Source organism: Xenopus tropicalis, chromosome 5 (assembly GCF_000004195.4).
Source record: "Xenopus tropicalis strain Nigerian chromosome 5, UCB_Xtro_10.0, whole genome shotgun sequence".
Lineage (NCBI taxonomy): Eukaryota > Metazoa > Chordata > Amphibia > Anura > Pipidae > Xenopus > Xenopus tropicalis.
This window is the reverse complement of record NC_030681.2, coordinates 118,223,648-118,343,167: the sequence shown is the minus strand read 5'-3', so window position 1 is coordinate 118,343,167 and position 119,520 is coordinate 118,223,648. Positions and strand designations below refer to the sequence as shown.

The 119,520-nt window shown below is 39.6% G+C and overlaps 5 protein-coding genes across 9 annotated transcripts; 1 reads left to right on the top strand and 4 right to left on the bottom strand.

Moving 5' to 3' along the window:
- The first annotated feature begins 13,512 nt into the window (after positions 1 to 13,512).
- Positions 13,513 to 14,607, top strand: gpr119 (G protein-coupled receptor 119). Its single transcript, XM_031902736.1, has one exon. It carries the CDS (start codon positions 13,513 to 13,515, stop codon positions 14,605 to 14,607), a length of 1,095 nt encoding a protein of 364 aa, XP_031758596.1.
- Positions 14,608 to 15,522: 915 nt separating this feature from the next.
- Positions 15,523 to 41,253, bottom strand: erich6 (glutamate rich 6). The gene is made up of 14 exons (XM_018094045.2): positions 41,070 to 41,253; positions 39,972 to 40,062; positions 37,031 to 37,137; positions 35,459 to 35,524; positions 35,327 to 35,385; positions 35,114 to 35,239; positions 32,294 to 32,395; positions 31,422 to 31,582; positions 30,846 to 30,913; positions 28,354 to 28,517; positions 26,466 to 26,548; positions 24,040 to 24,195; positions 20,051 to 20,291; positions 15,523 to 15,968 (listed from the first exon to the last, which is right to left on the bottom strand). Exons 1-14 carry the CDS (start codon positions 41,251 to 41,253, stop codon positions 15,657 to 15,659), a joined length of 1,920 nt encoding a protein of 639 aa, XP_017949534.2. The 3' UTR covers positions 15,523 to 15,656.
- A 9,291-nt stretch (positions 41,254 to 50,544) lies between these two features.
- On the bottom strand, positions 50,545 to 58,963 carry siah2 (siah E3 ubiquitin protein ligase 2). 2 transcript variants are annotated; one of them, NM_001101811.1, is given in 3 exon segments: positions 50,545 to 52,058; positions 52,292 to 54,617; positions 58,070 to 58,612. In NM_001101811.1, coding segments are annotated over 2 exon segments (957 nt in total). In that variant the 5' UTR covers positions 58,469 to 58,612; the 3' UTR covers positions 50,545 to 52,058; positions 52,292 to 54,059.
- A 2,120-nt stretch (positions 58,964 to 61,083) lies between these two features.
- mindy4b (to MINDY family member 4) lies at positions 61,084 to 82,916 on the bottom strand. 4 transcript variants are annotated; one of them, XM_031902364.1, is made up of 13 exons: positions 82,690 to 82,916; positions 79,357 to 79,491; positions 79,200 to 79,227; positions 74,644 to 74,811; positions 70,438 to 70,557; positions 70,158 to 70,252; positions 68,981 to 69,146; positions 67,619 to 67,684; positions 66,549 to 66,619; positions 65,862 to 65,934; positions 63,401 to 63,574; positions 63,120 to 63,300; positions 61,084 to 62,402 (listed from the first exon to the last, which is right to left on the bottom strand). In XM_031902364.1, the coding sequence occupies exons 2-13, from the start codon at positions 79,470 to 79,472 to the stop codon at positions 62,260 to 62,262; spliced, it is 1,401 nt and encodes a 466-aa protein (XP_031758224.1). In that variant the 5' UTR covers positions 79,473 to 79,491; positions 82,690 to 82,916; the 3' UTR covers positions 61,084 to 62,259. The 4 variants fall into 4 exon arrangements, with proteins under 4 accessions (XP_031758224.1, XP_031758225.1, XP_002937138.2 ...); XM_031902365.1 differs by having other exon boundaries at positions 74,644 to 74,808; positions 79,357 to 79,472; XM_002937092.4 differs by having other exon boundaries at positions 79,357 to 79,472; positions 82,690 to 82,915.
- A 9,256-nt stretch (positions 82,917 to 92,172) lies between these two features.
- Positions 92,173 to 104,301, bottom strand: clrn1 (clarin 1). The gene is made up of 3 exons (XM_002937101.4): positions 103,731 to 104,301; positions 96,012 to 96,191; positions 92,173 to 93,466 (listed from the first exon to the last, which is right to left on the bottom strand). The coding sequence occupies exons 1-3, from the start codon at positions 103,981 to 103,983 to the stop codon at positions 93,201 to 93,203; spliced, it is 699 nt and encodes a 232-aa protein (XP_002937147.3). The 5' UTR covers positions 103,984 to 104,301; the 3' UTR covers positions 92,173 to 93,200.
- Positions 104,302 to 119,520: the final 15,219 nt, after the last annotated feature.

The window sequence follows — 119,520 nt, the reverse complement described above, 5'->3', positions numbered from 1 at the left end:
TTTTACCTGGATTTACAACAGACCAACCTTATGTGGCCCAGCCCCTGCTCGTATGCATCCTTGGTCTCAGAGCACTGATGAACTGGCACACAGAGGATTTAAAAAAAACCCATCAGATCTCCTGTTTGCCTATTTCCTAGTGCTCCATAAAAAAGTAAATGAGGTTGGGTGGCATGCTGCCCCAAAAATTGTACCACCCTACGGCCTGAGTCTTTGTGGCCTTCCTGTAAATCTGGGCCTGATGATTATTTGCACATACATGGTTTGATCCTTCACTGCACCACAATTTTTTTTATCTTAACAGTAAGTTTGAAGCTGTCACTTACTCCTTCCTTTAGCTCCATTGACATCCACCTGGGTGAGGCTATACACATCTCATGAAAATGCATGGCTTGCCATAATTGGCTGGCAAGAATAGATTTTTCTGTGATCTACAAAATAGACAAAAAGTATGTTAGATGCAAGCCCTGTTCATTGGACATTGGAACAAGTTTGGGTCAAACTGGTTTTCAGACTTTCAGTTCTTTCCCCCGCATTGATTTCCAGCTTCTCTTCCTGTTCTTGTGTTCCAACCACCAACCCAAAAGTTCTTGTTCCGCAATTGAAAGCCTCCTAGTTATATCATAAATGGCAGTGTTCAGTGCTTTAACACTGGCCCATATACAGTGGCTTGCAAAAGTATTCGTCCCCCTTGAACTTTTCCACATTTTGTCACATTACAGCCACAAACATGAATCAATTTTTTTGGAATTCCACGTGAAAGACCAATACAAAGTGGTGCACACGTGAGAAGTGAAACGAAAATCATACATGATTTCAAACATTTTTTACAAATAAATAACTGCAAAGTGGGGTGTGCGTAATTATTCAGCCCCCTTTGGTCTGAGTGCAGTCATTTGACCATAGACATTGCCTGGTGGGTGCTAATGACTAAATAGAGTGCACCTGTGTGTAATCTAATGTCAGTACAAATACAGCTGCTCTGTGACGGCCTCAGAGGTTGTCTAAGAGAATATTGGGAGCATCAACACCATGAAGTCCAACCAACACACCAGACAGGTCAGGGATAAAGTTATTGAGAAATTTAAAGCAGGCTTAGGCTACAAAAAGATTTCCAAAGCCTTGAACATCCCACGGAGCACTGTTCAAGCGATCATTCAGAAGGAGTATGGCACAACTGTAAACCTACCAAGACAAGGCCGTCCACCTAAACTCACAGGCCGAACAAGGAGAGCGCTGATCAGAAATGCAGCCAAGAGGCCCATGGTGACGCTGGGGGAGCTGCAGAGATCTACAGCTCAGGTGGGGGAATCTGTCCATAGGACAACTATTAGTCGTGCACTGCACAAAGTTGGCCTTTATGGAAGAGTGGCAAGAAGAAAGCCATTGTTAACAGAAAACCATAAGAAGTCCTGTGGCAGCATCATGCTCTGGGGGTGCTTCTCTTCAGCAGGGACAGGGAAGCTGGTCAGAGTTGATGGGAAGATGGATGGAGCCAAATACAGGGCAATCTTGGAAGAAAACCTCTTGGAGTCTGCAAAAGACTTGAGACTGGGGCGGAGGTTCACCTTCCAGCAGGACAATGACCCTAAACATAAAGCCAGGGCAACAATGGGATGGTTTAAAAAAAAACATATCCATGCGTTAGAATGGCCCAGTCAAAGTCCAGATCTAAATCCAATCGAGAATCTGTGGCAAGATCTGAAAACTGCTGTTCACAAACACTGTCCATCTAATCTGACTGAGCTGGAGCTGTTTTGCAAAGAAGAATGGGCAAGGATTTCAGTCTCTAGATGTGCAAAGCTGGTAGAGACATACCCTAAAAGCCTGGCAGCTGTAATTGCAACAAAAGGTGGTTCTACAAAGTATTGACTCGGGGGCTGAATAATTACGCACACCCCACTTTGCAGTTATTTATTTGTGAAAAATGTTTGGAATCGTATGATTTTCGTTCCACTTCTCACGTGTACACCACTTTGTATTGGTCTTTCACGTGGAATTCCAATAAAATTGATTCATGTTTGTGGCTGTAATGTGACAAAATGTGTAAAAGCTCAAGAGGGCCGAATACTTTTGCAAGCCACTGTATATTACTCTGGCGATTTATAGGAAAATATGAGGATATTACAAGTCACCTAAAAGTCACATATAAAGGCACATGGCTGCTGTTGTAAAGGTCGTTGAACTCTGGGGTGCTTCCAATATCTAATTTGTAGTTTATACGCCCAAGTCTCAGACGTGACAAAGCTGACCGCTAAGCACCACTTACTAGGATGTACTTTGCAGGCTGTACATGGTTCTTATGTATTATACCTGTGTGTATTTTAACCTGTGTTAATGTATTTACCTTCTAGAATGCAATTGAGGCTGCCATTGTATAATTACATTGGGCTCTCGTTTACAAGCAGCAGGCGACTCCCTCCTGGCAGCCCTGTGATACAGGATATTCCTGGGAGTTTGGGGCTTGTCTGGATGCAAAGTCTTATCTGTTCCTATCTAGGAAGGGTTCAGCTGGGAGTGGGCAATGCATTATTCTAGTTACTCATCTAGGACTTCTTTGGATTACTGCTGGAAGAAACTTACGTAGAATTTTGCTTTTGTGCTCTCCTCATAGACTCATTTTGAGTGACGCTATCCACTAATTATCCAGTGCCAGAAGGTATCTCCAGTTCAAAACCATTAGAGGATGATTACATTTTCCCAGTGACTTGTTGGCAAAAATATGTTAAATGTTCTTTACCTTGCTGTGTTTCCATTAGTCTGTAGCATGTATGTATGTAAATATACACATATAAACAGGTGAATATATACAGTACAAACAGCCCATTGGGATAATGAATTGATTCATTTCCAGTTTCTAAAGTTTTGTATTCACCAGAGAAGGAGGAATTACCACTTAACCCCTTTGCTGCTACTGATGGCAGCTCATATACTGAGCAACACTGGAGCAGTGGCTTCATTCTCCGTCACTGTCATTACTTTCTCTGCAGAACCATTGCTGCCTGTGTGCCTCAGAACAGATCCTAGGGCAGGTGCTTTTATCTCAGGATAGTAATACTGGAAATCAGATTATATGCCGTCACACTCAGCCTAATTACATCTCTGCCATGGGTTCTTGGAAGTGAGAGTATTCTTCATATTTTTCATCACCTTGAGTGAAATTTGTGGTTTGGGATTGATAACATTTTAACAAGAATGGAAAAAAAATGCTTTCACCAGTATTTAATTAAAAACAGTTTTTTCTGTTTTGACCAGTGTCCCAGCCTAAGAGAAATTTTAAAGGACAAACAAAGGCTAATTTAATAGGGGTGTCAAAATGTTAGGCCCCCATTATGTATTTCCCCAAGCTGTTTATTCTTTCTGGAAATAAAAGCAAAGACTAACAGAGGCGTGGGCTTGCTCATGCTCAGTACAGTAAAACTCTGAGGCCTAGCAGAGGGGATCGACCCGTTCTGTGCAGCACCCATTTATAGGTGGTTGTTCAAGTTTCTACATAAGACACCTCACCCATAGTTCAGAGGAGAAATTAAGGCAAAAACCAATATTGCCCATATTGAACCCCTTTTTTCCCCATTGTTGTTGTTGGGTGCCATCATTATACAATTACCCATAATTACATAAGCTATATAATTATATAGGTATATTGTCAATAAATCAAAGGTATTTACTTGTACTTGAAAATGAAGTATTAAATCATGTAAGTTTAGTTCTGGGGAAAAAAGGGATTTTAGTTTATACCTGAATAGAGTTGTCAGCCATTGCCCTGCATGTGTATGGGCTTCCTGGCACTCGTGCCACTGCTGCTACTTCCTTTCATTCATCAGTTCCATTGCCTGACACACACTGTAGGTCATATCTCTAATCTATTTGTCAGTATAAAGTACTTTAATTTTACCTAACTCTGAAAATAAAACAGTGCTTGATCTCTTTGCTAGCGTGGGCATATGTATTTCCTGTCAATCGTGTCACTGCTGCCACGTCCTTCCATTAATCAGTCCTTAGAAAGCCATCTTTATTACATTGGCAGGCACACAGGTCAGCGCTGTAAGGTATGTGCCATGTAATGTAATATAGGAGGGTTTGTTTGGACCAAAGAGAGCTGCTGCTTCTAACTGGACTGCAGTGGAAAGTGTGCACCCAATGTAACTGAAAATGGTATCCAATTCAGTGGGTGCTGGGAGACTCTGGTAAAACAGCAATTTAATTTAAGTACATTATATACTGGCATTGGGTGTGAAAGACTCACATGGCACAATATTTTACCTTCATCATTCACAGGGGAAAACCACAGCATTAAAAAATGGAAACTCTCTTGGACAGTTAAGTGTTCAACCACAGGACTGCAGTTGTATATTTCTTTTAATATAAAGCAAAGTAATACATAACCCTATGTAATACAGCCCAAGGATTTCTCCTGTCTGGCTAATCGCTTCCATGACCCCTCCAGACATCTTGGTACATCCCAATCCTTTCTCAAGATCTTATTAAAGTAATGGAAATCTGTCCCACTTTGTCCAGAGGTCAAAGGAGACTTTTTAAAGGGGTCCTGAGCCATTCATGGTGGTGGTGGTAAAGGGGGAATAAAGATCTGACATTTCCATTTAGATACTACCATTCAGATCCAGTGAATAATGTGGAACTTGAACTCCCAAACTGTGACTCTTATTGGTAAATTTAGCAACCCTCCAGGAATAATCTTGTGCAACAATATGTGCAAAAACTTGTTCGAAGACTTATTATTATTATTATCATGTATGTGTAAAATCAGTGGTATTCTGTCACCTGGCCAGACTGCCCTGCAAAAAGTCTTTGGGATCCCCAGTATGCCCTTAATCCCCTGCCATGCCAACGTTGTCCCAACAAACAAGCAAGTGGGAGTGACAAACTTTGTAGTTTGAAGCAGCTAGGGAGGGGGGAATCTACCATTCAGCCAACCCCCGCATTCCAGGACCCTTGTATCCTGACCCCTCCATGGGGTCTGCTGCATGGTAGTTACGCCACTGTGTAAAGCACCAACATATAGGGTATGTATATAAAACATACAGATTACATACAAATACTGACCCATACCAGTGGTAAAGAGGGACCTAATAATCATTACAGCTCACAATTCAAAAGTAACATATCCTATAGAGTTGCAACAATCTTCTATCAAGTTCAAATTGGCCCTGTTTAACATTGTTCTTCTACAAGTAAATTGATTATTGTTTGCTATGATATGACATTGGGCTAAAGGCAGCCAATAATGTGAAATGTAAAAGATGTTTATAATAAATTCATGCTGCTAAACTGACAGCCAGCTGCTTCTATAAAAAGGTCCAATAACAAGGGCCACCAAGCCCGCTCTGCCCGGATGCTTTAAATATGTCAGCCAGCAAGTAGCTGTGAATTGTTTAATTGGTCTCTTTTAGGCATTGTTGCTATGGTAAGTAAATGACATGAGCCTAATTAGCCTGACCTCATAACTGTAGCCATTGCCATAGAAATTTAGAATATTAATGAATTACTATAATTAGAATGATGTTACATTGTGCAGTAATTTAGATAACAGGTTTAACTCTGTGAATGTAAAAGTGACTACTGCAGCAGTTGAAGCTCTGAGGAAGAATTTTCTGTATGAGAAAGCTTTATATGAATGCATTGCTTCTATTATTATATAGCTGGCAGGCACCCACTCCAATTCTGCTTTATTAGATATAAGCAATTGAGCTGTATATTTCCTATAGATTGCTTTGGACATGTCAGGGTCATTCCTCACTCTTGCTGAATACGTATTATAGCGATGTATGAGACAGAACAGGGGTAAGTGGAAGTTTATGGCACACAAGGTGGCTAACCTAAAAATCCGGTATCCCAGTTAGTTATGTGCAAGATCAAGTTTAGGTTGGGCTATACTCTGTAATGTAGTGATGTGTGGGCCAGCCCAAAACCTGCAGTCAGGTGGGTTCAGCCCAACCTTCATACAGTAGGTGCAGATCAAGGGGGGGTTCAGGCTGAGCCCTTCCATCTGCCCTTACTCCTCCCAGTTTCCCCCTCCGGCGGCCTATATTTATAGGCACGCTCCTGCCTGTCCTGCCCCCGTGCTGACATCAGAGTAGCAGAATGTTGATATAAGGTTCCACAAATTGCAGATCAGAAAAATATAGAGATTGTGTAATATGTTTGCACCTTTGATGTAACACGGGGGGTAGGTACTGTATAATTAAAAGTCCCAAGTCAGTGCTGCTCGTAATTGTACTACACAGGTCCAGGTTCCATGTGGCTCAGAAACATGATGTAGTCACACATACCACCAGACTTCATTGGGTCTGTAGTGAAATGCTTCCAAGTCACCCCTAAAGTCATCCTCATCTCCTACACTAGCTGCTAAATATAAGGGGGTGCACTGCTTCTCCCCAGCGGTGTCCGAAGCCGCACAGGTGGGTATGCCAGGGGTGGAAGAGGAACCATGCAGCTAGTTGTTGAGTGTCCGTCTTATGGTAAGAAAATAGGTAGCAGCAGGCCTAGCAAGACAGCAGGTGAGCAAGCTCAGACATGGCATTAGGGGCATGGACCCATTTACTGTCTTTTAATTTCCAGACCTTACAGCACAACAGGACTTTTGATCAGTGCCATGCTGTTACCAAAGTAACCATTCCCAGGCAAATGCTGCTGATGCCAGCCTCTGTCACTGGCACTGTGTCTCACATGGGGAATGGGAGTTTGCCCCTTTACCTGATATCAATGAATTCCTATGTGTATTATATGTCTGATAGTTCCACCACTATGGGGAAGCCTGTGAACGAAAAAAATTCCGAGCTGCATAAAAACTGGCCACAACTCTGCACACTGCATACAGTTCATAGAGCTCACTAACCAATGTATAGCTCAGTATAACTCAGTGAATGCCATCCCAGCAGTGCAGTTTAATTTACTCCTTTGGCCACCTGTAGCTAGTTAGATACTGGGTAAAGATGGCCATACATGGGCCAATTTCAGCTGCTGATTTGGGTCCTTCAGAACAATTTGGCAGCTTATCTGCCTGTGTATGGGCACCCCTGAGGGGCCTACCTACATCTGGCCTAAAATTGGCCAGATCTTGATTGGGCAGGTTTGATTTTCCTTCAGATTGGGGACCGCGTTGTCTGTGCCCGTCATTTGCAATTCGATTGTTTGGCCTTAGGGCCATTAATCCAGAATTGTCCACCTTAGGTGGGAATATCGGGAGAAGATCCGCTCATTACAACCTGTATGGACACCTTAAGATGCTCTAGCACAGCAGAACATAGCATCTGTGAGAGACTTGCTGTATAAAGCTTGTGTTAAGTCGCTCACCTGGTTTGTTAGGCTAATACAGAGATAGATATCAGAGATCATTGAAAAAGTGCAAGAGCGCTAAGAGGTGCAAGAGTGTGCTGCATTGGGTTCTTTCATGCAGCGCTTCTCAACGCAGGCAGTGCTGTATTCATGGGGGTGGCTGCAGGTGCACTGATACTGGTTATGCATCCTAACCCTAGTGTCCCACTGCTGTCCTCATTTCAAGTCTTTTCTAATAGTTTCATTGTTCCATCCCCTTTACCAGTTTAGTTGCACATCTCTGCACTCTCTCCAGCTCATTAATATCCTTCTTAAGGACTGGAGCCCAAAACTGCACTGCATACTCAAGGTGAGGCCTTACCAGGGACCTATAAAGGGGCAAAATTATGTTTTCATCCCTTGAGTCAATTCCCTTTTGTATGTAAGACAGGACTTTATTTGCCTTAGTAGCCACTGAATGATTGTGAGTTACACAGTTTGTTATTCAAAAGATCACAATTTATGTATAACCTGCACTTATTGGTTATTTTTACCAACGTTTTAACATTTCCCAATTTGTTGCCCATTTCTCCAAATTAATCAAATCACTCTGCAATTAGCAGCATCCTTCATGGAACTTATAGTTTTGCACAATTTAGTATCATCTGCAAAAATAGAAACAGTACTTTTAATAACCACTTCAAGGTCAGTAACAAACAAGTTGAAACGGCGACCAAGGGTCACCACTCTTTGTAATCTATTCCTCAGCCAGTTCTCAATCCAGATACAAATATTATGTTCCAGGTCATTATATTCCTTAATTTAACCATTAACCTGTGTGGTACTGTATCAAATGCTTTAGAAAAATATAAATTGATGACATCTGCTGCCAGCCCTATGTCTGGTTCCTGCTTATAGAAGGCAATTAAATCTATCTGCCAAGATCTATTGTGCATAAAACTAAACTGGCACAAAGTCATTAGGGCGCATTTGCTTTCCTAGACACAGTGTGCAAAGCACAGTATTATATACAGTTTTTTCCCCCAAATCCCGGTGTCGTGGATGCAAATGGTCAATTCTCTCAATGAAATTGCTCTGTACCTACAGCAAAATTGATGCTACTGTGCGTGCGCTTTGTTTTCTAAGTCCGCCTGGCGTCATTTCTGGTGTTCTGGTGCGTGAGTGATGTGTGCACCCTATACTGTGCTGCGCCTATTGAGGGCAATGGGGGAACCCTGCAGCTATTGCCTGATAGTTTGGAAATTAAAGAGGTGAGCTCTATAGTGCCCCGGGGTAAATACTATCCTGTCCTGGACTTTTGTTCACTTTCACATGTTCTAGCCTATGTGTCTCATTGAGTCAGTCAGCCATAAATAGTTACATTACTAAAACATATAATAGTTAAATTGGATCTATTAGAAGAGAAAGCTGGATAAACTGGTTCCTCAGTTCATAATATCTGCTTTTTCCCTGCTCTCGTGAACCAATTTACTTCCTTCGATACTACGGGTCCCACCCCTTCTTGCTTCATTTTTTGTTATTTATATACATATATTAAAAAATTATTTAGGATTTGTTTTGCTCTTCACTGCGCTGCCCTCTTCATTCTGTTTTAGCTTGTCTGACATATATTTTCACTTTCCTGTGGTGCGAGAAGCACAAAGAATGCATGAATTGTTGATAATGAGATCAAAGCTCTTGGTTGCTGCCAAGTCCAGTTGCTGAATAAGGGAGCTGCCACTGAGAAACTGATCACGACTGGGACTAGGATACTTCACCTGTTGGCTAACACAGATAATAAGTGGGTGCTTTTATGCAAAAAGCTTTTTTTTCTGTGGCCTTATATAAATATTCAGAGGGCCTTTAAGGTATATTTCTCTGTTGGGCACCAACTGTGACAGTCTGAAACTGCTTGCAATGGAATGAAACAAAGCGCAGTTGTATTGGGAGCCTCACATCCCTGGCATGAGTGTGCTGCACTAGACTTGCCATGTTCTGCCATCTTCACATTCCAATGAAAAATTTCAGCCAGCCCAACAAGTATGGTGCAAGCGGGGCTTAGCCCCTGCGTGTTTATTCAAGACAGCATTGTATGTATATATTGTATGTATATTGTATGACATCTTCACATTCCGCCATTCTGGTGTTCAGGGCAACAGGGCAAAAGCAAACACTAATCTTATTCTTGTTATTGCTTATATTCTATGTTTAATATTTGTTCTACATCTTCCACTTTAGTTTATGTTCACACGCTTATGACATCTTTTTCCAAACACACATGTGAGGCCACTTATTAATATTATAGCTTTCACAGCTGTTTAAATACTGTGCCTGCCCACGGTTATCTTTTTTTGCTCTGTGCAGATTACCATGGTTACAATCCTCCCAGTCTTATTTGATGTCTGCAAGATTCTGGGAGTTGTAACTCAACATCTGGTCATAAGAGTCCATTTACAGCCACATATGAGTTTCAACAAGCAGCGCTAAATGGCCAGCACATTGTAACTGGGCAACTGCAGAGGCGGATTTATTAACAGTCTGATTTTTGTGGTTTTAGAGGTTTGCCATCACTAAACTCATTTCCACTAAAACAATGAATATCTAGTCATTTGTTAAAAGATCCGAAATGAAAAAGCAGGAAAATTTTTTTTAAAAAAAATAATAATTTTTCATGGTTTTTATGTTTTTCCACAAATCTTTGTGGATTTCCAAATAAAAAAAAACCCTCTAAAACCACAAATGAAATAATTTGCCTGGGGCAGTTTACTTCTACATGACCTCGACAGCTGTTAGATGGCAAAGGTTTGTATTAGTGTTTTTTTCGGTTAATAATGTTTACTGCAATGCAATTTAATTGCCGATGCGTAATGCAAGCAATAAACAAAAAAAGGAAAAAATAAAGCTAATAAGGTAAGGAGAACACATCTGGAATATCAAAGGGAATGAAAATAATAAAATAATTAAAATAAGAAATAATATGTATGACATGACAAGTGTGAGTTTTTTTCAACAATATAAAAGGGCAGTGAGCAAAGTGCAATTATGAGTGCAATTGGCATGTTTTTCCCACAATACAGCTCTTTTTCCAAGAATTCCAGCATCCCTGCAATGAACTTGATGCAATTACACTGCGTCTGATGCAAGTACCTCCTTTTCATCAAAATTAACACAAATGTGTGTGCGTTTCATCACAAATCAGATGGAATTGTGTGGCAGTGCACCTGGCACAATATACAGTGTTCAGCATGCAAGTGACCCCTGCGCCCAATTCTTTAGACACAAGTATGCTTTGCCTTGTTACGCTGGGTGCAAAGGGAACCCTGGGGCCTGGTCAGGAGGTGGCAGTAACTCCAAGGTTCCCCTGTGCCAAGAGGCGCAGCTGTACATGATTTGGAACCAAAACCAGAAAGGACTGAGTGGTGAAGCAAAATGATACATAAGTGCAAACAGCACCTTTTAAGTAAGGAGTAAGGTGCTGGACCTCAACTGGCCTTGGCGATGTAAAGGTGCCTTAAAATGTTTTAATGTCAAAAATCAGGCTACATTATTATAGGTTGTAGGAATGTAAATTGGTAACTCAGGCATGGTTCTACAAGCTGTCTGTTGGATGATTCTCACAGCAGAATGTATGATCAATAGTAACAGCAGGGACCAGTTAGTAGAGTGTAGCAGCAATCCATATATAAAAGTTGGGTCATTTACCATCTCTGGACAGCACTGATACAAGATATAATGGTCAGGCAGGACTCCTGAAGAAGGGCTGGAAGCAGATTTTGTTCAAAATACTTTTTTTTGTGTTTTTCTACCAAAATCTACTGCTGGAAGGCATCGTATTGCCCTTTTCTTTGCTGTTGGAAGAGAAAATGCAGACTGTGCCACTAGCTTTACTGACCCTTATCTCTTTCCCTGAGGCACATGAAAGGATAATCACCTGTCCTGCTGTAGAAAGCTACTGCAATGAGCTGCTGAGCAGGGTGTGCGTCCCTGTTGTGCAATACCTGATGAGGAGGCAGCCAAAAGTAATAAACAGGCAGAAAAAACAAAAGGTCATGCACCAAGCAGCATCAAGTCAGCGATTCCCCATAGAATTCATAATCTTTATGTGGCTGCCATTAATAGACCACAGGTCCCAGGGACAGTGCACTTGGCCAGACAATGCTGAGCCGCACAGTAAAGTTATGACAAGAGAGCGCTTGGGGCACCTGAGCCACACAGTTTGTTGGGGCAGCTAATTCTTGGTCACCCTCTAGGACAGCTACATTTACTACACCGAACTAGTAGGAAGTCTTACTAGACCAGTGAGCCAAACAATTCAGAACTATGAGAATAACACAAAATGTTGAAAATGAGCTTCATGACTACCATGCAAATATGTATTTGGCTAGAACTGGGACCTGGGGTTTTCTGTATAAGGGAATTTTCTAAAACACTTATTTAATACAATGAAAAATGAATCAAATAGGACATTCTTGCAATCAGCATGTATTAAAGTAGAAGGAAAGTCATTTTGGTATTTTACTGCCAATAGATTTGCCACCTAGAACCCTATATTTATTCTGCAGAAAGCATTACCATACCTGAGTAAACAGCTCTAAAAGCTCCCTCTGTTTGTTTAAGATTGCAGCTGCCATTTTAGCTTGGTCTCCTTAGCTTCCTGCTTGCAGTCTAGCAGTTATAGCTCAGATCACACATTCCTAAGGGTGGGGGGAGTGAGTTTTATGAATTCTTATGGGAGGGGGAGCAGGAGAGGAGAGAATTGTACAGAATCTGGCCCTGAAATGAAGGATTTTTCTGAGAGAGGAAGTCAGATACCCTAAGAACATGTTTATAAAAAAGAAGACAAGAAAGGTTTGAGGTCCAACCATTGGTGTTGACTTGTCTTTGGAATGCTTGCAAAGTGAATATAGTAGGAAAGCTTAGCTTAGCTGAATAGAAATAACCAATGGGAAGATGTGTGAATAAAGCACCTTTAGCAGCAAACACTGCATTTTGTTTTCTCCTGGTGGCTTTGTTTAAGCTTATTTTTTGTTTTTTACACTCTGGTGGAGGTGTACACCAAAGATTGAGAGCTGAATCGTTAACCCTTGGCATCACAGTATGTCACTGAATGAGAAGATGCCATTGTTTTTAAAGATGTAATTTTTGGAATTTAGACCATAGCAGATATATGCCCAGTTTATAGGCAGATATTATTTGTATTCAAATGGGCAAAGCTAACTCTATGCACATACCGTATGCATATATCCATATATAGATATTTCTGCTGGCCTTATTCACATGGAATATTCTCCTCAGACAGCACAATCTTTTCTGACTGCTCAGTTATATTTGTGCTCTAAGGACTTGCATTCTGCATACAATATGATTGTGAATGCCAGGGATGGGATATCCACCACTGCCGATAAGCGACACATTCCTTGCATTTGCCAGGACCCATCAAGCTGTATATGCAAGACAATAATATGGTGCGGAATATACATGTCATTTTAAAATATAACTGTTAAGTGAGAAGGAAATTGCTCTCCCTTTGTAACTAGGAGATAACTGTACCAGACAGTAGCTTGCCTGTGTTTAGCAAGTCTATAGATAATGATGGCAATGGGATTAAAAGCTAATGAGTAATGAGAAAGTTGCCTGTTACAGGTAATTATAAGATAATAAGGGTAATGAGAAAGTTTCCTGCCCTCAGATAACAATGGGCCTGAGGTTCCAGTGCTGCTGTCCCTGGTGCTGAAACCATTGGCTGCAGCCTGTCTCTCTGCCAGCGGGGATCTATGGGGCTGACAGATGTGTGTTTGGATCGGAGTTGTTGCAATGAGCCCAGACTGCTGTCACAGTGGGAGCTTTGCTGGAGCTCTGGTTTTTCTCTCCTCACTCCTGGAAAGGTCAGACACAGACTGGAGTCTCTCTTCTCTCCACCTTGCCCAGACCTGGGAGGCCACGCCCCTACACCCAATATGCTGGGGCTATTGCTGCGCTATGTATACTGAAATATCAGCATGGGAAAGAGAGGAGATAGCACCTGAGTGCGGGGGAGGAGGACACCTACTATAAATAGTGAAAGTTGAAAGCGATCTTCTGCCAGGTTGGAATGTCTAGGGGCCCCACCACAATCCCTTCAGCCACAGTGCTCCTAATACAGCCAGAGAGGGTCCGGCATGCCTACAGCTGCGCTAATGGATACAGAGAAGAGTCGGTATCAGTGTGGGGGTCCTACCTTCTAACTCTCTGCAAAAGATGTCCAGCGTCTTCTATGCTGTTCTCCACCTCATTCTGAGCATCCTGATCCCAGTGGCCAACATTGTGGTGATAGTGATCCTCTCCAAGCTGATCAAGAAGAAGTGCTGCAAGAGCTACGTGTTCATCCTGAACCTGGCGGCCGCCGACCTGCTGGTGGGACTCATGTGCATCCTGGAGGCGCTGGATGACCTGCTGGACGGGGACTTTGACAGCAACTTGTTCTTCTGCCTCCTGCGCTTGTGCTTCACTGTCACCCCGTGTATCGCCTCCATGCTCACCCTGCTCTTGATTTCGCTCGATCGCTACTTGGCCGTCAAACTGCCGCTATATTACGCCAATATCATGAGCACCAAATCCATTTGCGCACTTATAACGCTGATTTGGGTGGTTTCCTTCTTCGTTGGGTACATGCCCCTGATCTCGCCTTCGCTGCAACAGAACGATTACAAAGGGATTTGTGGGCTCTTCTATGCGGCCAAGAACGAATACCTGTACATTCTGTGCTTCATCGTGTTCCTGCCCGCCCTGCTCACTATGATCTGCCTGCACACGGCCGTGGGGAGAATCGCCTATCTGCACCATGTCCGTATCCAGAGGAGCCAGGTGGTCGGGGGGCTCCCTAGCAACCCAGCGGCGCACTCGTCCCACTTCAAAGCAGCCAGGACTGTTCTCATAGTCATCATCTGCTTCATCATATCTTGGGGGCCCTACTACATCACAGGGATCATCCAAGCAACCTGCCAAAGCTGCAAACTGGTGGACCTCATGAAAGACATTCTGTTTGCTTTGGGGGAGCTCAACTCCCTCCTGAACCCCATCATTTACACGTTCTACTGCACCGAGATAAGAACTTATTTGTACAAATATCTGGTGTGCAAGAGGCGGAAGGTGAAGCCCCAAACTTTAGCCGTGGTCCATTTTTCTAACATAAGGCAGGCCTTGGATGAAGAAGCCCTTGCTGCCCAGGAAGATCGGGATCCTGGGGTGACTATATTCATGGGTCCCACTGATTATCGGATGGAAGCATCGGGCAGTTTTATAGACAGTAATGGCTCTTCATTGCAAGAGCAGCCAGTGTACAGGATCCTGTAAGGGAGAAGCCCCTTCCCGCTCACTCTCTACCTCTAAGCGCTGATGGAGCTGCACTGGTTGATAGAGTTACATACATGCAGCAGACACTTATACTGACAAACTGCGCTCATGTACATAGGCGCAAAGATGCGTTCCACTGCTCCTACTCCAGGCGCAACACCGCTGCCTAATTCCCTATTTTTGATAGTTGGCGTTTTTCTCAGGAAGCAGCTCCCACCATAGCAGCCACTAGGTATTCCCCATAGCCTGCCAGTTAATGATACACTCTGTTGTTTGCTCTTGTTCCTGTGTGGGGTTTGCAAATATTTGTGTTACACTGCTGTGAATCAGTGCTATGCTGAAATGTGGGCAGAATTTTTCTGTTTTTTTTCCAAAACATATTTATTAAATTGTATCCTGTTCTCCTGCCCTCTTTATTTTCTAAAAGACACAGCCTTGGGCAAGATGAGCTCTGTTTGTGGGGCTAGAGCAGTTTTTAGCATAGCAAATTGCTGGGAAATGCTCATTACCAGGTCAGAAGTCTGTGCCAGGCAACCAATTCCATGCTCTGCCCAGTCACATATATTATATACCAACTGAGGCGGTTATTTGCAGCTACATATGAACTGCATGACATTTCTCCTGTAGATTTATACAATTCACACAAGATTTTGCAGGGCAGATTTAATTATAAGGTTTTAGGCTGTTTCTCCCTATATAAGCTCTGGAAAAGGAAGCAGGATACAAAAGGCTCCTGACATGATCATAGAAGGATTATGTGTGTGCTGCTGATTGTGAAATCCTATAGGCAGGCAGAACAGACTGCAGGCAAATTGTACTGGAAGCACAGGAGCCTCCTTTCAGTTACAGAGCCCACACTGCTAATCATTAATCTTGAGGGTATTTCCAAAGTATTCAAAAATGGGAAGCCATAAATAGTAACACACCCACTGTAACTCTTTATTAGGTGCATTTCATCGCTATTTATAGGAATTCCCCATTAACCTTTACAGCTTTGTGTTTGTGTTCTGATGAGCAGGGGAAAGCTGGCACCTCAATGAGCTCCATATTCATGCCAAGTTATTTATGCCCAGTGGCATTATACTGGGCAGATCCATGTGACTGCTTAGTAAGAGAGCTCTTATTAAGGACTGTACCTCCTTACGGACACTGCATGTGTTGCATAGGAACACCAGCCTCTGTGCCTGAGCTACAAGGAATGGAGGGGCTTTCAGCTTGTCCCACTGTTCATTCGTAGGGAAGTTCACATATCCTTCCAATTTATTTAACAGGCTGAGGATTTTGATCTTGGTGGCAAATAAAATCAGTTCTTCTTCTGGGATTTCCCTTTTCATCTGAGTATATACTTCCAAGCCATCCACCTTTAAAAACAAAAACAGGCATTAAAAACAAATTTTATCCTAATGCCATAATCAAGTAATAAAATCTATGATTTGTGGCCTAGATTGTATATTTAGGTATTGCTGCTGCTTTTGTTGGTAAGATAAATATTTGGTGAGCCTTCCCACACATCACTCCCAGCACTGAATCCATTGACTCCTTTGGCTCCCAGGATAGCTAATATTAACTGCTCCTGAATATGTAGTAATATGGGTTTATTCATTTGAGCTCACTAAGGAACCAGGCTCACTTTATATCTCAAAGGACCCCCTGGTTCATGCAGCATCTTGCAAAGCAGTAAAAAAGAGTTACCGAAAATGTTAGTTGAAATGTGTAGAAATAACAGAGATATCCACGAATATATGAGGTACTCCATAACTGCTGTATCAGGTATATATCTTTTCATATATACGTATCAGGTATATGTTTCAGGTGGAGTAGCCAGTAAAGCTGCCAATTCTGCCCCTTCAGACTGAGTCGGCAGCTTATCTTCCCATGTATGGGCCCTACCTGACTGCCTCCAAATAGGCATCTGGCTAAAAATTGGGCATATACCCATCAGACAGATATAAGAATTCAGTAGGTTGGACTGCATTGGTGTATTGAGGCAGACCTCTCCTGATGGGCTTCGGGGCCAAACAATAGGATAAGCCCAATTTGGCCCATAATGTGGGTGGGCTAATTGGTCAACAATCCACTCATTTTTGATATCACTAAACATGCCCATCTTAATATTTATTGCCATCTTAAATGTCCAGACAAGTGTATATTATAACATTTCTTCCACTTCATATAGGTGGTAAGGGAAATGGCACATGGGGTTATCCCATGCATTTTTGCAGCTGGGTGATTATTATCTCCATAGACAGGTTAAAAAAACTATTAATGGACCCCCCCTTCCCTTAAATTGTATGACAATTGCCTGCAAACACTACTACACTCACAGATAATCACTGGAAGGTTGCAGCCTTTCCAGAGACAATCCGCTGACAATTGCAGGTGACATACAGGTGAATGGGGCCTCTCAAGTGTTGTCCCATCTGCCACTCCCCTAAAGGCAAGAGATAAAACCTGAAACCAGGTGTTTTGACTCCTGCAGCACTTTAAGATGGACCGTAGCAATAAAAAGGCCCCTCTGCTTGTAGCTGCCTTCTATTCAAACAAACTATAAAAGCACTGCCTGTGGCAGAACTGCCGATATCAAGTGGGGGGCACTCGCCAACATTGTTAGCATCTGCCACAGGCTGTGTTACCGTATTACTTCTGTGGTAAAGGAAGCCAAATAGGGAAGCATTTTTTTCACAGCTCAGTTATCCCAGAAAACACTGCGGCAGGCAAAACTGCTTTGTGTGCCCCAGGCCTTCACGTGATGGTAACAGCTTAGGTCCTGATGTTCTTCCAATCCTTATTTTATTGGAGGTAATACATCTTGTAAACATCTTATCAGGTACTTGCATAGCTGAATTGAGAGATACAAATTCCATCAAATTCTAGCTATACATTGTAAGCTATTTTTTTTAATCAAAATTTAGTAGACACGATAATGGGGTAAAATGAATTAGAAAATACAATAAAAAAGTAATAGTAGTGATTAGGTCTTCACAGATCTGGGCCCCTAGTTCTGTATAACTCTCCATTGCGGCAGGCCATACTATTGTAAAGGTTATTTGTGCAAATGGCAGATAGTAGTAGACATGTAGTGGGAAGGGAAGCATCAAGGGTTAAAGGAGGGGCCATGGTAGGAATATAGAAGGATGGTATACGCTAATGTGCACAATACAACATATAACTTGTGCATACAGACAGAATCTGGAGGCAAAGCTACAAAGGGTTTGTCAGTAACAAGAAAAGGTAAATCACTTTTCCAATATTGTTCTAAGGAATGGAATGGTGATACAGAATGGAATAGCTAGGAAGGGGCAGGACAAGCCACCTACAGCTGCAAACACCCCCTGCTACTGCTGTGAGAGCCGAGGGGAGAAAGGTCCCAGATCAGCAGAGGCTGCCTATGTTTCTTGTGTCAGGTTTGCTTCCTTTTTGTGTTATATGGAACATTCACTGTCTGTTTAAAGCTGCTGGAATGTAAGTTATTTCCCATGTTCTGCTCTATGTGAGTAAAGATCAGGAATCAGTACATGGAAGGGGGACTTGTTTTGGCAGAGAGGTGTCTGCGGAGTCTTCCGAGAAGGGGAAAGGAGCAGGGGTACAGCACACCTACAATATAATATTTGGCACAGTTATGCTAAAAACTGCATTAATGGGCTATTCCTTAGGTGCAAGCCATTTGTCTGTGTAGGTGCCATAAAAGTAATATTTTCTTAAGGCAGGGGTTAAATCCAAGGTTCCCTTGCATCCATGCTTGCAATTCCTTGCATGCACTGAATACAGCAAAACTAAGGCAACTGGCCAGGGTCAGACTGTGCCAGAGGGATTTCAGGAAAAACTCCCCAGCATTCATGGGCCCTGCCAACCCAGACCTGCTTCCCATGAAGGCTCCCCCACCCGCTCACAGATGCAAGTTAAGGAAGAGGTAAAATGTAAGTGGCGCTGTGCAGCGTGGGGGCAGGCCCTGGGAATGGAACACTTGGCGTCACAAGGGGGATCCCTTGAGGTTGAAGCCCCCGGTGGGTCCTAGACACCCCAGTCCAATGCTGCAACTGGCATATAAATGCAAGATGCAAATAAAAGGGAATGTCTATTGATGCAAGTACTTTTGTGAATATCATTTTAATGGAAACAATTTTGCATCCATTTTTGGATCTAAACATGACAATGCAATCATGTCTCATAGCACACAAATAAGAGAGGTATAACTAGTATACTTGCAGTGCCGCGCCACTTCCTAGCGATATCGTGCATAGGCACCGTAGTACATAGATAACATTTTCTAAGTGAATATCAATGAAGTGAGCTCAAAGCATGTGCATGAGCAGTAAACTGAAGATTAAACTAATCCTTTCTAAACAAGCAAGAGGCAACACTTGAGCCAAGCTCTGGCTACAGAATACAGTATAGGTTCTGGTGTTTATACTATATAACAGATAAGGAACTGATGTTTAATTTACAAAACTGGTGTAACCCATGACAACCAATAAGAAATGAACTCTGACAATATGCAGTAGGAAACAATAAAGGCAAAGGTCTGATTTAAGGGTTATTGCTTTGCAGCAAATATTACACCTGCTCTCTGACCCTATGCCTTTAATCTGCAATATATATATCTAGATATGTGCACATGTCAGGGCTCTCAGTATGAGACAGTTCAAGGGGTAACACATCAGTTCCTCAGCTTAGGGCTTATTTACAAAGCTGCAATGTTTTCATCAAATAAGCGTTCACCATAAAAAAGAATGAGTTATGTACAAAGTGTAGTGCAGTGTACACTGCCACCTTTGACCACATTTGGCAGTAGCTCCACAGTTTCCCCTGTGTCAGTGGACGGACTTAGACAAAATTCTTAATAGGAAGTAATTTTATAGACATTTGCTGCAATGACTAAGGCAAACTTTGCAGGACTGCAACTGTAAATAAGTTACCACTTACATCATTCCCCGCCCCAGTGGAGCTTAAAGTCCCTTTCACATTCACACACACACAAGAGCCTATTTTATTAGGAGCCAAATAACATGCCTGTATGTTTTTGGAGTATGAAAGGTAACTGAAGTACCCAAACTTCTTGCAGACAGTGCCCAGAATGGAATGGAGCTAAGGACCCCAGTACTGCAAGGTAATTGTGCTACCCACTGGGCTAGCATGTCAGGCTCAGCTTAAGTCTGCTATGTAAGGGGTGTACTTTATAGGTGTCTATATGCATGCCCCCTATTTGCATGTCATTTATGTTAATATCCAGAGCAGTGTACTCAATGGCTGACCAACCTTCTGTATTCTATATAATTATCCTTAACAACATTAAAACATCAAAACATCGGATTTATACAACAATGTGTACAGAAAATAGGGTAAAATAATGGCAAAATGTAACACTTGTGATGGTGGATGATCAACAGATTTATCCAACACCTATAAACCACTTGTTTAAGTTAACTAACTCATTGATTCTTACCTGTGTTTTAGTCTGGTGTCTTGTCCAAATGTTGATTTTTGCTTGCTTCCCCATAGACAAGAATGATATATAGATTTGTTCTTGTGAACATATCCTTATGCCAACCTGCTGGTTTAAAGATATAAACACTGGTTTGAAGGGAACATAAGGCTCACTTAAATCAGTGCTCTTCCATCTCCATCTCCTTAACCTCATGCCTGTGTGGTCGAAGTATTGTCCTCCTACGGGATTTAAACTTAGCCTGGATGTTGGGAAAAAGCAAAAAATAAGAAAAGAACAAGTACTACAGAAAAACGGAAAAAAGTATAATTTACCTACACCCCACAAAGACCAGCCCTTTACAATGTGGACTTTTTATAAACAGCACCAAAATGCTATATCTATTTATATCCAAAGTATATGTATATCTAATATAATATTTATTTTATAGCCCTGTCCACCAGAATTTCTTATACAGGGATTATACAGTTGTGGATATAAACAGCCTGTTTTATATTTTTAATGAATACCTGCTACATTATACAGTATTATTGCTTCATGTACAAGGCTGGTTGCTAGTAATGTTCAACTTCATTACTTTTGGGCTGGGTTAGTCAAAGACAATAGGGGTCATTTACAATATTCGCACTCCCCAGACAACAAAACTGTTGTGGTGCAAAAAATTTACTTTTGGAATTTGTAAATATCAAGAAATACTAACACGTAATAGAATTAAATCCTGTATTACCAGAATAAAATCTGTTTTCTGTATTTCCTTGCATATAAACATGTTTCATTAGATTTGCAGTTTCTCTCCATTGTCTGATTTGTACAATAGTCACATTTCTTCCCTGATATTGTATACCTCAGCTACCAATTTAGAGGCAATTTAAGAAGCATTGCAAGTCATATGACTTTTCAGTAGCAGCACAAATGATTAAAGTAGTGTCCACTTTAATTGCTGTTGTTAGACATAATTACTCGCTTAAATTACCCTGCAGAGGCCAAAACATGCAAGTCTACAATGTTATCTATGAATGGAATTGAATATACAGCAGCTGTGTGTCAGGCACAAAGAAAGACCTGCTTAGTACCAGCATAAAGCAGCTAATAAAATCTAATATGTGGTAGATTGTGTCCTGCCGTCGCCTAGAAACAGTACTGCCTTTAGCCACTTGTTACGCACTTAGCCAGAGAAATAAGCATGTAATAAACAGAAGTATACTACAGGAAGGCCCACTCAGGGACATGTCATCATCTCTCAGCAGCTCCTCTTTGTACGTGAGTACAGCTAATTTTTTAAATCATAGCAATCTAAAGTAAAAGACCTGGACAAAGAATTAAGTGCACTGAAAAATCATTCTGTAAATACAATAGATTTAATAGGTGCCAGCACACATAAGGTTTGGTAAAGTAGAACAGTACTGGGATAAAATGTCCTTTACCTTATACACATGGCATTTTGGCTATCTTTACAGCAGCAAGGCCTATGGAACACAGGGAGTTCCGAATGGCACTGTCATAAGGAAGAAGGGAACCATGCAATGATCAGGCATTTAGCTAGTGTCTACATTAAATTCACTTGACCTCATTTGTCATGGCAGAGCCAAATTATTTTTGGCTTCATGCAGTACTGTCTTGGCTTGTTACAATTATGGGTTCTACCCTGGGTCATCTCTTGGCTAAATCCAAGCTTAGCAGACAATAGGGTTGATTCACTAAAGTGCGATGAGCGTTTTCGCATGCTTTTTTGCATGCGTTAAGATGCATATCGCATGCGCTAAATAACACATGATCGCAGGGTGTTAATTTTAATTCTCGCATAGAAATAATACTAACGCATGATTTACAAACACATAAAAAGCGCTAGACGCGCTAAATATCGCATTAGTCTGTGCGAAAATTAACACCTACTTGGGGCAGGCGGTACTTGCGGTTCGTGAGCTTTTGGCAACACAATATGGACTTTGCAGTGGGATTTTTCAAGTATGTGTTAGCCCTAGAGTGATGCAGTCTCCAGTTTTCAAAGAAATGGTCATTTGCAGAAAAGTAGGTTTACAAATGTAATGGTTTCGTGCGCTAAATCGTTCGCTAATATAGCAAGCGGTGAAATATATCGCATGCAGCGGGAATTAACACACATGCAGCAAATAACGTAAGAAAAACGCTCATCGCGACTTAAATAACGCAAACAACATTGCGTCTTAATTAATGCAAGTATCCTATAGTGAATCGTGTGTTAAGTCGCAAAAAATAAGAAGCGATAAAATTTTTAACACATGCTATAAATAGCACTCGTTTATTGACGTTTAGTGAATCAACCCTAATATATGATGCAAGAGGCCATGAAAGATGATTAGCTTCGGCACAGGTTGAGAGGTTTCGGTGCTGCGTGAAAACTTTTACTGGGTTCCTCCAGCCCTGTGTTAAAAAATTGCAACTGGCAACTTTCCTGACAGTCAGAAAGGGTTAACATATGGAAAAGGAGATTGAACTTCTGAGAATCCTTCCCTGAGGAAGTGCGCTGTCACGAAACGCGTAAGACCTCAAGCTGTGTTTTTTAGATGTGCAAATAAAGGTTGATCGATTTTAATACCAACTGTTGCGGCTTTTTATGCTGACCTGGAGTGCACTGCCAATGTGTGAAGTTTTGTGACAAGATTTGTCCCCTGGCTACAGACTCAGGGCGGGAGCACCCGGGTCAACAGGACCATTTGGTAAGCATAATGCTTTCTTTTTTGGAAGTGAGTTATCCCTGGCTGTGAGTTTTTTCACCTGAGTGCAGGGTCCGGGGCAGGTTGCACCTGGACTAGAGGATTTGAGCAGTGAGCAGTTTGTGTGGGAGAACCTGTATTGCTCTTTCCAGACACCTGTATTTTTAAACTAATTTCCATGTTTGAACTAGCCCTTAAACTGTGTGCTGTGGATTTATAATTTTTTCATCTCTTGGCTAAATCCAAACTTAGCAGACAATATATGATGCAAGAGGCCATGGAAGATGATTAGCTTGGGCACATGATGAGAGGTTTCGGTGCTGCGTGAAAACTTTTACTGGGTCCCTCCAGCCCTGTGTTAAAAAATTGCAACTGGTAAAAATTCTAAATAATATATAATCACAAAATAAAAACTGTAGTACCGTGTTAGCCAGTGTCAAAAATAATAAAAGAAAACACAGAAATACAAGAGTATTGTAGAAATGATCCCTATATTGGCTAATATATAAATATATATATATTTAAATAAATAAATATATAAATAAAAATACATTGCAAGCTTTCGGAACTCTAAGGCCCCTTCGTCAGGCAAAATACAAATGAAAACTGGAATGGCACAACATATACAGTATACTGTTTGATCAGAGAGAAGTGTTCACAAGCAATAAATTAAGAAGTTACAGACAGATAGAGATAACTTGTGAAGATAATAAAAGTAATTCATGTTTATTAGGGTGGGTTGTAAATAGTCCAGGGGTCTGGTATATATGTTGTGCCATTCCAGTTTTCATTTGTATTTTGCCTGACGAAGCTTGCAATGTATTTTTATTGTTAGCCAATATAGGTATCATTTCTACAATACTCTTGTATTTGTGTTTTTTTTTATTAAATAATATATAAAAATGTGTTAATATTTTACACAGGAACATTTTCCTGACAGTCAGAAAGGGTTAAGATGGAAAAGAAGATTGAACTTCCGAGAATCCTTCGGGATTAACCAGTTTGACAGTTTATAAATATGTCCCTAAAGCTGGCCATACACCTAAAGATCCGCTTGTTTGGTCACGCGGCCTTCACCCCAATGGGAAAAATCAAATCTGCTCAACTGATATTTGGTTGGTGAGCCCCATACATGGCCAATAAGCTGCCAACTTGAATATGGAGGACAGAGACAACAGGTTTCATTGGCTCAATATGGCCACCTTAACTCTTCTTATGGTTTCACTAGAAAGCTGTGACAAAGAAACTGCCTATTGACAATACATTTGCATTGCAATACAATGCATTTACACTTACCACACATTTCCATTTGGGTGATAACAGGTAGCTTTTCCACTGGAACCAAACACTGCTAAAATGTCTGCATTGACGTCTTTGTCTCCTTGAATTATGTAGACAGAATCCTTTCTGTTGGTTGCTATTGCTACAACAGCCACATTGCCTGATGGGTAGCTGCCCCTCGATAAGAAAAACCTCCACCATTTATGTATTCATATTCACATAAACAGAGATATGTATGCCTTACAAGAACGCTGCAATGCATTATTGCATTTTCTTGCACTGTTAACTGTTAAGTGTCCTTGCTTAGCTATTTTATATCATTTTACTTATACAAGAAAGCATTAGAAACAAGTGCTTTAAAGGATCAGTAACACAAATTTTTTTTTTTAAAGTAATTAAGTAAAATAATGTACAGTAGCCCTGCACTGGTAAAACTGGTGTGTTTGCTTCAGAAACTCTACTATATAAATATAATACTATATAATAATTAAGCTGCTGTGCTGCCATGGGGGCAGCCATTCCAAGGAAAAAAGGCTCACGTTACATAGCACATAACATATATGAAAAATACAATGGTGTTCTACGGAGTTTATGTTACCCACTATTTAACCCATGCCATTTAGTCCAATTTTAATTGCCTCCACTGCTACACAGCAGATTGTTTATATAAATTATAGTAGTGTTTCTGAAGCAAACACACCAGGGGCAGCGATCATTGTTAACCATCTACAGGTATGGGACCTGTTATCAAAAATGCTTGAGACCTGGGGTTTTTTCGGATAAGGGGTCTCTATACCTTAAGACTATTTAAAATCATTTAAATATTAAATAAACCCAATAGGACTGTTTTGCCTTCAATAAGGATTAATTATATCTTAGTTGGGAACAAGTATAAGGCACTGTTTTATTTTTACAGAAAAAGGAAATCATTTTTAAAAAATGTTATTATGGGAGAAAGCTTTTCCATTATTTGGAGCTTTCTAGATAATGGATCTCATACTTGTACAATCTCTGTACAATCTCTGCAAAATATTTTGGTGCTACATAAAGACAGAATAATATTTTGCTGAGAAAGACATAGCTACAAAGTCAACGTGTCAACTACCCAAACAAGTTCTTACAGCTGGGAATAAGTGTGCTACTGTGACTAGACAATATGGAAGATGCCACTCTTTCTACCCATCTAGAAGGAAGTTTTGAAACATATTCATTTTGCCCAATTTTCAGACTGAGAAGTGAGAGGGGCTATAGCACCCTTTCACTTACTTTCAGTTCTACTAATTGGGGCAACAGGGCAGGAAAGTGGACAAATGATATTTGCCCATATGCGCAATGTATGGCGGCCTTAATGACAATAGTTGCAATATGCTTGTTTGCAACAGAAAATAAACCAGTGCTATCACACAGTAAACAGAAACCATGCACACTAACAGGGTTGATAAAGCTAATCAGGGTGAAATAAACCCTTTTTAGTTGGATGCTGTAATTACTAAATACATCCTTTCTTTAATAGTTTTAGCTGTTTAGTTAATTATAAGCTCACAGCTTTGAAATGAGAAGAGCCTATGTACTGTATTGATTTACAAAATCTCACTGAAAAACCAAAGAGAACCATGCAGCTTAAATTAGTTTATCCTGAGAAAAACAAGGATCTAATTAACTACTTGTAATTATGTCTTTGAAGCTTGCGGCAATACAATAAGGAAAATGCTTGGAAGTTATTAAAAGACACACAGATGATGGCAAACATAAAAAATGTTATCTATACACGATACAACAATATGAGCAGGTGACGAGATATGGCCTATTCTATCAATAGCGGTCAATACTAAGCTAACCCATAACACAGCGACAAAGATAAATCATGGGGTGACGTATATTCATGTATCTCTATTCTTGGAAGGTTTCCATTGCAGAAACTGCACGTCTCAAAGGCTTGTGATACAGTGCTGCCATTGCTCTCGTCAGAAGCGCCCGTGTTTCCAGTCAAAGGAGAAAAAGTTTTCTCAAAACTAAAGGGGGCAATTTACTAACATTCAAACTAGATGTAGTGTGCCTCACTGAGGGTTGTGTATAAGTTATAAATTCATATATGGATCAACTGTTGGGTTTGGGGAACAGCAACAGCAGGTTGGATGCACTGTGGCAAAGTCTTTCACAATTTTCAACATGTGAGGGTTCAGACTACAAAGAAAGGGCCAGCCTATTGCAGGTTCTGTGCACCTTGTGCCGGAATTTGCATTGCACAAGCTTTCTAGCTTTTAAAGGCAAATAAATAAAAGAAAGACCTTTCTAAAAAAAAAAAATGGTATAAATGGTTCTTAAGCAAATTTTTAACAAAAATTGCTGACAATTAAGAAAGCTTTTTGTAGGTGCTTGTATTAAGTATGACATAAAAAGGGCAACAAGCTGCCATCTGTTTAACCTTGTCTAAAGGATACAATATTTGCGCCGTTCCATCTGGGAAAGTGATGAGGAATCTCTGTCCAGTTCTATAGAATTTTTCTACAAACTGAGAGGCCATCTGAAATATACAATAAGCCCTTTTAAAATTCTTCTACATGCAAAAAATGTTCAACAATAACACAATAACAATCACAACAATAAAATGGACCAATGCAATTTGAAAATCCCTTGTTTGCTAAAAGAGCAACAATATTAACTATATATCCAGCAGGGGGATCACACAGATATGTGGGGGGAATGCGGTAAGTATGTAACCAAATTTTTTTTTATACAGTAATAATCTAAAGACATTTTGTGGTTTCTGAATTATTTAAAAAACATTTCAGCAGCTCTTTATTTTGGAATTTTTATCTAGTTTCAATGGTCCAATTTATCTTAGCAACCTGGCAGTAGTGTGAATAACAGACCCGAAAATATATATAGCACGAATAAAAAGATAAGTAATAAAAAGAGCCAAAGTTCTCTGGCTGGCAAGGACAATGACCTCCGACAATCAGATAACCTTTTAAATTGCGAGCTGGAAAGAGAAAGAAAACAACCACTTTAAATGCTTTTCTGAAAGTATTTGGGTCTATATTTTGAAACTTGTCATGGTGGATATTTCTGAAAGAAATTCTACTGTTTATGGTAAGCAGACAATGGGCCCGATTCACTAAAGTCCGAAATAAGGAGTGCTATTTATAGCATGCGTTAAAAATCTTATCACTTCTTATTTTTCGCTCGATTCACTTAAAGGACACTTGTCATAATTAAGAAGCGATGTTCTTGGCGTTATTTATCTTGCGACAACATATTTTCAAGCAACGTGCTGCGTAATATGTTGTGCGCTGCGTAATATATTGCTTGAAAATATGTCGTCGCAAGATAAATAACGCCAAGAACACCGCTTCTTAATTATGACAAGTGTCCTTTTAGTGAATCGAGCGAAAAATAAGAAGTGATAAGATTTTTAACGCATGCTATAAATAGCACTCCTTATTTCGGACTTTAGTGAATCGGGCCCAATGACTTGTATGTAGCATACACACAATAGGCAGAAATGTGAAAAAAGCTGCTAAAGCCAGGGGTAGCACACAGTACAGCACACAGCCAGCCACAGCAGTACAGTACAATAAATAGGATCAAAGGTCTGAGCTTTTATTTTTCCTGGAAAGACTTTTGTGTGCACCTCCTACCTGCCGGTCAGTCTTTGAACCCTGCTGCCCTCCAAAGGTCTGTGTATTTAATTAACCAAGAGATCTGCATGTTTTTATTTTAGCTGATGGCACTGCAGAATGCTACACTTGTACCAATTAGACCGAGCAGACTCCCATCCCATTGCATCTTTTTGGAGGAGACAGGCTAATCCTTTGCAGGTAAACACCAGTGTTGGGTTCCTTTGCACTCAGCCAGCTATTTATTTTACTTAAATAGCTGCCGGCAAAATCCAAACATAACTACTAAATCTGTTGCACCTAATTTCCTCCTGAATGACAGCTCTTGTTAACAAGGAAAATTGCATATGACATATGTAAGGATTTCTCATTTGTGACCTGCGTTTGTTTACATCCAGGATGAATCTGTTCTTTATTGTACATCATAATGACATCGTTAAAAAATAAAAATAGAGTGTAGCCTGACAAACTCTCAAAGACATGTTATACTGTAAAATGCTGTAGATATAATTTTTCACTCAGTTTAATGATGACAATAATTTTTCATTCAATTTAATGATGACAAAGATTTGGATTTGGATTAAAGATGTGAGTTGCATTAAATTATGTGAGTTGTATTTGGATATCTGAGTTCTCATCAATGCAGTGAGTGAAATAATAAACAATGTTTCTGTTTGCATACATGATTATCCAAGAAAATAAACATTACCTGTTCACTTGTTAAAATAAAATCATAGGATGTGCATTCATCCTCCAGTTGCTCTGCATCCAGTTCCTCTGTTGATGGTGAAGCATCAGGGAGAGCAGTGCAGTTTTCCTCAGCAAGTGGGACATTTGAGAGTTGGTAAGAAATGGTTTTCATTGGTTTCCCAACTAATAAACATGAAAATAAACATGAAAATAAAAAAAATTAGCTTATCAGAAAGGTACAAGGAAAAGCAAAAACAATAATTTATACTTAAAAAGACAGTGGCAATGCTCTTCCATTGGGTTACTTTGGGTATGAACATGACGCTACATCAGGGGTCCCTAAACAATTTTTTTACCCCTGAGCCACATTCAAATATAAAAAGAGTTGGGGGGCAACGCAAGCATGAGAAATATACCTGGGAGTACCAAATAAGAGCTATGATTGGCTATTTAGTTGCCTCTACATGGACTGGAATTTTAGAGGAGGCTCTGTTTGGCAGTACACCTGGTTTTAATGCTTATAAAACTTGCCTCCAAGCCATTGCTCTACATAGTTGGTTCTGGTGTTAAGATATAACTGCATTTGCAGTGCCTTTAAGGTATACTGTCATGGGAAAACTTGTTTTTTTCAAAACACATCAGTTAATAGAGCTACTCCAGCAGAATCCTGCATTGAAATATATTTTTCAAAAAAATAACATTTACATTTAATTTTGAAATTCCACATGGGACTAGCCATATTCTTTATTTCCCAGGGTGTTCGATCTGATTAAATTACAAGGATGGGCATAGGAGCCGTCGGACCAAGGACCGCATCAATTAGCCGATGTGGTCTCCAATCTGATGAGAAAATCGAAACACCTGGACAATTTTTGGCCATATATCGATTGGGGAGGCCCATTGGGTGGCCCCATACATGGGCAGATAAGCTGCTGAAACAGTCTAACTCTAAATGACTCAAACAGGCAGCTTAAATCTGCCCGTGTATGGCCACCTTTACTGCGTTGCTCAGGGTCTCTCATTCAATTACATTGGTTTCACTAATACACGTTACATTTCCAAAGCAGAACAAACATACTGAAACATTATCTTGCAACTCTACAACAAAAGTAGTTACCTAGAATGATCTCCAAAATGTAAACACATTCAACATTTCCTCATAATCATCAGCATGAAATACTATTCAGACCTGCTGTATTACTATCCAAACAAGCTTTACTTTTCATGGCTATAGCAAATTATACAGCAACCTATGAGCTCAACAGCAGTCCAGGAAAATGAATGAGTGTAATCAGAACAAAAAGGCATCAAGGGAATAAAAACATTTGATCCAAACTAGTAAATGCTGCACTAAGTGTCTTAATTGTCTTATAAACGTGGATATAAAAACCAAAACATAGCACTTTCTTTTAATATAAATGGAAAATACACTATTTATAGCAAGTATATTTGAATTTAATTGCAAATTGCAAGTGTACTTTTCATGCAATGAAATATCACTATAAACTTTCCATCCTAAGATGGTTCTTCCATAACTCCTAGCACATGCAGGCGGATGGCAATTAGTAAAGTACACAAATACAGGCTGGAGTTTTAATCACTCTGCTATGTAGTTCAGAACAAATATAATACTTGCAAAATGTATTAAATTGTGCAAATGAAGTGTGATATGGATTTAATTTTGTGGAGGGTGTTTGCTGTATAACATTCTTAGATTCTTAAGTGCAAAACACAATAATGAACATACATGATTTAATCCAGAGGCTACATGTTTCTAAAATGAATGTGTAGTTTGCAGTGAGATAGATGGAGCTGTATGTCCAGTGAAAATGTATAACTCTTTATATTTAAAATGAATTTGCAGTGATGTAACCAGTGAGGAAATTTGATCAGTGTCTATTGTATTTTTACCATTAAACAAACACACCCTTAGGGACCTGACAGACGGGGAGATTAGTCGCCCGCGGCAAATCTCCTCTGTCGCGGGCGCGGCGATTTGCCGAAGTTGCCCTGAGAGGAAACTTTGGTGATTTTGGCGCCGCGTATGCGATCCCACAGGCGATTTACATTCTCTTTCTTAACACTACTCTGTTCTCTTGACTCATAGCTATCTACTGTGACACAGTACTTGAAAGATTGTAGGTGCAGACCTGGACTGGGATTCAAAATAGGCCCATGGCACCCTAAGTACACAGAGGCCCAAAAAGCTTTCCAGCCTATTAAATAGTACTGCCTGTATGTGTGGTTTAGAATTGTACAGAAATGTGTGAATTTTTGTTGCATGGCTTGGACTGCATGCAAATGCTTAGTCTTCTCCTGGCCAGATAATCGTACTGAAGCTGGGTGCAGAGCTGGTGCTCATAAAGAGGTCAGAAGGAAAGACATTGGTCTGGCTGATTTCTCTATCTAAGGGAACCTAACATATGAGAAACAACCTGAGAAAAGCAGGTGCTGTATAAGAGTGTGTCATTCTTGCAGACCTGTAAGCATAAATGACTGGCATATACTTACATTCAGGGAAGGTGGTAGGTTCAGAAACTATGGGAGAATAGGATTTTGCGATCCGTCTCTCTCGAAGTCTGTATCGAAACAGTGTAAAGAAACAAGTGTAAAGAAACAAAAGAAAAAATTCTGAAGTGAGAAAACAGGCAAAAATGCACTACTGTTAATCAGAGCTTTGACAGAAAAGTCTTTTGAGGCCTCTGTGGTGCTCCACTGCTAACCATAGTATTGATATGAAAAACCAGTACAAAGCTTTGAAGCTGACTGCTCAAGCAGTGATATATTGGTCTTTATGGCAGAATAGTGAGCACAGGGGCACATTTCTTCAATATGCCCTGATGCATGTGGAGCACCCTAGTCCCTAGAGCATTTCTTGGGAAAGGATTTGTGAGAATATGTTATCTTTTTTAGTGGGAAATAGAGACTGCAGAAATACATTGTCACCAAGAAATATTCCAGAGCAGCCCTTATTTAAATATACCCTGGAAGAAATATATATTACAGATGACAGTATTTACATGCTAGCAGGACTTCCATTTCAGGAATTACAAGCACCTAACAATAGGAAATCATGAGAAATGTTACCTTTCTGCAGCTTTTTCCTTGGATTGCTGTCTTTCGGCTTCATTACCATGAGAAGCATGAGGAGCAATTGAAATGAGTTCCACCTTTTCTTTTCTTTCTTTTTCCTTTTGCTCATTGAACAGAAACTCAAAAACACTTCTATACTGAGTGCAGCAAAAGAGCTGAAATGAAATAACTTTAATTACAATGAGGCTGGAAAACACGCAACTCATTGCAGCCTTTGCAGTTTTACAGAATGGGTATATCTATCTGCTTATGAACACAAACAGCCATTATTCCCCTAGTTGTACAGGGTATTTTTGCCTATTACAGAATGTATAAAGGTAAACAATTATAAAAGTTATTATTATTTCTTAATAAGGTTGTTCACCTTTGAGTTAACTTTTAATATGATATAGAGAGTAATATAGACAACTTGCAACTGGTCTTAATTTTTTATTATTTGTAGTTTTTTAATTATTTAAATTTTTGTTCAGCAGCTCTTCAGATTGCATTTTCAGAAGCTATCTGGTTGCTAGGGTCCAAATTACTTTAGCAACCAGTGAGTGGGTTGAATGTGCGACTGGTATATGAATAGGAGAGAACCTGAATAAAAATTTGTTATAAAAAGTTAAGATGAATAAAAATTTGTTATAAAAAGTTAAGATAGCCATACAAGTTCAGCTTTTAATTGTCTTGCGATGCACATATGGCCATATGACGCTTGTATGGCTAGCTTTAGATGCCTGCAGAACTAACAATTAGTTCAGAAGGGGTCAGAGAGAAGCAACCCTCCTACTGACATAATACTTTCTGTGCCAGAGCAGTAAATATTGTGGAAGATAATTTGAGTCTTTATCATCCAATCCAAACTGAAATTGTAATCGAATTACCGAATTATGAAATGGCTTCTTTACAGAAGAATCTAAAGGAAATGGCCGCAGAGGTTGTCCACAGAATTCACACTTCTCCTTTTCAGACTGCTGATTCAAGATCTAAATAAAAATAAACATTACTTTTAAGTTATTGGATATGTAATTGATGGTCACTAAAGGCAGTTTCACACTCGCCATTTTCTCTGCAGGCCCATCTGTTCCAGTTCAACCCATCTTGAGTATGCACTAACACGCTCATCCTATCAGTGCACATTTAGGAGGATTTCTTCATAAAAGCTCCATTGGTGTAGGTATACCCGACCATCTGTGCCAAAATCTTTCCAATATGTGTTTATCCCACCCGTCACTGCATAATGAAGCCTAAGCATAAGTACGCCAGGGGAGAAAACGCATAATGTGACACTTCCCCAAGAGGTTAGGTTTTCTCATGGTGTCCATATATAGCATTCTATATTAGGAAACTAAAGCTACTCCGTGTTTATTTATTACAATGTAGATAATTATATTACCAGTGCATAGTTGAGCAGTAGTCCATTAAACAGGGGGGTTATCTGTGCACTGAGGACCAAATTTTGCATAGCTCAATTTCCCTGTTTGTCCTCAAGAAATAATAATAACCATTCATTTTTTTCTGATAAAAACAACAGTCAGAAGAAGTATGTTTAGGACAAGCCCAATTAATTGCACTCATGTTGATACTACCCCTTTAATGACACACTGCTCTTGGTCAATTGATAGACTTGGACTTCAAGAAAAAAAGCATATATCAGTTTTTTTTTAATTGTTCCTAAGAATAATTCCTAACATAAACAATTTCAGTGGTTTACAATAACAAATATCAAAGAGAACCTAGGGTTTTTGTATTGCAAATAACTGAACAGTACTAGCTGTAATAATACTGTGTATTATCTCTGGCAAGCAGCAGGCAAACTTGAACTCTGCCTGCAAATATGGTCAGCAAAGCAGGAATGTGAATAGACATGTGCTGCCAAAATGATATCATATTATTGTTTGGCGTTTTGGGGAAATATTGCTTAAACAAAGATTAAAATTCCATAAGAACTGCAAACAGAACTCATACTGGGCCCATTGCCAGTCAGTTATATATGGAGAAGAAACAGCAAACTCACATCCTGTTAGGAACTACAACTCCCAGGATTCCCAGGCATACCTTGCTCGGATATGCATACCCCTGACCACTCATTACCTAAAACATTGTTTATCTTTATGTAATTTGTTCCTTTCACACAAGAGGGAAATGTCCAGCTGCTCCCTTCCAGGTTACGTGCGCAAACACCCTGCATGTGTTTAGAATGAGATCAACAGATCAAGATCAGCTACCAAGATCAGCTTTTCACAAATATATTACTGAAGTAGAGAGAGTTAGAGAAGAAGGTTTTAACAGATTTAAAAAGTTATTTGCAAAGTAGTAACAAGAATACAAGTATCACAAAATAATCATGTGGAGGGTCAGAAGACCTGATTATGTTTGTCAATCTGGCACAGTGTAGAAGAGCAATAGCCAGTCTCCAGTTTTATGTTAACCTGGTAACATTTGACTTCCTCACTCTCTCTGTCTCTTTAGCTGGCCATACACGTGGCGATCTCACGATGTTTCGTACGACCGTCGGTCGCACGAAACATCGTCAGATCCGCCACACACCATTCAGGGCTGAATCGGCAGGTAAGGAGGTAGAAACAATAGGATTTCTACCTCCTTCTGCCGATTCAGCTCTGAAGGGAGAATTTTGGTCAGGCGCCTTCTATGGCGCCCGATCAAAATTTTCTAACTTGGCCGATCGGCGAGCCGACCGATTTCAGCAGCTTCCTGCGATATCGGTCGGCTCGCTGACATGCCATACACGCACCGATTATCGTACGAAACGAGGTTTCGTACGATAATATCGGTGCGTGTATGGCCACCTTTTGGGTAGAAGCAATCTATTACAAATATTTCTCCCCGTATTTATATACATATTTGATAGAACAGTGGTTCCCAACTAAAGCCACTACAGATTTGGTATAAACGTAATCTCTTTGGGTCAAAAATACTCCTCCCTTTGCTAGGGCTACGCTTTAAGTACCAATCTCTGACGGGTGATTGCTACCAGATATCTACCTGTACTCCTGTACATCCCTAATAAACTACATATCCTGGAGATTTAAACTGATCTACCCTCTCCCCTGGGCACCTACTGTCTCTCCTACTGTAAATATACAAAAGTAGAGTTATGTATTCTTGGCTACATCATATGTTTAGCTTCACTGGCAACTAGAGTGCAAATCCAGTCAATTCCACGTGTATGTAAATATTTTGAGATTAGTTTTTTGATCACCAATATTGCATCTGTATGCCTTGACTTTTGATAAATCCTTTGCAACCCTCCATCCAATAGACTCCTAACTAGACTATATGGTAATCTATTGCTTACAGATCAAAGGCAGTTAGGCAGGAACAGGCTCATAGAAAGTTAAAGGGATTCTGTCATGATTTTTGTACAGCAATTTTTAGTTCTAAATTACACTGTTACATAGCAAATTATTCACTCTACCATTTAAAAATTTATTCTTGAACCAACTACTTGTATTTTATTTCAGCTGTAATATTGGTGTGTAGGTGCCATCTCATTGAGCTGTGCCTGAGCTTTCAGAAGGAGCCAGTGCTACACATTAGAACTGCTTTCAGGCAACCTATTGTTTCTCCTACTCCCATATAACTGGAGGAGTCCCAATCTGGACTTGGATAACTTATGAAACAGAACACGTTTAAATTTCTTCCAATCATATTAAAATGATATTGAGAAGTGTTATTCCCACCTGCATCATTGCTAAAAGTCTGTCATTTTCAGAAGATTCTCGCTTGTATGCCAAGATTGTAGGGGGCCCAATACTAGGTAAAGTTTTCAGTGGTTCCTCAAAAAAAGTCTTGTAATATGAGCTGAACTGCAAAAGAAGAATCAGGAAGAAATCTTTATTAAAGTTAGATTGCCTGCTGGAGAGATAAGCAGCAACAGTGCTTTGTAATTTTACCTCCATGTCACACAGAATGGTCAGTTCGCTTAGGCCTTCAGATAATGAGGAGCACAAATCTGCAAAGTAAAATGTTTGATCACAAGTAATGCCCCCAGTGTTGCTAGCTGTCTTTTATTTGTTTTTTGTTACCTTCATGGCCACTCATTGTAAGAGAATCTTCAGTTGTTGGAATGATACTTTTGTGGGTTTCCGCTACTGAAATAGCAATACAAAGATAATATATTTTTCAGATAATCACATCATGCTGTAAAACATCCATGTAACATAAAACAACAAAAGAGGTGATAGGGTGAGAAGCTAACACGTATTGCCATGTTTCCAATAAGCTACTATAGACAACAACAAGAGATCCTCTCAATCAAGCATTATCAGTATAAATAGGACATTAAAGGACATGGTAAGCCTACTTTTGCCTACAGTGTATATCAGTTGGGCACATCTCCCCCACCCAAATGGCATCATTTGTACTGCATATATCCCCTCCGCTTGCCAGCATCCTCACATTTTCCTAAAGCAAATAGCAGCTTTCACCCGGAGGCCATTTTTCCTCTGATGCATAATCAGATACATTTCAATCAGCAAGCAGCATACACACACAGACCCTTATTCAGCATGCATTTCATCAAGAATACAGGCTCACACAGGCACAACTGTCTGATAAAAGGAGAGAAAGTTAGGAGAAAAAAATTGAAGAAGACAGCTAGAGCTGAGTTTCTATGGGAACCAGCAATGCCATCTCTTTACTGGCTGCTAGACTGGGGGTGTGTCTAGTAATCTGAGCTGATAAAAACTGAGCATGCCCACAAGCCAACAGTCAAAGTAAATTCCTGAGGGAGGGGGGCGAGTGGGTTACAGGAGGAGAAGCAAATCTAAGTGATAAAGGGGACACTGCAGTCTTACTATTAATCTCTGGACAATCAGAGTGGCAGGTATTGAAAGATTTCAAAGAGGCTGTTCACTGATAACATTTTTGTGTGTGGGGTTTACATGTCCTTTAAGACATTCTGTGCATTAAGCTACCAAGATATGTCCCTCCCTTTAAGTAAAAGAGGGATTGTTTGTCCATATATTGCAATATACTTCAAGCTGGCAAACTAAATCAAATACATTTCTTCTTACACTTCTTTCTTACACTTCTTACTGCTGTTTCTAACTTCTCCTGTTGAAACATCTAATATAAACGCTATTACTAGTGATCCTTAGGGTAGTGGCAGACAGGGAGCTTAGTTGCCTTGAGAGGAAACCAAAGTTGCCTTGCAAATCGTAGCAACACGTATGCAATCCCACCGGCGATTTACATTCTTGTCAGAGGGGTGGCATTGAGGGGAGATTAGTCGCCTACAGCAGCGAAGATTTGTTGCGGGGCGACTAATCTCCCCATCTGCCACTGCCCTTAAGGGTATTGGTAACAGCTACTTGTCATGCTGGTCAATTACTCATAATTGTCTCTACATGTGTTTTAGCAGAGGCAATTCTCAGCATTGTCTATGGCAGGGGATTTTCTGAAATTTAGCCATGAAAAAGTAGCTGCAACTAGTAGCTCGATGTGTCTTCACCCTAAAATAGATTTCTCTGTGTGAGTTGTACTAAAGAGAAGGAAGTTAAAACTGCATGAGAAAGTTTGTTGCAAGATTTAGCAGTGCCTACTTCCATGCAATATTTTTTGCTACAATTTATACAGCATAAAAGCAAATATCTTACTGTGAATCTCTGGGGTGTGCTTGTGGAGCCAGCTGTTATCAGTCTGTAACTGGACTGAAATACCTAGAGGCACATTAGAAAAAGAAGGTATAGCCATGTTTCCTTTCCTAATGGGAAATAATTAAATATGTTCAGTTAATAATAATAATTATACAAAGACATTACAAAGCATATTTATTATCGTTCCATGATCCTATTTGTATTAGTCAGAAAAAACAAAAAAAAGATCTTTATCTTTAACTTTCTGGAATCTATTGCTCTATTTCTCATGGGGGATTTTTATAAAAATAGTTTGCCACCTAAAACTTGTTGAGCTCTTTATTTGTTTGAAAACCAGATTGTGGAAAAAAAAAACAATTACTGGACAACAAGTAACATATAAGATCTCTCTTGCATTTTTTACATAAGTAACTATCAGTAACACGATCATCAAAAAGTGGTATTTACTGTTGGTGTAAATTGTATTATCCCCAATACAAATGTAGTAAGGAAAACTCCAGTTAATTTATACCACAAAGAAATGAAATATATGGAATATTAGCACAGAGGAGATGGCATAGAGAATAAAATGCACAATTGGCTGCTCTATCTTTATAGTTACATATTTGATTGATTTATTTATTGATACAGTACAGTAGTACAGATAGACGCTGACAATTTCATGTACTTTATTGATCTGATCTTTCCTTCTTTGCCACTTAAGGATCAATATGCATTACAATAATTCTAAGAAAAAGCAACTTACACAATTAGAATCTGTTTCTGGAAAGAATCTTTTCTAACAATATAGGTTCCTAGAAGTTTTTTCCAGGCTTCGTACTATAAAAGCTTTTAAGCCTCTCTAGGCAGTAAAGAAAGGAATGCTTTCCCTATCTCTATACTGCTGTCTGGTCAAACTTATACAGTATTCTTTTTATATTCTTATAGGCAGGGTCTGACTGGGGGGGTGCAAAGCCCACTGGGGCTGCTGCCCCAGGGCCCCTGCACCCCACCAAGGGGACCCCACACAACGCTGGGGGCCCTCACCACCCGCCCAACCCCCTGCCCAGAGCGCACGTACTTTGAAATGAATCAGATATACATGCACTGAAAATTTTTGCATGTCCAGTTGGTGTTACTTCCGCCGCTCACCGTCAAAATGAGTTATCAGTCTGATCCTACATTTGTGCTGCACCTATGACACAGGCCGCTGTGGGAGCCCTGGAGCTAAAGCCATCTTCTGAGGTGACAGCAGCTCCAGGGCTCCCCTGCATCAGTAGACTCACATTATTGTGCTAGAGCATTTTAAAACATGTATATGCAGCTCCACATTATACAAATTTCATCATTCTCCAGTACTATTTCAGTGATCTGGTATAACAATATTACTGCTTATGTAATATTATGAGATGCAATTCAATTTAAAAAACTTATCACACTGTTTATCATGTGAAAACTCTATTGACGTCTATGGGAAAAAACTGGAAGTGAATGAGGGGAAAAGTTTCTTCTCCTCGAATTAAATCTTGTCCAGATGATAAACAGTGAGATAACTTTTTCTCACTGAACTGAATCTGGCCCATTGTTTGATCATTTTTAACCTAACCATATCTTAGTGCAGGGATCCCCAACCTTTTATACCTGTGAGCCACGTTTAAATGGAAAAAGTGTTGGGGAGCAACACAAGCATGAAAAAAGTTCCTGGGGGTGCCAATAAGAGCTATAATTGGCTATTTGATAGCCCCTATGTTGACTGGCAGCCTACAGAAGGCTCTGGCTATTACACTGGGTTGTATGCAACCAAAACTTGGTTTCTTACCAGAAATTCAAAAATAAGCACCTGCTTTGAGGCCACTGGGAGCAGCATCCAAAGGGTTGGTGAGCAACATGTTTCTCCAGAACCACTGGTTGGGAAACACTGGGGCTCATTTATCAACACTGGGCAAATTTGCCCGTGGGCAGTAACCCATAGCAACCAATCAGCAATTGGCTTTTTGCAGCCCGCTGCAGGTCGAACAATGAAAGCAACAATTTGATTGGTTGCCATGGGTTACTGCCCGCAGGCAACTTTGCCCAGTGTTGATAAATGACCCCCACTGTCTTAGTGGCATTCAGCCACTAGGTGGAGCAATACAGATAATACTATTAACACCTATTAAAATCCTTAGAAAATGACATTGCTCCAAAGGCTGCAAACATTATTTAAACCAGTCTTCTTAGCATTCTCTCTTCCCCCTGTAGATACTATAAGGGCAAAGACACATGGGGTGACTTCTAAAAAAGTTGGTCACAGCGACTTACTCGCCATAGGGTACTGAGTTCCTTGCTGTGACTTATCGTGAGAGGTTTTGCACTGCACTAATTAACTGCGGCTGCTGTGTCTTTGCCCTAATACCTAAAAAAGCAGAATGCTTCAATAAACTTTTTAAGGTCATAGCTTAGGTTGCCACCTAGCAGGTATTTTACCAGACACCTTTCTTATATTAATTGGAGGTATATATGGCAGCCATGCGGCTTTTTTGTATCTGCAGGTGTCATTGTAATGTGATACTTTTTAAGGCTTTTATTAGTACTAATGCATAAATGGAAGTAATTCTCAGTAGGTTACATAAGGTAACACCCGTCACCTAGACATTAAAAACTGTTTAATAAAAGTCATGTTCAAATTAAATATGAAATCAAATTCCTTTTTTTAATAACATAACCATAACCATTGTAATGGCATTTAAAAATCACAACTATCAATCATATATTGCCTGCTATGCCTCTATGCTTTAGGCATGGGCATCAGGTCCCCCATTTTGGCACATAAACAAGATTCTGGCATGATGCAAAGCTTTCCTTACTAACAAAATGGCACCTGGCTGCTTGCTGTAGTTGTATAATTCCAAGACTAAAGAAAACAAGATTTTAGAAATAATCAAGACAAACATAGCAACGGCAAATATAGGCTAAAGCTTACTGGTTTAAATCTGCTTCTGTGGGTTTATCATGTGGATTTGACCATTGTTCTCTTCTTACTGCCATTATTGCCCTGGGAAAACAAGCAGCACCTAAAAGTGTAATATTAGATGCACTGTAAAAAAACGTTTATTATTACTATGCATTGTCAGGTGAGGACTGTGTTATATGACCCATTATGACCCAGAAAAGTAAACATTTCATCCTCATTTTTAAGCAACTGTTTGCACTTGAAATTGGAATCAAGTAAAATAATATATTAAATTTGCCCTATTACCGTTCATGCTTAAAGTGGATGTTCCCTCTCAAATTACTGCTGGTCTATAAAACTGCCCATGACTGAAAAGCTGATACAAAATTCTATATTCATGTTGGATTGATCAGTAATATTTAGTTCAGGTACATAGGGCAAAAAGGAGGAATTCTACTATCATATAAACAAAGAAATAACTAAGACACAAATATGGTAGAAAAACCTTGTGTTTTATTGTGTTTTTCTTTAATTCATACATAAAGACAACATTAACAACCCTATTAACCATTTACTTTCTGACCATACAGTTCCATATGTTAAAGGTGCAGTATATCTCCTTGTTCAATATGAATTCAATGAACAGGGCTTGTGCTGTAAATTCTTTTTGCTTATTGTTTTAATCACAAAAAAACTATTATTTTTTTATTGCTTGAGCCAAACAGGGAAATTGAATCTACTCTATATTTCTTCTGGTGGGGCAAATATTGGATTTCCAGTGCACAGACAAAGATACGTTTATTATATAGGACTTGTTTCTGAGCACTGGTAGTCTAATTATTTACCTTGCAAGGGCCCAAAATGGAGCCCTGTTTAGCTAAAGAAATAACAACAATAGTTTTTTTGTGATTAAACAAATAAGCAAAAAGTATGTTCAACACAAGCCCCATTTATTTCCCTCACGTTAAACAATACTGCACTTTAAGACAAGTATGTTACAGTCAGAGGGTGGAAACGCTTCCACAGAACCTGTTCTGTGCCCATATTGGCTTTGTGCTGCATTTAGTAACCCGTAAACTAAATGCTACTACAAGGCAGGTGGGTTCCAAACCCTGCTGTTCCGCTTACCCTGTTCCCTGCTGTGCCCACCCTGTTCCATGCTGTGCTTTCCCGCTTTCACTTCATGGTCCTGCTCTGCTCGGTCTTCTTGTTGTACTTGGTTTCCATGGGTAACATAATGAGCCTGCAGAGGCGGTGCATCCTGGGGGAGGAGACGCTGTTTGAAGGCAAGCAATGTATAGCTTGTAGTCATTCAGCTTTGGTGTGGTGTGGGACAGTCATTGTGTTTAACACAGGTCTATCACCGCACTCATTTAACTGGAATATTAGTCATATTTTAGAATAAAGAGTTGAACTGGAAATCTGTTGCTAAACTTTGTGTTAAAGAGAACCTGTCTACTCTGCAGAACACAATAATTTATGAGGAGAGCGTACTGTTCTTAACTCTTAGCAATTGAATACAACTTCATTAGTTGTAGTATTAGGTGTAGTTGTAGTTATAGTTTTTACTATATGTATACTTCCTTATTGGGATATATCAATTTATTATAGTAAAATATTGCTCTATATTTTTGGTGAAGCAAAATTTCTTAATGATACAGCTTGACTATGTTCAATCAATCCTTAGATGGATGCGACCCCTAGGATCTCAGTAGTGTCAGTTTATACGCGTTTTGCACGTTTTCAACGCGTGATTAGTATACGGGTATAAATATACGTGTACATAACAAATTTCTTAACCAACAATATTAAATTATATTATATCATATTTTATCATATGTTGACCAATACTGAATGTATAAGTTTTCAACGGCTGTTATTATTTGTACTGCAGATTATTTTTCTGCATAATGTAAATATTAATGTTTGAAAATATTTTAATGCCTTTATTTGGCTATAATGTTTAAAAAATCCCAATAAAAATGATTGAAACTAAAGAGAACCTGTCAGTTTTCAGTTAACAAAAGGAATGTGTTTAGAGTGTTAAGTATAATGACATACCATAATTTTTTTTTTAATAATGACCAGAAGCAGTTGTTTTAAAACTGTACACAAGCAACCAGCTTTCAGAATAGAGTGCAAAGCCCCATGGGAAAAAAAAATAGCTGAACTCTCCCGAGATTACGTCTCAACTAATTGAATGTGCAGGAGAAGAAGAACAGAGAACAGAGAACGTGGAAGAGAGTTTTTTTTTTCATTATTAGAGAAGGACTCCAGGTTTACTGTGCTTCAGCCAGCGCTGCGCAATCCCTGCACCCTCCTCTATACAAACGGAGGAGTTTCAGTGATACTGCGTGAGGCACTGTTCCCCCCTGCAGCCCCCTCCCTGTGCCTGAGACCAGAGGAGTGTCACTGAGTCCGTGTAATGTTCTGTTACCCCCTGCAGCCCCCACCTTATGCCTGTGACCAGAGGAGTATCGCTGAGTCCGTGTAATGCTCTGTTACCCCCTGCAGCCCCCACCCTGTGCCTGAGACCAGAGGAGTGTCACTGAGTTCGTGTAATGTTCTGTTACCCCCGGCAGCCCCCACCCTGTGCCTGAGACCAGAGGAGTGTCACTGAGTTCGTGTAATGTTCTGTTACCCCCTGCAGCCCCCACCCTGTCCCTGTGACCAGAGGAGTTCCCCCTGTGTGTGCTTAGGTGGAAGGTAGGGGGCCCTCCATGAATGGCATCTGTTATTTGTTTCATAGGTTAGGGTTTTAAACATTTGCAGGCTGTATTGGCGAATAAAGATTGTTATCTTTTTATGTGTCATCTTTAATGTATCTGTTACCTCTGGGGTTATTAAAGGAGAATGCAAGTCAAAATTTAAAAAGCATACTGCCCAATAGTCCTGCTATTGTTTAGTAATAACGCCACACTTTTGGCTCACCTAATCAAATATTTACTCAGTCACACTTACTTCACATTTTCTAGAACAGGCAGCCATCTCTAAAAAGGTATTCTCCCTTCCTTTCCCTCCTTGCTTCATACTGCACATGTGTTTCATTCCCTCCCCCCCCTCCCCTCTGCCAGATCCGCTTCTGATTGGCTGGTGGGCATGTGTAGCTCAGAACAGGAGACAGGATCAAGTTACACACATGCACAGAGAATAGGAAGGCTGCCGCTGGCACCTACAGGAAGGGGAGAGAGATTTCAGTGATGTCACTGTAGTCTTCACACTGCTGTAGGCTGCCAGCACCATATCTCAGAGAAGCAAGCAGGGATCTGGGAATTTAGATATGCAGTAAGTACTTAAAAATAATGCCTTTAGACTTACTTTTAATTTATATTAACCTTTCATTGTCCTTTAAGTCCCATGTTTATTTAAGAGTTATAGTTTGGAGCAATTTGGGACATCTCCATGTGGTAATTACCTATTTACTTATCTATAAAACACCTAGAGGGTGGAATTGATTTTGATATGAAACCACTTTTACTTTCCAGCTTCCTGTTCTGCTGAGTCACTTTTTGCATCTAAAAAATACCAGTGCATAGATAAGCCTTCTGTTTAACGTGCTGCTCCTTATTACAAAGGTTGCAGTTTAGGGAGGAATTGTTTATAGATAACTAATGTTCCTGTTCCTTCACATGGTAGTAGGCACCAATGGGTTAATCCCAGTCACGTGACTTGACAGGAAATGACAAAGCAATCAATAAATTCGGCTCCCACCCCACTACTGCATCCTCATTTTTCCTGTAGCGTGAGCTCACCCCAACATCCAGTGGGGTCTCTGGCCTCTACCTGCTGAAGCTCCAGGAGTGGGATTTTATTACCTACAGGTATGTGTGTCCTGTGAGGGTCCAATTGGGACCATGGCCTTCCATTGCCTGACATCACTGTAAAACGTTAAGCTTTTGGGCACATGCGCAGTAAGTTGGTGTTACATCCATGCGATGCCTGTAAATGCATGGAGTATGGAGCTCTCCTCACTGCACACTCTGCTTGATAGCATCTGGTTGAGAAGATTTGGGAACGTGTTACCAGTAATGGCGGCAGCTATCAGATTCCTATTGGCAATTTTTCTTTAATGCCCAGAGGGCTTATTTGTTTCCCCTGGTTGTAACTGGGAGGAGAAGTGGGTGAGTGACAGGAGTTTTCAAAGTGCCTGTTTGTGCTTTAGCCATTATATTAATGGATGTGGTTATAAAGCGCAAGTCTTCAAAGAATCAGGTAAGTTTTTCCAACCAATCAAGTGAAGAATGGAGAAGCCTATGTTGGTGTTCACCTTCCAATCCATCATGACTTCATTGGGACCTAATTCTTGTACTTATAGTAGCTGAGAAGCTATTTGGATTTGCTATCCATCAAGGGAAAGGCCCAGCTACAAAGAAAGGCTACTTACCTTCCATCTGTGACAGCTTATTGAATTCAGCTGTGGCTTGCAGGGCCTGTGTAACCAAAATTCCTGTGTTATGTACGCACAAACTGGGGTTATCTGGTTAGGGGTAGCCCTGAATGCATGTTGTGCAGCCTAATTACCTTCCAGGCTGTGACAACTTATTGGATTCACTTTAGCAAGTAACTAACTTTCCATTGTATGTATACACAAACTTGAAGCCGTCTAGTTATGCTATGCTTTCAAAGGAAAGTCTTAAAAGCAAGAAGAGATTGTGTAGCCTTATTATCATTCAGCCTAAAGGCCTGTGTAACCAACAATTTTGTGCAGTAGAAGGGTGAGTAGCTGAAAAATCAGGTAAGTTATCTAAATTTGTCATCCTTTTCGGAGAGAGGCTCCTAATGCAAGGAGAGGCTTGTGCAGTCTATTCACCCTCCAGCCTATTATATTCTGGAGTTATCTGAAGCCTGTAAGGCTTGTGTTACACACTGCTTTATGCAATGTACTGGCTTTGTCATTGCCATTTCATATGACAATATGTCAAGGTTCTAAGTATGTCTGGAAGGTGAGATTTTTTTGTTTTCTTCATTACACGGAGCTGCAGGGTTTTGCAGTTCAGCATGAGAATTTGTCGCAATTAATATATTAATGTGTTTTTCTGCAGCATTGCTATGTGTGCAGCTACACAGTGGGCGATTATGCAGTCATCTTTACATGCTGTAACTACTCTATATATTATGAGTCACCATTAACTGGTTGCAACTATTTGTTGTTGGTCCTAGGCCCTGATGTCACAGCTTCTTGGTATTAAAGGACAATGAAAGGTTAATATAAATTAAAAGTAAGTCTAAAGGCATTCTTTTTAAGTACTTACTGCATATCTAAATTCCCAGATCCCTGCTTGCTTCTCTGAGATATGGTGCTGGCAGCCTACAGCAGTGTGAAGACTACAGTCTGAAATCTCTCTGTCCTTCCTGTAGGTGCCAGCGGCAGCCTTCCTATACTCTGAGCATGTGTGTAACTTGATCCTGTCTGCTGTTCTGAGCTACACATGCCCACCAGCCAATCAGAAGCGGATCTGGCAGAGGGGAGGGGGGGAGGGAATGAAACACATGTGCAGTATGAAGCAAGGAGGGAAAGGAAGGGAGAATACCTTTTTAGAGATGGCTGCCTGTTCTAGAAAATGTGAAGTAAGTGTGACTGAGTAAATATTTGATTAGGTGAGCCAAAAGTGTGGCGTTTTTACTAAACAATAGGAGGACTATTGGGCAGAATGCTTTTTACATTTTGACTTGCATTCTCCTTTAATTCTGTGTGTTTATGCAGTCTCCACTACATTGTAACTATGACCATTACCATATTTCAATTGGTTTTAATGTTCAGTCAGCACCATATTGCAACTACTAAGCATATTATGAGCCCTTATGCTGCAACAACTCTATATTACTTACTGTATTATGAATGGCGTAACTATTTTATATTAAAGGAGAAGGAAAGGCTAATAAAGAGTTAATCTCAAGCTGCAGGCATACCTTCAGTTCTCTCAATAGTGCCCTTAAGTCTCCCCATACTTCACCTGTTCAGAAGATCAGAAGCCAAACAGAAAAAAAAAACGCTGAGCTGGGTAGAGAAGATTCCCATAATGCATCGCTCCTTCAAGACTTGGCGACTTGTTACTGCAGGCAGCGCATGCGCACAGGGCAGGAGCGTCCGGTTGCCATGGTGATGCAGCGTCGCGTTGGCTTGTGCTTTTCAGCCCATACAGACACGCTGGACAAGATGACGGCGCCGTTCACTGAAACAAGTATGTAAGTTCTAGTATGTGTATCTCTGTAAATCTTTCATTAGGCAAGCTAGAAATATAGTGTTTTTACACAGCAATAGTAGTACTATTTAATAGTGTGCTTAATAGATTTTGACTTTCCTTCTCCTTTAAGGTGATATGTTTACTCATCATCACCATGTGGCAACTACTTAGCATATTATGAGCCACCATGTTGCAAATACTCAAGATATTAATGAGTTATCAATACCATGTTGCAAATACTCAGTGTGTTTATGAGTCTTCATTACAACTCCCCATTGGCGAATTGTTTTGCAAAACTTCAGCAAAAATCTGCCACCAAAAAATAAAAAATAAAAAAAGTCAAAAAAAGTGACAGTCACATCACGGCGCGACAAAAAAAAGACGAGTGTTTCATGGATTTTTCACCATTTCGTGAATTTTCCTAGTGTTTTGAAATTTTTCGCAGATGAAACGGAACAAATATATATAAGATATATATATATGTGTGTGTGTTTTGGGGTTTTAGCCTCTTTATTGTATTAATATCTAGTTAATACTAGGTCTTTGCCTTCTTTAGGTTATTCATATCTGCTATTTCAGATATGTTCTTCTGTAGTTTATTTTAAATAAGGGCTCTATGGTGTTATGGTTTTTCAAAATATACATTGATCTGGATACTACTACAAGGAGTATCACTATAGCATGTTATTTTGTTACTCTGCGCTATTTATTGTTTTGTTTCTGGCATCATTACAGTAACGCTATGTAAGGCTAACGGCACACCATCCGTATGGTGTATATTTTCAGCAAGCTGAAAAACGCTTGGCGAAAATATGTGCCATACGCTCCTACCTGTGCCTGCACCTGAATGAATGGAATACGGCTCGGGTGCAGGCACATGTAGCCGATATCCAGCAAAAAATGGGGACTTCATATTTTCGGCAGACATCAGCTACACGTGCCTGCACCTGAGCGTATTCCATTCATTCGGGTGCAGGCACAGGCAGGGGCATTTTTGAGTGTATGGAGTTTATTCCCGGGTAGCGTTTTTCGGTTTGCCAAAAAAGCTCCATATGCTACGTGTGGCATTAGCCTTACTGCTACTTGGCAGGGTGATACAAGGTTAGCAGCTGGATCTCAATCCCGAAGATTATTTTGCTGCATTGTCTGAAATTCTGTGGTACTATGTAATACACATTATGGTATTTACTCCAGGGGAAATTTTAGCTGTCCATTGCTGTTGGCTTAGTTACAGTAGTAAGGATGCTATTCTTCAGAATTCATGTTTCATGTAGTTATAGCTTTCATGTTTCATGTTTCATGTAGTTATAGCTTTCTTGTTTCACTCTCTAGATCTACAGCATACGTATTGCTTGGGTAGATCCTATTGGTGCCCATTGCCATGTGGAGGAACAGAAAAAATGAAAATCATATCATACTTACCGAGATTTTCATTTCCTGGACTGTAAAATGGCACTGGGCACAGGTTCCCGCCCCAAGTGGGGAGAGCTCTCTACTTACGGTAAAATGAGGATGCAGAAGTGGGGCAGGGAGCAGAATTTATTGATTGCTTTGTTATTTCCTGTCAAGTCATGTGACTGGGATTAACCCATTGGTGCCCACTGCTGAAAATCTCGGTAAGTATGATATGACTTTCATTTATCTTCCTTTAAACAAATTACCATATATAAGGGGAGGGGGTGTAAGGGAAAACCAAAACAGTTTTACAGTGTTGGAAAATAAGGATTTTTTTTTTTTTTTAAATTACAAGCTTATGCAGTACAGTTTTAACAGTTTAACACACAAGTTAGTAAATTATTATGCTCATTTTTAGCATCAAGGTATTTAGATGCAAACGGTCCCTTTAATAGAGTATATTATGAGCCACCTTTAACTCCCCATTTAAGGTGAAGCAAATGTGGCAAAGAAATGAAAAAGTTGTACCTGAATATTTTAAAACTTGGGTAATAATAATCTCGGAAGGTTATAAACAAATGCCTTTCACATAGAGCATTTTCTCATGTAAAATCATTTTTACACAGGATATGGTGCTTAAAGGTTTACACTAGATTAATGTGAACAAGGCACCTGGGCCAGATGGAATACACCCTCGGATACTGAGAGAGCTAGGGTCAGTTTTACAGTGGCCTCCGTTTCTGATATTCTCAGACTCGCTTTCATCAGGTATGGTACCTAGGGATTGGAAGAAGGCAAATGCTATTCCTATATTTAAAAAGGGAGTAAGATCTCAGCCTGGCAATTATAGGCCTGTAAGTTTGACATCCGTGGTGGGCAAGTTATTTGAAGGCTTGTTAAGAGATCACATACAAAATCATGTACTGGATAATGGCATTATGAGCAGTACCAGCATGGCTTTATGAAGGACAGATCATGTCAGACCAATTGCTTTTTATGATGAGGTTAGTATAAGCTGGACAGTGGGGATGCAGTAGATTTTGCCAATTGCATTTGATACCGTTCTCCACAAATGACTGCTTTGTAAACTAAGGTCTGTTGGTCTTAGTGAAGTCGTTTGCACATGGATAGAAAACTGGCTGCAGGATCAGGTACAGAGGGTGGTTGTTAATGGTACATTCCATACTTGGAGTAAGGTTCTGAGTGGGATATGATAACTATGTATAAATATATAAGGGGATCATATAATAACCTCTCTGCTTTATTTACCAGTAGGTCCTTCCAACTGACAAGAGGGCACCCATTCCATGTAGAAGATGGGTGGTTCCATTTAAATATTTAGAAAGGATTATTTACTGTGAGAGCTGTGAAGTTGTGGAATATGTGGCTTTTTAAGCAAGTAAGGGAATACAGGGTTATGGGAGATAGCTCTTAGTACAAGTTGATCCAGGGACTGGTCCGATTGCCATCTTGGAGTCAGGAAGGAATTTTTTCCCCTCTGGGGCAAATTAGAGAGGCTACAGATAGGGTTTTTTGCCTTCCTCTGGATCAACTAGCAATTAGACAGGTTATATATATAGGCATTATGGTAGAACGTGATGGACATACGTTTTTTTTCAACCTAACTTTGTTAAAAGCAAATCAAATGAAAGTCTGATTTCTTATGTGAAGAACACAGTTAGGAAAAAAGAAGTGTGCATGATGGCAGCTTTACATTGCAGTGCCCATATGTACCTCCCATGTTTCCACTTTGGCCTTACCCATCATTTTTTGCTCTACGAGTTTTCAGCAACACGCCAGACTTCTTCACACATGACTTTTACTTCCATTGTTAACTGCTGATTGATGTCCACTATTGCATCAGCAACATTGTAGATACAAGCATTGCAGCAGCAGGTTATTACTTTCCATTGGTTATGTCACATTGTGTTGGAATAGTTCAGCCATCCATATGCTTTTAACAGTAATTGCATACATATGCCTCTCAAATGTAAACATTTATCATCATCTGAAAGCTGATGAGGAAATACATGTTCGGTTATGGTGTTTATGTTCTTTAACTATGGCAGCAGAAAATGTAAAACTACCGAGATGCTCCATAATGACAAGATATGAACAGTTCCTCGAAATATCACTTGGAGGGGTCTTACAGAGGAAACACTGCCTCTCACCCAAATGTAAGGGCTATACTTTCACTGCAGAGAAACCCAGGGCATAATGCAGATTATTTCAAATCAGGTAGTACTCACTCTGATGCATGCAAGCACTGTACACAGACGGAATGAAACTTGATTTCTTGATTTCTTTCCGTGTTCTCCAAATTCACCGAAATGCAGGGTGCAACAACCAAATTAGGATGATCAAAATGCTGGTCCCCAGGCCTATGGAGACCCATAACACAAGGATCACATCAATGCAGATGCAGTCATCACCTGATGGGATTCCCAAACCTGCCCAATAGATATCTGGCCAATTTTCAGCCACGTATCAGTAGTGCAGCCTTTTGGGTGAGTCCCATACACCGCCAATATGCTGCCAAGTCAACAGCTTTTATCATATGGTGCATAGCTAGATTTTAGGTGGCTATACACAGGTCGATTCTAGCTGCCGACATCAGTCCTTTAGAACGAACGACAGGCCTGAAGCCTGAAACCGGCCAGATCTCAATCGGGCAAGTTTGATTTTTCCATTAGATCGGGAGCTCGTTGATGCAGTCCCTGAATGGACAGCACCTATACCCCCCCCATTCTAATTCCATCATTTAGCCCCAGGGCCAAACAACTGAATTAGCCAATTATCGCCCACCTGTAGGTGGGGGTATCGGGAGAAGATCTGCTTGCCTGGTGACCTCGGCAAACTAGCAGATTTTACAGTGTATGGCCACCTTTACACTGCATACAGAGTGCTCAACTGCTCTGCAGATTTTTAATGAGAGCTTACAAGCCATTAGCATTTACCACATTTAAGCTTATCAGTGCCTAAGCATTTGAAGTTGACATATATTTATTAAATAATTAACTCAGTTTTTCTTTTACAAGAAGATTTTATTATAAAACTATAGTAAATATGGCAATTATTAAAACAGCACTGACAGGACAGACCATCAAATTGTTGTTGTTTTTCTGTCCTTTACAATATTGACAGGTATGTGACTTCAGAGGAAATCAAATGTAAACAGATGATCACAGATCCAAACTCCAGCACAAATGTTAACCATATATACTTATACAGACTTAAAAATAAGTTGGTAAGCATTAATACGGTTAGTTTTGCCTATTATAACAGAATTTACAAAACATGTGTGGTATTTTTAGAGACAGTGTTATGAGAATAGACGATAAACAAGTTATCAGAATCATGTAAAATAAATAAAAGGCATTGTAGATTGAGGTGAATTTAGTGTATGCACATCCAAAACAATAATCCCCATACCTTACTAGCTGTTGTCTATGTAAAGTATATGCTATACACAAATGAAATGAAGGCCACTCTGTCCACTGAGCCCAAAAAATACACAAGATGATTAAATATGGTCATAACAGGAAAAAAACCAATATGCAAAAAGATTGTGTTTTTTTTGTAATCTAATGTACACTTTAATAAAAGTATCCCACAGAAACACTACCACTCCCACCCTTTCCAACTGTAACACATGAGAGGGGTTTGGGAAGGATTTATAATGATAACATTCATAAATGCCTAATACGTTTCCTGCAAACCTCATTGTAAAAATGTATGCTACACATGGACCGGTGTTGCAGAATGCTGCAAGCCAACATCAATACTCAGGAGTCTGCTCTTGCTATGGCACTGTTGATGGCTCTCAGTCTTTACATGCAAGTTCATATTCTTGTCACTGGCTCAGCTGTCCAATAATGCTACCATAATTATATTATAGGAGAGAACAAGTGTCCATTACGTCACTTAAGTGTAAGAAGGTATGTTCTACCAAACCCAGTCCTTTTTCTGTTGGCAAACTCCAGCATTCTCTGTCAGCTGCACTCACAGTTGTGACATCAATCAAGTATGCTCAGTCATAAGGAATAATGCACCAATTGTAAATTTAAACAAATAGATGACACAGGGGATAATGTTCCCTCATGGAATATTATGAAAGTTCAAAAGTCACAGAGGAAATCTGTGTGCATTATAAAGGCATTTGTCCTACATACTATAATACTATAATGCATTTAGATGCTAACAGTACTATTTGAGTAATACAAAATTACAAGAAGGAACATAATCCCATGAATCATCCATTTTAAAATAGCTGATCTATATATAGATCTAGTTGATTTCCAAATCTATTTTCTGTGCAATTGTTTTTGATACAATGGCTACAAAAGACACATTTTTAACCTAGATTAAATATTTTTAATATTTTTCTGGTTGGTAAAACAGGTTTGTTTGCCAAAATAATGTTTCAGTGGCACCAATGTTGACAGTGATGGTAAAGATTTGGTATAGGGGAAATAACTAGTTTACACAAAGAACTGCCTAAACCATTCAGTCCTTTCATGTTTGAATTTAGAGCTGCTAGGATGACATGTCTTCCAACATGGGTACACACTGAAGTAAGGAACAGACACGTAATCTACATTACATGCCTGTTCCTTACTTCAGTGTATACCCATGTTGGAAGACATGTCATCCTAGCAGCTCTAAATTCAAACATGAAAGGACTGAATGCTTTAGGCAGAATTAAGTGAGGTATGAAAAATGCCTAATTCCGGTAAGAAATAATATCCTATAACGTGTTTCTGTGTCTGTCAGGAGATCCATTTTTTAAGTACACAAAGCACAAATGTAGCAACTGCATAACTCAACATCAATAACATTGTTATAAAATATATATTATTCACATATATAACAATAAAACAAAAAACAGTATACATTGGCATCACAAAAGGAGCAACTGATATGAAGCCCCATTTAAAAGACCACATTGTATTTTCTCCAATAAAAAGCACCATAACCCACTGGAAACACAGGGGTTATATTACCTTCTGTCCCTCAGTTCAGACCCTGGTAGAAGTCTGTTCAATTCTATCACTGAGCTAAGGGACATGGGTTGTTTACTAGGTCAAACCAAGTAGGTAAAGGGGGTGCTTTCCAGTGAAATGCCTAATGCGTGACAAGCTAGCTTTGCTTGTCTTTAACAGGCACTAAAGCCAGAAGAATGGTAGCAATTAAGACAGGCTACAGGCATCAAAAACATCTGTCAACAAAGACACATGCTGCAGCAATTTTGTGGAAAGTAGTCTATACTTTCTCTATGTCGGAACACATGAAACTCAAGGCTAAAGTCTTGCATGAAACTACAAGTTAAAATGGCACAGCTTATTTGCCTTAGGCAAAGATCAGTAAATACAGTGCTGAAAAAAAAATATTCATATGGAAAACACAAGGGGGTTCACTTTTGGCTTACAGCACTGCTAAAGAGGGTATCCCTTTAAAGGAACAGTTTATAAGTAGGGTTTATCTTCCACACAAAGATATGTTTCAAAGCACTTGCAGCAGAACTAAACTGAGAAAGTAAGTAAAATTGATAAAAAAAAAAAAAGCTCCCTTAAATATGCATTTAAAAAAAGCCATATCTTGTACAGTGTACATTACAACAAGGACAGAGTATTTATGCTGCATAAAAGCTGCATTGCTGAAGGCCTCTGAAGTGGGATTCTCCATAGACAGAAAGAGCAGCACCATTATCTATATCCCTGTACAGCAGCTATTGGGGCTGTTTCATTGTGTCAATGAAGAATACAGAGACTGAAATGTTTGTAGCGCACACACACCACTAAATTAAAACAACAGAGTGGATGGAAACATTTGCCAGACACACTAACCTGCCATTTCTTCAGCTTTGCAATGCAGAAGTGGAGATGTTAAAGCATCGCCCCTGGGATTTACTCCCTGCAAACAGACTGATTTAGCACTAAAGTACATCTATATCAGAAAACAACATTTGTACAATATATCAATTGATATATTTGTTATTCTGGAGTTGAGAATTTTCCCATTTTCCTTAAATAAATTTGGCCATGAGAGAAGTGCAGAACTCCCCCCCTTTCTTTGTAGAATGAATGTCCTGACATTAGTACATAGGTATAGCTTATTGTGTGTACAATTATTATTTTACCATCCACAGTCAATGTAAAAAGCAAAAAAATGCTTGTCAAATTTCAATTGTTTAAGACAATGTGCAATATTTGAAGCTTATGATTTCTGCCTATGCTAAACAATCAAAGCTGTCATTAACGCTTTTTATAAGAAAATATAACAAATATTTGTATGATGTCATCTTACAATGTTTCACACGAACATAGAGCCTCTAACTCTTAAAGTGCAAGAGGAGTGTAGGGAAGTTATTGAACAGCGATCTGGCACTCCCCAAAGTTAAAAATATATAGAAGAGAATATTTAGGGTCTTTACGAAGTGATGTTTCAAGTCCATTTTGTAGGAAAAAAAATGCAAACTGTACTCTATTCAAATATAGCCCATTAAATAACTTTTTCACAGCGATCACAAAACAAAGTATCATGGACAACATGTGGATATGGTTACATTGATGCCCAAGTTTCCATTGTCTGCAAACAAGTGTGCAATTGCAGTATCAAAAACTAAGCAATCACTGTTCATGATTGCGGCAGCTACCCCGTCATGGATGGACCTTGGCGTAGCTTCCCATGTCAAGCGCCTCCGGTTTCCATTGAGTTCAAGTCTGTAGGCATAATTCTCAGCTTGCTTTCGTGTGCCTATAAGGAGGACAATGGCAAAGAACTGCTGGTGTCCCTCATACTTCTCCTGTTTCTCCAGCACCAACATAAAATGGTGGTTAAAACAGTACTGCATCATCACCCAATCGACAGCACCAGGCAGGTTAATGTCTGTTGCAAGGAAAACTATATCTTCTCCCTGAAGGGTGGTGATGCTCTTGTGGGAGTGGGTAAGGTGCTGCATAACATTTTCCAATGATCCCTGCCATTTACAGGACGCTCCGGGACAAGGGCAGGAGTATGGCCGGTATTCACAGATGTCCTCATGTTCTGGCTTCTCAGTGTGATGGAGAGATAGAGAGCATCCAGTAGAAGCATACTACAAGTGAAAACAAAGATAATATTCATTAATTTTATAGTTTCACGTTTGTTACAGATAATAACATTCTAAGGCATTTTTTAACTGACCTTTTATATTTTAACTTCATTTTACATCCTGCAGCTCTCACAGAATTTAAACTGTTCCTAAAAAGTTGTTTTGTTGAATGCTTGCCCTAACAGTAAAGTAATAAAAAATGCTAAAAATCTAACATCTCCAATCAATTAGCTCTCTGGCTGCTGAAACCAGATGGCATGTTAAGTTTCAGAAAGAGGAAAAAAAACAAAGGCAAAACATAAAATATATGATGACTGAAAAATGATTACTTCACTTTGCAATATGTTAGACGTTACTGTCCAATACAAATTTATTATATGATACAGTTTACTGTAAATGTAGGAAAGATAGTAACTGCTGGTAACTCAATTAAATTTTTAAAGTTGCTTGTCTTTAGACAGAATGGGGCTACATTTTTGCCTTTACCTTCCACTTAAAATTAAGGTTCAATATGATGAATTATGCTGGAAGAAAAAGACTGCATCCATAGCCCAAATAAATCCTTACCTGCCAGGATTTTAGGGCAGGGGCATACAGAGCAGTCCTGGATTTTGTACAGGAAAAAGCAGTTTCATGCGCTCACTCCTGTAACTACACAGACTGGCCTGGTGTCGGCCTGTGGGGAGCTGCACAGAGCAGATATTGTTGCGAAAATGCATACTTTTATGTTTTTATTGCAATACATGCTCTGTGTTGCTACAAACAGGCCACTCCAGGCTTGTCAATGGAGCTACAGGAGTGAGCACATGAAAGCAGATCTGCTTTCGTGTGTCTGTGTACAAAGCGCAGGCAGAGGAAAGTAGACAATCCACTATGTGTGCCCCTGCCCTTACAGGTAGCCCAATTGATATTGGACTTGCCTCCAGTCAGATATCAATTGCTGTTTTGGCTCCATATATTAGCCAGTAAGCTTATTAACTGGTTGTTTAATAGCAGCAGTTTACTTCTATCTTTCTAAAAAAGGTTTACGGCTCAAAACAGGGCCATCTGTGATCAGGCCAAGATCCACAATAATCTCACTTTTCTCCACTTACAATTGTTTCAGTTTTGAATGAATAGAAAATACCACAAGACACTAGCATGGTCAAACAGGGATTGGCGAAAGTTAAAAATAAATAAATATGCATAAATATATCAAGATGTATATTTGGTAAGAGAAACAGTAGGGAGGAGGTTCCTGTCCGGTGTACCCTATAATCTAAGTGGGCGGATTACACATAGGCACAAATTGAAAGCTTAATGTATTCATCTGAACAGAAAGCAGTTGCTTGTCTTGTCATTAAAAGCCCAAACTGGTCAAAATGATGTGTGCCATAGGTCTTAGGGCAACGTCGCATGAGGAGGTTAGCTGCCCCGGACAGGACATGGCCACTTACAAGCACATTCTGCAATTCAATTTGGAAGTAACCCCCATAAGTAATAAAAGACAAAGTTCCCCAAGGTGCAGTAACCCTACACAACCAATAAGATGTTTGCTTTGAAACACGTGACCAGTAAATCCAATCTGCTGATTGGTTGCTATAGGTTTCTGCAAACTTAGCGCCTTTTATTACACAACCCCCATAATGTCTAGACCTGTGTAAACCCAACATGGCTGTCTGCATAGTGAGCTCCTTCCCTGGCTGCATAGTACCCCTGAGGGGTGTTTGCTTAACAAGATACCATTGTTTCCCCTAATCAGAGTACAGTCTCTATTAACCCACACCTCCAGTGGGGGATACAATTATTGTATGATTGGAGCCCTTTGAGGCATGAGAACAATTAAAATCTGAGCCAACCTGAAAACGTCACTGTTGACTAATGCAAAATGATCAAACCAGTTCCCCTACATACTGGCATTTCATGCACTACCAGCTGGATGACAAAAAAAAAAAATAAATAAATAAAAGACAGTGTTTCCCAATTCCGCTAATACAAAATGTTATATTAGCTCAGTTGTCTGCTATGAAAAATAATAGCTCTATACTGTTTTAGGTATAGCAGCAACTTGCAACAACGGACAGTAGCGATTTCTTAAAATTATGAATCTGCAACAAAGCCTTATCATTCACTCCCAATATAATATACAGACCCACAGAACAGGGGTGTCGAACCTGCAGCTCTTTATAGCATCCAGGACAACCATAAACCCTACTAAAACAAAGAATGCAGGATAATGTTTGGATAATGTTCCCAAAAGTAGTCTTTGGGAGTTTAGCAGCTTAGCAGACCCCAAAACAAAGTCCTCCCTATTGAGTATCTAATATGGGCTTGGTCAGACGGGAATAGCATCTGCCTTTCACTGAGCACATGGAGTGAATTTTGGCCCTAAAAGGCATATAAGCATTTTCAGGCCAAAATCTGCCCAATGTTCACACTGACATACAGATGCCATTCATGTCACAGATAAGAAACCTGGGGAGCCATCAACAGTAGTTGTATATTCTAAACCAAAAAGATCTGTCTGACTTTCGTCTATAATTTGAATGGCACACGGAGTGTTTACCAGCCACAAGCTATTACAGGAATTCAGTGTTTTTTCTATGATCTCTAGAGGCAATTAAACACCACAGGAATGTGGCCCATCTGCCCCTTCCCTCTGTGGAGCACTGAGTCTAAAAGTGACATCACAGTGACATAATTCATCTGCGGTGGTGAAACTGCAAACTGTGAATAGCTGTCTGTTCCTTAGCTTCTGAATAAACCCATATAAGTTTGCATTACTGTCTGTGGCCCGCCCCTGCCAGCTATGTTGCTGTGGCCTCAATGTAATTACAAGTGACTAGTGGACAGCCCTACTGTACATATAGGCATATTTATAAAGTTATGCAAAATATTCTGTAACAAGAATTAACCTCTAGTCCTGATGTAACCCATGGACATCAGTGAAGAATTTTCTGGAGTGTTGTAGATGGCTGGGTAAAAAGCGATGGTGCTCGCTGCTTGCGGACGCATAACTTTTTATGAACCATCTTTTTATGAATCATCCAATCGTCTGCAGTCTGGTCTGTGTGCAGTAGAGTAAAATTGGGTGCCTAACATTTGGCACCCCCTATGATTGTACCTTCCCTCTACACTAGCAACCCTATAGTGCCTGACATTCCAAAGTGGAGAGCCGCTGAATAAAAAAGCTAAATAATTTTAAAAAAAAAAATACAAACTATAAAAAATAAGGTGCAATTTCAACCAGTACCAGAATGGCACTATCATACTAATGTTAATTTGACCCCTTTAACTGCAAAATGTATTTGTCCTTTTCTCATGTCTGGTTCTGACTCTTCAAACAATGTAGCATAAGTCAGTTCTGCTGTAGGCCAATGAATAAGCTGCCTTGCACTGCACTGTTTCATGAGTCAGAACCTTTAGTTGCAGATGTGGAAGAGTGACAGTAATGGAAGCAATAGGCTGGGACGTACCTTGCAGGGGAATAGGACAGCAGAGGCCACTTTCTCCATTGCCAGGTTCCGAATACTCGGGGTGAGGGAGGCCCTGCAAGTCGGGCAACAGCTCAGCTTCTGGCGGCATTGGTTACACACCAGGTGCCCGGCCTGGCACTGCAGGATAGGCGGCAGGACATAGTCAAAACAGACCGGACACTCGAACAGCGACGTCAGCTCCTGGTGCTGCTGGGACAGCGGGCCCGTGATTGCTGCTGCTGCCGCCGCCGGGGGTGGGGGGGCAGAGGAGCCGGGACCGCCGGAAATCGTGGCAGGCAGCGACAGAGACGCAGCGTGGGGTGGCGGTGGTGGCGGCGGCTGCTTTTGCTTGCCACACGGTTTGCTAGCGCAGGGTCCGGCAGAGGACGGGCGGCTCATTGCGGTCCTTATGAACCATGGAACTTTAAGGAGAGACTCTGGGAGGTTAAACTTCCTTCGGGCCAAAGAAACCGCTCAAGGATACATCCGTCACCGTGAAACTCGATTTGCCCTACCCAGCGCAGCGCTCCAAAACACAGCGCCCTCACACCGGAGCTCCGCCCACCTTCTGGAACATTGCGATACGTCACACACTGACAGGGGGGCGCGGCCTAGCGAATGCGTCACTTTCATGCCGCTCTGAGTTAGGCTGCAAGCTCATAGGCTGGAGGCTGGAGATGTCATGTGGAGCTTCATGGCGTCAATGGAATGTTTATAAGCGGGACTGGCACCGTGGCTTGTTGGATGTATGTGCTGTATCGCTGAGTGCTTTATTATTATTAAATGGTAATGTTACCCGAGAGCTTTCTGCAGTATACAGAAAAAGTATCTGTAGTCATACATATATATTGGCTAAAATTAGAGCCGTGGCTGCATTTGTTGGAGCTATTCCTGTGTACTTGGCAGGAATTCTTGGAAAAAGGCAAGTATGGCTTATAAATGTCAGTCATTATGGAATACTGTAGAGGCTGTAGCACGCCTATTGGGATTTAACCGTTTGTCTACCAGCTCACAGCTGTGCCTCTGGGCAGCACGTCGTTAAGCAACATACCTTTCCCTTTCATTGAAGTATTAGAGAGATGTAGCACGTTGTTGGCTGGGAGAGGGTTAAAAGCCCAGCTAGGCACACTTATTAAATCAGGTTTGCTGAGATCTCAACCTTGCACTGACGATTTTCAGTTTGATTTTTGGCCACAATGTGCAATGCCCAATAACACCCTGGATGGGCCTATATACAGTACAGTAATATCTAAAGAAATTATGTGCCCCAGTGGTTATAATTTAACTTCTCATTTAAACGCACATATCTGTCTCAAGCCAAAAACAGGTAGCCATTATAGGAGTAAATATGGTTATAATACACAGGAGCCATAAATATCCTATAAATTATGTCCTAAGTGGTGCTTAGTGATGTCATGCGTTATAATCGGTGCTTATTGATATAAAATGTGTCACATGACTCACTAAAACCAGTGTATTATGAAGAATAATGTACACCTGTTGTAAATAAGGACATTAGACGTCCTTAAGCATTCCATGTCCTGTACTTTGCCCTTTGGCCTCACGTCTTTATACGATCATAGAACTCATCAATGATTCTAATATCCTTATATTTAACAAAAGGGGGTACATTATTCCCTTTAATTTCTTTTGGTGCTACTGAAATACAGCTGGGATTTAACGTGTCGTTGTTACCCATTCTTAACTGCTTTGCACTCACATCCTTTGAGGCTGTGGGATTCTCTGCAGACATTTATCAATGGCAGATGCAAGCACTATGCAGTTAAAAATTGCAGCCATTTGGAAGTGCTTTCTCCACCTGGGCAAGTCCAGATTTTTCAATATCCTCTTCAACCTTTTCTGTTTTGGGAAAGTCTTCATAGTTGTCAGGTATTTGGCAGTTATAGAGTGGCCAAAGTTGGCTATCTCTAAACTAGAACATCATGCAGGGTGAAGGAACCAACAGACTACAGTACTTAAAGGCAAAGATTACCCATCTATATAAATTGTTACACAAATATGAACTATGTGAATGATAAAATGAAAGGGACAGTTACTTTTTTATGTCTTTTTATCACCTGCAAATAATATATGTTTTGGAAATAGTGTTCTTGGTAAAAATTGTTTTTTATCTTAGGCTAATGTCACGTGGCGTTTTCTCCACAGTGAGTCTGCTCCCATTTGCCCTGAGCTCAGTAAACACTGACAGGCACGGCAAAAGATATTGCAACAACATTCCAAGAATCTTGCAATTAGAGTACATGGAGAAAATAATTTTAAGCTCTCCAGCTTATAAAGGCTTCTTTAAGAGACCACAAGAAAGCAGAAGCCTATTGCTTATCAGCATCTATAGATATATCATTACAGCTATTCATAGACACACAAAACATTCTAATTATTGTCATTTCACAGTTTATACAGAGCTGGGACCTCCTTCCTCTTGTCTCTTTAATAGTTAGCACATTAACTGTATTTTGCATTTATTCATACTACAGATTCACTTGGGGAAGCCAATAGGTTGTGGGCACTTTCCAGTAAATTAAATAAATGTTCTTTATAATAGCCTCCCAGAGAGATTTCATACATTTATGCCATAGTTGGCATTCCCCTACACTAAACAGAACTGGTTGGCAGGGTGGCATTCACACAGCAGTTGGGTGACACAGGACTTAATTGTGCACTTGGCCCATATCTCTCTTACCATAGCCTTTCCATAACATTCCAGCTTTTATAATTCATTTAAACTCCTGGTGGGAGCAGGCAACCTTGTCCATTAGGCAATGGACTCCTTGACAGCCTGGACCTGCCAGAAATTCCCAACTTGCACATAACCATAAAGTGTAAGTTAGATGCAGGTGGGGTGCCCACTCCTCATAAAAACAGGGCTCCTGAACACAGAAACCTTTGTATTAATGCAGAAGGTGAGTAAATGATAATGCTCTTACCCAAGGGGCACAATGCAGAAGTGTAGAAAAAAATGATTGCACCTAAATTACCCCTATTAAGTCAGAAGGTCAAATCTTTACATTACTTTGTATTCATTAAAGACAGTGGTTTCTCTGCCTGTATGTATGGTTAATAATGTAAATACAGACCCACCAAGCATTACTTAAAGTACATTATGTATTACCAATAACATCTGTAAAAACACATTCAATTGATGTTAGATTTTAAAAATGAAAGCACTTTACACTGTCCACAGCATTTCAGTTAGATTTCAGGAAGAAAATAATTGAGTAACAGTATCAGACAGTGCTTCTTGTTAAGAAAATGTTAATATATTTGGAAAAATATCAGTTGCTGGCAATGGCTCACACAAGAATATATGAAAGAATCTGCCCCATAGTACTGAAATTCATGTTGGTGATAAACTGTGAATGTTTTTCTATATATGTGTTTGTTTGAGAATCTTATAGGGCATCAAAATAGAAATAAAGCCCAGGGATGCACCAAATTCATAATGTAAGTGTTTAGACATATTGTGAATTGTCCATTAAAGGCCAGTGACTTTGAGCAGATACAAGCTGCCAATTCACAATCTGCCATACACAGGCAGATACAAGCTGACAATTTCTTCAGACCAATTCAGCAGGTTGTCTGCCTGTGTCTGGGGCTCTGCAACAGGCCTCGCCGACTGATATCAGGCTTGATTTTTCTGTTTGATCATGGACTGCAGCAGTGAGCTGATATGGTCCTTGATCCGACAGAAAAATTAAGCCTACCCTAGCGACATCTGGCTCAGACTTTTTGTATCCCTTTCCGCCCTAGGTTCAAATGATTGCATTAGCACAACATCTCTCACCCAAGGTGGGCATTGATTCAAAATCCTGATTTTGCTGTAACCCTTCCTAAAATAGCAAATAATAATTACTGAAGTCTAAATGTTCTTGTATAGGTGTCAGAAGTGAAATATTAATGTGCAGTTAATACCCCCAAATTATGTTTGCTTCTATTTTGTTTCTGTGTCTTCTTCTTGATAAGCCTGCTGTACGATTTTGCATATAAACCATTCCCAAGTTTAGTCCATTTTTTTCTTAACTTAGGAGTTTTGTTTATGGGAAATTGTACAACAGCCTTATACCATATAATCGGCTTTGGCCTGTAGTGCATGGTAATAGAAAACATATGCACTGTGACAAAAATACTGTAAAGGCAAACGTTTGGAGTTTTGCACTGTAAACTGATTTCTCTCAATAGAATGGAACTGTCCCATGCCAGTTAATTGCTGCTCCATCCCATTTAGTCCTGACTGTCATCTCCACAGAAGGGAATCTCTTTTCTATATCCCCTTCATCTGCTTTGGACTGCTCCTCCCAATGATGCGAGTGAGTATCTAAATTGGAAACAAATTCATGAAAGTTTATAGCAAGTGGAAAAATATCTAGTTTGAGAATTATTTATCTATATTTGGGTTATTCTGCTTGGTTCCAGCTTCCTTTAAAGGACAAGGAAAGCCTTCAACTGCATCACGCAGTATATTATAGAGGCCCCTTGTCTGTACCTGTTCGACAACTTTATTTTTTTTTAAAACGTCGCTCAGTTCCTCCACATCCACTTTTAAAGTTGGCGCTATTCCACCTCTGTTGCAGACACAATTTTAGTTATAGTAACGTCATAAAGTTGCCACTGTGAAGGGAAATGTGCGTTCGGCAAGCTTCCACCTCCCCAGAGGCAAAGCAGGAGTGACATAGCAGGACACAAGAAGGAGGCAAGAGCATGCATGCAACACACACCAATTGGCTCACAGCAGTAAGAATGATGTGTATTTGTGCTGTATAATCTTGTGTCACAATGGCAACCTTCATTGGCTGCTCATTGGTGCACGCTTGCACAAGGCTTTGCTTTGCAGTGGTGAAGGCTCCTTCTCAACAGAAGGCACGCTCACAAAGTTTACTAATGCGCCAATGTTCCAGGTATGGCTTTTACTAGAGGTTAACTCTATCCTATGCTTTACTTTTAATGTGGTATCAAAATGAATTCACCTTGATAATGAGCAAATATGTAAAACCACTGTTTAAATAAAAGAAACATCAAAGCGATCAACACCTACCAATAGTCAGATGCACTGTTTTGCTCTGAGAAAGCTGCCCATTGTAGAAATAGAGATCGAAGAAATGTTCCATTTTCCAGTCACATAAGAGAGACATGTTTGTGCCAAAAAGAACACTGTATGTTCCATTAATGTTACATAGCCAAATGGGAAATTTGGGTGTTTTCAGCATACTTCCAACCTAAAATAACAAAGCAAGTTTAGCATAGACAGAGATTACATTTGAATGGTACCAATCCACACTCAGAAATGTACATCAGTGGCACCGCTATGATACTTGCCCGTGGGAGTCTGTCCTGTTGCATTTCCTCTCTGCTCCAGTGCAAGAAACCCACATCACTGCGCACAAGGACTCCGTGCCGTGCCTGATGTTCTGTGTTCCCTTCATCCGATACCTGATCTCCATTGAACACCTGAGGGCTTGCTCTTCCTGTCAGCATCAAGTTAATTAAAGCCTGTAAATCAAATAGTCTCCTTAGTATTTCCTAATTTGTGTGTGTGTTTGTGCAGGGAGGGTGTACTGGTACACCAGGTAGAATACTGAATGTCAGTGGATTTACAGTGGTTATTAGCTACATGATAAGGAACAGACAACACAACTCATAACAAGTAGAGCATTCTAGTGCCAATGGGTTGTATAAGGAATGTCTTCTAATCTATACCATCACTACCATGATGTGAAGCTACCCTGACACTGAAGGGGCTCATTGAACATGGAGCACCCATGAGGCATGACAAAGTCAAGCATTTCCAAGCAGAAAGACAATAGTTGCTGGGCAGATTTTGAGCCCGCAGTAGTTACCAGTAAAGTGTCACAACAGAGCAGGACAACGCACAACCAGAAAGCTACTGCAAGAAAACAGAACTGGAAAACTGGGACTGTAGCAGTTGCAAAAAGAAGAAACACGGCCAAAACCAGGTTAAAAGTTAGAACTAAAACTGACAATATCAAATACCAGGCCAATTATTACATTTCAGAAATCCACAAAAGAATAGATAAGCAAAAGAATGACATAGGAGAGAGTAATAAGAACAGGGGTAGGAGCAATTAACTTGTCTCAGTACATGAACCATATACAACTGCTTTGGTCACTTGCTGGAAATACAGGAGCTGGTTTGAGGGTTGAACAATTCTTAGCTTCTAGTAACATACCTATTTTGGGTTAATTAATCCGGGTATGTAGGCTGATTCTAAGTTACTAAGTTTAATTTTAAAGAAACAACTGTTTTGACAAGACTCCAAACATCAAATACTTTTTTCCATGTTGTATAACAATAATTTTTTATGAATAAAGTGTAGGCATTTTATGCAGGAAATGTATTTAAAGAGTATTTAGGGAATGTGCATCAATACATCTGTATTAGCGATGCATTGAATCCACTATTTTATGATTTGGCTGAATCTTTCATGAAGGCCCATCTAAACCCCAATCTACATGTACAGAAAAAAATGTACCTGTTTCCTTGTTTGTGTCGCCAAAAGTTATATGATTTAATGATTAAAAAGGCTCAGATTCTGCGTAGTCCTGAACAGAATCTGGGATTTGGTTCATTTATGTAGAGAGACAATTCTGGTGTAGCCCTAACTTAACAGAAGCTTCCCTGTTTTATTTTCAAATATTAATTAAATCATTTATTGCAGGATCAAGATTCTAGGATTTGTGCATAATTCCAGCTAGACAGGTAGAGGCCAACTACTGCTCTTTTAGGCTGGCCATGCACAATGTGATCCGCTAGTGAGGTGAGGTCGCCTAACAATTGGTCTTCTGTCTGATCTTATCACCCAAATAATGGGGTCAGACCTTAGCTAAGCCATAGACCAGGGATCCCCAACCTTTTTCCCTTGTGAGCCACACTCAGGTCTAAAAAGTGGTAAGCCACGCAAGCATAAAAACAGTTCTTTGGGGGTGTCAAATAAGGGCTATGATTGGCTATTTGGTAGCCCCATGAGGACTGCTGGCCTGCAGGAGGCTCTGCTTGGAGTAAAACACTGTCTATGTGCTTCTGTAACTTGCTTCCAAGTCACAAATATAAAAGTGGGCACCTACTTTAAGGTCACTGGGAGCAAAATCTAAAGGGGTGGTGAGCAACATGTTGCCCCCAAGCCACTGGTTGTGGATTACTGCCTTATATCCATTGGTTAACACCCCATTATCCACAGCTATTGATTCTGCATTATAGTAATACTAACTAAAATCATGTCTGTGGTTATTAATAATTGTCATCAAGATCCAATCTTATGTAAGCACATGATAAGGCTTTGGCATTTTTATTCTGAGATAGTTGGAAATAAAAGAGGAAGTTAGAGAAATAAGCACAACTTTTATTAAATTTACCTAGAAACTGGTGATAATAAGATATGTGCTTAATCACATTTGATAAAGATTGTACTAATGTGCTAAATCATATTGACTAAGTGATTTATGGGCAATAAAATAATAATAATGATAATATGCTAATAACGTATCCTATGCATTATAAAAAGTATTGTAGCAGTCATCTTGGCAGAGATCTCTCTAAGCTACTGAATGCATCTGTATACTTCTGTAAAGCTTCTTTCTCTGATGAAATAAATTGCTGAGGCTCTGGTTGAAGTGTTTTGGAGGTTGCCACAACCTAACCCTGTTTGACTAAACCCAGAAATAATGGATTTGGTGTATGCCTATTTCTTATGGCAAGTTCTTGTGATTACCCCTCGTCAAAGAATTGTAGTTGATCTAAAGACCAACAGAAATACTGTACCTGTCTGGCTGAGAAGTTTCCAAGACTGAATTGCAACAAATGTGTTGTAGTGATATCCAGGTCATCCTGAAGCCTGTAGATGAATAGAAAAATAGGCACCCAACTGGTGAGGAATACAAAATAGGTCCCCATGATCCACCATAATAATGTGAATTTTTTTCCTATAATAAAATTATATATATTCTACCACCTCTTGTCTTGTGACACCTCCTGTCTTGACACTTTAGATTTACAATAATTTAATACAGTATAAATACTTAAGCATCCCCAGTTACAGTGCTGATGCCCTGAAATGAGGGGGGACTATGTATAAAAAAGTGTTCTTATATCATTTTAAAAAGTTTGGAATGTGCACTTTAATCACATATGAATTGTTTAATATACAATTTTACACTGAGGAGCAAAGGGGTAATTCAAAGAAAATGTGTCCTAAGGATTATGAAGGGCACTGTATATACTGTATGCTTAGATCTGGCCTAAGAAACAGCCTGTGCACTGAAGACCTGCAATTAACTCCACATTTGCTGATAAAAGATTTCATTGTTATTACAAATTTGTGTTTTTTTCTACAGGATAATTTTTTTCATCCTACCTCACAAGGGTAGAACATTTGAAATGCTTATTTCACTTTATAAAGCATTATTAAAAAAGAAAGAAAACCCAACCCAGTGGCCTCAAATGATTTACCTTAGAAGTGTCCTAGAGAATAACAAACTGTACAGAAACAGTATCACTCCATGGCACCCATCATTTTTGAACTAAAATAAAAAGCACAAGACATGATTTAGTTAGAAAGTCATTATTAGTATATAGGGTCCCCCAAACTAACTTTAAGGAGTTTGCTAGAATAATGGACATGCTTAGGATTCATGTGTCATGTCTTTTTAGTCATTACCTTTGCAGGGATAGAAAGAGAGACAGCCACCATAGAAAATTCTTTTTCAGACTTTTTGATTCAAGAGTCTTTAATGTAGCTTTTTTCATTGAAGTGAAAAAAACTACTTCATGTTAGGATAAGGATCATGGATTTTACTTTTTTTTTAAAGGAGAAGGAAAGCCATTTTGGCATTTTACTGCCAATAGATTAGCCACATTAGTGCCACCTAAAATTCCTAAAATGCTATATTTATTCTGCAGAAAGCTTTACCATACCTGAGTAAACAGCCCTAGAACCTCCCTCCCTTTGTTTAAGATAGCAGCTGCCATTTTAGTTTGGTCTCTGTAGCTTATGTGCTGCTTGTAGCAAAAATGACACATTCTGATGGGAGGGGGAGTGAATTCTTATGGTGGGTGGGGGGGGGGAAGGAGAGAGCTGTGCAGACTCTGGCCCCCGGAATGAAGGATTTTTCTGAGAGAGGAAGTCAGATACTGATGTACATGTATACACAGAAGAAGACAATAAATCCTGTGTTTCTTTTGATTGAGGACTCAGTGCAGCTTTCCTGTGAGTGCATATGGCTGTATTTACATAGACCTTTCTGATAAAGCTTTCTTAGTTTTTACCTTTCCTTCTCCTTGAACAGCATCTCTGCTATATTATCTAGAAGATTTAAGGTTTATTTCTATTAAAAAGGAAGAGGAATTAGATGTTTTTAGTAGAGTGAGAAATGTGAGTAAAGCAAGGTCTTATTTGAGATGATATAACAAAATGGAAATGCTACAGATCATGGCACAATATACACAAATATTATTATACAGTAGCAGGAAGTGGTTAATAGTTATCAAGAATAAATATACAAAGATAAATGGGCACTCACGCAGTATATGTGGGCACAGAGAAACTTCTCAAGAATTTCTTTGTCCACAAATTCAAAAAGCTGGAGCTGGCAAGTAAGAAAAACACAGATTTACTTTTGAGTTGCCACAGTCTGGGCAATAGACCTTTGAAAGGAAAGTTTTAGTTTGATACTAATAATCAATGCAGAGTTGCAAACATATGAAGAAATAGTTTATACAACCATTGCTTTGATAAAAGTATTATGGAGGAATGTAATATGGGTCTGTAATGGCAAATATGCATTTATTGCATTTGTATTACAATGCAAATAAATATTCACATTGTGAACAATTTTGCCTTTGCCCGAATGTAAAATAGCCTTTGCAAACCCTTTGCATTTCATGCGACAGCAGGATAGTGAATGAGTATTTTTTAGTTTGTACCAATGTGCAGTATATGTACGGTAATAAAACTTCTTAATGAAAAAGTTGCTATTTTTGCACTAACAATTACGCCATCTTCAAGCATGTCTTAAACATTTGCAACAAATTAAAATTCGCAATGCAATAACAGCCTAAAATATTACATTGCAAGATGCACATTTTTATTCTTATTTATGCACAATTTTTTCAGTTTAAGAATTTTATTACATTCCCCCCCATTGTTTTATCGAATTAGTTATAACTTAATTTGTGTGTCGAGTATATTTCTATGACATTGCTTTTTATGGAACAATTTCTTCTACAAATTGCGATTTTTGAGTGTGTGCTCTTTGATTATTTTTTTAATACCATTCTAAAAGAGGGGCACGTTAAAGTATTGTGATTCTACAAATCTTTTCATACTAAACCGACAGTTAAATTTTTTACATTAATATTCCAAAGCAAGTACTGCTTACCGCTCACTGGACAAAAGAGTCCATTATACCATTATGTTCTTATTGTATGACCATTCTATACTGATATTATAACTAGCCTTAAGGTCATATACTTGCCAAAGTTATGGGTACCTGACCAAATGCTGGATAATGTGCCATATGACCGTGCACAGGCATTGTCATATTCCATTGTTTTGTTTTGGTGAATGGATGTGACAGGAACTGAAGAGGAGCTATGGCTTTTTTTCCCTTCCTTATGTACCAATGCATTCATACATTGTCAAGGTTCATAGACAGATTGCAATTTCAGATTTAATGGATCAACTGTATATATTGTTCTGTGGAATTCCCTTCCTACTCCCAAGGGGACATACATGCCCTACTGCAATTTAATGAGTGTGTGTGGTATATTGCTAGCCTTTATTATATATACAAAAATAATGAATCTGTTATACATATTTTAGTTATAAATATTTTATGATAGATATATCTGTCTTCAAACTATATTAAAGGTAATGTACATACCCTTTCAGTAAAATTATCTGCTTTGTAGTCAGGACCCTGTGTGAAATAGGGATCATTTGTGATGAGGCAGATTGTTGCTTTATTCCTCTCGCCTGCTGTCCAAAGTATATCTGCTAAAGCTGCCGCCAGAGCCTTCTCTTGCTGTTTTTGGCTAAGTTCCTGTAAGCTTATTAAAGAAAACCATATTGCTTATCACTACAAGGGCTAGATTGCAATTTTTTGACACATTTTTAAGGCACATACCATTTTTATATGCTGAAATCCAGCTGCAAAACAGTTCTTTCCTTTCTGCATTATTTGAAATCCTGGCAGGGGAGGAGGGACTAAAACATTGTTACAAATTGTAACAAATTCTCCACAGCTTACAGATAGCATGCAGGAACTACATAACCCACAATGCATTGCACTGTGATGTCCCTTTCCTTATTGACATCACATGTATAAAGAATTGTGGGATTTGGTGGGTGAAGGCTGAGGACAGTAGACTACTGTTATATTTTTTTCTCAAAGTAGTCGGCCAGATCAGCAGGGGAACAGGGGGCTAGGCTTAGATAACTGTTCCAAACCATAATATTACATTAAAAATCATAAAAAGGCTGCATATTTTTTAATTGGTGTATATAGCAAAGTTGCTTGAAATGATGTTTACATTTCAAAAAGCTTAAGTTGTGTTTAGGCGGAGTTCCCCTTTAAATCATGTAACATTGTATGCCAGTGCAGGACAACTCAACCCAGTCTTTCAAACTTTCCCTAAGTTTATTCTAGCCAAAAACAGCTTCTTCATTACTGTGGTCCAACAGTACAGGGGTGCCTCTTCAACATAGGCAGGGCCTTGAAGGGTTAATTTAATGGACATGTTATTTCCAGGCCTACATAATATTTAATAGCCTTGAGTGTTATCAAGCAGGTTTGATAACAGATCCCACATGGAAAGGTAAAGTATTCTTTGTAAAAGATTCTCTTATTTGCTAAACCCTGACAAGCTTTCATAGCATTAAATAACAGAATAGGGGAGATAAGCTAGAGAATGGAAGTTATCTTACATAGTGTAAATACACTGTGCGATTTAAGAGCCTATATCACAATCAGTTTCATGGACTAAATGATTAGCATTTTAAAAGTAGATATTGTGCTTTAAATAACGCATATTTACTGTAGGACAGCTCTGCCCACTTACTTTTGAAGAGAGCTGTGTTCATCTCCATTCTTTGTAAACAGAAGGTACTTAATGATATGGCCCTGCACAGCCATCTGTATTGCTCTTGTCCCAGTCTTGAAAAAACAAAACATTTACAGTGTAAATTCGATTGTGGTTTTGGGAGCAACGTATAATTATTAATACATGCCTGAAATGGCATTTTGCACATCCATATTCCATGCTACTAAAGGGAATTGTTCTCCATTTTAGATTAAATGCTTAATGAATGATCCTTAGTAAAAATCTTAATATGTCTTACTTTTTCTGCTTCCAGTGAATAAGCCATATTTGTAAATGGATTGCAGAATTTAAAGAACGACTTTTTCCATTCATAGTTGAACGTATAAAATGTGTTTCCAAAAAGAATCTTTTTTAACTCCTGCAAAAGAAAAGCTTCTAAAATTATTCAGGACTCCTTCATAAAGTGACTTCAAAAATTTCAATTCTAGCTTGAAATATCCTTTGCAATAAGAATGTATTGCTTATGTTGTCACAAACAAATCATTAGGGTTGAGGAGACTGCCTCATACAGATGCAAAAGGAATTCTGGGAACTAATCTAAAGAGCTCCAAGAAAATCCCATGTACATGGGTTTATCCTATAGGCTAAAGCTCACCCACTGGGTTTAAAGCAGAAGCCAGGATAATAGCTGATCAGATTCCCAACTACAGACCGGTTTCGCCCTTCTTGGAGCTCATCAGTGTAGTGTAGGGCTTTCTGATCAGCTTAGGTAGAGCCAAGAGTCACCCTGGGAGCTTTAGCCTATATGATATACCCATGTAAATAGGATTTTCTTGGCGCTCTTTGGAATTAGATCCCAGAATTCCTTTTGTTTATTTGCTCATGTTGTGAAACTCCCAACTGCAACTAGAAACTGCACAACAATTAAAACACAGGAAGTTAGGATAAAAGAAATTGCATTTAATTTGTTTCAAAGATTACTTTTGTTTCCCTATGACATCACTTGAATAGGCAAATAAATTGACATGACTTTATTAAGCATCATTATTAACCTTAAAAACAGCAGTTTGACGTGTGTTATGTGATAGCATGTTACCAAAGACCTTCATAACAAAGGATACACAATCCCTCTATATACACTGATTAAACCCTCCCTAAAAATGTCATCACATGGAAACACACTAGCAAAATAGCAACAAATTAATACACTGTAGCCCCATATTATTACATGTAACTAATAGCTTTCAAATAGATTACTACATCTCTGCTAGTTCTCTTTTTTAACCCTTTACGTACATAAATACTATCAATGCATGAAGTATCTCTTAAGGCATTAACCAAACACATTTTCCAAGGAATTCTAAAATACAAACATTGTGATCAAAACTCAGGTCATTACTAAATGATTTTGTTGAAGAAATATTAAGCCACCCCCTTGTGTCCAACACCAAATTTTCAATAACCTGTATTTTTAACTTCATATAATCACCATTAGTACATTTCTTAAAGTTTATATTCTCCTTTCACCTAATGGCACTGAGGTGTCCCTTATCCTGCAGTTAAGGGTCCTTGAGGTACAACCTACACACTGTTCACATTAAACACATGTTAATTAGTATACCACAGATTTCTATATTTATATATCATGTCGCATATCAAAGTTTTCTTCTAGTGCCACACTATAGCAATAAATTGTCCCATAAAACACATGCTTCACAGACATAGGGGATGATTTAATAAAAGGCTCTAAGTTTGTCCAGGTGCAGTATCCTATAACAAGCAGGCAGCAGATAGCATTTACTAGTCATCTGTTTAAAAGCAAACATCTTATTGGTTGCTGTGAGTTACTGCATATGGGTAAACTTAATGCCTTTTGTTACATATGGGGGAATAGTCAGTAAATTCACTGCAGTTTCTACACAACTTTCAGAATTCCCCCAGTAGTTTCTATAGTGGCATGAATCTACAAGTAAAAGGAAGTTTCCAGATTGAAGTTTGCAGTAAGGGCTGTGGCACACACTGAGATTAGTCGCCCGTGACAGGTCCCTTTATACAAACCCCAAAAAATGTTGGCATATAAGGTTGCAACCGTGCCATCCCTCATTCCTTGAGGTAATACTCCTTATCAAACATGAAAAAATTACGATTAGGCAAGTATCTTTCAAAATGACATTTTTTGTTTCTGTATATTTAGTATATCTCTGAAAATGATATTTAATCACTTGCATCCAGCTGGTATAAGCAATGCTAAAATATAGTGATACCACATCTGGATTACCACAGGTATAATGCTGTCATTCTCATAAATACTAACAGTTTCTTATTAAGGGAACCCACGCCAGATATTATTAATCTACCTTTAGCTGTAAAGTCTTCTTTATGGATCTTTGGCTGGGTGGTGGGGTGAGCAGGTATCAAAATCTTCCTATACTATTCTTACATAGTTACATAGGGTTGAAAAAAGACCAGAGTCCATCAAGTTCAACCCATCCAAGTAAACCCAGCACACACACCTATACTTACCAATCTATACACTCACATACATAAACTATATATACAACCACTAATACTAACTGTAGATATTAGTATCACAATAGCCTTGGATATTCTGATTGTTCAAGAACTCATCCAGGCCCCTCTTAAAGGCATTAACAGAATCTGCCATTACCACATCACTAGGAAGGGCATTCCCCAACCTCACTGCCCTCACTGTGAAAAACCACCTACGCTGCTTCAAATGGTTCAAAAGTTCTGTTCCTCTAATCTAAATGGGAGGCCTCTGGTGTGTTGATTGATTTTATGGGAAAATAGAACACCCCCCATCTGCCTATAATCCCCTCTAATGTACTTGTACAGAGTAATCATGTCCCCTCGCAAGCGCCTCTTTTTCAGAGAAAACAACCCCAACCTCGACAGTCTAACCTCATAGTTTAAATCTTCCATCCCCTTAACCAGTTTAGTTGCACGTCTCTGCACTCTCTCCAGCTCATTAATATCCTTCTTAAGGACTGGAGCCCAAAACTGCACTGCATACTCAAGATGAGGCCTTACCAGGGACCTATAAAGGGGCAAAATTATGTTCTCATCCCTTGAGTCAATGCCCTTTTTTATACAAGACAGCACTTTATTTTCTTTAGTAGCCACAGAATGACACTGCCTGGAATTAGACAATTTGTTATCTACAAAAACCCCTAGAGCCTTCTCCATTAAGGATGCCCCCAACACACTACCATTCAGTAGATAGTTCGCGTTTATATTATTTCTACCAAAGTGCATAACTTTGCACTTGTCAACATTGAACCTCATTTTCCAGTTTGCTGCCCAGTTTTCCAATTTTGTCAAATCGCTCTGCAAAGCAGCAGCATCCTGCATGGAACTTATAGTTTTGCACAATTTAGTGTCATCAGCAAAAATAGAAACAGTACTGTCTATGCCCACCTCCAGGTCATTAATAAACAAGTTAAAAAGCAAAGGACCAAGGACTGACCCCTGCGGTACTCCACTAACCACACTGGTCCAATTAGAAAATGTTCCATTTACCACCACTCTTTGTAATCTATCCTTCAGCCAGTTCTCTATCCAATTACAAATATTATGTTCTAGGCCAATATTCCTTAATTTGATCATTAACCTTCTGTGAGGTACTGTATCAAACGCTTTAGCAAAGTCCAAGTAGATGACATCAACTGCCATTCCAGCATCGAGGTTCCTACTCACCTCCTCATAAAAGGCGACTAAATTAGTCTGGCAAGATCTGTTACACATAAAACCATGCTGGCACAAACTAATAGTATTGTGAACTGCAATGTATTCAAGTACCCTATCCCTTATTACCCCTTCCAAAAGTTTTCTTCTACTGATGTCAGACTAACAGGCCTATAGTTTTCAGGCTGAGAGCAGGATCCCTTTTTAAATAACGGCACCACATTCTGTAACAGCTTCCACACATACTCTGTCATCTGTCATCTACAAGTCCTTCGGTTATCCCCATAAAAAATACGATAATACAAAAAAATACTTTGACTGGCAGATGCAGAAAAAGACCTCACAAAAAGTCATTAGGAAAAAACTCCCAGATAGAAGCAGGTGAAATTCTATAGAAGTTTATTGGAATATTTTCTAAAAACATTATTTTCCCAGTACATTAAAAACATTTGAGTTTCTCAGCTTATTGAAAATGAATAGAACAATGTGATACCTTCTCGCGTGCAACTTTTTTTTCTAGTGTGAGAAAAACACAAAAAGTCACCTTTTGTCACAGATTTTTTTTATCTAAAATTTTAATAAATTGTTGCCCCATGTTTGTTATTACATTGTTTTTATGTTTTAAGATAATGTATTTCATTGTCAGTAAATAAATTAGACTATCCTTCCTGTCTGGCATTGCTGACAGCTCTGGAATTCAAGTATCCAAATCCTACAAAGCAGCAGATAATATTCCCCAGACTATTTGTTCCTTTCAGATTAGGTTTCTGCTTTTGTTTTATTAACAAGGCATACTTACCACTGCCATTTCTATTGAGATAGGTTGGCCACCGAGGTCTGCTGCCACAATAAACTCTTTTGGGATTGAATACAAAATGTTGGATGGAAAGTATCCATGCTTCTTGATGCTCAAAGTCTCCGACTTGTCTTCACTTTCTTCATCTGCTTTCAGATTCTCTTGGGTCTTCTAAGCAACAGCAAGTCAGTGAGTGTATAACACAGAAAGACAAGGCATACAGTATATAGGGAAATATAAATTTACACCAAATACCTTGTACAATTAGAGTAAAAATTACATATCTATTTTATAACTTTTTCTTATTCACTAACTATAAAACATCAAAACCAATAAACCATAGAAGTGCTATATAGCACTGAAAAGAAGAAAAGTACAAATTAATGCTGAAATGAAAATTACATCGAAACCGTAACAACTTTTTTTAATTTTAATAAAACAAGCAGGTCCGTTTTGCTGATTATTTTTTATCTTTTTGCCATAAAACAAACTCTTTGACCATCCAGCAAAGGTATTTGAGAGAACTATAATATTCATTTTGGTGTGGACCTTCCTTATGCATAGGAAGAAATTAAGAAAAACATTTTACTGATTTAATACTAAAGTGGCAAGTTAATATTTTTGCCACTTTAATGTCCACATGTACTTTGTGCAACAGAATGAAACATTTCTTATGACATAAGGGTGCCTGCAGAACAGGTATTTTACAATAAGAGATGAACGGCACTGTGTAAGCACTTTCAGGGTTCAGGCACCTGAGCAGATGGAAAGTCAGGTTCACTTCGAGTCATCTGTCCCTTGCAGATTGTCTTCATCAGAACAATTAACATGCCATTAAAGCAAAAGAGGAGTGCACACAACACTGGTAAGTTTAAGAAAATTGTTTCGCTGAAGGGAAACTGCTCTTAGTGAGAAATGACTCATACAGCTAACCTAGCTTTGTAATTATTTAGGTATCTCAAGGTGTCAAAGAGACACCTATCTGTAATGAATATACACATAATAAATACACACACAAGCTAATAAGTGAAAAAACTGCCGAATTCTTCTCATGAGATGTAAAAAATTGATGCAGCAAAATATTTACATACATCATCTGATATTTTTGCTCAAGTTACTATGACACAAAGTATAACATACATAACAGAGTTCAAACACATTCCTAGCACCTTTGAGAATCTGTATTTTCCTAGGAACCCTGTATTTAAGCTTTAATGACTAGTTACTTGTAAAAACATCTTTTTTACTACTTCATAGTTATAATGTACAATTAGCAGAAGAATGTACATGGGAATCACTTACTGTTGGTTTCTTCTGAAAGTCTTCTTGCAGTAATTCAATGTAACTCAATTTTGGATTGTCTTTCCTTGGCAGCACACAAACATTCATAATAGGTAGTTGTTAATGTAATGATAGAAGCTAGCGACGGAGGGCATCTGATGATTGACACTTTAAGTGCCGCCTCTCTGCCTACGTCTTCCAAGATACTGCCTCCGTTGCCATTCTCAGTTACCGTTACATACTTGTTCTCTTATTTCCAACAGATAAGCATATGCAAGGGATCTGCCCTTAGCAGTGACTACACTACATCTCTCAGAGTTTCCTGAAAATCAACTACAGAACCACAGGTTTCATATAACTTGCCCTGATGGACTGGCATATGTGGTTTAATGTTATGGTTAAAGCTTTGACCTCTCCAGCCTAGATTTATGGCAAGTGGCACACTGGTACTTGTCAGCCCAATAATGCTTACTAGGAAATTGGGGGGGGGGGGGGAACACCCTGCTTGTTTCAGCTGGCTGAAATGTGCTAGGTTGAAAAGCACCATCGGGCATTAAAAAAATATGGGAATGTGGGACACTTGGATACTCAACAGAGAGAATATTTCTCATATACAATGCTATGGGTAGGGCCCTGTCTGGTATTGAACAATCATATAAGGAGGCATTTTGTGACCTAGAGTGCACAGTGTTGATCATCATTGTTACCTTTTTCTTTTTTCTTTATACTCTAGCTTTTGCTGTACCTTTATTTTATCCAACATTCTATGTATGATTGGAATTTTCTGTCTACAAAATATTAAAATCAATGAAAATAAAGTAAATAAAAAATCAGAACTTGTTTAAAACAGGCTATATTTGTTTTGTTTTCAGATAACATAACTAAAAACAGGTTAGATTTTTTTGCAGTCAGGCCATTTGAAAAAGGCATCATTGCGAACAAAGTGAAATATTATGATGTTACTTCTTGGATTCAAGTGATATTTCTTTATAATCAGTTGCAGATATTCTGTGCTGTTGATTTCCATTGAGTCTAATTGAATGCGCTTGTGTCATATGTCATATTGAAGACCATTTTTCTTTTACCATGTAAAATGCAATACTGCAATGTAAATTTCAAAACACTGTATTATATATAGTTACATATTTTTCCAAATCTATTTTTATTACCGTACTTTTATTTAGCATGCATGGGGAAGTATTTGCAGTATTACAAGACCAAAAATAAAAATAATAATAAAATTAAAGTAAATTTATTATAAAAGGTATTTTTTTATCAACATATCCATTTTAACATACGTGGCAGCTTTATCAAAGACCATTAAAAAAAAGAAATTACATTCAATTGTTAATGAAAAAAAATATTTTATTAGTCAAGTCAAATTTTCAAGCATTCAGAATTTTCTCTTTGTGTCTATTGTGTCTAGCAATACACCAAACAAACTATTACCCCACTTTAGTTCACCGCTGAGAATTTGATTGTGGACCCCCTCATGCTCCATGTATATGCATGTAGTTGCATATAGTTGTATACCTAGGTGAGTCAGCCTATATTTGGCCACCTTCACACTAAAACCCAAATGCCAAAACAAATTCTTAGCTAATTATTTATTTTCATTATACAATAAATAAAGCTATAAAGACATTAAAAAGTTTTGGGTTTTATTTTATTTGTATATGAAATAAATTGTTATCTGATAATGAAGTTTTGCATTCATGGTACAGGTATGGGATCCCTTATCTGGAAACCCATTATCCAGAAAGTTCCGAATTACAGAAAAGCCATCTCCCATAAAATTATTTCCTTTTTCTCTGTAATAATAAAACAGTCCTTTGTACTTGATCCCAATTGAGATATAATTAAGCCTTTTTGGAGGTAAAACAAGCCTATTGGGTTTATTCAATATTTAAATGATTTTTAGCAGACTTAAGTTTTGGAGATTCAAAGTACGGAAAGATCCTTTATCCGGAAAACCCTGGGTCCCGAGCATTCTGGATAACAGGTCCCATTCCTGTAATGGGTAGTGGTAAAGGGACCACTTTATTGTGCTATTCCATATCAACCACCTGATTTGGAGTAAGTTTTTTGCACATAGGATATAATGATTATTGAAAGGTTTGACTGTGAAAAAGTTCTCTTGACAATTATCAATGGAACATGAACAGCTTGGAATCATACTGTACATACTGTTCATTTTTTTTCATTCCCTTTTTTCATAAGCCCAAAAAGGCGCCAATGTTGTTGCTAGGCAACCAAAACATACAGTGAAAGTGAAACAATAAAGTACAAACTAATAATCTATCGAATGGCCAGGGAAAGAAAAAGGATACAAATGATACTGGGCAGATAATTGCACACAAATGGTTACACAGACAGACCTCCCAGAACGACATATTCTCTTTCCCTGGCCATTCGATAGATTATTAGTTTGTACTTTATTGTTTCATTTTTTAACAGTTTGTTTCTCTTTCACTGGTTGTTTTGGTTGCCTAGCAACAACATTGGCGCCCTTTTTGGGTTTATAAGCGTTTGTACTGCACTATGGTGTTGGTGTCCCTGACGAAAGTTCCAATTAGGAACTGAAACATTGGACCGAATAAAACCTTTTTTTTTCACCTGATGTTGCCTGTGTGAAAATCCCTGCGAGTGCCGTCATTTCTCTCCTACCTGTATATATATATACATATATATAAAAATGGCAAAAGTATATTTTTTTATGAAAATGGTTTATTTAGATGAAGCAGGGTTTTACATATGAGCTTGTTTATGCAATATATTTTTATAGAGGTGACGACAATACCTGCCCCATTGCATATCGCTGCACAAAATGTGTTTCATGTGTACCAATTCAAAGGCAGGTATTGTTGGGCCCGTCATGGCCCGCGCGAGAGAAAATTTGCCGCTGGGCAGTGAAGCACTTTATCTGTCAGGGCCTTTAAAAATTTAGAATGAACAGACAGAAAGATAAACAGTCAGTGACCCCCAATAACAAAATTTTTAGTTGCCGGTTGGAAAGTAGCAGAAATGGAAGGCTAACTATTAAAAACCAGCAGAAACGTTGCTTAGAATAGGGCCACTTATATTTAAAATTAATTGAAGGGTAAATGTTCCCTTTAAATGGTTCCATTCACAGATAGATACTTCTTTATGAGGTGTCTCAAATTTTCTACTCTTGTTATAGTAACTGGATATGTCACAAACCTTATATGTTCTGACAAAGACAGAAAGTGAAATCAGACTAGCAGGATGTTTAGTTATTTAGTGTTGTAGTACATTACCTGTATCATCGCTTTGCTGACTTCCAACCTGCAAGCATTAAAAATACTTGTTAATTTAACAAAGGTTTTTGAAAAATAAACAGTTTTACTGAAACAAAGAAAAAAGGTATAACTAATAGTGTTGCTGTAATCCAGCATATTACTTTAAAAGACTCACCCTTGGGAGCTGAATATTGATCTCCATTTGTCCAGGTCATTAATTTTGCTTGCAATCTCTTCTAGTTCCATCCTTGGTGGGCATGCAAGGTCTCCTTGAGTCTGGTTCTTGTCCATCTGAAGGCACAATGGGAAGCTGCATCAGACAAGTCGGTTGCTGCTTATTTTATTAGGACCATGCAGTATGAGGTCTATATCCTTCATCATTGGCAAGCACGCAGCGCAGTGACAAAGTGTTACCATTCTGACTTTGCTGTAAGCTCACACCGTCACATCGTGATTAAACTTTAATCGGAGTTGGACATTACTTGTTTGTTTCTTTTTCCTTTTCCGTGCTGTTTATAGAGTTCATCATCAATTTTTAACAAAATACACATATTTAGATTTTGTCTGAAGTTACATATCTGTTTCCACAGCGCTTGAATTATTTAATCATGCACATTGTGGGGGATGAACAGAACAAATATTTTCATGTCTTTCTGTAGCACTTTTTTATTATCTTGGGACAAAATGAAGGTGAGGATTGAGAAGTTTGATAACAGAAGGAACACATTCATCTCCCAAACAAGAACGGATTTTATAACAGGTATTCAGATGGTGAAACCTAATTACAATAGCATAGTCCAATTATTTTTTTTGTATGACTCCTACCTGACATCATATTATCATTTGATAAGATAGCAGTTTCTTACTATGAAAGAAACTATGAAAAATGAGACCGAAAATGAGGTTTGAATGTCATACATGTATTAAATGTTGATGCAAATTGCACTGCTTTTTGAACTGCTATGAAATGTGAATCTGGATTAATTTCTAATCAGCCTTGTATTGTGACATCGATATTGTTTATTTACAGTATATTTATTTATAGTCGGTCCCTAAGCTCCATTACTGACAGCAGCACAGAGCATGTGCAGGGAATCAGCAGAAAAGAAGATGGGGCATCTTCATGGGCACAGATCTTCCCTGTTAAAGGGCTGTTGTTTGCTTAGGCTGATATAGAAGCCCAAAATATAAAACATTTCTATTCTACTTTTTTGTTAAGCTTTACTTTTCCAATGATTATGTTCATATGGAAGCAGGAAGCAGAACGTGATTTTGCTTTCAAATTCAGATTTTGCCCTGTTTAGTTGAAGTAATGCCAAAACCACACATATTTCCTAATCAAAACAATAGGTGAAAAGTATGTTTGGCACAAGATGTATTCATGGTATACTGCCCCTTTAGGAGAAGTCACAGGGCTTCAGGATGGTTACTAAGCAAATATATGCACTGTGCCTTTAATTGGTTATATTTTGAGTGTGAATTTTGTCTTTGCCCCCCTCTAGTCGACTCCCACAGTCCTGAAATATAATGCTAGGTTATAGTGTTCCTGATAAAATCAACTCTAGTGTGTATGTATTTACCTTTTTATACCTGAGATTCTACTGGGGTAGGTACAGATTTAGAAGGACTACTGTTCGTATTACAGGACGTGGCTCTAAAATGCTTGGGACTTGGGATTTTCCATGTAAGGCATCCTTCCTCAATATGGATCACAACACCTTACGTCTCCTAAAAATGCATTTTAACATTTTTGGAGAAGGACCTTTTCTGTGTCAGCACAATAGTGCCCCCATGCACAAAGGGAGGTCCCCACAAAATTGGTTTAGCTGATATAGGAGTGGATAAACTTGATTAACTGATTTGAACACCCATAGGATACATTTATAGCAGAAAAGCAGGTGTCCAGGTGCTTTTTGGTATACAGTATACAGTATATATGTACTTCATAGAACCAGGCTGTCCCCCTCTGTTCTTATAAAATGAAACCAAACATAGATGTGGAGAGGGTTAATTATTTATTATTGTATATTCTGATCTATCAACAAAGGCAATGGCTTTATCCATGCAGTTCTGTTACTTGGTAACATTACTTTATCTTTGTTGAAATCTAATGATTGCAGTTACTGTATTTACACTGCTTGAGGCCTGTGCAGTCATTCATAATGGAGGCCAGCCAATGTGTGCTGTAGGTACACTCAACATTTGGCAAAATAGAGATGCTGATCTTTTAAATGTACTGTAACTGTCAATAAAGATATAAGGGTTGTTTTTAAGTAGCCTGTACAGATTTTGAGTATGTTAAAAAAAATACTGCACTATAGGGCTGATTCACCAAGATGCGTTAAAACGAGCGATAATTATAGCATGCGTTAAAAATGTTATAGCGTCTAATTTTTTGAGTCTTAACGCATGATATTTGATGCAACGCGCGCTAATTAACGCAGCGCGCTACTTGTCGCGCACACTAATTAATGCACGTGCGCTACTAATCGTGCACATGCCATATTAGCCGTATACACTATTACGTTCGTAAAACAACTTTTTTTGAAAATGACCATTTCCCTGCAAACTGGAGGCTGCATCACTCTAGGGCCAACACAGACTTGAATAAATCCCACTGCAAAGTCCATATTGTGTTGCCAAAAGCTCATGAACTGTACTTTTCTATAATTACCACCTTCCCCAAGTAGGTGTTAATTTTCGCATAGACTAATGCGATATTTAGCGCGTCTACGTGTTTGTGAATCATGTGTTAGAATTATTTCTGCGCGAGAATTAACGCAACACGGTAAAATTAACGCGTTCGCTTGCACGCTATTTAACGCACACGATATGCGACTTAACACATGCGATAATACTTTAACGAATCGCACATTTTTTTTGTGTCAATTTTAATGCAAAAAAGCATGCAATAAGCGTTATGGCACTTTAGTGAATCAACCCTTATGTTTGCTTTCTTTTCTGTGTGATTCCTGTGAAATCTACATTGGTTGTTGAGACTTATAATATTGCACTGGGAACCATTAAAACATCTCAACCAGCTTTGGGATTTGGCATACAGACTTGCTTTGGGGATTACATTTACATCTCTAATCTATTTGACTCTGCTGAGTAGCCTAACTCACTGAGTGACCTCAGTGAGACTTTGAATTTGTTGCACTGGCACTTTTCCATTATTCACAATTCACACAAAGACACAGTCCATTCTGATGCTTTTCCCCTTTCTGCCCCCTGCACTTGCACCTCTTCTGTGCTTAGACTGGGACAAGAAAGAGCACAATACTAGTGCAGAGAGGGAAATTGCTCTTTATGTACTAATGCAATGAAAAAAATCATCTCTTAAAAGTTACCAGGGCTGCTTAATACCCGTGGTAAAGTGCTCCCCTATGCCCTGCTCTTGGATATACTATATACTATTTGCAAACTGTACATTCTACTACAGAAATATTTATTATGCAATTCAATTATTAATGTAAAAAACAGCAGAGAGTATAATCCTGTAACTCACATGAATCCAGTTGCTGATAGCTGAGTTTCTGTGTTCTACATCAGGAGATAAAAGGTTTTCTTTTGGCCCCTTTCTGCCCTGTGCTTTATTTGAGCTATGTAATCCTCCCCATTTTACAAATATGCAAATTAAAATGATCCCAATGCAGACATACCGTTTGCACCACTACAACAAGCTTTTCTAGAAATGCGGAAGGCTAACAGAGCTGTGTAGTTTACTGGCACATTGACTCTCCCAGGTCTCTATGGCAATGTAAACACTGATTCTCCTTGGCTTATTTTTTTGTTGGATTACTGTTGTTTAACTAGAACATAAAAAGAAAAATTTGCATTTAAAAGCAAGCTGCTTTAATCTTAAATTAATACTATAATTTCATGATGAATTTATTAAAGTATAGAGACATGCAAACAGGCTTCAGTGTTAGGAGAAAAAGAAGAACTGAGCATACATATGGGGGCTGCAGAACTGAATAGGTTATTGTGTATCCCATGGAAAGATCTGGTGAAACATTTAGGGGCACATTTACTAATGCACGAACTGGCCGAATGCGTCCGAATGCGTTTTTTTCGTAATGATCGGTAATTTGCGATTTTTCGGAAAATTGGCGCGACTTTTTCGTAGCCGTTACGAATGTTTCGCAAAATGTCGCGACTTTTTCGCAGCTTTCGCGCCGAGTACGAAAGTTTCGGATTCATTCAAGCTTCAGTATGGTGACTTTTCTTGGGCCAGGTTGGAGCTGCAGAGTGTCATTGAGCCCTATGGGAGACTTTCCTTGGGCCAGGTTGGAGCTGCAGAGTGCCATTGAGCCCTATGGGAGACTTTCCTTGGGCCAGGTTGGAGCTGCAGAGTGCCATTGAGTCCTATGGGAGACTTTCCTTGGGCCAGGTTGGAGCTGCAGAGTGCCATTGAGCCCTATGGGAGACTTTCCTTGGGCCAGGTTGGAGCTGCAGAGTGCCATTGAGCCCTATGGGAGACTTTCCTTGGGCCAGGTTGGAGCTGCAGAGTGCCATTGAGCCCTATGGGAGACTTTCCTTGGGCCGGGTTGGAGCTGCAGGGTGCCATTGAGTCCTATGGGAGGCTTCCAAGATCATGCTAAGTCTGAAATTTCGCCTGCTGCTTATGAGCCCTCAATACGAAAAAGTTGCGACAAGATTCGAGCAAATCGTAACGGCTACGAAAAAGTCGTGACTTTTCGCGCAAGTCATAATGGTTCCGAAAAACTCGCGACAATTTACGAAAAGTCGTAACGGCGACGAAAAAATCACAAAAAATACGAAAAAGTCGCAAAATGTTCGTTTTCCAATCGGAATTTTTCCAATTCGGATTCGGATTCGTGGGTTAGTAAATCAGCCCCATAGTTTCATTTACAAAAGGCCCCAGGCATTTCATGCATGCATACTTTATTATAGTGTGCTTGTTCATTTATTGTACAGTCTAACTGGTTATTTTTACTATGATTTTATGATCATGTCACATATAAAAAGTACTGCATGATTTGAATGTTCCTTAGCACCTAAGGAGTGCTCTCTGCACTAGCAATGTGCCCCCCCCTGGGCCTGCCTGACACAGAAGCGTGCTGCCTATTTATCTTTGAACAAACAAACCCCTCCCTTCTCTAAGCAGCAGCTTAAGCAACTCATTTTCAGGGGCTTCTCAATGGACTGTTAACTAATTTTATAAGCTTCTTTGAAGTTAGTTGGGATCAGGAAGTGACAGGAAGTACTAAAGTATAACTGCCTTAAAATTTATGTTTAGTGCCAGAAACAACAGAAACCATAGATATTTCCTAATAAATATAAATATATATCCTATAATAAAAGAATAGGCAAAGAGTATGTTCAGCCCAAGCTCTGCACAAGCCCCTTTAACTTTAATATTTATTTTTCAATCCACACATTGGAACCAATGTCTCACACACATTCAAAACAGGCATGTCAAACTAATATGCATATGCCTTTCTCTCTGCTACTTCTGTATAAATTAAACCTGCCAAACTGCCATCTGAAGCCTCTCAATTTTGCTTTAGAGGGGAAAAAATATCTTTCCTACTCCAAGAGGGCAATCAGACCAGTCCCTGGATCAAGTTAATGTCAGTAATTTTACAATGTATATTTTCTCCCTTGCTTAAAAGCCATTCTGCAGGAATTGTAAGTGATTATCCATTGTTTCTGGAGCAGGACATACGATTCACAGAAGAGCATGTAAATTGGCCTCATCTATGCACTCACCCAAATTAAGACTCTATCCATTTACAAAATGTGATTGTGTTGCATTATGAGTAAAGGCAAATTGCAAATAAACAGACAGAAAGATTGACAGAAAGATCCCATAAATGCTGGTTGTAAAGATGTAGTAATTCGGACATTCCCATGCAGTGCATTAGTGACCCCTAGTGAGTAAAAGAGTTATGGAATTTTTCAGGAAAACAATTCTTTGGACAGAGAAAGTAGAGATGCTTACTAAAGTCCATTGATGATTTAGATCAGTGCTGTCCAACTGGCGGCCCCCTCCCTCTGTGTGGCCCCCCACCTGTCTGGCTGCTTTGATGGCTTACTCTTGTGTAAGCTTTAAATGGTATCAGTACTGTGATTAACTGGCCCCTCCTGCATGGTTCTCACCTCAGATTCAGGCTGTAATCAGGCTGTATTGTTTAAATATGTAATCCCCTGCATTGTTCACACCCTGCAGTGTTCACACCTCAGGCTCAGGCTGTAATCACCCATATTGTTCCCCTGTTCACACCTCAGGAGCAGTAGAAACCCACAAATAATCCCTGCACACTACAAAAAGAACATATACTGAGGTGGTACTGCAATTAAAAAGTTTTTTAATATATAGTTATTGTGCAGACTGTAGGAGCAGTGCCAGCATTGTGTCACTGTAGGCTGCCTGTGTGTGCCATACACACAGGCACCATAGGGCAAGCAGAGTATGGCACACACAGGCAGGGTAGAGAAGGCAGAGTATGGCACACACAGGCAGAGTATGGCACACACAGGCAGAGTATGGCACACAGAGGCAGAGTATGGCACAAACAGGCAGAGTATGGCACACACAGGCAGAGTATGGCACACACAGGCCAAGTATGGCACAAACCAGCCAAGAATGGCAAACACAGTGAAAGTATGGCACACACAGGCAGGGTAGGGAAGGCAGAGTATGGCACACACAGGCAGGGTAGGGAAGGCAGAGTCTGGCACACGCAGGCAGGGTAGGGCAGGCAGAGTATGGCAGGTTTTTGCTGTACTACAACCATTAATATGGGTATGGTCATGTGATAACATGGGTGTGGTTTCAAGTGGGTGCAGTTTCAAAAAGGGGAGTGGTCAAAACTGGCTTCCATTATCGGCCCTCCACCACGTAGGTCGGAAAAATTCCGGCCCTCGGTACCACAGAAGTTGGACAGCACTGATTTAGATCATGTATGTAATCTGTATAGTCGTATTTAATTTAAGGATTAGGTGGATTTCCCCACCCCGCTAGCAGAGTATATAAGAAAGGGAAGAATTATTGTATATGATCTTTGGGATTCCTTTCAAGAACAAGAAGTATATGGCAGGGCTGCGCTGATTGTATTTACATTTAATTGCAATCAGTGCAGCCCTTCTAGATGGATTTTCTGGACTTGTCTTAATCTACCTTAATCTAAGCACTCTTCTTGAGCGCCAGTATGGTGTCATGTCGCCCATTAGCTAATGACAAGGTAACAGATATATTAAAATGCTGTTGTTTTAGCCATTCAGCAATCATGTTTAAGAAAAACTAGGATTGAGCAGTATCCAGAACAATTAGCCATTTCCCCAAAAATCAGCCTAACTGTCTTCATGCAAGGCATTCCTATTCACTGTCCTGAACCCTCAAGATGGAACTAGCCCCACAGTTTGGCTATCATTGCCATGGGGCCTCTAATAAGCTATTTTCCTCCTTTATTAACTCACCTTCAGTATTCTCTTTGTCTCTTCTCCTTCCATTCTCTCATCCTTCCTTTATTCCCCTTTATCGTCTTCTTCTTATACAAAAGTATCATTGGTAGTCTGACACAAAGAGACAAATTAATCAAAATGTGAGTTTAGAGCTTTATACATAAAAACTCACCCATGTTCTATTCATTCTGCTCACCCATGTTCTATTGATTCCTATAGGGTATTTACAAGTGTATTTATCAGTTGGAGAAAGTTTGAATTCACCATGTGTATGATGTGTATGATGTGTATGATTCTGAATATCCCATAGGAATGAATAGAATATGGCTGAATTTTTCTAAAAATATATGAAACAGAACTTTTAATACATAGTAACATAGTAACATAGTAAGTTGGGTTGAAAAAAGACATACGTCCATCAAGTTCAACCATAATGCCTATATATAACCTGCCTAACTACTAGTTGATCCAGAGGAAGGCAAAAAACCCTATCTGTAGCCTCTCTAATTTGCCGCAGAGGGGAAAAAATTCCTTCCTGACTCCAAGATGGCAATCGGACCAGTCCCTGGATCAACTTGTACTAAGAGCTATCTCCCATAACCCTGTATTCCCTCACTTGTACTGAGAGCTATCTCCCATACCCCTGTATTCCCTCACTTGTACTGAGAGCTATCTCCCATTACCCTGTATTCCCTCACTTGTACTGAGAGCTATCTCCCCTACCCCTGTATTCCCTCACTTGTACTGAAAGCTATCTCCCATAACCCTGTATTCCCTCACTTGTACTGAGAGCTATCTCCCCTACCCCTGTATTCCCTCACTTGTACTGAGAGCTATCTCCCCTACCCCTGTATTCCCTCACTTGTACTGAGAGCTATCTCCCATAACCCTGTATTCCCTCACTTGTACTGAGAGCTATCCCCCCTACCCCTGTATTCCCTCACTTGTACTGAGAGCTATCTCCCATAACCCTGTATTCCCTCACTTGTACTGAGAGCTATCTCCCATAACCCTGTATTCCCTCACTTGTACTGAGAGCTATCTCCCAAAACCCTGTATTCCCTCACTTGTACTGAGAGCTATCTCCCAAAACCCTGTATTCCCTCACTTGTACTGAGAGCTATCTCCCAAAACCCTGTATTCCCTCACTTGTACTGAGAGCTATCTCCCATACCCCTGTATTCCCTCACTTGTACTGAGAGCTATCTCCCATAACCCTGTATTCCCTCACTTGTACTGAGAGCTATCTCCCATACCCCTGTATTCCCTCACTTGTACTGAGAGCTATCTCCCATAACCCTGTATTCCCTCACTTTTACTGAGAGCTATCCCCCCTACCCCTGTATTCCCTCACTTGTACTGAGAGCTATCTCCCATAACCCTGTATTCCCTCACTTGTACTGAGAGCTATCTCCCAAAACCCTGTATTCCCTCACTTGTACTGAGAGCTATCTCCCCTACCCCTGTATTCCCTCACTTGTACTGAGAGCTATCTCCCATACCCCTGTATTCCCTCACTTGTACTGAGAGCTATCTCCCATACCCCTGTATTCCCTCACTTGTACTGAGAGCTATCTCCCATACCCCTGTATTCCCTCACTTGTACTGAGAGCTATCTCCCATACCCCTGTATTCCCTCACTTGCTAAGAATCCATCCAGCCCCTTCTTAAAGTTATATAATGTATCAGCCAGCACGACTGATTCGGGGAGGGAATTCCAGAACTTCACATCTCACTGTAAAAAATCCTTTCCGAATATTTAAATGGAACCTCCCTTCTTCTAAACAGAGTGGGTGCCCTCGTGTCCGTTGGAAGGACCTACTGGTAAATAAAACATTAGAAAGGTTATTATATGATCCCTTTATATATTTATACATAGTTATCATGTCACCTCTTAAGCGCCTCTTCTCCAGTGTAAACAGACCCAACTTGGCCAGTCTTTCTTCATAACTGAGGCTTTCCATACCCTTTACCAGCTTAGTTGCCCTTCTCTGGACCCTCTCTAACTCAATAATGTCACGTTTGAGCACTGGAGACCAAAACTGAACAGCATATTCTAGATGGGGCCTTACCAGCGCTCTGTAAAGGGGAAGAATAACCCCCTCCTCCTGTGAATCTATACCCCTTTTAATACAGCTCAAAACCTTGTTTGCCCTTGCAGCTGCTGCCTGGCATTGCTTGCTACAGCCAAGTTTATTATCTACAAGGACTCCAAGGTCCTTCTCCATTATGGATTTGCCTAGTGCAGTCCCATTAAGGGTATACGGGGCTTGCATATTTTTACATCCCAGGTGCATGACCTTACATTTATCCACATTAAATCTCATCTGCCACTTAGCTGCCCAGATTGCCAGTTGGTCAAGATCCTGCTGCAGGGATGCCACATCCTGGATAGAATTGACTGGTCTGCAGAGTTTTGTGTCATCTGCAAACACTGATACATTACTCATAATACCCTCCCCTAAGTCATTTATGAACAAATTAAACAAAAGTGGCCCCAGTACAGAACCCTGAGGGACCCCACTGAGGACCTTATTCCAAGTAGAGAATGTACCATTAACAACCACCCTCTGTACCCGATCCTGTAGCCAGTTTTCTATCCATGTGCAAACGACTTCACTAAGACCAATATACCTTAGCTTGGAAAGCAGTCGTTTGTGGGGAACGGTATCAAATGCTGTGGCAAAATCCAAATAGATTATATCTACTGCATCCCCACTGTCCAGCTTCTTACTTACCTCATCATAAAAAGCAATTAAATTGGTCTGACATGACCTGTCCTTCATAAAGCCATGCTGATTACTGCTCATAATGCCATTCTCCACTACATAATTTTGAATGTGATCCCTTAACAAGCCTTCAAATAACTTGCCCACCACGGATGTCAAACTTACAGGCCTATAATTGCCAGGCTGAGATCTTACTCCCTTTTTAAATATAGGAATGACATTCGCCTTCTTCCAATCCCTAGGTACCATACCTGATGAAAGCGAGTCTGAGAATATCAGAAACAAGGGCCACTGCAATTCTGCCCCTAGCTCTCTCAGTACCCGAGGGTGTATTCCATCTGGCCCAGGTGCCTTGTTTACATTTATCGTGTGTAACCCTTTAAGCACCATATCCTGTGCCAACCACTGTGTAGTTGGAGCTGAGGCAACAGTGCAGCTATTGGGTGGGACTTGTCCCACTGGCTCCTCTACTGTATACACAGAAGAAAAGAACTGGTTAAGCACATCTGCCTTTTCTGTATCCGCTGTAACCATATTGTTATTATAACTCAATGGGGCCACACCCTCAACCTGCATCTTTTTACTATTAATATACTTAAAAAACTTTTTGGGGTTAGTCTTGGCCTCGGCCGCGATGCGCTCCTCATTTTCTATCTTTGCCTTCCGGATTGCTGTTTTACAACACTTGTTATAGTGTTTATAATCATTAAACGCAGCTACTGTCCCCTCTGACTTTCTTATATTTCTATTATTTCTATATTATATTTCTTAAAAGCTTTCCTTTTTTTCCCTATTAATTTCTTTACCTCAGAGTTAAGCCACATAGGGTGATTCTTAACACTTCTACTTTTTCTTATTAATGGAATGAATTGAGAACAGTAATGATTTAATATCATTTTAAATGACAACCATTTCTGCTCTGTGTTTTTATCAGAAAACATAATGCCCCAATCTATGCCCTGAAGCGCTGCCCTTAAGGAGCTAAAATTTGCCTTCCTAAAATTCAGTGTCTTTGTTGCCCCCGTGTAAATTTGTTTCCTGCACCAAACATCAAATGAAATAACATTATGGTCACTATTACCCAGGGGTTCAACCACTTGCACATTTGCTATACGTTCTAGGTCATTAGAGATCACTAGATCTAGCATAGCATGGTTCCTGGTTGGCTCCTCAACAACCTGTGACATAAAGTTGTCATGCAGCAAGTTTATAAACTTGTTCCCAATTACTGTCCTGGCAGTACTATTGCCCCAGGGTAATTAAAATCCCCCATTATTATCACTTGCCCCAAACTAGCAGCCTTTTCTATTCGCAACAGGAGCTGGGCCTCCTCCTCTTCGCTTACATTAGGGGGTCTATAGCATACCCCTACAATTAGTTTGGTAGATTCTTTACTATCTGTGAGAAGCTCAACCCATAAGGATTCAGCTCCCTCTGTTACCCCCATCACTTCCTCCTTAATATTTGCTTTTAATTCCTGCTTAATGAACAGACACACTCCTCCTCCTTTTCTATTGCCCCTGTCCCTCCGAAACAATGTATACCCCCCAATATTAACAGCCCAGTCATGAGACTCATTCAACCAAGTTTCAGCAACACCAATCACATCATATTTCTGCTCCAACGCCAGTACCTCCAGCTCTCCCATTTTACCAGTCAGACTCCTTGCATTGGTAAACATACATTTAATACTGGTTCCGGCGTGAGAATAACATGTAAACAACTTATGGGCCTCCCTGCCATTATCAGTATCCCGAAGCAAGTCTTCTCCCCCATTTTCCCTTACTATGCCCACTACCTCATCTATCCTGTCTCCCACAGAAATTCCCACTGCACCCTCCCCCCCCACTCCTAGTTTAAAATCTCCTCCAACCCTCTAGCCATCTTTTCCCCCAAAGCAGCTGCCCCATCATCATTGAGGTGCAGCCCATCCCTGGCAAAGAGCTTGTAGCCTATTGAGAAATCAGCCCAGTTCTGGAGAAACCCAAAGCCCTCCTCCCTGCACCAATCTCTCAGCCACGCATTAATCTCCCTAAGCTCCCGCTGCCTTCGTAACGTTGCTCGTGGCACAGGTAATATCTCTGAGAAAATTACTTTGGAAGTCCTCACCCTCAACTTCGCACCTAGCTTTTTAAAATCGTTCTTGAGGACTTCCCCCCCTCCTCTAACTTTGTCATTGGTACCTATGTGTACCAAGACCGCCGGGTCTTCCCCAGCCCCTCCCAACAATCTGTCCACTCGTTCCACCACATGCTGAACCCTAGCACCAGGCAAGCAACACACAGTTCGACATGTAGGGTCTTTGCGACAAATTACCCCATCCACCTTTCTAATAATTGAATCCCCTACAACTATAGCCTGCCTTCCCTTCCTAGCACTATTCCCCCCACCTGTATTAGAGGTGCCGGCTCCCAGGGTGCTCCGAGAGTCAGCCCGCTCCATACATGCCAGCTCAGAGCTGCCTTCCCCAGCATCTTCACCTAAAGCGGCAAATCTGTTGGTTTGTACAAGCTGTGAACCAGCCCCCCTACCCTTGTGTCCCCTACTGCCCCTCTTAACTGTTACAAATTTGTCTCCCTCATTAACCTCCACTGTCCCTTCTCCACCCCCCACTATACCGGCCCCTGCCAGTGGTTGCTCAGTGAGCCTCCTGTTCTCCCCCATGTTTGCAGGGAATAATGATTTGTAGTCCCCTTCCACCTCTGGATCTAGAGTTCTGCAAAACTAGAGTCAGCTTTGCGGTATGGTGAAGTAAATAAATACTATTTACAGAAACAAGTAATCCAGCAAAATACAACTCCCTTTATATAATATTTTAATGCAGTATTCCACAGGTTTGTATTTACTCTGACTGCACGAGAATCAGCCATTTCTGCAGATGCTTTCCACGTTCCTCTTTTAGAGAACATAGGGTGAAAATATGGCTCACTGCCACTGCTGCCTCTGAGAAAAGGAAATTTATATTGACTTGGACTCTATTAAACAACATCATAAAATAATAACAACAGCTCCTATAATAATGCAATTCTACCAGCTGAACTTGGTGACCTTTCCTGTACTCATGCAGTTGTTTAAGAAATTAATATGAAATGAATTAAATCACGAGTTAGTTCGTGTTAGATTTTTTCAGATTTTACATTTCTTTAATAAAGTCAAAATTGTTTACAAAAAATGAATATAAACCCCATAACACATTTCTATACTGTATATACTCTAAGGTAAAACAGTATTTGACAATTAAAAAAAATGCATTCATTTATTTTCATAGGAAACAAATATGAAAGGTGGGGTTCTTAAATACAAATTGTAAATATAATTTACTAGCTTAGGTAATGATAGTGCTGTGAAGAAAGTCAGGGATCCCATCACTGATGTGCAACTCCTAGAATTCTCCTACAGCCAGCTGCTGGCTGGAGAGATGTCTTGGAGATGTCCATTTCTTTACTGTTTATTCACTTTTTGCTTGGTCGTGAGCTGTGTGAGTAAGATCAGAGCCAGAAATAAATAAGCCTTCTCTTCACTACCCCCAGCAACTTAATGTGTTGCTAATGTAGATATAATATCTATATACTGTATGAATATCATATTTGTGCAATGTATGATAGGGCCCAGTGCATCTTTACCCCTACATACTCTAATTTTCTCTATACCTGAGATAATAACTGGGTGAATCGTCTTCCCTTGACACATCTATTTATATAGATAGGTTTCCACTGGCTAGAAATAAAATATAATATGTCTGCTAAAAACACTGATCTACAAAAATGAAAGTTACCAGATTGTAATTAATCTAATGGATAAAACCAAAATCAGCCCTAGCCAAGCCCTCTTAAAATTAGATGATCTCTGCTTTGTTTATTCAGTACATTAGATCATTTGCCCCAGAACTTGTCTCCAGATCTTTCGACTTTGCAAATGGGAAATCGAAACCTGCAACCCGAATGAGGAATACATTGACAATGTGCACAAGGGTGCAAACCAGGATAATCCAGTAAGAGGTTTGAAATTGTTCACTGTGGGTTTTAAAGACAAAGCTTCCTTCTTTGTAATTAGCAATTTTTTCTGATAAATGGTGCATTTTCACTTCGGAAGAGAAGAGGATTAACACAAGACAGCCACAGGAACCTGAAAAAAATCAACAGAGAATAATTAGCAATGTGATGTCACTGTCTATATATAAGCAATATTCTGTGGTTATACAGAAAATTCCAGCCTGTGACGCTGCAGCTGTTTCCTTTAACTACACCTGCAAGCATCCCTTGTCAGAATGCCGCAAAATGAATAAACCTTAAAATAATCATGATATACAAACACTAATCTCACTTGTTTCTTGGAATGGTAAGTTTCTTCAGGTGTTGCTACTACCTATGCAGAGTTCCCTGTGGCAACTCCTTGTGTCCCAGCATACATTGTGTGCCTATAATGGCTGGCTTGCTTACCGGCTTGCTGGTATAAGGTAAGCGATTCCAATCACTGAGGGGTGCCTAATATTTTGGCATCCCCTAGTAATTTTATCTTTCCCTCTCCTTTAAAGATTTAATGTTGTACTTTCCATTGGTCTCTTGCAATATCAGAATTTTTAAGGCTAATGGTACACTAGGCATTTTCTCTGCTGGTGCAGGAATGCTGAAAACCATCTGTGCATACACTGAGGACAGGAGGAGAGTGAGGGTATTAGGCTGATGCCACACGTGGCGTTTTTACGCTGCGTATTTTCTAATTCTCTCGGCGGCTGAAAAATGCACGATATCATCATCCATAGAAATAACTTGAAAAGACTCGAAGGAAACCACACAATGTGTAAATACGCTAGAAAACGCCTTACCGCGGATTTTTCAAGCATTTGCCGAAATATGCCGTTATTTGCACAGCAACCTATTCCTATGTATACACAAAGGCAGATGCCAGACCTAGCGGAAATACGCGGCGTTTTTTACTATTTTGCACTATTAGCACCATGGGAAACGGGATTTGCTACGTCACCAGTACTAGGCTGAAAAACGCCATAGTCAGGGGCTGTGTGGCTTGTGCGGTGTTTTAGGCTGAGAAAATACACAGCGTAAAAACGCCACGTGTGGCATCAGCCTTACTGAAAAATAGACTAGATGACAGCAAAATGAGACTAAGCAATTAAAGAACAGAGCAGAAAATAGAATGCTTTTTTTTTTTTTTTTTTTTTTAAATAAGAAACATAAAGCACAAATAATTATACTAGACTATGAAAACTAGACATATGGGGCAAAGGGTTTGCACATACACAGGATTCTACATATATCACCGAGGGGGCACAGTTTTGTTTGTCACTCATTGTTTTGATTAAGAATTGTTACATCTGAATGTGTGGTGTATTTATGTTTGCTAGTAATTCCAGTATACATATATCGATAAGGATATTCAAGAGGGGTACATATATCAATAAGGTTGTTCAAGAGGGATACCTATATGAATGTTGGCCTTCACTGTTAACTATAATACACATGACAAGCCCACATGATATTGCTGAACTGATACCCTTTTATCATATATGTTTATATTCAAACTGTTATATAAAGTTTATCTTTGCTGCAAAACTGTGTGTGATTATTTTCCTAGTGGAATCCCCCTGAGGTGTGCTCCTCAGTGTCCACTAGGTGGAGGCACTGCACTGTAAACCCCAGTTCCCAGTATCCTTATACAAGAAAATTCAGAGATCTTCTGAACTAAGCAAGTAAAGCCCATGATAAGTGAGTGTTAAGGTGGCCATACACGTAAAGATCCGCTTGCCTGGTGAGGTCACCACCTACGGGTTGGCAATATTGGAGGAATTTAGGCTAATTCGGCCTCAGGGCCAAATTATCAAATGCGGTCCCTGATCCGACTGAATTTTTTAACCTGCCTGATCGATATCTACCAGGCCTGTCGTTGCTGACCCTACACGGGCCGATAAGCTGCCGAATCAGTCCAAGGGACCAATATCGGCAGCTACAATCGCCCCGTGTTTGGCCACCTTAACACAATTTCTGCAGAGTGCGCCAAGGAAGGGTTACACTTGCCTTGTGAATTACTCTGTTTTCTATACACTGTGTTGTTGCTTTTATGTATCTTTTATCTGCAGTTTCTGAACTATTTTACTCTTCTTACAAAAAAGCTTGTAGCAATGTCACACTGGTGTTTTCTTCATGTATGCCATGCTTCTACACTGTTTTATTTATCTTATAAGCCAGCGCCCTGAATATATTGAACTTCTTCGCTGTCCTCATACAGTAGCCATTGTACTGTTTTTTTTCTCTACATATGTATATTTATACTGTATATTGCCTAACTTTGATATTAATTTAATAAATCAGCAATCTGTACATGTAAATATGCTCTTGCTACAGGTATATGTAACTGGTTTTAAGTATTGATATGATGTGTATCTGCTAGGCCTTCCTAACGGTCAAACTAAACATGGCTGGCTGTATCAGGAGCTCTCTTCCAGCATAGCGCTCGCTAGAAGCACTTTCTGGCCCAAATAGGATTGTTCCAGAGGGACTGTAATATCCTATAGACTGTTACTATATATTGTGCTGGAGGGGGGCTGTTTGGGACTCTGGTTTGAAATCTGAATGCACCTGATTCATTTTGTTTTTTCTGTTTTACTTGTATAGGATGAATATTATTACTGTTCAAAGAGCCAGAGAATACTTACATGAAACAAAGCACCAAAGATAAAGTCCAACTGGGCCATGCAAGGTCTCGAATGGATTACCAAAGGCATTGAACATGAAAAAGCCTGTTCCCACCAGGGCAAATACAATGAGTGCTGTGGAGAATATGATCACGCTGACGTGCATGCTGGCAGGAATGACATTCAGCAAATCTGGAAAAACTAAAAAAAAAAGAAAAGTTTAAAGGTATTACACTTAGGTAAATACACTTCATCACATACCATTTCTAAGGAAGATGACAATGTTATAACTCTTAGCAGTTTTGCTAAAATTTATTAGCCACGGAATGCAAAGGGATCAGGTCACCAAGGAACTCTACCAAGCAATGGAGATTTCAGTAAAAGGGTCTAGTGTCTGGCCTAATTTAGCCTTTGCTGTAAGTTGCTGATAGTAGCGTTCACCATCAGGCAATGGCACTTTTTTCAGGTAGCTGGTACTATACAAAAAGAAAATCTTGGCACTAAAGGCAGAATTTACAAAACAGGCACATATAGGGCCAAAGCTGCAGTGCTCAGCAGTTCATGTGCAAACACCAGCCAGCCCTTCAGCTATGGTAACTACATTACCGTGAACCACAAATGATGTTGGGCGATTTACAGCGGAGTGCATAGTGGCAGAGATAATCTCTCTCAGTGGGTGGGATATACGTGGGTGGGATATACAAAACCTGCAAAGCTGTACATTGCCGTCTGCTGGGCAAAACAGCATCTAAAACTGCTCAGACTATAGAAGCTGAGGACAGACAAACACAAACAAAACAGTAGTCTAACTAGACTGCATTTCAAACCCCACCCCCCACCCCATGACTTGCTGGGCTTAGTATGTATTTTCTGCCCCTGGGCATAAATCATCATGAATAGCAACACAAGGGAAGATGGGTGCAATGTTCCCTCATATTCTTTTTTTTTTTTCTATTGACTATTATAGTGAAGTGACTAGATGGCGCTGTTACATGTAAACTTGTTATGTGTCATCCTGTTCTCTTAGAAATTTCTCTGTCTGTCTATCATTTCCTTCCTCTCAACCCATTGGCAGTTCAGCCATGTTTTTTTCCTAAGAAACAGCTGTTCCACTACCAGTTGCTGTGAACCTCTTCTGTCAAAATATAATACTGGTGACAAGGATATTGGATATATGCATAAAAAACCTATAACTACAAGAGTCAGTGAGTAAAGAGAGATTACATGTGGATGCCATGTTATTCAAAGTCATGTTGATCAGCTGCGGAGCAAACTATGGGTCAATGCTTATCCAAACACTGAAGGTAACCATGGACAGCCTGGGTTGCAAGGTGGCCTAACTCCTCTAGCTTTCTCAGAAGAAAGAATACCTGCAGCTTATCCGACAGCAGATGTATCTGAATGGTTGCCTGTAAATACTGAGGCCAATCCACAAGATGAAGTTATCAGTATTCTGAGAAGGGTCATGTACTGGCCCCACTACCTAGAGGACTATGTTATCTAGGAGGGGTGTTTTGTATTGACTATTAGGGGCATATTTATTAAGCTGTGTAAAACTAATTCACTGAAGAAAGGTGTAAAAAGCTGTGTAAAATAAATGGAGAAGATCGCCATCCGAATGCCAGATTTTATGTATGCTCCAGTGGAAGAAAAAAAACGCATAAAAAAATTACGCCGATTTTACGCCGTTTTTTACACAGTGAAGCTTGGGATGTGTGGTGAATTTTCTCGCCATTTTTTACACAGCATAATAAATATGCCCCTTAGTGAAAGGTCAATAGATGGTGCTGTTACATGTAAACTTGTTATGTGTCATCCTGTTTTGTCAAAATCCCTCTCTCAGTGTTTCAATAAGCATTGGCCCATAGTTTGCTCCGCAGCTGATCAACATGACTTTGAATAACATGGCATCCACATGTAATCTCTCTTTACTCACTGACTCTTGTAGTTATAGGTTTTTTATGCATATATCCAATATCCTTGTCGCCAGTATTATATTTTGACAGAAGAGGTTCACAGCAACTGGTAGTGGAACAGCTGTTTCTTAGGAAAAAAAACATGGCTGAACTGCCAATGGGCTGAGAGGAAGGAAATGATAGACAGACAGAGAAATATCAGAAGAATATCTGTCTGTGATTTTCTTCCTCTCAACCGGTTGGCAGTTCAGCCATGTTTTTTTTTTACCAAAGGAAAAGCTGTTCCACTACCAGCTACTGTGAACCATTTTCTGTCCTAATACAGAGTACAGAACATAGTTTCTATGGCATGGGACTTTGCTTGTCCAAATTTAAGGGGGGTGTTGGCAGGGCAGTTGGGCTGGCCAAGGGGGTCAAGAAAGCTAAATGTAGCCCTGTATACTGCCAAATAAATTTGCCAATACAAAACTGCATTATGTTTCCAGTTAAATCCAGGAATAGCATATATGCTATTCATTCCATTTATAATAAATCTCTTGTGTATTAATTCATGTAAGATTTGTACTGTAATGCTGATTTATTGGGTGTTTCAGATTTATGTCTATAATAAATAAATTGCACTGTAGCACTTCAGAACATTGAGCTAAATTACATGACATATACATGACTCTCTGTGGGCCAGTGCTTCATTGTATTGGAAATTGGATTCCCTCATTTACACTGGCTTCAATTGCCTTTTATTGGCAGACTACCACAGGCATTCTATTAACTGGCAAATCATTAAACTTTCACACAAGACATATTGGAATATGTTCAGCTTTACCGTTTAATGCTTCAGTGAAGTAACAAAATGAATGTAAAAAAATGTGTTGCACATTAATGAATCATTTTGTTCTGCGTGTCTGTGCCACTAGCCTTTATGCAAATAAACTGCTAACCCAGAAATTGATGGGAATTAACAAGAATAACAGAAGGAGATATAACAAGGGAGTTTGCAGGGCTGTACAAATTCCTTTTTAATTAAAAGATGCATGAAGGAGAGGGAAGAGCATGTCTAACATTGCTGTGTAATCTGAGGCCTATTCTACCAGCGTACTAAATGTACAGTACCTGAGTGCTTTATTTATATTGCATTTTGTGCAACTACAGGTAGCTACCAAAATAAAGCATTCAGCAAATGTGGCATACAGATAAATTGAAAGTAGTTGGTTGTGCCCTGCTGTGGTTCCAGAGTTAGGTCAGGTACAAACATCTCTTAGGGCCATGTACAGAACGGAACATGGGTTTAAACTAATATTAAACTAATATTAAACTAAACTAATATTACAGCTACCATGGCTAGTGACTAGAGAGAGTTGATTGGTGGGGGGTAAATCTGGCAGCTTTGATGATAAAATCTGCTCATCTTAATGAACATATTAAGTAAAAGACAGAATTGGCCAGCATAAATCAGACATCACCAAAATGTAATACTCCTGTAGCTAAGATTTCAAGTGCTAGAACAGGTCAATAGACCTAAAAGAGGGGGCGATCGAGACCGCATATTGTTGCAACGTGAGGCACGTTGGACTTACCTGTTAGACACAGTCTCCCCCGCAGGTTTAAATGAGAGAATAGAACTTCATTGGTTTCTATAAGTTTTATTGTGGGTCCTGCAGACTGGTGAGTTTCCATTTGATTTTCATGTGTATTCTCAGCATATGTTAGGCGCTATGTGGGTGCAGTAACAATTGTATATGATGTATATATTGTTTGGTTTATCTTTATTTGTTTTTTCACCTTACAAATCTGCCTCGTGTATAACATTGTAATAATTGTGCACTGTTTAACACTTAGATGTTGCCTTGGTAACCAGGTCGAGGCTTTGTCTGCGATCCTTATCACATGACCTATGACTGACATCACTAACAGCCCGAGATCTCGCGAGATTTCGTATGATCATGGACTTGCACCTTGTTTAAATTCTGTTTACCTGGGGTGGGTGTTAGGGAATACTACATTGAAAAAGGGAACGAGAGGTTCCCGAAAACGTCTGTATCCTTTTCACTGATTGCTCCAATAAACTGGCATGGAGGCAGATTTTTTGCACCTACTGAATCGTGAGTGACTACCTTTTTTGTATTTTGCACTTAATATGTTTATAGGCGGAAGCCACGGCTTTTAACAATACGCACTCCAAGTTAACTTTATTATAGATTCTATTTTGGATAGCACAACCGATTTTTTCTTTTTGCCTCATCTTAATGAAATTTGGTGGGTAACACTGCTAATGTAAAGTTTTTGTGGAAGACATCTTATGGCAACAAAGTAGTAGAAAGTAGAGAGGAGGAAATAGTGAGCCATGCACAGAATCAGAAACACAAATCTAACCTGAGAATCACCCATGCCAGCATTTGACTTGATCACTGGGAGACAGTGATATTGTGACAGTTTGGCTCCAAGGGAATGATGCTTTTGTCATAGTGCCGCATAGCAACTATTTTCATTATTACCTTTAGTGCACTGCTTTCTGAGGAGGCCTTAATCTAATTCTACCGTGGGAATGTTAGAGATTAAAACAAACTGCTTATCTCCCATTGGTGCTGATTAAGGAGGGACAGCCCTAAGTTATGAACCACAAAATGACTCAGACTAATTGGAAGGTGGTTGGGGTTTGACTGGAAGAGAGAGAGATGTCTGGTTATCACTTTTATTGTTCAAATGTTGAGGTAAATGAAACATCTGCAAAAGTAGACACTTGCTCTTGTCTTTGCTGCTCACTTCTCTTCCCACTTTCTTCCTTTCATGTCTATTAGTAAAATACTTTATTAAAACACATAGTATATTTATATATACTGTGCTCCTTGCTCTTATTAACCCCTGCTAGTCGCAGTTTTCTATTTCTTTGCTTGATTCAAAGCAGCCTTTCAGGTAGGCAGTTTATCCATTTTGGGATGGGCATGTTAGTTCTGAGATCTGATTACATCAAACTCTCCAGCATATAAAGTTACCAAATAGAATACATTACCAAGCATGCTAATTAATAATTTACATATATTTGATGATAAGGGTAATGGCATTTATTACAAGATCAGAATGTCACTGTAAGACTGCCATGGTAGGATGCTAAGACACAATGGCAACTCCCTTTCTTTGTTGGTTAATTCTTTTGTATTTCAAGAATAGTTATTCCTTTGTAGCCACCAATTATAGAATTATTTGTTGTATTGTTAATACTGATAAGGAACAGTAGGAAAGAGGAGTGTGTGCCCTATGTAGAGCAACTATTTATATAAGTTCTGGGCTTAGTGTGATCATTGACTTCTCCTGAATAATGAAAATAAGTATCAGCTAGAGAGGAGTGTGTGCCTCACATGAAGTAATGTGTTACATAAGTCTTGCATGGTGTGTGATCATTTCCTTCTTCTGAATAATAGAAAAGGTATCTGATTAAAGGTTTCTCAACTCAGTTCCTCATTTACCTGCGGTTGCGTTATGTCCCTGCCTGAATACATAGCTATTTAGTTCAGTAACTCAATAATACAGATTAGACAAGATAACATGCATTTTACACATAGCTATTTTTTAATTTTGTAAAAAGATGCACATCACCTCTGCTCTGTCTTTTCTCTGTAGGTACGGCATTTTATCACTTGCTAACTATTATAACAAACCCTGCATTTAAGCTTCAGTGTTGAGAATGCACCTAAAACAGTGTGCAAAGCAGGCATGACACTAGCTGAAGTCTTCAATCTGGACACATATTTTTAGTAACAAAGTCACTCTCTCCCTATCTAACATACCTAACAAAACATAACCCTTTTTACATTTTCAGTGCAACATAAAAAGAAAAACCTGTAGATAAAGATGTCTATATAGGAGTTGCAAATTAATGATTTAAATAATAATAAATAATGAATAAATAATTTTTTTTCTTAGACCCAGAATACGGCTAATGCTGTAGTTCAGGGATCCCCAACCTTTTATACCCGTGAGCCACATTTAAAAAATGTGTTTGGGAGCAACACAATCTCCCAGAAAGGTTCCTGGGGTTAGAAATAAGAGCTTTCATTGGCTACTTAATAGTCCCTGTGTGGACTGGCAGCCTACAGAAGGCTCTGTTTGGCAATTACACTTGTTTTTTATGCAACCAAAACTTGCCTCCTTACCAGGAATTTAAAAATAAGCTCCAGCTTTGAGGCCACTGGGAGCAACACCCAAGGAGTTGGGGAGCAACATGTTGCTCATGAGCCACTGGTTGGGGATCACTGCTGTAGGTGTTTGGGGGATTTTACTAATGCTCAAGCACATAAAACCTGCCAAGCTTTTTATTTTTTTGTTGGGGAAAAAAATGGTAGCAAGCCATGGTATTCCAATGCAGAAACCACGTGTAAGTTTAGGAACTCACGTGTAGTTTTAGGGGGTGGTATGGAGCAGGTGCGCACCTATAAATAGAGGCTGCGGGGCATGGTGGGTGGGGACTGGGTAGTTTTATTTTGGATGCTGCCCACTTGACCCAACAAGCTTAGTTTTTTTGCGTCGTGGCGAGGGGCGCATTGCTAGTACAGAGAGTGCAATAGCACTCCCCTGCACTAGAGGAGCTGAAATTTTTATTTAAAAATCGCAAAAAAAATGGCAAAACAGTCAGGTTTACGAACTTCAAGTAACAATTACTTACAAGAGCAACCCTATCAACGAAAAACGATCAACATGACCTATAGCGAACTTTTTATGTACATTTATATTTTGACAAGTATTTTTTTGTGTCAGTATTACTAAGGATAGGGCCCTGATGGGATACCTATGTGCTTCCCCCTACCTGCCCCTCCAACCTAGCACTGACTAACGCAGTCGGGGGAGATGCCGGCGGAGCACCGAGGCCTGTGGCAGGTTACACAATGCAGAACACAGCTTATACAGCCTTTTTTTTGCACCTTGTGGGCTGCATGGCACCTGGACTTCCATGCAGTTATATACAAACTAATCCTATTTCTTTCTTTTAAAGAGGTACCGTAGTTCACCTTAAAATTAATGTTAGTATGTTGCATTCAGTAGTTTTTAAAGGATAATTGACATTATATATTTAGAAACTGTCATTTTTGGAATTTTACCTGCTATTTGGCTGCTAAAGCTTAATTATCCTAGTACCTAGGCAGTGACCTGAATGACAGGGGTCTGATAAGCAATAACAAAACAGGAACATTTAAGCTAAAACCTCACAGCCAATCTGTATTTGGTTGCTATGGCCAGTGACTCTGACATCCCAACAGCATTTTCAGTTACAGCCAAGAAAAATGCAGAATGGGAAGGCTAATGACTATGGCGCACAAAATGCCTGTGTAATGTAACTCTAATATTAATAACTTATACAAAATAAAAATGAATGAAACATTGCTTAGAACAGTCCCAACTATTGCAATGTAAGCTAATACAGAGGTAAATATCCTGTTTAAGCACTAATTAAATGTAAGATTCTGTGCATCCCCTATAGCTAAATGAACCAAATAGTGAATAAGATTTTACAGCTACAAAAATAAGCCTTTTTCAGGCAAAAACTGTAAAAATAGGTCATAATCCCACAATATACAGTACAAATCTTTGTAATTTGTAAATGAAAAACATTTTCAACAATATTTACACTGTGTTCAAGCCTATGTAAAGTCTGTCTGATAACATATAACTGCCTGCACCACCTGCAACTCCTGTCATTCCACATACAGACTTATCTTTTAAAATTATACATTATTACTGTTTTTCGTGCACAATAATGCAGTAATGTTCGTTGCACAATAGATAAAGGTACCCAGCACATTTCACATAAGTAAATAATGTGCAGAATACTTACATGAAAATGTAGTGGGTCTCCCCCCGAGCCCACATTGCTTCACTCTTTGTCCAAAGAAAAGGCCATACTGAATTTCCCCAACAAATTGATGCAGCTCTCCCTCCGTTGCATTGACCAGCAAGGCTGCAGTTTTACACAGGATTGTCCCTTTGACCCAGAGCTGCTTCCCTAGAGCTGCTGCAATGCTGAGAGCACAGGCAAAGCTTAACACACCAGCCAGGCAAAACAAGATTTTCTTCTGTAACTTTGGCATGACTGCCCAGAATGCCTTCACTCCACACAAGTGATGATAAGCCTCACCAGCCACCTACAATGCCACTAGCATATTAGCACAATTCCAGAAACAGACCAGCCTGCCATTTAGATTTTACCACTTGAAAACAGCAACAGCTCATTAGTGCTCAGCGGAGCAGCTCTATTTCTCCCCATCTTAAACACGACAATGAAACAAGTGCTCGATCTGTTGATGCCCTCCCCTCTCCTGTGACAAAGGCTCTAAGTAACAGATGGAACCTGTGTGTAACTTGATGAACTCAGTTCTCTTCTGAATCACCTTCTGCCAGGCTGGATCAGCTGAAACTTCCAGAAACAGGCATGGCTGCCATTTCAATTAGATATCTATTGGCTGAATGGATTGTCCCTTCTGATTTCCTAAGGGATCCATACATCCTATGCTGGAGATGGGCCTGTCACTGAGGGATTTCAATTACTTGCATGAAAGGACTGCCTTGATTTATGCTGAATTTCTCCCTTTTTTAATTGCAGCCCTACTATGATCACAAAAACAAACAAAACTGATTAAAATGATAATATCACTTTCTTCTCTCTGAAATATTGACACCAAAGCTAATGTCACTGCCAGAGGCATAATATTTTATTAGCTGTTTGTTTTACATTTCATGATAAATAATTCATATAATTTATGGAGAAATTAAGTTAAATTCAGTGCTTAAATCTGCACACCCACCTTAATTCATAGTATTCCTCATCTAGCATAGGTGCTACAGAGCAGTAATGGGTGCCTGCTGCCCAGGTCACATGATCTTGCACAGCATTGTGATATAACTTTACAACAGCGTAACAACTGCTTCACTAGATAGGTGGAAGCCTCCGACAAAATGACCTGTAGGGACCCATAGGGTTAACATGTCCCTATGGCTTTAAAGTGGACCTGTCACCCAGGCATAAAAAGCTGTTTAATAAAAGTCCTTTCAAGTTAAACATGAAACCCAAACTCATTTTTTTATTAACACATCCAAACCCATTATAAAAGCATTTGAAAATCCCAGCTGTCAATCATATATTGCCTGCCCCACCTCTATGCCTAAGGCTGCCCTCCTCACATTCCCCCTCCCTCCTAACCATATAATTTTGTAACCAGTTCATAGGCATAAGCATCAGGTCCCTCCATACTGGCACAGAAACATGATTTTGGCAAGATACAAAGCTTGCCTTAAAGGAGAAGGAAAAGCTAAGTCACTTGGGGGTGCCAAAATGTTAGGCACCCCCAAGTGACTTGAATCGCTTACCCCGTACCCAGGGCTGGTGCCCCTGTACGGAGAGAACAGCACCAGCCCGGGGTACCTGCAGCGCTTCCTCCTTCCTTCTTCGCTGCGCGCGCATGCGCAGTAGAGTGAAAAGCAGAACTTTAACAGAGAAGTCGGCTTTTCACTCTACTGCGCATGCGCCGGACTCACAGTCAAGGCTGAACGGAGCAGGAAGGAGGAAGCGCATCTCCCCAGGTACCCCGGGCTGGTGCGGTTTTCTCCTAATAGGTGCACCAGCCCGGGGTACAAGGTAAGCGATTCAAGTCACTTGGGAGTGCTTAACATTTTAGCACCCCCAAGTGACTTAGCCTTTCCTTCCCCTTTATTCCAAGGCTAAAGAAAATAAGATTAATATAATTTTTAAAGTGTATGTGAAGTTTATTTTACTTGACAAACACAATAGAAAATAATTTGGAATTATTTCTTAGGGTGACAGGTCCTCTTTAAACCCTACAACTTCCTTTGTCTGTGCAGTTACTGGGCAAAGACCCATGTATCAGTTTATAGTTTTGCATGTGTCTTATTGGTTAACAGGGAGACCACTCCCATGGCACTCTGATATAGTGCTTAGCAGGGGGGTGGGTCTTCCTCTTTGGCTGCATCTGCTGACCCAGGTGGAAGTTACACTGAGCCTGGGATCAACAGGGCCCCAGTAAAGCCTTCTACCCTAGAGTCTGCATCTAGCTCTAGTGAAGTTGGAGACAGGGACCCTGTCAATTAGGAGTAGTGAGCATCAGGATAATTTATAAAGAGCACTTTCTAGGAAAGTGAGATTGTGAGATTAGTTAGAAAGAGCAGTTTCGGCTCCAACCAGGAGAGATTAGCTGGAAGTATTCTTCCCTACAGGCACTGTTGCCTTAGAGCAGGACACGGTTAAGACGCAGGTATCAGGTCAGTTCCTATCCCTGATCCATAGTTGGCTGTGAGGGATCCTTGACTGCTAAGGGACACCCTGAGGATACAGATACTTAGCCAGGCTACTCTCCACAGGAAGGCCGTGCTGGTTGGTGGTCCTTACCCTCCCGACCCTCGGCTGAGGTGGGCTATACGGGTGGACACCATATTTTTTCTAACTTTTGTGCAATTACCTGATATCTCCTCTATGCGAGTATATTGCAATAACCATCAGACAATAAACCAATTCTATTGTTCAACTGCAAGAACCTTCTGGCGCCCATTTGTTACTCTGCACTGCACACAGCTACAGTGGGTTGTAGTTTCACTACACCATAGCTCCGTTTGCCCACTTCCACTTAGCGAAGGCCCATCCTGAAGACTGAGTCGTGTGTACCCCATGCTCTGAACCTACACTTGTGCTGTTGGCTTGGTTACAGCCACAAAGGGGTTACAGACCTTAGGGGTCATTTACAAACCCCAGATACACAAGTGGAAATGCGCTAAGGGGAACAAAGGTACCTTGTGTGGGAGGGGTGCTACATGTTTCCCCTTGCCCTCATCTCCCTGATACATCACTATTGTAGTCAGCAGTGTGCAAAATGATGAAAAAATGGCTGATTGTGGGCATTAGATATCAAATTGGCAATACATTTTGCCTACATGTGTCATCATAATCCTAACTGTGTCCTACCTGTGGGTATATATATTATTATGCACATAACCGTGAGGTCTGGAAGCACTCACAGCTATGTAAAAAATGTATTTATTGTGTTCACATAATCCCACACATAATGATGTACAGCATTATGTGAACACAATAAAGGCTTTTTGTACATAACCCTTGTGTATCTAGTATAAATAAATCTAAAACAACTGGACTTGTTAAGTAATCATTGAAGACATTTCACAATCACAATGTTATAGGAAAAAGAGCACGCTTAGATAGGAAACCATATACGGTACTCCCCTGGGTTTTGGATTTGCCATATGTAACATCTGAGCCATTTGAGAGACTCTGCTTGGTACTTAACCCATGAGGCAAACAACAACAGCAGCAACGTTTCAGGTCACATAAGACCTTTTATCATTGATAAAAGGTCTTATGTGACCTGAAACGTTGCTGCTGTTGTTGTTTGCCCCAAAAAACTTTGCAATCAAGGCATTTTAATCTACAAAGACAAGAGGTGCTGTTCCTGTTCTTCTGTACCAGGATATGCCGATGGAAAGTGGCCATTGGGGAACCTGCACTACTTCTAACTAATCACAAGGCTTGGTGCTGACTACTACTCTCCAAACTTAACCCATGAGGTACTGAATGGTCTTTTTACCTAGTCCACACCAGAATGACTGAGCTGCTTATATTATTATGTCTGTAACCAGGGTGCTGATATATGTGGCTTCGTTTGAAAACCATAATGTGTTCAGGGGCAATAGCCAGGATATTAATGAGCTGGAGAGAGTGCAGAGACTGCAACTAAACTGGTAAAAGAGATGGAGGATTTAAACTATGAGGTTAGACTGTCGAGATTGGTGTTGTTCTCTCTGGAGAAAAGGTGCTTGTGAGGCGACATGATTACTTTTTACAAGTAGTTTAGGAGTCATTAAAGACAGATAGTGGGGGATATTTTTTCCCATAGGAAAGAACAAAGAACCAGAGGCCACCCCTTTAGACAGGAGGAAGTGAACTTTCATTTAAAGGACAATGAAAGGTTAATATAAATTAAAAGTAAGTCTAAAGGCGTTATTTTTAAGTACTTACTGCATATCTAAATTCCCAGATCCCTGCTTGCTTCTCTGAGATATGGAGCTGGCAGCCTACAGCAGTGTGAAGACTACAGTGACATCACTGAAATCTCTCTCCCCTTCCTGTAGGTGCCAGCGGCAGCCTTCCTATTCTCTGAGCATGTGTGTAACTTGATCCTGTCTCCTGTTCTGAGCTACACATGCCCACCAGCCAATCAGAAGCGGATCTGGCAGAGGGGAGGGGGGGAGGGAATGAAACACATGTAGCGTATGAAGCAAGGAGGGAAAGGAAGGGAGAATACCTTTTTAGAGATGGCTGCCTGTTCTAGAAAATGTGAAGTAAGTGTGACTGAGTAAATATTTGATTAGGTGAGCCAAAAGTGTGGCGTTTTTACTAAACAATAGGAGGACTATTTTTTAAATTTTGACTTGCATTCTCCTTTAAAGAAGTGCAAATGTTTCTTCATGGTGAGGGCAGTGAGGGAGTGTAATGCCCTGCTGTGATGTTGTGATGGCAAATTCTATTAATGCCTTTAAAGGAGAAGTATAATCACTGGGGGTGCCAACATTTTACGCACCCCCCCAGTGATTTGTAACTGCTTAGCTTATACCCTGGGCTGGTGCTTCTGTTAGGAGAAAAGCAGCCCGGGTGGCTGCAAGAAAGCGATCCTCTCCCTTCTTCTGTCTTCGAGTAAAAAACTAAACTTTAACAAAAAAAGCCAACTTTTTTACTCTACTGCACATGCGCCGGCCCCTGGGATTCTGAAGAGAGACAAGAGAAGGAAGAGGATTGCTGGATTGACCTGGATTGCTCCCTCGCAGCTACCCCTGGCTGGGGCAGTTTTCTCTTAACAGGAGCACCAGCCTGGGGTATAAGGTAAGCGCATTTTGGTCTTATCTAGAAAGCTCCAAATTACGGGAAGGCCATCTCCCCATAGGGTTGATTTTAAGCAAATAGTTCTCATTTTTAAAAACAAATTTCTTTCTTCCGTGTAATAATAAAACAGTACTTTGCACTTGATGGTAACTAAGCTGCATGAATCCATATTGATGGCAAAACAATTCTATTGGGTTTATTTCATGTTTATGGAGAAAGACTGGCCAAGTTGGGTCTGTTTACACTGGAGAAGAGGCGCTTAAGAGGTGACATGATAACTATGTATAAATATATAAGTGGATCATATAATAACCTTTCTAATGTTTTATTTACCAGTAGGTCCTTCCAATGGACACCAGGGCACCCACTCCGTTTAGAAGAAGGGAGGTTCCATTTAAATATTCGGAAAAGATTTTTTACTGTAAGAGCTGTGAGGTTCTGGAATTCCCTCCCCGAATCAGTCGTGCTGGCTGATACATTATATAACTTTAAGAAGGGGCTGGGTGGTTTCTTAGCAAGTGAGGGAATACAGGGGTATGGGAGATAGCTCTTAGTACAAGTGAGGGAATATAGGGTTATGGGAGATAGCTCTCAGTACAAGTAAGGGAATACAGGGTTATGGGAGATAGCTCTCAGTACAAGTGAGGGAATACAGGGTTATGGGAGATAGCTCTTAGTACAAGTTGATCCAGGGACTGGTCCGATTGCCATCTTGGAGTCAGGAAGGAATTTTTTCCCCTCTGCAGCAAATTAGAGAGGCTACAGATGGGGTTTTTTGCCTTCCTCTGGATCAACTAGTAGTTAGGCAGGTTAAATATAGGCATTATGGTTGAACGTGATGGATGTATGTCTTTTTTCAACCCAACTTACTATGTTACTATGTTACTATGTTACTAAATTGTATAGTGATCCGAATTTCGGAAAGGTCCCTTATCTGAAACCCCCCCAGGCCCAATGCATTCTGAAAAAGTTCCTATAGCAATATATGCATAAATATATGCACTGATACATTTGTGGGGAATTTCATGAACTATCTGCTCTTTCCTTGCTGTCCTAAAGTTTTATTAACAGTTATGCTGTGTTTTAACTGCAGACAATACTGCTGTATCCTAGTTATGCCTATTAAGTAGTGCTACAATGTATTTCTTCTGAATTACCTCAGACATATACGTACCCTGTGCTTTAGGCTTTAATATCCTAATAATGCACTCAAGGCAGAACTGCAGCAAACAGGCAACATTTTTCTACTGACTCAAGAAACCAATGTGCACCTGTTTACTTGCAGGTCAACAGAATGCCTCTTTAATTTAGTGCTGTTAGATATCTGTTACGCGTCTATATTTCATATTATTGTTAACTTGTATTGTATATTGTGGAGTGCCACTTACTTGTATCAAATAATAAGGATACAAAGAGTAACTTCTTTCTTTTCATTATTGTTTTGCATCTTATTTCACTGCAAACGAGTAATTTACAAATTATAAATACACAGATGATAATAGTCATTTAAAATTATTTATTCAACATTGCATAGCTCAAAGGCCCATCATTTGAAAAGCATGAGAAATTACTTAATGGCTGCAATTATTTTACTACTCCCCTAGGGCCAATAATGTGTATGTTTGCCTATAGCCTATAGCTGTGACCTGCATGTGATACAGAGTTACCCATCCCTGTATTTTAGAGTTACTGGTGACTCTGAAACTGCTCCCTTCTTTTCCTTTTTAGTTTTCTCTCTAATTTCACTGCAAACAAGTCATTGACAAATTCTAATTTTGTTACTTGAAGACATTATGCAAAAATTACACTAGAGGGCACTGCAAGAATAAAGGATTGGACCTGATTGTACCAATCCTTGAAATGTGCTCTTACGTTTCCTTAGTAAGGCTTGTAGGAAATAATTGGGTATTTGTTGACAAGCTTCTAAAAAGTTGTCTTTTGTAATTAAGGTACATATTCATGTATTCCATGCTTATCTAGTAACTCTTATGGATGTAAAATGTGCATTCAGTTCAAGTAGTTTGTACCAGAGCCTGAAGCTAGCTGTACTCACAGATGTTTCATGAAATGTGGGCAATTTTTAACATACTTTGATGGTTGGGTGGTATGGGACATCCCCAGAAATCAGTTTGTTTTTGTTTGCCAAATCAGTAAATTGAACAGTGATCCAGTTTGGTAAATGTGTGGGGTTCTTAACAGTATAATCCATATGGACATTCCCATAACACTGGCATTTAAATGAATGGACCGAGATGGGGGTCATTCATAAAGACGTCGGCAATTTGCACCTGGGCAGTAACCCATAGCAACCAATTAGATGTTTGTTTTCATTGTTCTAATGCAGGTGTCTGAAAAAGCTAATCATTAATTGGTTGCTATGGGTTACTGCCCAGGTGCAAATATGTCCACTGTTTATAAATGAGCCCCAGTGTCTTTTACTCTTCTTGGAACAGTATTATTTTCTGTCAGATGATCAGTGAGTGACACACAGAATATCGCAAAATGGTGTCTGAAGGTAAATAATGTTAAAAGAAAAATTATTAAAATATGTATATGCCAGTTTGATAAAATGCTGTCCCTTTAAATTAGCACACCACAAATTGGTTTCTATTTTCTATTCTTTTCACTTAAAAAAAAAAACAGTTTGTGTTGTTTTTCCTCCTACAAGGTTTCCCATAACTAGCTCAGTTTGATGCGTTTCTCAAAAGCAGCTGTAGCTTATGCCCCTACGGGGCATGCTCCCTATGTTTTACTAAAGTCTGTCACAGAGCTACTAGTAATGTTCAGGTCAGTAAAAAACTCACCCCGCCCTGCCCCAACCCCCAAAACCTTAACTAGCACCTGACCCTAACCTGCAAAATGTTGCCATTATAGAACCTGCACCCAACCCTTTGGTGAGGTATTATAGTGACTGGAGAATCCATGTTGTGTTAGTAAGGCATCCTTAAGAAAGATTTTAAAAATTCTGAAGATTTGAAGAGAAGGGCAGCATCTGATATAATAGAGTAGTGGTACAACTGCCACTTTTGAACTAGAATGTGGGCGGGGCTGATGTGAGAGAGTAATATTTCTATTGATGCTGAGATCTACAGTCCCCTAAGTGAGCTAGTATGTGATACATATGGGTTACCGTAGTAAACAAGGGGAACAAGAGAATTAAATACAGACCTACAGAAACATTGGATACAGGCCAAGAATGAAAGACAGAAGCAGGCTTGTTAATTGAAACAATAATGGCGTCCAGGATGGGAGCAGGTGGGTTATGTTATAAGAGAATAAAGTGGAGTAGCCACAAGAATCAAGAAGCACAAATAGAGAAAAGAAAAAAAATAAGGCATTGTCTGTGTAGATGAGCCAGGTTTCTGCAGTGGGAAAAGCAATGATGAACTGGCAAACTAGCATATAATAACTGATGTTGGGTGGGGGGTGAAGTTTTGCTACTTTTGGTATGAGAAGTGTTTTAAATAATAATGTTTGTATTTGATTGTTTTAAATAATAATGTTTGTATTTCAATGAATAAGTGGTAAAGAGATCTAACTGGATATGTGGTATTGGAGGTAAGTGAGATAAATGTGGTAAACAGAAGTTTAGCTAAAACACCTAGGTATCCCTTTAGATTCAAGCTGACCCTTAGTACATATGATTCTGAGTATTTTCTTTCAGAAGCGTAACTTGTCCGCGCCGTGCCCCCTGCAGAAAAATCTTTTGAGAGGTTCATCATTTTAATGTGGGAAAATCTAAGGAGAATGGCAATAAAAGTTTATCTGGCAAATATCTGTTTCAATAAAATTTTAAAACATAGGAAATATGGACTTCTATGCCAAAAAATTGTTACAAATAAGAAATAGTATCTACATATGAGGTCCATTTAGAAAAAAGGCTAAAGAGAACATAAATAACCATTAAGTAAAACTGGAATGTTTCTCGTTCTCATTAAGCCTCTTATGAAGCAGAGGAAAGGTCAGCACTGTTTATACATTTCCAGATGATCCAACCTGTGCCAAATAGCAAACATTCTGTATCAGCCTGTCACAGCTGGATTCTGGCTTCTCGTAGTGATATAACTGTCACACGATTTAAAGAATGAAAGCATTTCATGCTGAGGTGCAATATGCTTCATCCATGGCTTATAAATCAATGGGAACATTTAGTATGGGGCAAAAAAAAAAACATGTCACAATAGTTCATGTTTTTGTACTTTGCACTCTTCCCTGCACCTTGAAAAATTGTCTCAGGTCTATGTGTGCCAAAATGGAGGGCAGAGACCTGTGCCCCCCCCCCCCTCCCTCCAATCAATACAGTGCTACCCATGTTCATCAACACTGTATTCATGTGGGGGGGCTGGGAGGTGGCACATATGCAGTAAGCCTTCAGTTATGCCAGAGGAAGCTTGTGTGCATGCACAGTAAGCAATACCTCCCAATATTTAAAAAGTGTAAAGAGGGATAAAAAGAAATGGTGTGTGTAGCGATGTGAATTTTTTTGACCACACTCATTTTTGCAACCACATGTCCTAAATACCACTACCATTTTTACAAAATTTGTCAGCTTATTTAAAGTTATAAATGTCTTGTTTTATGTGTTATTACACATTATTATTATTATTTTGCTAAAAAAGTGAAATTGCCCTTTAACCTGCAAGTCTCATTTCCCCCAAGAAATCTGTTTAGCTTATTAGTTACAATTGTATCTAAGTGAAGGTGTTGCTTATTAACTTTTCTCTTCTCTGCCAAAAGCCTACTTACTTAATTAAGTTTGAGAAACTTTGTATCCTTTTAGAGTTCAGTGCAGGAGATCAAAGAGAAATGAGGAACTTTTCAGTAAGAATCCAGGATTGCGGGCTGAGCTGTTAAAATCGGAACTGTCCGTATTCAGTGTCTTCAGGACTGCTTCTTCCATGAGGCAAGATAAGAACCTTGCCCCAGGCGGCAGTGAGTGGCCAGTTACTAGGGACAGAAGAAAACCACCTCTGGTAACTTTAAGAGTCGAATTTCTGTTTTTGTAGTATAGAAATTTGGCTCTGCTAGCGCAGAGAGCACAGTCTTGCTCTCTCCACTACAGCTAAATAAGGTCCTAAGGGTCAATATTCCCTCAGATTTTATAGTGGAATTGTGATTTATGCAGGGGTATCATGTGCTTTCCTGGGTTTGACATATCTCTTAATACAGGGAAAGGGGAAAATCCTGTTGTGTATGCTATGAAAAGTGGCATTATCTGCCCTCTTCAGCTTGCCATGCCCCAAGCATTGTCATTGCCACACCCTTCTTTATGTATTTGTATTATAAAGACCAATGTGCCAGTAATGTCTGCTTTGATGGATTGCATGCAATTACCCATGGCAGAAAAAAAGGTTGCTAAAGCACAGTGTCCCTGTTTAAGAGTTTTACCTAATACAAGTTTTTGGGTAGAAAGTCCAAAAATGACCAATATCATTGGTCTTCGTGCTCCTTTGTTAAGTTAGTGTGCCCTAGTACCCTAGGTCAGCATCAGTTTCAATAATATGAATGCTTTTTAGAAATGCACCTGTGCCTTAACTCCCACTTTAATAAAAATGACCATATCATGCCTTTATGAGTGATATAACCAGATCCAGCACACAGCTATTGAGTCTTATTTAAGTGGTGCTTATACTCTCTGGATGCCTGATGGGATATAAGCCATACACTTGTGAGAAAGACTAGAGAATGAGTCCCACACTCATACAAGATGCTTGGTGCTTAACCCATTTATTGTCAGCCCCAGGGTGTAACCAGAGGAATAGTGTTTATTCCTTTCATTAGATGGACATATTCTTGGCTTTATTTCTTGAGACTCTTCAGTTTGAATACATTTTCCAAAATATGTTTTAGAAAAAAGTTTGCTTGGATTTCCTGTTTTCCTTTGAAATAAAGTTTGGAGGGAATGTTGCCTTATATCATGGGAATAGGTCATATGTGGGTTTTATTTTTATTTCATCTATATCCAAACAATGAACAGCCAAAAAACAAACTGAGAACTATCATGTATTCCCTAATGAAGCTTCCTTCTTGTTCATTTTGTGAATTAGTCATCGCTTGTATTATGTGTAAGGACAGAATAGGCAATCCGAATGACCATAGAATGGAGCCCCTTGGATATTTACAGTATTTAAACTGCCATTCTATCTAAATTTTATAGCTTGTTAAAGGGGTAGTTCAACGTAACTTTTGGTAAGATGTAAATAATAGAATGGTAAAAGAACTTGCAAATTCAAGTATATTTTTATTGATATAGTGCTACTTGGTAGAACATATTTAGGGTGTTTTATCTGGTTACCTTATGACCTGTAGGAGATAAGATGCTGCAAAGTGGAAGCTTTGAGGTGATTTTTAGAAATGTCATCAAAATTTTACTTTTTTACACAAGTAGAAAGACATGTGTAGCCATTCTGGATTCAGGGGAATGTGTACTTTCAGAAAATATATATAGCTTTCGGGGATGATACTTTTATGACAAATCCAACATGGATAAAGTTGTTTTTTTACATCAAAGTACGAATCTGCAAAGCTTTCCTTAACTTAGCGGATTGTATGACTTCTCTGAAAATAGCCTAAAATTGTTACAATTTGCCACATTTATCTCTCAGAATTTGTTACATACAATGACACATTATCCTAAATATGTACACCAGATGTATACCTAACAGTTTGATGCCCTAAATGCATAGATTTACCCAATGTGATATGTACGTACTCCAAATAAAAAATAGTGCAAATGAATTTTCTTGGCTGCAAACAAGTCGTAATACCACCTAACAGTACAGAGACCCCCAAAAACTGCATATTTTGGAAAGAACACATTCTGATCAATTTAAATGAGTTAAAGACATCTATTTACACCAAACTACCAAATGGCAAAGCTTTCCTAACCTAGCAGTTTTGAAAATCCCCAAAAATTCACCATGTTTATCTCACACAGTTTTTTACATAAAAAGCAAATCACCCTAAGTGTGAATGCCAGAGGTCTGCTGAACAGTTTGATGCCCAAAATGCATGGCTATACCAAAATATGTGATACGTATGAACCCCAAATGAAAATATTGTATATTAATTTTCTTGCCTGTTAAAAGCTTCTGCAAAAAGAGCTGGCCAGCGTATTATGAGATAAGGAGGTAGAAACAATAGGATTTCTACCTCCTTCTGCCGATTCAGCCCTGAAGGCAGATTTAGCTCAGGTGCCTTCTATTGCGCCCGATCAAAATCTTTTAACCCACCCGATCGGTGAGTCGATATCTGCAGCCTCCTGCTATATCACTGACTTGCCATACACGCACTGAATATCGTACGAAACGAGGTTTCATATGATATTATTGGTGCGTGTATGGCCAGCTTTAGGGTGATTTGCCATTGTATGTAAAAACTGGAGATAAATAGGGCAAATTGCAGCATTTTTAGGTGATTTTTCAAACTGCTAAGTTAAGGAAAGCTTTGCTGTTTGGTGTAAATAGATGTCTTTAACTATTTTAAATTCATCAGTATGTGTACTTTCCAAAATATGTGGTTTTCTCTGTACAGTTGGGCGATTATATCTGCTGTTAGAAGTTGGATCCTGTGACGCAATAGACATAGGACCAACTTGGCAGCCCCCTTGGCTCGTTGCCGAGGGGGTTAGGAGTGAATCTGCACCGGCGACAAAAGCCACAACTGCAAAGCAGGTAGGTACTACACGCTTGGCAGGTAAAGCCTTATCCTGCAAGAATGTCATACCTACGAGCTTGGCAGGTAAAGGGTTAAAGGTACTAGCATTAAAATGTGAACCTTGCACTTCTGTGTATTTGTGCTCGGTGCCTGCTTTCTGTTCCGAATTGAGCGCTGCTGTACCTATTGATGCAGGGAAGGTAGCTTCCGCTACTTCTGGACCATGTGGTAGATCCAGGATTCCCTCAGTGTCCTGCATCAATCGGCACAGTTCATTTGCAATCAACAAATAAGCGACACACGTCACTTAGAGTTCAAAAATATTTGGTGCAGCTGCAACCTAATTTGCAAAAAAGTGCATACACACTGTAAATTGGATGCAACTGCTGTAGGCGCAACACAATGCCATCAAATGCATGGCCCTTTGTGACTGCAATGACACCAGAATTCTAGTGAAAACAGTGCACTGTGGGAAAAAACATGGTAATTGCTCTCAAAATTGTACTTTACTCACTGTGTTTACATGCACCCTCAACTCTTTTACACAGACTGGTACTTATATGACAAAAACTTACCTGGGGAAATTATTAACAGCACCTGCCACCATCTTACCTTATTCCCAGCAGTCCCCAGCTAAGGCCTATATATACAGCTTAGGCTTACATATACAGCGAAGGCTGTATATAAATAAAGTATATTTTTCTGATTTACTTTGCTGTGATATCATTGCTAGAGATGCCTGGAAAATGGCGATTTGTTTCTCTGTTAGTCCTTCCAATGGGCTGGTGCAAATTTTTCCTAAAATGAGAACCCGCCCAAGAAAAAATCTGTATTAAGATAACTGTGCTTATTCTTTGCGGGACCCAGAAAGTGGCAAGCTGCAGTAGTCCAGACAGGATAGCACAGGGTCGGACTGGGACAGTGGGACACTGGGAAAAAGCCTGGTGGGCCCCCCGTCTTTATGGGTCCCACCAAACTAGGCCCTTTCCCCCTGGACAATGCAGATGTTCCCCTCATCACAGTTTTAAAGTGAATAAAGGAGGTAAAAGGTATGTGGCACGATGGAAGGCGGACTTGATAAGACTGGACCAAAATGTAGCTATTTTGCTTTTGTATTATTATAGCTTTTCTGATAAGATGTATCTTTTCTCTTAAATCATTTTCTTATTTCCTTGAACTGTAACGTAAGTGCAAGTACCACACAAGTGTTAATGACGAACAAAGAAAGCCAAAGCTAAATCAGGATCATTAGCCCATCTCTAAATGCCAAATAAGCTGAGAGTTAAGTAAACCACAAGAATTTATGCCTAGTGACTGGCGGACTTTCTCACAGTTTGGCTAAAAATAAGCGTACTATTTCTCCTTTTCTGTATAATGGTAGGATAGGTCATATGTATGTATTAGGGTTTAAAAAGGTTCTGTGTTATCCAGCCTCTTTGCAAAGAACTATTTCAGTGCTTTATCCAACAATGGGGCCGATTCACGAAAGTGCGATAAAATTTATTGCATGCTTTTTTGCGTTAAAAAATACGCGAAAATTAACGCGTGATTCACCATAGTATTATAGCGTGCGTTAAGTCACCATTTTCGCATGCGGTATTTTTCGCGCTAGTTTAACGCATGCGTTAATTTCCGCGCTGAAAAGAATACGATCGCATGATTCACAAACACTTAGGTGCGCTAAATATCGCATTGGTCTATGCGAAAATTAACACCTACTACAAGCAGGCGAAAAATTATAGAAAAGTACAGTAAATGAGTTTTTGGCAATAAAATATGGACTTACAGTGTTATTTATTCAAGTCTGTGTCTTTTTACTCAATTTTACTAAAGTCTTGGCATGTATGGAATTTCGCTACTAATATACAGTACTATAGTGGTGAATATGTTGTCGCGATAATATACAGTACTATAGCGGTGCATATTTTGTCGCGATAATATACAGTACTGTAGCGGTAAATATTTAATCGCACAAAATACATTACTATATATATTTTTTTGTCGCGACTTTGTAATCTCATGACTTGCAGACATTTTGTAGCGGTTTTGTAATCTCATGACATGTGCGACTTGGGGCCATTTTGTGTCATTGAGCCTGCAGTCACACTACAGAGAGGATCATGCCTGGGGTTTCTTATCTGCTACCAGGGGAGAGGCGCTATATTATCACCATGCTCCTGCGCTCAGGATATGATGACCTGCCACTGGGGCCCTTAGGGGTCCACGAGAGGAAGAGGGCAATCCTGCGCGAGCTAAGAGAAGGTTTGCTCGCCGGGTTTGCCCTTGATGTGGACCTCCGCCAGCTCCAGCGCCTATGGTCTGACCTGAAGCGTAGGAATTCAGACCTGGTGGCTGAAATTGCGGAAGGTAATTATTGTACTTTATTATGCTGTTACAGTATACGTTCAGTAAAAGATTTAGCAAGTAATTTGAACTAAAGGTACAAATATAAATGTCAGGGATGACGAAAGTAACATAGTAACATAGTAAGTTGGGTTGAAAAATTTTCTTGACCACGCCCACTTTTGTGGCCACGCCCCAATTAACACACCCCATTGTTTTCTAAAAATAGTCCTTTTATATAGTTGAAATGGTGGGATCAGATGCAAATGTGCTATACCCTCATACTGTACTACCTAAGGAAAACAATATAGCAACTCCTACATATAAAATACAAATATAGAGAGAAGGCAGTCAGTTATAAGTGAGTTCTAACTATCTACCAGTTTTGCCCCCCCACACAGGGGAGACTCATACACAGAGCCCCCCATACACAGTGCCCCCATACACAGTACCCTTTATACACAGTGCCCCCATACACAGTACCCTTTATACACAGTGGCCCTCATACACAGTACCCTTTATACACAGTGCCCCCATACAGTGTGCCCCCCATACACAGTACCCTTTATACACAGAGCCCCCCATACACAGTACCCTTTATACACAGTGCCCCCCATACACAGTACCCTTTATACACAGTGCCCCCCATACAGCGTTCCCCCCATACACAGTACCCTTTATACACAGTGCACCCCATACAGTGTTCCCCCCATACACAGTACCCTTT

Bases quoted from the DNA above. Each gene is read 5' to 3' on its own strand.
- clrn1 (XM_002937101.4), bottom strand. From the start codon at position 103,983: ATGCCAAAGTTACAGAAGAAAATCTTGTTTTGCCTGGCTGGTGTGTTA. The intron at 96,192-103,730 runs GTAAGTATTCTG...TTTTTTTTTTAG, and splicing joins GAGACCCACTACATTTTCAT to TTTTTCCAGATTTGCTGAAT. The intron at 93,467-96,011 runs GTAAGTATTCTC...GATTTTTTTCAG, and splicing joins TCTTTGGTGCTTTGTTTCAT to GTTCCTGTGGCTGTCTTGTG.
- siah2 (XM_031901425.1), bottom strand. From the start codon at position 58,468: ATGAGCCGCCCGTCCTCTGCCGGACCCTGCGCTAGCAAACCGTGTGGC. The intron at 54,618-58,069 runs GTACGTCCCAGC...TTTCACTTGTAG, and splicing joins CTGTCCTATTCCCCTGCAAG to TATGCTTCTACTGGATGCTC.
- gpr119 (XM_031902736.1), top strand. From the start codon at position 13,513: ATGTCCAGCGTCTTCTATGCTGTTCTCCACCTCATTCTGAGCATCCTG.
- mindy4b (XM_031902364.1), bottom strand. From the start codon at position 79,472: ATGGACAAGAACCAGACTCAAGGAGACCTTGCATGCCCACCAAGGATG. The intron at 79,228-79,356 runs GTGAGTCTTTTA...TAATGCTTGCAG, and splicing joins TCAATATTCAGCTCCCAAGG to GTTGGAAGTCAGCAAAGCGA. The intron at 69,147-70,157 runs GTAAGTGGGCAG...TTCTTTAATAAG, and splicing joins GAACACAGCTCTCTTCAAAA to CTTACAGGAACTTAGCCAAA.
- erich6 (XM_018094045.2), bottom strand. From the start codon at position 41,253: ATGACTACAAGCTATACATTGCTTGCCTTCAAACAGCGTCTCCTCCCC. The intron at 35,525-37,030 runs GTAAGATATTTG...TTGCTATTTCAG, and splicing joins GCACACCCCAGAGATTCACA to TAGCGGAAACCCACAAAAGT. The intron at 32,396-35,113 runs GTGGGAATAACA...ATTTTTATTTAG, and splicing joins GACTTTTAGCAATGATGCAG to ATCTTGAATCAGCAGTCTGA.